Genomic DNA, 144179 nt, shown 5'->3' on the forward strand with positions numbered 1-144179 from the left:
TTTCTCTTGTAGAAATTTCCTGAGCCTTCAATTTCTGGCATTTATCCTGCAACTATTTGTTTTCATCCATGAGCCTTTGAATCTCTGCTTCTAGTGCCATGATCTTATATTGATCATCACTTTTGCAACTTATGCTTGATCTATCAATGTAATCACTATTTCCATCATCTATTTGTGACGATGATTGATTAGTTTCTGCAATAAAAGTACAATCATTTGAATGTTTCTCCATTGATAAAAAATGCAATTTTCCTCCAAGATACAAATTCTACAACGTATCCAACATCTCTTTGATAGTCTCACAATTCTTCACATGCATGCTATCAGATTTGAAATAATATTCAAAATAATCTTTCTGTCCAAATCATTAGATTTATCTTTAACTCCATATTGAATTAATAACAAAATATATTCATCAAGAGACATAAAACATGAATCCAAATTCACTCTCCAAGTTGCAAACTTACCTTCACGAAGTATTGGAATACCTTACTGATCCTTTCCGTAAAATTTGCAAAACGTTCGCAAAAATATCCAAGGTCCACTCTCAAGAGATCAAGCTGCAACTGAGAGCCCCACTCCAATACCAATTGTTAGAAGCTAGATGAATACTGAGAGTGTCAATGAATCAACAGTGTGATCTACATACGATTTTTCCTTTTATTACTTATCAATTACTTAATCACACAAAATTTAGCAGCTACTCATTAAACATGTGTAACACATAACATAATTGAAACCATAAGCAACAATATAAATAATAAACATGCACAGAATCACAACAATCACACATGAGACATAATATTCATGTTGGAAACCCTTCCTGGAGAAAAACCACACTTGGTCGTGCTGCTCTGCTATGAATTTCTATTAGTAAAATAATTGGCTTTTTACATAGTTGGCTAACTCCCATCAGAATGGAAACTCGACCTCATATACAAGATGCCAACTTTGATTGGCTAGGAGACTCAATACTAATGATCAGCTGAAAGACTATGTTCTCTACGTATCTACAAAATACCATTCGTTGAACCACTATGATCAATGATCCTTGCCTAATTACTCCTGGACTAACAATCGACTATAGAAAAAACTAATATGTTGGTCATTGCCATGACCAATGAGTCTCACCCAGGCTTTTCTGAACTATCCAACCACCATTGGATGAGAAAATTGTTCCTTTGTTGAAGCTTCGTTGTCCCTACTCCTCTCTCATGAAGTCACTACTCACTTCCCACTATGCGACTTCATTTCATATATTTTCAAACTGGATCCAAAGACACTATGCTCATAAGAAATCAACTATGCATACATGCACACAGCAAAAATATCTCATCATCAAATTGAAATAAACAAATGCACAAAAATGTTCTCTCTAATATAAATTGTTGCCACACAAAAATTTATATCAAACCCTCACATCATAATGTAACTACCGCATACTACAATTAGAAATATACAACACAAAGGATATGCACCAAGTGTAATAACATCTCTAGAGAAAACAAATGTGAGAGTCTCCACAAAAACTCTATCCAGCAACATATAATAGTCTCCACAAAATCTCTATCCAATAACATACACCACTCTCCACAAATAAGGATGGACCAAATTTGAGTTATACCCATGATAAACTCAAGTCTCTGAAATGAAACCAATGCATTCCACAACTAGAAAGCTCCACCACTTAATCAATATGGAAAGTAATAGTTTTGTGTCCTACAAAAATTACTTGAGTAGTGTGGTGTGAGCCCTAGTATTGAGTTTGTAACTATTTTAATTATCATTGCAGTTTGTCTACAAAATTCATCAATTTCCTTCATATCTAATTTTGTGAGGAACAACATCACGTCATACCAAAATAATTTTAATTATTTCTTAAATGAGTCAACTTGTTTGTGTATCTCAGTGATAGTTTGATCTACAAGTAATTACTTGGCTATTTTGGATCCTAATTTTTTAACAACTCTGTGTTGTTGTTTCCAGATATCCTTGATGGCAATGATGCATAGTATTGCAGGGCCTCAGAAAAATGGTGACGGTGGAAAGTTTATGCCACTGTGTAATGTATATTAGTCCACTTCATCTTTGGTTGGGGCGAAGGATTATTTAAAGATGAAGCAGTGAAACCTTCCAGTCAAAGGAGAAGTTCTCATGCTATTGAGAGTTGTTAATTAATGTGCCTAGAGTAATCTTGAACACCATTTATGGTTCATGCAATTTCTATTCTGCAGTTTTTCAAGGTAATATTCTGATCAATACGCTAATGTGATGAATTGCAAAGTGATCACAATGTTTATTTTTTCCTTGTCTCTATATTCTATATAAATCTTGCATTAATGTTTGATGAATGGGTAAAAAACACTTGAATTAGATCTCCCGTGCATTATTTGTCCATGTTCCTTTAACAATTCGCCATGGAAAATCTCCTGTTGCCACAAGATTTTCTAGTTTTTGGGACAAATGGTTTCAAATTTATTTGAATTACTTATCAATGAATTGGTTTTATAATTTGGAGATATTCTTGTTGGGCCTTGAATAAAGCAGATAATATTCTTGTAAAAATAAAAGTGTCATTTGGACTATGTCGAAGGCGACCACCACTGCATTGATAGCCAACAATTTACAAAGGCACAATCATGCACATATTAAAGTTTTGAGATAATCCTATTTGGTGCTTGCTTCATTTAATTATTTAACGTTATGAAACCAACATTGTATGCCATTGTGATAAAGATCCATAATTTTTCTCTGGTTTGAATCACAATTTGACTGTATCAACAACGTCTTTTCATTGTTGGTTTTGTTATTTATACTAAGTTGAATGTGTCCACCCTTCCACCCTAGACATGTTGAATCTGACAAAGTAAATGGGCCCCATCTCCAGGGTTTGATTTTCATGACAGGGACGACTTTATGAAGCTACACATATTCACTTATTTCTAGGAAAATAATTGCTCTTGTTATTATCCTCGATAAGCACTTCTTTCAAAAGTTTTTTTTGAAACATGACCATATTTTTATGGATTAAAGGGTTTAATGTATTTATTTGGTAGATATATTGTAATTTTACTTGTCTGAAATTGAACAAGGGGTATTTGAGTCAATAATTAAATTTTAATTGATTCAAGTAACTCATCAAATTCAAGATCAAACTTTAGGGTGCATTCTCGGTGGTCGCTAGCACTCTTTTCAAAATTGATTGTTTTCTAATAGTGATTTGGAGGAAATGATCAAACCCAATGATTTTCTATATTTATTAAGAAATATAGTGTCATCTACTATCCATAACAGTGTCCAAATCAACAAGAAAACACTATCTGACATCCAAACATGTTTGCAAAATGCTCAAAGAAAAATTGAATTCTTGGAGCTAGAGTCGCAGTTATAACAAGACAAACTTCATAAGAAAAATTGTGATTATGAACTAGTGTTTAATCAAAACGACACTTTTTTTATCCTCATTCGAATGTACATTCAAGGATGGATCAAACTATTTTAGGAAAAAAAATGATGCATTCGAAAGTCCTGATGAGAATCTCATCGTTCCCAAAACCTTTATACTACCCTCAGAAGATATTATGCATAACAAACATAGAACTGGTTTCAAATATAATAAATATGTCTTTGATGTATCTTTTCATATTCCTAATTTTCTAAACCTATATAATTTCAAAGTGTTGGACTTCTGGATGGTGTTGTTTGAGAACGAATTGGTCAATGTGAACAGTGTATAGAGTTGGACATGTGAAAGATCAGTGTTTTGATCTTCACCCATGTGAGCATTGTGGAAAGCGGAATCACTATTCAAACAGGTGTTTCAAAAAGAATACTATTGCAAGAGAGAAATTAAATTTTAGATGGATTGCTTCTTGCGATTGGTCGAAAACAGCTAAGAAGATTTACAGGCCATACCACAGGATATGTTTGACAGTGTTGACTAGCCTTGTAGTAATGAAGAATGCTTTATCTTCTCACTTTGTATCCGACAAGGGGGATTATTTATGGTCTACTATAGGTTAAAAGATTTGTTAAGAAAGCTTGAGTCATTGATCCACAACTGAGCCTAAGCCACAACTTGTACCAATTAGAGCCAAAGTTGTAGCCAGAGAGACTGCCTTTTTTTTGAATGAGTTGTTTGTGAATGAGCACTCCCAGATTCAGAATTGTTCGAGGAACTACATTGATTTTTCAAGAATTGACATTTTTTATTATTCTGAGAACTGCTATGAAGGTTCCATATGTGAGTATTGTTTTGCATTTTTCTCTTAAAAACAACCATCTTCAGTTTCTGGTTATCCTTGAAAACCATTTCTGAGAGACATTCAACTCTTGGCTGAGATGCATTTTTGTATTTTGAGCTTTCATTCTTGGACTGTGATACATCCATTTGGATTAAGGGGGGAATGTTAAATAACTAATCATCAGGATTAAAGTTGGATTAGTTTGTGTTATGGTGAGTGGTTATTAGAGTCCAAGAAGAACCAAAAACTGAACCAATGATTTCTTTATGTATTTGTGTGTACACATTGTACATCATTCACTGAGATCAATATTCAATATATAATTGAGTTTGGTTTCCAGTTGTGTGTCTTAAAATTACCAAAAATTTACCAAAGTTGCATATCCTTTATCCCATCAACCTAGCAACCTAACTAAGCTCACATGTGGCCATTAAATCATTGTAACTTATATTGTAGAAATGCACAAAAGAGAAGAGAGGTGGGATCAAGATTTGAATGATATTATTTCACTTTAAAATTCTACATAATCAGTGAATGGACGTTCGAGATGTATTTCTATGTAATATACTATCGTTATGTTTATTTTTGTTATAGCTATTTTAAATATTATTATAAATTATGTTATGCCAAATGAGTGGTTGTTAGATGAGATCAAATGTGAACAGAATTGAAAATGAAGGAGATGTAGCTCACAGGTGAGGCCTGCACCTGGAGACTACACTCAGAACAGAGAGATCACTCTCATGCACTCTATTATTCATGAATGAAAGATTACATCATTTAAGTATAACACTAGGAATTAGGAAGTTGCAACCAAACCCCTAAACTCTAAGAACTAATCCTAAACTAGGGAGATATGTTACAACTATGTAACCATTTTCTCCATTAATACAAAATAATATAATTATTTTCAACTCCCCCACTTAATGGAGAAAGGGTTGTCCTAGACTCCTAGCATCCTTCTAAACAATTCAAACTTCACACGTGCAAGAGGCTTTGTAAAAATATCAACCATATTGTCACAAGTTTTACAATATTCAACAGTAATTTCTTTTGACTGTATCTTCTCTCTAACAAAATGGAACTAAGTGTCTATATGTTTGGTATTTTTGTGAAACACTAGATTGTATGACAATTTAATGGTACTCTGGTTGTCGCTTTTCATGGAAGTGGAATTCTTTTGTTCTTTTCCTGCATCATTGAGAAGCCTTCTCAACCAGATCGCTTCACACGTTGCTGCACACAATGCTTGATACTCATCTTCACACGAAAACAAAGCTACAATACTCTGCTTCTTGCTGCTCCATGCTATGACCCTGGATCCTATGCTGAATGCGTAACTTGTGATAGACCTTCGATCATCCAAGTTACCTGCCGAGTCTGAATATGAAAAACCTGCTAGAATAACATTAGATGCGTTAGTGTATAAAATGCCATAGTTAACAATACCACAAAGAGACCTCAGCACACTTTTTGCTGCTACGCAGTGACTTTCAAGCGGTTTTGACATGAATTGGCTCAACACACTAACAGAGTATGCTAAGTCAGGTCTGGTTGTTGTAAGATATATCAAGATGCCAACCAGTTGTTTATACATTGTGGCATCAACCTCTTTAGTGCCATCATCACTGCTCAACTTCAGATTCTGCTGCAAATGTGTCGTTGCTGATCTACACTGATCCATACCAAAATTTTCTAACAGATTTCTGGCATACTTCCCTTGGGCAAGAAAAGTTTGCCCAGTATCTCTGCATACTTCTAATCCCAGACAGTAATGAAGTCTTCCAAGATCTTTCATCTCAAAAACTTGTGCCATAAGCCTTTTGATTCCTCTGATTAAATCATCTGCATCTCCTGTTATAATCATGTCATCTACATACAAAGAAATCAAAATAATCTGCCCCTGCTTATTGTACTTGGTATACAATTTTGGGTCATTCAAACTTCTATGAAAGCCATACTCTAAAAAGAAAGAATCAACCTTTTCATACCAAGACTTGGGTGCTTGTTTAAACCATATAAAGCCTTTTTCAATCTGCAAACAAGATGTTCCTGCCCCTGCTTTACAAACCCTTCTGGTTGTACTAAGTAAATTTCCTCTTTTAATTCACCATTTAAAAATGCAGATTTGACATCAAGCTGGTGTAGCTCCCAATTATATTTAGTAGCTAAAGCAATAAGCATTCTAATTGTATTTAACTTTGCTACAGGTGAAAAAGTATCATCAAAATCTATACCTTCCTGCTGTGAATATCCTTTTACAACCAGCCTAGCTTTTAATTTCTCTATACTTCCATCTGCATTCATTTTTGGTTTAAACAACCATTTACATCCTATGGGTGTTTTATTCTTAGGCAGTTCAACTAAATCCCAAGTGTCATTTCTAAGAAATGATTCCATCTCTTCATTCATTGCAGCTCTCCACTCCTTAAATTGACTAGATTCTTTGTAATTAGTGGGCTCTACAATGTTCAAAACATTTGACATCAAAGCATAGTCTCTCAATTTTAATGGTTTTTGAGTCTTCCTACCAGATCTCCTTGGTAGGGGACTTACCTCAAATTTGTTTTCTTTAGCTCTGAATGGGTTTGCTTTATCAACTTCTTCCTGTTCTTGTTTTTTCTCTTCTTTCTGTTCCTGCTCTCTTTCATCCTCGCTATTTTCATCCATCAACAATGGAATGTGCCAATCATCACCAATGTCATCTTTCCCTTCCTGTACCTGTTCATGAAACACTACATCCTTGCTTGCAAATATCTTATGAGTCTTAGGATTGAACAATTTATATGCTTTAAATTCTATGCCATAACCAACAAAGATGCATTTCACAGCTTTAGGATCTAGTTTCTTCCTATTAACTTTAGGTATATGGGCAAATGCTTTTGACCCAAATACTCTTAGATGATTTACTACTCGCTTGAATCCATATAGAGCTTCAAAAGGAGTTTTGAAGCTAAGATACCTGGTAGGACTTTTGTTCTTCAAATATACAGCAGTATTAATAGCTTCTGCCCAAAAACTATTAGATAGATCCTTACCTTGTAACATGCTCCTTGCGCACTCCACTAAGGTTTTGTTTTTGCGTTCTGCAACTCCATTCTGTTGTGGTGTGTGTGGCACTGTAAACTGCTGAACAATCCCGTGAGATTTGCAGAATTTCATGAATTCCCCTAGCTTGTATTCTCCCCCTTGATCGGATCGGAGAATTTTTATACTCTTACCAAATTGTTTTTCCACCAAGGTTTTAAATTCTCTAAAGCACTGGAAAGTCTGACTTTTCTTACTCAGAAAATAAACCCATGAGTATCTAGTCCAGTCATCAGTAAATAGCAAAAAATAATACGCTCCACCTAGCGACCTTGTCTGCATAGGTCCTCATATATCAGTGTGCACTAGTTCTAAAATATTTGTTTCCTTCCTCCTATCATGCACATGAAACTGTTCTCTATGCATTTTACCTAAGGCACATCCATCAAAATTTAACTAAATATTATGAAAGATAGGGAGCCCCTCAACCATACCTTTTCTCTGCAATAGCATGAGGTCCTGAAAATTCAAGTGACCGAATCTCTGATGCCAGAGTTGTTCGGCTGTCGATCCTCCTGCAACCATGGATCACTTTGATATACTCTTCACATCTAGTATATATAGGCTTCCAACACGCACGCATGTTGCAACTATTTCTTCCCTACAATCCTTTATCACACAATGAGTCTTGAAGAACTCGACTTGCATATCTTGATTAGTTATCATGGATACAGATATCAGATTTTTCTTAATTCCAGGTACATATAAAACATTTTGAAGATGACTAATTTTTCCATTTGGTAACTTGACTGGAATAACCCCATAACCTTTAATCTCATATCCACTATCATCTCCTAAATAGATTTTTGATCCGTATGTACTTTCTTCAAGACTATCAAAAAATTCCTTTTTACCTGTCATGTGAGAGGATGCTCCGGAATCAACATACCATATATCGTCCTCATCAGATGCTGAAATGGCATGGTCGACTATGAACAGTCAAAATTCATGACTGAAATCTTTATCTTCTTCAACATCTTCTTCAATAAAGTATCCTGTGTGCTTTGCCCACTTCCTCTTTGCATCATCATCCTGCTTCTTAAAGCATGCATTCTGCACATGGCCCTTCTTTCCACAATAATAACATTTCTTTACAGAATTATTTACAATCATACCTTTATGTGGACTCTTCTGTGATGTTCCTTCTTTTTGTTGTGATTGTTGTTGTGGCTGCTTCCCTCTGAATGATTGTCATTTCGCCATCAGTGCAAGATCATCACTCTGGGGGTTCAAGTTCTGCCGCCACTCCTCCTCTTGCAGCAAGATCCCTGTCAGATCATCAAATGTGGGTGCTTTCTCCCTTGCTGCCAATCCAGTGATGAACATTTGAAATTCATCTCGAATCTCGTTCAGTGTGATTGAGACAAGATCAGAGTCAGACACCGCCTCTTCAATGTTCCCCAATGCATCTTTCACATCTTTGATTCGCGCAACAAATGCAGTAGCAGTCTCATTTTCATTCATCCTCATCGAAAATAGCTTGCTTTTAAGTGCCATAACTCGGCTTCTGTTCTGGGTTGATACAGATTTTTAATGGTCGTCCAGATGTTCACCGACGTTTTACAATCTTTGATGTGCGGAATAATGTTGTCCTTCACAGACATTTACAGCAAAACTTTCGTCTTGTTCTCTCGCTTATCCCAGACTTGCTCTTGCGTCCCCGCATTCACCCTTTGCTCATCACCTGTAACTATGGACCAAGCATTCGCACCTTCAAGCAAGGTCTGGATCTTAAACTTCCAGTTCGTGAAGTTAGATCCGTTGAGTTTTCCAGACTCGTGGAGGTAAGATTCCATCATATTACTCATTCTGATCAGATTTAAAAAATGAATATACCCAATAGTAACAAAAAGTCGATACCTTTTAAATCGATCTGTCACTGATTTTCTGATCTCGTGATCTACTCACTGATTCAGATCCGGCAATATCTGACAACTCAGCAAAATCAATCCCGCTCAGATGAGCAAACCCACCATTTTTCAATACAACCAAAAAATTGATTTGATCAAAACTGATCTGATCTGCCTCTCTCGGATAGATCTGCAACTTCTCTGATCTGCACCCTTCGAAAATCATGACAAAGATGAGTCTTCCCATAGATCCCCTTGAAGGTGGATTGGCGCATTCCCAAGCGGATTGGTGTGTTCCCGAGCGAGAAAAATCCTTCCTGGAGCAATTTTTCCGTGGTTTTCCACGCCAATCGGGTAATTTTGTGCTCTGGCGCGATTAATAGACGAACAGACGTGCCAAAAGCCCTTCCTGGCGCTGTTGTCAACGCGAAAAGCATGCCAATCTCCTTCTATTCAGAAACAATAAAAAAAATCCGAGTCTGAGCCAGGTGTTCTGCAGTCCACCTGCTCAATTGAGCACAAAGCTCTTGTGTACACACAGCCACAGAGGCACCTCAAACCACACAAGCAATTCTGCCACAAGGCAAGCTGGCCATAAAGGCACTTCAGCCACAAGAGGTGATACAAGATCAGGCTCACCCAATTTGAGCTCTGATACCAAGATAAAATGTGAACAGAATTGAAAATGAAGGAGATGTAGCTCACAGGTGAGGCTTGCACCTGGAGACTACACTCAGAACAGAGAGATCACTCTCGTACACTCTATTATTCATGAATGAAAGATTACATCATTTAAGTACAACACTAGGAGTTAGGAAGTTGTAACCAAACCCCTAAACTCTAGGAACTAATCCTAAACTAGGGAGATACGTTACAACTATGTAACCATTTTCTCCATTAATACAAAATAATATAATTATTTTCAACTAGATGAGATGAATAGAAATGTTGGGAATTATTTTCATTCTATATTATTATTTGAAAATTTTAGTTAAATGTGAAGATATTTTTGAGCTTAAGAGTTGTGCATATGTGAATATGATACATTCTAATTATAATTTTGTGCCTAGGTGTAATTTGGATGGTTTAATACTTTGGATGATTGAATACTTTATGTAATGTTTTGAGTATTGAAGTTTATTTATGTCTAAATGATGCAAAATCACTTCACCTATGTGTGAGGAGTGATTTGATGGAATCATAGTGTGGACACATAGCCAAAAATTGCAAAGGAAATAATTAGTAGTTGATGTTTAGTCATTTGGTTGAGTTATGCCAAGTCTCTATTACAAAAATAATCCATGTGAAGGGTCATTTGCATTAAAGGAAGACAATGGTTGCATAGAAAGGATTGGTTCATGTAAGCTTGTATTGTTTCGCAGCCAATTATTCCTTTTGAGGAAGCATAGATAAAGTGAAAGTGATGGTGGTTATGCTCCTATATCCAATGATATCAAAACTTTACAATAACAAAAATATGTAAATAAAAGTGATATAAATGTCAAGATATATTCTCTATTTCACAATGCATTGGTTCTCTCACTAACATATTTTGCTCTAAGATTCTAATTAACAAAGTGTCTTAACTCCCTTCCCTTTGATTGCATGATCACTACATAAATCTTAATTAACCAACTAGTAGCATAGTCTGTTGAGATATTAATGTCCTTGTCAGTTAGTTGTTGGTTAGGTGTCATCACATTTATAACTCTATTGTCTCCTAGGTGTCATAAGCAATTTAGTTTTACTTGAGTTCTACTCCATAGGTTTCGACTTTTACTTCAATCATTTATTATTGATGTTTACAATGTAGCCTATTTAGTCATTCAGAATATTGAGAAGAGCTATGTGGTTGAGAATATTATTGAAAGATATTTCAAATATTCAGAAGGAGCAAATTCCAATCTACTGTGATAATAGTTCAGCTATTTCTTTATCAAAAAAATCTTGTTTTCCACAAAAAGAGCAAGCACATTGACACTCGTTTTTATTTCATCCGTGAGCTAGTCAATGATGGGGACATAGTACTTTCTTTTTGTGGTTCGAAAGATCAACTAGCAGATATTTTCACAAAGCCATTGCGCAAGAATGTATTTGAATTTCAAAGAGAACAGCTAGGCATTATAAGTGTCACTACATGTAACAGTTGATATTAGGAGGGGATGTTGAGATATTAATCTCACTGTCAGTTAGTTGTTGGTTGTCTAATTTTACATCAGTCATTTATTATTGATGTTTACAATGTCACCTATTTAGTCATTCAGAATATTGAGAAGAGAAATCTTTGCTTTACTTTTCATTTTCATTCTTTATCATAGTCTACGACCTTGCACCATTCCAAGCGTAAACGGTTTTATTTTTCTAACTTCTTTTCTTTAATTTGAGCTTTCTTTTCCTCACATTTTCTTTCCAATTCTATGAAAAATGCAGTCAGAATTTTTAACTGCAATAATTTCAGCAATTACAAATTAGCAATTAGCAATTATAATTTTAAATCAATTTAGGAGTTCTAAATCTATGGAACGGCTTAAACTTATTTTGAATATAATAAACTGTGTTGGTATTTTAAAACAAAACTATAACCAAATAAATTTGGAGGGACTAAATCTACCCAACTATGTTGGTATTTTAAAACCTAAATTACGATTGCAGGAAAATAAAATACAAAATAGAGAAACAATTTTACAAAATAAACATTAACAAAAACAAAAATTTAAGAATAAAATAAATGTGCACAAGATAAGTACCCAAAAAAAAATTAACTCATAACCTAAATACAAAATTTATGTTGAAAAGTCCATTTGAAAATAACCAAGACGAAGGAGATTAGGTCTTCTATTACCATAATAATAAATCTTTTACATTTCATTAGCTTCTCGTTCACACTATGTAAAAATAAACTGAAGTGTCTAACCATAATAAACTAAATTGTATTACAATACCATAGAACCATTATATAGATTTGCAAAACAACTAACTGCATTTCCAATAGCATAGCATAAGGGGGAAGAGTTGTCGGGAAAGTTATAGAAATTCCGGTCATATTTAAAGAAAATTTGGCAAGAATTTTTGTAAATCCAAATTATAGTTGTTAGACTGCAAAATTTTAGGTGTCTGAAAGGTTTTTGATGGTGCTGAATCCATTTCCATTATCAAAAACACTATTAAAACACTCCCTCTACATGATTTTTTGAAATTCTTCTACCCAAATTCCGACCACTTTTTACCATCCGAACAATTTCTCCGCTTCGTTAGAAGACTCCATTCCCAATTCCAATTTCTCCGCTTCGTTAGAAGACTCCATTCCCAATTCCAAACTGTGCCATTTAAATAATTATGCAATCATCAAATTCTAACAAATACCCAAACGATCTTACTAGTGATGGATAATATAGAATGGCGGAGCAGCATACGCCCAAAAATATCGGATCAGCATAAAAAACGACACGAACTAATTTATGATTCCGAGGTAACGGATCATGTGAATCTCGTGTTTTGAACATTTCAACAACGCGATTGATTAGAGAATTGACAACGAAATGGCCATACATAATATTCCACGATTTCAAAGTAACAGATCATGTGAATCTCGTGTTTTGAACATTTCAACAATGCGATTGATTGCAGAATTAACAACGAAATGGCCATACATAATATTCCACGCTTTCAAAGTAATGGATCATGTGAGTCTCGTGTTTTGAACATTTCAACCATGGGATTATTACAGAATTGACAACGAAATGGCCATACATAATATTCCACAATTTCAAATTCAGTGTCATCCACAGTTTAATTCAACCTATTATTTTATTGTTATCCAGAGAATCAATATGGAAAAGCTGGTTTCACGGTAATCATTCCCGTGACATTCATGAGTTCCTTGCTCTTCGTTTAATTATATTGCACAAGTTGCATTAATTTTAAGAAATTCAATCGAAGTTGATGGTGACTTCACACTTTGGTATTATTAATTTTTTTTAATGGTCAGAAAATGGTTTTCTTTAATATACTATCGCTGAAAAATGTAGCCATCTGCTAAATACTCTTATGTTCATTGATTATATGTATTTGTTATTTTTTATTATATAATTAATAAAAATTCGGAGTAGTTATTACTTCTGGTTTAGTTTAAATATAATTTAATTAAACTGAAAAACAATCAACCCAGAAATAGAATATTATTTTGTTTAATGTTATCACCAAAATTTAAGAAATGTGATTAACTAATATTAATATATACACTTTAATATATGTATTTATCTTATGTGTATTTTATTTTTTAGTAATATATATAATTTTTTTTATAATTAAATTTATTAGAATATGTTTTTAATATAATAATAAGGTGCAAAAAATTATACGTCATGAAAATGGAAATAATAGAGAAAAGAAAAAAATAATAAAAATAAAAAAGTTAAATAAAAAAACAAAAAAGAAAAATGAAAAATTAATAACTAATATAAATGGAAGATTCTAAAAAAAACCTATAATTAAACCTCAATAATTCACCTTGCAAATAAATAAATTTAAATAACCATAAAAAATAACAAAAATTAAATTCCCAAAATTAAATTATAGACCATCATCCTAATTTTTTAATAAAAACAAACTAATATAAAATCAAAATAAAAACTAAACACATAACAAAAAAAACCAAATGGAAATTCCACTAAATGACACTTAATTTAGGAGTTTCCCATGTATTATACCCTAGCATGCTATAAGCACCCATATATGAAATGATATTTTAAATTCCATCAGAGTATAAATAGTCTAAAAAACCAATAAAAAACAAATTGGTTCATGCACACTCACTTTATGAAACCAATAAAAAAACAAGTTCGTTCATGAACACTGGACTTTACCGCTAGCCTTTAGCACAAATCATTCACCATTACCACTTCACTACATCCGAGATCTTCATTTCTCTACATGGTGGCTGTTTATGCTGACGTGGGATCTCAAGTTATTTGTGCTGCAACGATGTACACGTCAGCATGCAGCTGGATGCTTATTTTTGGCTGGCATCCATAGGCACGAGTCATTTCAATCTTCACGGGAAATACTATATCATGATATTATCGGTCACTTTTCTAGATTGCAGATCCGCCAGAAATATTCTATCGATGCGATGTTGATATAACTCATATTATTCCTTTGTGAAATAATTGAGCTCCACTTTTCTTGATTCCGTGTCAGTGTCAATCTAGGGTTACGCTTAGTTTTATTGTCTGTTTGGATTCTTTGAACACACCAGGCATTGTGATCTTCATAAGAACTCGCTGGGAGTCCCGGGTTGAAGTGTCTCATAATTTGTGTAAAGGCTATTTCGCAAGGAGCGCGTTGCAGGAGTTTCGCACATTGAAGTAGTGGGTTAGGGCTGTTAAACATTCCATTCTAAGCGTGGGATATTTGTATTTCTTTCCACATATCTGCTAATTGTACATGACTTCTATTCTCTTTTTTTTTTGGTTGATGATCGCTGATCCCTATTTTGAATCGGTGACTTGAATGTCGGTCATCTTCTTAAATGACCTAACGAGGGATCAGTGCTCCGGCGCAGAAAGAAGAAGAAAAATGATCACGACCATGTATATTTAACACATAAGTGGTCTGTACTTCTCTGCGGGGAGAAAATAAAAATGACGATGATCATGTACAATAGCAGATATGTGGAAATAGATACAAGGACCCAACGATTGGAGTGGGATGCTGAATCCCCCTGACCCACCGCTTTTGATAAATAATTAGTAATCCGGTATTGGTGCAAGTTTGTTCTGAAGTCGTTGATATTCAACCCGTGGCCGGGTTTTATGGGAGTTACAAATATGATCGTAAGGGCATTCTGGGTGAGCTCGGGAAGGAGAACTGCGGTTATCAGGTTAAAAATACGTCTGTGCCAGGCCGGAAATTAACTTTCCTGACCCTATAAAGAAAATGTTGGGAGGAGATGGATCTAAACAATTGGTTACATTGCAGTTACAGAGCCTGAGAAAAGATCAAACCAGTGGTACGCAGGAGCATTTTGTTGGCAATGAAAGGCACTGGTATGTAATAGTGTTTAACTGGTATGCATGTGATAATTTTGTATTTACTGTTATTTTTTATTATTATTTAAATTTATTTATTTTCAGGGTGATTAGTTTAGGTTTTATTATGCTTTAGTTTAGTAATTTCTATTTTTATTAGTTAATAATTTTTTGTTTTTAGGTTTATTTTATTTTTATTAATTTTTTTTTTCTTCTTTTATTTCCGTTTACAAGAATTATAATTTTTTTCATATTTTTAATTTCACATGATTTTTAATTATGTTAGAAATATATTTTGATAAATTTAATTATAAAAGTTATATATATTAATAAAAAATAGAAAAACTGACACACACATATATATTAATATAAACAATATTAGTTAGTCATATTTTTAAATTTTTGATAATGACATTCAACAATACAATAATTTATTCTTTGTTTTCTTGTGATGAAATTTGTATTTATTATTCTTTTGCTTAATTGAGCTATATTTAAGTTAAGCAACAGGTATTAGTTAGTATATAACTCTTGTTATACTAAAAACATATTTCAATTAATTTAATTATAAGTACTTATAAAAATAAAAATTATATATATATAAGGAGGTCATCAACTCCACCCTAGAAGATCAAAAGTATCTCTCTATTTTAACTAGCTCAAAGAAGAAAATTAATATAGCCAAGATTAGAACGAACTCTCATCAGCTCCATAGTGAAATAGGTCGTTGGGCAGTTCCTAAAACACCATGGATGGAAAGGCTCTGCCATGTCTAAGAGAATAATCAAGGATGAAAATCACTTCCTCTTAGAGTGCCCTCAGTACAACCACATTAGATTTCAGTTTGAAAATCTTTGTTGCAACACTGACCTTCCTAGCCTTTTACGTTGTCAAAATTACAGTGAGCTCAGGAGGCTTCTCTCCAAGATTTTTGAGGATAGGAATAAAATCTTAGATCAAACTAAATAATTCGTTTCTTTAGGTCCGATATACCAAAGTTTGGTCTCAATAGACGTTAACCACCAACATTATCATCATATATATATGTTAATAACCTGGATGCGGGTGTTAATAAACAACATTTATGAGGGTTCGCTTAAGGTAGGCAGTTGGCCCTGCACCTGGCTAGCGGACGATCTCCATGGCATGCGCATTTAATCGGCTGCTGGATGGAATGTTGGTCGCACAGATTGGCATTAATGTGCACCTGGTTCGAGAGTTCATGCTCAAGGTTTTATGTATGGCTCGATATCTGGTTCACGCCATTGCTCCTGGTTCTTTTCACCGCCGCCCGTTGTTCTTCCCGCACCCCTGCCTGGCTCAGATTGTCTGGAAGCTCGCCTGGTTATTTGGTATTTCTGGGTTCCTCTGTGCTCAATCCCTCTCCCGTCAGCTCCGCCATCTTCCCTTTCTCAGCTGGTCTGTCATTCTGAGAATGCCTCGCCGTCGAGGAGTCTCTCGCCGAGGAGGTAATACCGGTAACAGAGGCAGAACCTCTCGGTCTACTCCTCAGAATGTCATCCCCGTTACTTTGGCCTCGCCGTCCTCACCGCCCTCTGGCCATGCTGGGCCTCTCCCGCACAATTCCTTTCAAACTACCTGGTTCACCTTCCATAGCAGGCTCAACAGGCCAGTTTTGTCTGCTAGTATCACAGTTATTCTTGCTGAGGAAGAGGACAATCCCAATAGCTTAGCCCACACCACCACCTCTCAATCTCAGGAAGACAACGTCCTTCAGCAGGAGATGGCTGGGGTGGTGTTTAATGCAGACAACATGCAGGATGACACCCTTGTTTCTGAAGCGCCTCTGCATCCGGCCGATTTAACACAGCACGAGATCCTTGCATGTGGACCGACTCATTGTGCAGGCAACATTCTCAACCTGGTAACTCCTCGAGAAGGTGGCATCGAAGGAATTGAAGGCAATGGTTTCGTCACCTGGGTTGCTTCGTCGAGCCAGGTGGATAAGGACATGCCCGACTCTTCGCAACATGCAGATTAAGGCTGGTTCATCACCGACGGGTGGCATTCTTGCCTTCACTCTGTTTTATTTTTGCTATGTGTCTTTGTTTCTAGGTCTCTGCTCATGTGTCTGGTTTCAGTTCTTGTTTAAGTTCTTGGCGCTAGCCAACCTATTCTTAGTTTGTAGCAACAACTCTGGGTTTGATGAGTTCTTTTTTGCCTCTTTTGTTCATGACTGGCATGACGGCGTGCGTCTCAGTAAAGCCTTTGCCGGCGATAGCTATGTCATGTTAGACTCAGAACAGAATTATTTTTTAGTGGGTCACTGTCTAACAAATCAAGTTTTTGAAGTCTGTAATCCAGAAATGGCAGATAGTAGGATATGTATGTCTCAGAATCTCTGACTGAGAGCTGGCCTCTGCCCCCTCTGAGGTCTCGACCCCCTTGTACATACTTTTCTCTTTTTTAATAGAATTAATATTTACACAGGAAAAAATATATATATGTTAATAACATTTTTTAATTTTTAGTGATAATATTAACAATATAATATTTTATAAATTGTTTTGTTTTTAAAAAAATCTTTATCTTAATTATTTTTTATTTAATTAAATTATATTTAAATATAAAAATACTAACTACTATATACCCTTTGTTTACATTTATTTGTTATTATCCTATATTATTATTTCCAACCAATTTAAAAACTACATTCACTTATTTTAATTAGCTTCTTTGTTATTTATATTATTATTAACAAATGTAAAAATTATAACTATCTGTGTGGGCCTTTCTATTTTAAATTTAACCACCCAGGAAATTTACAATAACCTTCTGTGTGGGCCTTTTAATTTTAAATTTAACCACCCAACGCATTTACAAAAGTATAAAAAAAATCCTCTTATATATACACGACACTTATAAAAATAAAAATAATATTGTAGTGATGAAAAACACACCAACAATATATTTGAAAAACGTGGCTGCTTTTATAAGGATCAGCTTTGCCATAATTAGAGATAGGCCGCTTCTCTTCGAAAAAGTACTTACTATTTTTGAATTCAAGTTTGATATTTCATATGAGTGATTGATTAATTAAAATTTATAATTTATATAGTGAATTGTTTTTGCTTGGCCAGCAACTATGTTTTTCTACATTTCTCATATTTCTAGCTAGAAAGTAGAGGTATCCATAATTTACAATTTAATAATTTGGTGGGTCCAGTGGAGAGTTTGCTTGATTACCGTATATTTATTCTTCCAGATCAATAATAAACTATCCTTTGTCTTCTACATTTCTCATATTTCTAGTTAGAAAGTAGAGGTATCCATAATTTACTTATTTGGTGGGTCCAGTGGAGAGTTTGCTTGATTACTCTATATTTACTCTTCCAGATCAATAATAAACTATCATGTGTTGAGCGCATTGACGGTCTATCTCATCTTTATAATTTTTTTTTTTTTTTTTCTCTTTCAATCTAATTATTTGTTGGGTTTGTCCACATGGGGTAACTCAAGTGGCAATGGCCATGGAAATGAAGTCTCACTGAACCGGAAGTCTTGGGTTCAAATCTTGGGCTACCCTTCCCCCGTAGTGGGGTATGTAATGGACATGAAAATAGGAGAGTCCTACCAAAGCTTACAAAAAAAAAAAAGTTGTTGGGTTTAATTCATCGTTACCACGTTCAAGTTTGAATTTGAGTTGGTAAGGAAAAAAATTGGTTAATATGTTGGTTTAATCCATCGTTACCAATTTCAATTTTGAATTTCAGTGGGCAGGGTAAAAAAAATATGGTTACTTAAAATTTAATGGGAAAAAAATTAGGAAGTATATTTTATATAAATACTTAAATATAATATTTTAAATAATTAAAATGTATAATTATCCTATTGAAAAGGTAAAAATTTATTTAGATTGTTTTAATTATAAATATAGTAAATAAATTTATATATAAGACCAAATAGTTTAGTTAATTTAATTTTTTATTTAGAATAATAATTATGATGGTAAATTTTAGGAATTTTTGTATTTATCTATACACTCAACTACACCATAAATTATGATATTCAATATAGAGTGAATTTCTTAAATTCTAGATAAATTATGATATTCAATATAAATTATGATATTCAATATAAAGTGAATTTCTTAAATTCTATATTATCAAGTATATATTAAATATTTATATTCATAATGGGTATATATTAAATGTGTACAAACATTTTTTCAAAATATACACTTGTATTCTCCATGGCTGTTTACTCATTAATCAAAACAAAACAAACTTTAATTTATTTACTTATTAATCAAACCAAACCAAACTATAATTTATAACCTATTTTAACAACATATATTATTTTGTATAATACAAATCGTTAAAATGTACAATTTAATACCCAGTGAAAAATTTAAATGAAGATTTTCCATTCACTAATGCATACATTTTTCTTTTAAATTTTATAAATTTATAAATGGCATGTATCACATATAATTTTAAAATTTTAAATCATAAATTTTAACATATTCCATTAAAACCTGCTCGAAAATTTCGTGTAAAAGAATCATCCAACATTACGATTTATTAACTGTACAATATTTCCTGCATCCAGAAGCTGTTTCTAAAGAGTAAATGGGATGCTAGAATTTATAATTAGGATTATAAATCTGCGCTGGTCTTCCTGTATTAATCAGTGAACCTAATATGCAGTGCATCATATTCAACTTCAAATTGACGTATTAATTCGAAAACTGAATCAAACCATCGATTTTTTGACGTATTAATTCGAAAACTGAATCAAACCATCGATTTTTTGAATTTTTTCGACAGTACGTCCTGATTTGGTAACTATGGCTTAATCCCCACCCAGCACATAGTGTACAACACAGATTCTCTTCACGTGTCAGAAGGATGGCAAGTGGAAGAACAGGTGTACGTTTTTGCATGTAATCATTTGTTATGTTTAATCCCTACCCAACACATAGGGAATTGGTTATCTCCATCAGTCGTGTGAGAATATGTGTGAAGAGCATTACGTGGTTCACCTCGTTTTTGTGTATGTTCCAATATAATAGGAGCAAATAGATCTAGGAGTGATTGAATGATGACAACCTGGGTAGTAAGCTTGAATGTGTTTTTGGTGCTTTCACAGGTTAGTAGCACCTGCAATCTTCTGAGTTTGTAGAGAGTAATTTTGTATTCAACAGGGGCACAATTCAATTCATAGTAGCACTAGTCATTATGCAAAAATATATGGACTGGTTTGACCTTCGTTATTGGTCTGGCTCAACTTGCAACGACACCTAAAATTTGACCAGAATTTAGGGACTTGTTTGGAAAAAAGTTGAAGGTGGTAACTACACAACATGAACCTTTGAACTTATCTAGATTGTGGATCCTTCTGATATTTTGGAATCAAACGTGGATTCTGAATATATTTTGAAAACATATGAACATGAGGTGGATTAAATTACGTCGTTCATGTGTATTAGGTTCTAAAATATTCATGGGATCTGAAATCGAGAGAATAGTAGCTCCCTTGAACCGTATTCCTTCTGCGCACAACCACTAAGCCTCACACCTTATAGCAGGTTTGAAGATTATAGGGTTTCATTATCAGAGACTTAACCATGAAATTATAACCATGGAGAATAAATATAGGGTAAATTGTTAATTTACAAGGATGGTCGCTTTAAACACTCCAAGATGTATTGGTTTCTGCTTTAAAATATCTAATGGTGCTAAGGGTTCCCTTTCTAAAAGGCTCATTACTGCATTTGTTTCCTTCATAAAATGCTCCAGACTCATTGTGTATCTGAGTTGATTACTTGTATATCTAAGATGTGTTGGTTTCGGCTCTAAAATATCCAATGATACTAAGGGTTCCTTTTCTGAAAGGCTCATTACTACATTTGTTTCCTTCATAAAATGCTCCAGACTCATTGTGTATCTGAGTTGATTACTTATATATGTACCCTTAGTTTTGATATCTAGCATTCATAGTCTAAGCAGTATGGATAGCAGGAAAGGTAGTTACTAGCAACTTGTAGCCTAATGTAAGTAGTAGCTAATCAACATCATGAAACCACTTATATAAATTTTATCAACTTTGTTTATGGAGTCAACTCAAATTCATGCAAGTTACCCCAAATTTATACGCAACACCCCTATGAGCTTATAAAATGCTACCAAGAATAGGAAAATTGTAAATGATATATTTTTAATCAAGTAGATACATACTTTGGCAAGCTAATAGCTATTGAAAGGTAAAGGGTGTAGAACAAGATGTATACTGACTTCTTCAACCTAATATATTGCCTCTCCCTATTTGTGCTTCTCCGAATGGTTTTGAGTCGATGAGAAAAATTGTTGGCCTAGAAACTTCAAAATCAACCTCAGGACTCCCTTCTCATTCTGGGGCTGAGGATAAACAATAGGTTGAATCACAACCTCAACCACATGTGAAGCTAGGATTTCCATAATCATAGTTGGAATCCACATTTCCAATAGAAAGAGATCAAAAATTAATATTTATAATATAATTTATTGAACCACCCAATAGTAAAGAAGAGGCACAACACCCAAATCACATGGATATCGAAGAAACCTAGTTATTTTATCCTCCTTTTTCATTTTTCCTTCTCACCAAATTTCCTTCTCACCAAAAACTACTTAGAACAACCATAAATAAGCAACAACCATTTCAGCAATCAATGTTGAGTATTTAAAGTTTGTACCCTGTCGTTAAAGAGGTAGAAAAGGTAGTATCTCTCGAGGCGGAGGCTTAAACTTCTCTTTGGTTAGATCCTCATATAAATATGGTGCTTCTCTTTGGTTACATCCTCATATAAATATGGTGCTAGTGGGAAATCCCCTAACATCAGGCACGAAGGCTCATGCACTAGAAGAAGCATTTAGGATTTAGAGGCACGAAGGCTTATGCACTAGAAGAAGAAATTAGGATTTAGAGGCGTTCCAATCATTCAAAGTTCTTCCTTTTCTAGAGAGCTTCCATTTAGTTTCGCATAACCTAATAAAGCAAGTTGTTATTTCTCTAGCAATATCCGGAGTAAGGAAATCAGCCATGGTAAAAGCTACAAGGTTCTTTATTATCAAAAGACAAGAACATTAACAGCAACATAGCCAAAAAAGACATCATATGGATTCTAGTTAAATGTCAACTTTTGTTCCGACATTTTCAAAGGGAAATGGAATTTATTTTTTATAAAAAAAAAATCATATTATATATCCTATTGAAAAATGCAAAAGACATTTTCTTTGAACTTGATCTATCCTGTAAACATTGTTTTGTTTATAATGGGAGATGAAATAAATTTATCTATTGCTTTATTTGGCATACCATGCTGGAAATATTTTCATCTAGACTAGAGATGTCCAAGATAAAATTACAAGATTAAGATTGTTGGAAATATGGTTTGGATACCCAATTTTGTATGCTTAGTTTAGATCCGTATCTTTTAAGGTTTTCTTATTCCAAAGATCTAAATCAAATGCAAGCAAGACATAATATATATGGTTGGAAACCTTATTCTAATATCTTTTCAAAAGTATATGGCATTCCCTCTATCTCCATTTGAATGAGGAGAAATGAAAGGTTCTTTTAAGTTGTTGAAGCAAGTTTTACAATTTTCTCTCAGTGGTGAACATAGAAACAATATAAATAAAGGATATGTGAGTGTGTTTGAGGTTCATACAAGCAAGAAGATATATGAGGTGTGCAAAAAGCTGGGAGAATATTCATGGGATTTTAAAGGTGGAGAAAAAATGTTATTTTTGGACTGTATGAATCATCTTGGCATTTTCACAATAACTTTTCATCTCGGATTTTGAGTCCATAAAAATTTAAGGAGATAGGATGAAATATTTTTGTACATGTGGTAAATAATTTAGGTATTGATTCACTAAGATTTTGGAGATATGTTCTAAGGAAGTTAGGGTTCCAATATTCATGGGGTTTTAAAGGTGGATAAAAAATGTTATTTTGGGAGTGTACGGCATTTTCACAATAACTTTTCTTCTCGGATTTTGAGTCCATAAAAATTTGAGATAGGATGAGATATTTTTGTGTATGTGGTAAATAATTTAGGTATTGATTCACTAAAATTTTGGAGATATGTTCTAAGGAAGTTAGGGTTCCTCAATGCTCTTGAATGTCAGCTTGCATTTTCAATATAATGTTTTTTGTGGGATGTTTTAGACTGCAAAATTTTGAGGAGATGGAGGATAATCTTCATGTACATGTGTTACAAATTCTATGGCTTGGTTGACTATAATTTCTAAGATATTCCCTATGGAAATTAGGGGTTCTTGAATAGTCCTTAAATCAATTTCAAGTGGGTTAGGTTAGATTTTTTGCTATAACTTATTTTGGGATGTTCTAAAATGTGAAGTTTTGAGATATATATAGAAGCTTATAGTATTTCCTTAGGTTAAAAAATTTAGACTTTGGTTTTCTTTAATTTAAAAAATATGCCTTGTTTAATTTAGGATTTTTGAATATTCCTCAAATCAATTTTAAATTGGTCAATTTGGCATTTTTAGTATAAATTATTTTCTATGGTTTTAGAAAATGAAATATTGATAGAACTATGGAGATATATAGTAGTAACTTAAGGAAAAGTATTAGATTTTCGTTTTCTATATTTTTGGAAATATGAATTGTGGAAGTTAGGGTTTCTCGATGATCCTAAAATTAGTCTCAAACTTGATTTCTTTTGTTCTATCCTCTTTTCTGGGACTTTCTTTCTATGAAAGTTTTAGAGATCCAAGGAGACATATAGAACTATGTTACATAAAAATATCATAATCAGATTTCAAAGATTGAATGTGTTGCACGTTTTACAAATTCATTCTTGGGAATAAACCAAAAACAACAAGTTTTTGGAGAAGAAAACCTAGTGAAAGTAGAAGTAGAAGGAATACCTAGTGAAGGAAAAAGAAATAAACAGATTCAATGAAGTAGGTTGGTGCCTATAAATGTTTGTACCAATGGCTATTGGTTTCTCTAATAGGTTAGTGCCTATGATTATTTACAGTGGTGGGGATTAGTACTTCTTGTAGACTGATTCCTACAAATATTTGTAGATTTTCGTCTCTAGTAGGTTGGCACCTATAGAGAATTATAAAAATAATTTTTTTTGTTTTCTCCCAAGAGGGTTTGCATGCAAATATTGTGTTATGATGTTTTCTCTCATATATAGTTTTTTCTTATGGTTTATTTTACTAAATAAGTAAAAATTGTCTTATAGTGATTCACCCCCCTCTTAATTTAAGCATGTGCTCAACAATTGGTAAAAAAGCAAGTTTCTTTGAAGATAGTCTAACTACGAGAAGGTAGATTTTACTAACATAGATGACCAAACAAAAGGATCCTCCACAAATAGAGCACCATTTTTTATGTAGGAATTAGTATGTAGATTCGAAACTGCTCATGAAATTTACTAAATCACAAGACTAGAAGCTACTCTACTTCTCTGCAGATATTAATTCACAATCTAGAACACAAATAATATACATGCAGAAGGAAACATCACACATGAAGAAATATATATCTAGGGAAATAAATTGCTCAACGTGGCTGCTTTTATAAGGATCAGCTTGCCATAATTAAAGATAGGCCGCTTGTCTTCGAAAACTGGTTACTATTTTTGAATTCAAGTTTCATATTTCATATGAGTGATTGATTAATTAAAATATATAATTTATATTAGTGAATTGTTTTTGCATGGCCAGCAACTATGTTTTTCTACATTTCTCATATATGTAGCTAGAAAGTAGAGATATCCATAATGTACTTATTTGGTGGGTCCAGTGGAGAGTTTGCTTGATTACCCTATATTTATTCTTCTAGATCAATAATAAACTATCCTTTGTCGGGGCATTGACTGCCTATCTCATCTTTACGCGTCGAAGTACTGGAACGGGTGTAGTTTTCTTTTTTTCTTTCAATCTAATTATTTGTTGGGTTTAATCTATCGTTACCAAGTTCAAGTTTGAATTTGAGTCGGTAATGGAAAAAATTGGTTAATAGGTTGCTTTAATCCATCGTTACCAACTTCAAGTTTGAATTTCAGTGGGCAGGGTGAAAAAAATGGTTAGAAAAATTAGGAAGTGTATTTTATATAAATATTTAAATATAATATTTTAAATAATTAAAGTATATAATTATCATATTGAAAAAGGTAAAAATTTATTTAAATTGTTTTAATTATAAATATAGTAAATAAAATTATATATGGGACCAAATAGTTTAGTTAATTTAGTTTTGTATTTAGAATAGTAAGTAAGATAGTAAATTTTAAGAATTTTTGTATTTATCTATACACTCAACTACATCATAAATTATGATATACACTCAACTACACTATAAATTATGATTTTCAACATAGAGTGATTTTTTTAAAATTCTACATTATCAAATATTTTATATTCAAAATGGGTATATGTTAAATGCGTGCAAACATTTTTTCAAAATATACACTTGTATTAAATTATGATATTTAATATAGAATGATTTTTTCAAATTCTACATTATCAAATATTTTATATTTGATAATGGGTGTATATATTAAATGTGTGTAAACATTTTTTCAAAATATACACTTATATTCTCAACGGCTGTTTACTCATTAATCAAAACAAAACAAACTTTAATTTATTTACTTATTAATCACACCAAACCAAACTATAATTTATAACATATTTTAACAACATATATTATTTTGTTTAATATAAATTGTTAAAATGTACAGTTTAATACCTAATCAAAAATTTAAATGAAGATTTTCCATTCAATAATGCATGCATTTTTCTTTTAAATTTTATAAATTTATAAATGGCATATATCACATATAATTTTAAAATTTTAAATCATAAATTTTAACATATTCCATTAAAACCTGCTCGAAAATTTCGTCTAAAAAAATCATCCAACATTACGATTTATTAACTGTACAATATTTCCTTCATCCAGAAGGTGTTTCTAAAGAGTAAATGGGATGCTAGAATTTATAATTAGGATTAGAAATCCGCGCTGGTCTTCCTGTATTAATCAGTGAATCTAATATCCAGTGCATCATATTCAACTTCAAATTGACGTATTAATTCGAAAACTGAATCAAACCATCGATTTTTCGACGTATTAATTCGAGAACTGAATCAAACCATCGATTTTTTGAATTTTTTCGACAGTACGTCCTAATTTGGTAACTATGGCTTAATCCCCACCCAGCACATTGTGTACAATACAGATTCTCTTCACGTGTCAGGAGCATGGCAAGTGGAAGAACGGGTGTATGTTTTTGCATGTAATCATTTGTTATGTTTAATCCCTACCCAACACATAGGGAGTTGATTATCTCCATCAGTCGTGTGAGAATATGTGTGAAGAGCATTACGTGGTTCACCTCGTTTTTGTGTATGTTCTAATATAATACGAGCAAATAGATCTAGTAGTGATTGAGTGATGACAACCTGGGTAGTAAGCTTGAATGAAGCTAAAGCACTTAAAGTCATCCAATTGTTTTTGGTGTTTTCACAGGTTAGTAGCACCTGCCATCTTCTGAGTTTGTAGTGAGTAATTTTGTATTCACCAGGGGCACAATTCAATTCATAGTAGCACTAGTCATTTTGCAAAAATATATGCACTGGTTTGACATTCGTTATTGGTCTGGGTCAACTTGCAAGGACACCTAACATTTGACCAGAATTTAGGGACTTGTTTGGAAAAATGTTGAAGGTGGTAACTACATAACCTGAACCTTTGAACCTATCTAGATTGTGGATCCTTCTGATATTTTGGAATCAAACGTGGATTCTGAATATATTTTGAAAACATATGAACATGAGGTGGATTAAATTACATTGTTCATGTGTGTTAGGTTCTAAAATATTCCTGGGATCTGAAATCGAGAGAATAGTAGCTCCCTTGAACGGTATTCCTTCTGCGCACAACCACTAAGCCTCACACCTTATAGCAGGTTTGAAGATTATAGGGTTTCATTATCGGAGACTTAACCATGAAATTATTCTGCTCTAAAATATCCAATGGTGCTAAGGGTTCCCTTTCTAAAAGTCTCATTACTGCATTCGTTTCCTTCATAAAATGCTCCAGACTCATTGTGTATCTGAGTTGATTACTTATATATGTAAGATGTGTTGGTCTCTGCTGTAAAATATCCAATGGTTGCTAAGGGTTCCTTTTGTGAAAGGCTCATTACTGCATTTGTTTCATTCATAAAATGCTCCAGACTCATTGTGTATCTGAGTTGATTACTTATATATGTACCCCTAGCTTGTGTATCTGAGTTGATTACTTATATATGTACCCCTAGCTTTGATATCTAGCATTCATAGTCTAAGTAGTATGGATAGCAGGAAAGGTAGTTACTAGCAACTTGTAGCCTAATGTAAGTAGTAGCGAGTCGCAGCATCATGAAAGCACCTATATAAATTTTATCAACTTTGTTTATGGAGTCGATTCAAATTCATGCAAATTACCATAGTTACCAAATTCGATACGGAAAAAATTCGACCCTATAAAATTCAATACAGAAAAAATTCGACATTATACATCTTACAAATACTTAATATTCTTTTTTTTAATATTGGATTTATCTTTTTTTTTTCTATTTTTTTACAAGTCTTATCCATTGTAAACTGAATTTTGCTATTTTATAATTTTTTGTAATATAGAAGTTATTGTTTTTCTATTTTTTTATAAAAGTTGTCGATTTGGAAGCTTACCATTTTATATCTTTTATAATAATGAATTTTTCCATTTTATAATTTTTTGTAATATAGAAGTTACTGTTTTTCTATTTTTTTTGTATAAAAATTGTGGATTTGGAAGCTTACCATTTTATATGTTTTATAATTTTTTATAATATTGATTTATCTTTTTTTTATAAGAGTTATTCATTTAACACGATATAGAAATTAGATTTTTTCTTTTATAAAAGAGGTACCAATTTGCAACCAATTCATTATTTCATAATTCTTGTTAAAATAGAAGTTATATTTCTTTTAGTTGCAATTATATAGAAATTACTAACTCATCTGGCAATATGGATAAGAGCTATTTATATTATTTAATGTCAATGATAATATTGATTTATTTTTAATTAAATTTAGATTTTTGTATTAGCAATTTATTTTCTATTATACCATATTATGTGATAGAATAATTTGTAAATAATGTATAATAAAATATTAAAATCAAACTAAAATTAAAATAATCAAATTTCTAACCAAATTTCTAATAATATTTAATATTTTATAGAGAAATTTAATAAAAATCATTTTTTTATAATATAAGAATTATTAATTTTTATTTTTATTTTTATGTTTATAAAAATTATTGTTTATTTTTTTCCAATTTTCTGATTAATCCTCACATTAAAAATTAGCCGAAAAGCTAAAAAAAATATCACTAAAATTTAAAAAAAAATAAAAAAATAACTGCATTATTTTTATAAAATTTCAATTCTCATCTTTTCAATTCTCATCTTTCCCTGCGTTATTTTATAAAAGGTAATTGAAAAGTTGCCTTATTTTATAAAAGGTAATTGAAAAGCTTGATTTATTCTTTTGTGATTTTATTTAGCAGTGATTTGTCAGTGTTCCTATCAATGGTTACACCGAGCCTACACAGCCACACTCTTCGTCAAGTCAGCGAGAGCAGCACAGTGGACACACTCTTCATCAAGTCAGCGGAAGCAGCACAGTGGACGCCGGAAATAAAATGATAGAAAGCTTTGACCAAAATCTTTCGCGGCTGACTTGTACCGAATTGGACACTGACGAATTATTCGTCGTACTGAACCGAATCAGCGAATTTCCGAATTCTTTTTGCCGGTACGGCCGAACTTGGTAACTATGCAAATTACCCCAAATTTATACTCAACACCCCTATGAGCTTATAAAATGCTAGCAACAATAGGAAAATTGTAAATGATATATTTTCAATCAAGTAGATCCACACTTTGGCAAGCTAATAGCTATTGAAAGGTAAAGGGTGTAGAACAAGATGCATACTGACTTCTTCAACCTAATATATTGCCTCTCCCATTGCTATTTGTGTTTTGAGTCGATGAGGAAAATTGTTGGCCTAGAAACTTCAAAATCATTCTCGGGCTGAGGATAAATAATAGGTTGAATCACAACCTCAACCACATGTAAAGCTAGGATTTCCATAATCATAGTTGGAACCCACATTTCCTATGGAAAGTGGTCAGAAATTAATATTTGTAATATAGTTTATTGAACCACCCAATAGTAAAGCAGAGGCACAACACCCAAGTCACATGGATATCGAAGAAACCTAGTTATTTTATCCACCTATTTCGTTTTTTTGTTCCTCACCAAGAACTACTTAGAACAACTGTAAATAAGCAACAACCATTTCAGCAATCTCATATTGAGTATTTAAAGTTTGTACCCTGTCGTTAAAGAGGTAGAAAAGGTAGTATCTCTCGAGGCGGAGGCTTAAACTTCACGAGGTAGAAAAGGTAGTATCTCTCGAGGCGGAGGCTTAAACTTCTCTTTGGTTAGATCCTCATATAAATATGGTGCTTCTCTTTCATTAGAACCTCATATAAATATGGTGCTAGTGGGAAATCCCCTAACACCAGGCACGAAGGCTCATGCACCAGAAGAAGCAATTAGGATTTAGAGGCACGAAGGCTCATGCACCAGAAGAAGCAATTAGGATTTAGAGGCACGAAGGCTCATGCACTAGAAGAAGAAATTAGGATTTAGAGGCGTTCCAATCATTCAAAGTTCTTCCTTTTCTAGAGAATTTCCATTTAGTTTCGCATAACCTAATAAAGCAAGTTGTTATTTCACTAGCAATATCTGAAGTAAAGAAATCACCCATGGTAAAAGCTACAAGGTTCTTTATTAGCATCAAAGACAAGAACATCAACAACAACATAGCCAAAAAAAAAAGCATCTTATGTATTCTAGTTAAATGTCAACTTTTATTTCCACATTTTCAAAGGGAAATGGAATTTATTTTCTAAAAAAAAAATCATATTATATATCCTATTGAAAAATGCAAAAGACATTTTCTTTGAACTTGATCTATCCTGTAAACATTGTTTTGTTTATAATGGGAGATGAAATAAATTTATCTATTGCTTTATTTAGCATAGTCATCTAGACTAGAGATGTCCAAGATAAAATTACAAGATTAAGATTGTTGGAAATATGGTTTGGATACCCAATTTTGTATGCTTAGTTTGGATACCGTATCTTTAAGGCTTTCTTACTCCAAAGATTTAGATCAAATGCAAGCAAGACATAAGATATATGGTTGGAAACCTTATTCTAATATCTTTTCAAAAGTATATGGCACACCTTCTATCTCTATTTGAATGAGGAAAAATGAAAGGTTCTTTTAAGTTGTCGAAGCAAGTTTTACAATTTTCTCTAAGTGGTGAACATAGAAACAATATAAATAAAGGATATGTTAGTGTGTTTGAGGTTCATACAAGCAAGAAGATATATGAGGTGTGCAAGAAGCTGGGGAATATTCATGGGGTTTTAAAGGTGGAGAAAAAATGTTATTTTTGGAGTGTACGAATCATCTTCGCATTTTCACAATAACTTTCCTTCTCGGATCTTGAGTCCATAAAAATTTGAGGAGATAGGATTAGATATTTGTGTACATGTGGTAAATAATTTAGGTATTGATTCACTAAAATTTTGGACATATGTTCTAAGGAAGTTAGGGTTCCTCAATGCTCTTCAATGTCAACTTGCATTTTTAATATAAAGTTTTTTGTAGGATGTTTTAGACTGCGAAATTTTGAGGAGATGGAGGATAATATTCATGTACATGTGTTACAAATTCTATAGGTTGGTTCACTATAATTTCTAATATTCTCCCTATGGAAATTAGGGGTTCTTGATTAGTCCTTAAATCAATTTCAAGTGGGTTAGGTTAGATTTTTTGCTATAACTTATTTTGGGATATTTTAAAATGTGAAGTTTTGAGGCCTATATAGAAGCTTATAGTATTTCCATATGTTAAAAAATTTAGACTTTGGTTTTCTATAATTTAAAAAATATTCCTTGCGTAATTTAGGATTTTCGAATATTCCTCAAATCAATTTTAAATTGGTCAATTTGGCATTTTCAGTATAAGTTATTTTCTATGGTTTTAGAAAATGAAATATTGATAGAACTGTGGAGATATATAGTAGTAATTTAAGGAAAAGTATTAGATTTTCGTTTGCTATACTTTTGGAAATATGACTTGTGGAAGTTAGGGTTTCTCGATGATCCTAAAATCAGTATCAAACTTGATTTTTTTTGTTGTAGCCTCTTTTCTGGGACTTTTCTTTCTATGAATTTTTTAGAGATCCAAGGAGACATATAGAACTATGTTACATAGAAATATCATAATTAGATTTCAAATATTGAATGTGTTGCACATTTTACAAATTCATTCTTATGAATAAACCAAAAACAAAAAGTTTCTCGAGAAGAAAATCGAGTGAAAGTAGAAGTAGCAAGAATACCTAGTGAAGGAAGAAAGGAATAAACAAATTCAGTGAAGTAGGTTGGTGGCTATAATTGTTTGTACCAATGGCTATTGGTGTCTCTAATAAGTTAGTGCCTATGATTATTTACAGTGGTGGGGATTAGTACCTCTTGTAGACTAATTCCTACAAATATTTATAGATTTTCGCCTCTAGTAGGTTGGCACCTATAGAGAGTTATAAAAATAACTTCTTTGGTTTTCTCCCAAGAGGGTTTGCATGCAAATATTGTGTTATGATGTTTTCTCTCATATATAATTTTTTCTTATGGTTTATGATTACTAAATAAGCAAAAATTGTCTTATAGTGATTCAACCCCATCTTAGTTTAAGCGTGTGCTCAACAATTGGTATCAAAGAAGGTTTCTTTGAAGATAGTCTAACTGCGAGAACGTAGATTTCACTAACATAGATGACCAGACAAAAAGGTTTATCCACAAATAGAACACCATTGTTTGTGTAGAAATTATTATGTAGATTCGAAACTGCTCATGAAATTTACTAAATCACAAGACTCGAAGCTACTCTACTTCTCTGCGGACATTAATTCACAATCTAGAACATAAATAATATACATGCAAAAGGAAGCATCACACATGCACAAATATTTATCTAGGGGAACTAAATTGCTCAAAACCCCTTACTATCTATATTGCACTAATCAAAGAATAGAGAAGAAATACATATGCTTTCTCAAGCCTGAGCACGCCTTGCAAATGTACAGTCTATCCCTCTACCTGACTAACTAAACCGGGCCAACACTTAGCAAAATTTTCAAGCTTCCAAGCTCCTATTTCCTTGTGCAATTCCCTTGAGAAAGTTCCCCTATTTTTTAGAAATTTCACACCAAGGAATTGCGCAATTTCCTTAGGCCCCTTCCTCTGATTCCATGCACCACTTGTACACATTGGAATACGCTACAACTGATACTACACTACCTTGGATTATTGATCTCAATTGGGTAACTCGGATTCCATTCATGCAACAATTATTTTGGGCTGATTGATCAATTAACTGGTTGAACACTCAGTGTGGTTGAAGTTCCACATCCACAACTTCACCTCCACTAGTTCTTCTGACAATTAGAACTAGTAAGACTTGCAATACCTCAAATTAAATGAAATATATTGCTAAAATTAGAAATCAAACATACCAAACTAGAATCACGCTTCCCCGACTCAAATTAAGTGATAAGAGCCATGTCATCTCAATTAACTACCTCCAAGTTTTCTGCTAAAATAGAAATTCAAATTTTCTCTAGCTTGAACAAGGAAAAGTAAAACAAAGATTTTCTTATTGCATTTTCAACACTCCCTCTCAACAAGAAAGGGATTATCAACCACCCTATCCTACACCCGTGGAATGCGAACTTTCCTGTTGAAAGGCCTTTGTGAAAATATCAACATCTTGTTCCTATGTTGGAATGTATTGCAACAACATAATCCACCTCTACACACAATCCCATAGATGGCGATACCTGATATCAATATGCTTGGATCGATCATGAAAAACAAGATTTTGAGAGAGTTTGATACAACTCTGATTATCACAATAAATCACAGTAAGATCCATCATCTAACCAAACAAGCCAACAAGTAACTTTCTCATCCAAATCACCTCACATGTTGCTTGACTTGCAGCCATGTATTTAGCTTCTGGTGAGCAGAGTGCCACTCATATTTCCTTCCTGTTTTACCAAGAAACTACTATGGATCCAACACTGAAAATTCCACCTGATGTACTCTTCTGGTCTGATGGACTTCCCACCCAATCTGCATTTTTGAAGGCACGCAACTTCACTCCCTCTCTCCATTGTACCGAATTCCAAACTGGATAGTGCCTCTGAGGTACCATAGAACATGCCTAGTTTCCCTTGAAAACAGTTCGGTTGGCCTAACCATAGCTTGGCTAAGCTGCTTGAGTGTATAATACATGTTTGGTCATGTGTTCGCAAGATACATGAGTGAACCCACCAACTACCGGTAAAGAGTTGCATCTACTTCCTCACCTAAAGTGGCATCCTCTTTTCTCTTGTTGGTTGCTAAAGGAGTCTCCATGGGTTTGTACCTATCCATGCAGAACCTCTAAAGTATCTCATTGTCATACTTGCCATGAGAGACAAATAGTTCCTCATCAAATTTCCATACTTACAATCCAAGGGAGTAGTTCATGAGACCCATGTCCTTAATCTCAAGCTCTCTTGCAAGGTCCTCCTTGCAAGATCCGATGAGCTCCTCATCACCAGTCAAAATAAATTCATCAACATATAAGACAATAATCAACAATTTACCTTCTACCAAAATATGATATAGGTTTGCATCTACTTCAGTTTTGGTTAATCCCAAACTAGTGAGATTGCTATTGAGCCTAGTGTACCAAGCAAAGGGTGTTTGTTTCATACCATACAATGCTCGCTTGAGTATGCACACATGATACTCACGATCAAAAGTATCAAATCCTTCTGGTTTCTTGATATCCACATCATCCTCAATATATATATTGAGGAATGATGCCTTCACATCCATCTGGCGGATCTTCCACCCCATTTGTGCAGCTAGAGAAAGGATTGATCTGATGGATTAATACCTCGCTATAGGAGAAAAGGTCTCTTCATAGTGAATCCCCTCAACCTGAGTGTACCCCTTGGCCGCAAATATGGCCTTTTACTTTTCTATGCTTCCATTTGGTTCATGTTTCACCTTGAATATCCATCTCTAACCCACAATTTATTTGTTTGCTAGTCTCGGGACCACTTCCCAAACAATTTTCTTCACAATGGATTTGTACTCCTCCACCATTGCATGAACCCATATTGGTTTCTCTACTGCTTCCTTGAAAGAGGACGGCTCAGTCTCTACTAGCTCAGCCATTAGAGCCATGTAGCTAGTGTACTGATATAGTGACCTTCTCTACCTACGCTGATTTGAAGGAGCACCAACATTCTCCCTGACATTTTGCACAAGTCTCTCAACTTCTTTGGTTCTCTTTGTGCCTTTCTTGGATGAAAATTTTTGAGTGGTCATCTCCACTCTTTGTTACTCAACTTGTGCCTACTCCACAACATCCCGAGGTTCCCCCTTTGGAGCTAAAATCTCCTCCTCTGGTAGGATCTGAATCTCCCACTCAAGAGATTACCGCATGGCTTTTTGTTCATAAAATTCGGTATCCCTTTGCACAATTGTCATTACGAGGGATGGAAGATAAACACGATAGTTGTGGGGAGTTTTTGTGTAACCCAAAATTACCCCCAACTCTGTTTTCGACTCCAACTTCTTCCTTGACTCTTTGGAGAAATGGCAGTAAACAGAAGCTCCAAAGATCTTGAAGTGTGAAACATCCAACTTCCTCCCCGAGAAACTTCTGTTCGATGTGATCATGCCAAGAATTCGATGATGACTTCTATTATACAAATAGACTGTGGTGTTGCATGCTTCAACCCACATGTGCAATGGTAATATTTGGTCACGAAACATTGCCCATGTTGCTCCAACTATGTTGCAGTTCTTCCTCTCATCCACCCCATTCTGTTGTGGGTTGTAGGGTGTTTCCAACTCTCATAGAAGGCCTTCTTTTGCACATAAGTTTTTTCAACTCATGCGACACATATATTCCTCCATTATCACTCGTGAGAGCCTTCATCTTCTTGCCCATTTATTTCTCCACTAGCCCCTTGAACTCTAGGAACTTGGTGAAAGTCTCATACTTCTTTTGCATGAAGAAGATCCAACACTTCAACGAGTAGTCATCAATAAAGATGGAAAAATAATTGTTACCCACAGTGGAGGCAATGAATAAAGTTCCACAAACATCAGATTGGATCCTTTCAAGGACTGCATGTGATTTGCTATCCCAATCATGGAGAATGGCTTTTGTGTAATTCCCAAAGGTACACCCTTTGCATGTATCCTACTGCTCTAGTTCTCCTTTGGGGAGGCCTGCGGTAACTTGTTGCATGATATTCAAAGTGCCATGATGCAAATGGCCAAGTATTCTATGTTAAAGTTCATCGACATCGTGACTCAACACATTCTCTACCTTTGTGCTCAACGCAACACAATCCTCGACATCTAGAATGTAGAGGTTGATCATGCGAACCTCAGTCTTCTTCACCTATCCCATGGCTATGTGTCTCAAGAATTCAATTCCTTTGTTGAATATCACATCATAACCATAGTCTTCTAAAACTGTAATGGATACAAGATTCTTCTTTAGACTTGGAATAAACATCACATCCTTGAGCCCGAGAGGAGAGCCTCAATCGCTCTGAAAGGTGACTATACCAATTTCAGTTGTGTTGTACCTTTCATCACCTCCCATATTGATGTGCATATGAAGATCCTTCCCCTCCAAATCATTGAAAAAATATCTATTCCTCATCATATGGAACAAGGCACCGATGTCCAGGTACCACACAATTCCCATCACTGTGTTGGCCATGCATGCAATGAGACTAAAATCAAGCTCAAACTATGAAGCCAAAGCTTCACCTGCTTCTCCTCCTAAGGTTTTCTTTCTTTCCTTCCTGTGTGGAAATTTCATGGCATAGTGCATGAATTGATGACAGTGAAAGAACTTGCTTCTAGACAAGTCTTTCCTATTTCCCCCTTGACTAGATTCTTCTTTGGATTGGGATTTATTCACTTTCCATTTCTTTTCCTTTCCATCCAAGGAACAATTATCCTCATCCTCACCCTTCGATGAAGTCTTTCATTTGGTATTCCACCTTATTTCCTACTACACCAAATCAGACTAGAATCAGTCCCAATTTGGTAGTTTCTCCCTCTTGTTCACCGAATCTTGGTAGGTGTGCCAGATCTTGGGAAGGCCTATGAGGGAAAGGCTCACTGAATCATCCTCTACTACAGTATCACCAACTTGATCAATTTCATCATGACATTGTGTGAACTTTCCCAGGTACTGTGGAATGGTATTGTTCATCTTCATCTTGATATTCTGAAGCTTGTCCTTGAGTGCCAATTTCCTACTCTCACTACTATTCTCGAACAATTTTTTTTGTACTTTCCACATTGCATATGTAGTCTCCTTCCAATGGAGAATTGAGACAGTATGGTCTCATATACTCTCCAATATTGTCCTCCTCTCCTTGGCAACACACTTATTCCATTCTTCTAGATCCTTTGCATCAAATGTTGTTGGTTTCAGAATATCATTATTAATGAATTCCTTCAACCCATTATCCTCTAGTACTACCTCCATGCAGTCCTTCCATGCAACATAATTCAAGCTTCCCTCAAGGGAATACTCGAGCCTTACTCCATTGAAATCCATCGTCTCAATCCTGAAGAAAATTCGCAGCCCTCATCTTCAACTTTGAATCTCTTGTAATTACAACTTCGAAATCTCTTCTCTATAGTGATTCCAGCTCTAATACCATGTAGAAATTATTGTGTAGATTGGAAACTACTCATGAAATTTACAAAGTCAAAAGACTCAAAGCTACTCTCTACTATGCAGAAATTAATTCACAATCTAGAACACAAATCATAAACACGCAAAAGGAAAAATCACACATGCACAAATATTTTTCTAGGGGAATGCAACTGCTTAAAACCCCTTACTATCTATATTGCATTAATGAGATAATAGAGAAGAAATACATATGCTTGCTCACACACCTTGTAAGTTTATAGTCTATCCCTCTACTTGACTGACTAAACCTAGGCAACACTTTGAAATTTTTGAAAGCCTCCAAGCTCCTATTTCCTTGCACTATTCCCTTGGGAAATTTTCCCTATTTTTTAGGAATTTCGCACCAAGGAATTGTGCAATTACCTTGCGGCCCTTCCTCTGATTGCATGCACCACCTATACACATTGGAATATGATATAATTGATATTACACTACCTTACAATCTCCATCTCAACTAGGTAGCTCGAATTCCCTGAATACAATAATTATTTTGGGATGATTGCTTAGTTAACTAGTTGATCACTCAATGTGGTTGAAATTCCACATCCACAACTTGACCTTAGCTATTTCTTCTGACAATCAGAACTAGTTATACAGACAATAAAAAATTAACTGAAATATATTGCTACAAATTAGCAATCATGTTGGGTTGTGTTATTCTTTCCACGACTAGCCCACGTAGTGAACCGAGGGTTTAGAGGGGGGACGGAGCACCCCCTTCGTTGCACCGATTGCGTAGCAGGGGGGTTTGAGGGGGGTGGGTAGACTCCTTCTATGGGGTCTGGGGCAGTACCCGGGAAATCTTTTTTTGGACCCTATATTAGGTTGGGCAGACCTAACTATGGTTTTGTGCATGATTTTCTCACATGGTTTTGGACGCGATGCTTTTCGGTCCATGGTTTTGGACACGATGCTTTTCGGTCCACGGTATTGCATGCTTCGACATGTATAAATATGTATTGTAACATTAATTGGAAAATAATTAAAAATCAAGCTGGTAGTCTTGGTTTTGGGATCCATGGGAAAATCTCTGTGTATATGTGTTTCATGTGTTATGCTCTTGCATTGTTTATTTTTTGTGTTTTAGAATTCGTATGAAGGTAATTTTGTACAGGGTTAAAACCTACATTTGGTATCAGAGTTGTTTTGGCTTCAAGGGTACGCCTTTGCTGCTGAGGGGTTTCGCTCGGGCCTGTGGTAGACCATGTTTAGTGGAAGATCTGCGGGATCGATTCTGGTGGTGAAAGAAGATGACGAGTAGTGGAAAGATAGAGATCAAGAAATTTAATGGTCAGAGCTTTGAGTTATGGAAACTCAAGATGGAGGATCTGTTGGTGGGTAAATATCAATGGATCGCGGTAGATCCAGGTACTAAACCAACGGGAGTGTCCAATGAAGAATGGAAGAAGTTGGATCGGAAGGCAAAGAGCACAATACGATTGTGTGTCTTAGATTTAGTATTGTTGAATGTATCAGGGAAAGCTATGGTGAAGGCTTTGTGGGACAAGTTAGGGACTTTCTACCAATCGAAGTCTCCAGTGAATAAAATGTTCCTACAGAAAAAGTTGTATAACCTGAGGATGAAAGATGGAGACTCGATGAGAGGGCATCTGAATGCATTTAATACTGTGGTAATTCAGTTATCATCTATTGATATTAAAATTTCATATGAAGATAAGTGCATCACTTTGTTGTGTTCTCTACCAGATTCGTGGGATAGTTTGGTTATTGCAATAGGTAGCAATGCATCTACCTTGTAGTTTGATGAAATAGTCTCATCCTTGCTGACGGAGGAAATGAGATGGAAAAATATGGAGAGCCAGAATGGTGATCCCTTGCTTGTACGAGGACGGTCCTAGAATAGAAACAAAAATAAGTCATCAAGTGGGAGGCCTAAATCTCCAGGAAAACCTGTAAAGGTGGTGTGCTGGAAATTCGAAAAGGAAGGGTACTACAAAAGGGACTGTAAATCTAAATCTCCTGATAAAGGAAAGGGATCTGATGATGTTCCTTCTGCAGAGGCGAAAACCACCTCAGATGAAGGTGGGGATGTATACTTCACTTCTTCAAGTACTCATGTAGATCATGAGGCATGGTTGATTGACTTAGGTGCATCCTTTCACTTCACTCCCAATAAAGAGTGGTTCTGTGAGTATGAGAAATATGATGGTGGTGATGTCTTCTTAGGGGATGATAGGAAGGCTAGACTTATTGGTCGCGGAAAAGTAAAGTTGAAGTTGCAAGGTGGAAGGCTTAGAACACTTCTGGGTGTTATGCATATTCCTACATTGGCCAGAAATCTGATTTCTGTAAGCAAGCTGGAAGATGCAGGTGTAAAAACAATGTTCGATAATGATGCCTACAATATGGTTCGAGAGGCACTGGTATTCATGCGGGGAGTTCGAATTGGAACTCTGTACAAGTTTCAAGGTAGCACTGTTGTTGATGGGTGCAACAATTCAGTGGTTCCTGAAAGTGGAGCAGAAAACCTAGTGGTCTCTGGAGAGAAGACCATGCTGTGGCATCAAAGGCTTGGACATATTGGAGAGAATGGCCTTCGAATACTTCATGGTAAAGGTATGGTAGAAGGTATGAGTAATAGATCTCTGGATTTTGATTTCTGTGAAAATTGTGTATATGGGAAGTAGAATCGGGTGAGTTTCCCCTCTGGTGGTAAGAGGGCGAAACAAATATTAGAGCTTCTGCACACTGATGTGTTTGGACTTGTGAAGGTTCCATCACTGGGTAAGTATGTGTACTATGTATCCTTTATATATGACTTCTCAAGGAATACATGGATATCTTTCCTTAAGAATAAATATGAAGTCTTTGACAGGTTTAAAGAATTTAAGGCTCTGGTGGAAAACCAGATAGAGAAGAAGATAAAGGTGGTGAGGTCAGATAATGGTGGCAAGTTTTGTAGTAAGGAATTTGAAGAATTATGTAAGAAGTGTAGTATAGCATGGCAAAAGGCTACTCCATACACACCTGAGAAAAATGGAGTTGTAGAAAGAATGAAGAAGACGTTGATGAAAAGGGCAAGAAGAATGCTCAGTGGTGCTAGGTTAGGACTGGAATTTTGGGCAGAGGCGGTGGAGACAGCATGTTACATGGTCAACAGATCACCTTCATTAGCGTTGGAGGATAAGACTCCACAAGAGGTATGGACTGGTAAGAAACCATCTCATTTACATCTGAGGGTATTTGGATGTGATGCATATGTACATGTTCCAAAGGAGAAACAAACCAAGTTGGATAGTAAATCTGAAAAGTGCATCTTTATTGGGTATAAGGATGGTTTAAAGGGTTATAAGCTTTGGAACCCAGTAACAAGGAAGGTTGTGTACAGCCAATATGTGTTGTTCATAGAGGTAAAAGATGTTATTAAACATGAAGTCCAACCAAAGGAACCTGAGAAGATAGAGTTTGAGCTACAGGAGGAAGAATCAAACTCTACAGCAAAGGAGGAATCAGAAGATGAAGAGCCACAAACTCTGGGTGCGAGAAGATTAGTTCGAGAAAGAAGGCACCCATAAAGGTATAGTCCATCTTCTTTCTGTTCAAATTTTGCTTTATCTATTACTGATGATGATCCCAGAACTGTGAAGGAAGAAATAGATTCAGAGGATGGAAAACACTGGAAAGAGGCCATGGTTGATGAAATGGCATCTTTGCATAAAAATGAGGCTTGGGATCTAGTGGAGTTGTTCACTGGAAGGAAACCCATTGGAAGCATATGGGTGTTCAAGAAGAAGACAAATGCAAAAGGAAAGGTGGATAAATACAAAGCTTGGTTGGTAGAAAAAGGTTATTCCCAGATGTCGAGAATTGATTTTGGTGATATTTTTTTGCTGTTGCCAAGGTAACTTCTATTAGATTACTTTTATCTGTTGTTGTTTCTTTTGATTTTGAGGTAGAACAGATGGATGTGAAGACAACATTTCTTCATGGGGATCTAAGAGAGGAGATCTACATGAAGCAACCTGAAGTCTTTGCAGTGAAGGGTAAGAAAGAATTGGTGTGCAAGTTAAATAAGTCTCTATATGGGTTAAAACAGTGACCAAGGATGTGGTATCAGAAATTTGATACATTTATATGGGGACTTGGCTTCACCAGAAGCAAGGCATATCACTATGTGTATTTTAATTTAATTGGTGACCATGTTATTTATCTGATCTTGTATGTGGATGATATGTTGCTGGTTGGAAATGACAAAGAAATTATCAAGGATTTGACGACCCATTTGTCCTCCAAATTCGACATGAAAGATCTTGGTGCTGCAAACTATATTTTGGGCATGGAAATTAAAAGAGATCAGACAAAGAGGAAGCTCTGGTTAAACCAGAGGAAGTATGTCGAGACAATATTCAACAAAGTTTTGAACAACTGAACTACAACTTTATGTACTAGGAACATCATGAATAGAAGAACCAGAGGTTTAATATGCAAGATAGTAAATTGGTGAAGGTTCCTGTTCCTGTAGGTGTAAAGTTATCTGATGAAAAATGTCCCAAGACACAAGAAGAGGAAGAGGACATGTCCCGTGTTCCATCTGCAAGTGTAGTCGATAGCCTGATGTATGCGATGGTCTATACTAGACCAGACATTGCACATGCAATGGGAGTATTAAGCAGGTTTATACCAAAACCAGGGAAGGAGCACTGGATAGCAGTGAAGCAGGTTTTTGGGTATTTGCGTGGCACTAGCGATTATGATTTGTGCTACCAAGGAAGACCAGGATTCGACAGAGTATTGGATATTCATGGCTTTGTTGATGTAGACTAGGTTGGAGATCTGGATCAGAGAAGATCTACAAGTGGGTATGTGTTTAACCTATTTGAAGGTGTAGTCAGTTCGATGGGTAAGAAACAAACTGTAGTGGCACTATCAACTACAGAGGCAGAATACATGGCAACCACTCATGCAAGCAAGGAAGTAGTTTGGTTGTAGAGATTGTGTTCAAGTATGGGGTTAGTACAGGGAGCTATAAGGATAAACTGTGATAGCCAAAGTGCAATTTTCTTGGCAAAGAACCCTGCTTACCATTCAAAGACAAAGCACATTGATGTTCAGTTTCACTTTGTGAGCGATATGATAGAATACAAAAAGGTGTTGTTGGTAAAGGTGGACACTTTGAAGTATACTGCAGATGCATTGACAAAATCTGTGACCTCTGAGAAATTCTCTTGTGGTAGAGAAACAATGGGCATTGCAGGGCTAGATAAATGACTAGGCTCTTTTGTGGCCCCTTGTGGAAAGAAAACAACAAGTGGGAGAACGTTGGGTTGTGTTATTCTTTCCACGACTAGCCCACGTAGTGAACTAAGGGATTAGAGGGGGGGCAGAGCCCCCCCTTCATTGCACCGATTGCGCAACAGGGGGGTCATAGGCGGGTGGTGGGCCCCCCTGTATGTGAGGTTTGAAGGGGGCGGGTAGACCCCCTCTATGGAGTTCAGGGCAGTGCCTCGGGAAAATATTTTTTGGACCCTATATTAGGTTGGGTGGACCTACCTAGGGTTTTGTGCATGATTTTCGCACATGGTTTTCGACACGATGGTTTTCAGTCCATGGTTTTGGACACGATGGTTTTCGGTCCATGGTATTGGATGCTTCGGCATGTATAGATATGTATTGTAACATTGAAAGGAAAATAATGAAAAATCAAGCTAGTAGTCCCGGTTTCGGGATCCAGGGGAAATCTCTGTGTATATGTGTTTTATGTGTTATGCTCTTGCATTGTTTATTTTCTGTGTTTTAGAATTCGTTTGCAGGTAATTTCTGTACGGGGTTAAAACCTACATTACCTCAACTATTTCTTTTGACAATTAGAACTAGTTATACTGACAATAACAAACTAACTGAAATATATTGCTACAAATTAGTAATCAAACATACTGAACTGAACTCACGCTTACCCAACTCAAATTAACTGAGTTAACTGAGTGACAAGAGGCATGTCACCTCAGTTAACTACCTCCAATATTTTTCTAAAATGGAGATTCAAATTTTCTCTATTTTGACAAAGGAAAATTAAAACTAAGATTTTCTTGCTGCATTTTCAATGGTTTGAAAGAACAAACTATGCATTTTGCAATATAACTATGAAAACTTATCTAATGGCTCTTGATTTGATATTTCAAAATAAAACATGACTATTTATATAGCCCCAAAAACACCTCCAAAAAATATGGTTGGGAAGTGTTAGCTCTGCTACATATCTTTGATTTCTAAAGGCCGGAAGTGAGCTTGGTCCATGGTCACACCCAAAGAAGCTCATAATGGTCATCTTCGCCTTCCCTTGCACCACTCATTCTCCCTTCATCAGTCCCAAAAACGATTAATTCCTTTATCAAGCTCGGTTTAATCACTATCTCAAATCGCATCTGTGTGTGTATAAAAGCCGCACCCTTCGTCTTCATTCGATGTGATATTGCTATGTGATCTGATCGTAAATTGCATCCTTGTGTGTATAAAAGCAGCACCCCTCTGCTTCTACCGATGCGATATTGTGATGTGATCTGATCGCAATCACACGTCGCCATACGTAAAGGCCCAAGATCCAAAACCCGATTCGGTGACTCGCGTCACGCCCAATAAAGCGACTCGCTCGATCATCCCTCCGTCGTTTGATCAGCTCCACCAAGATCCAATGGCCCACACTCATTCCGCTCCCGCTTCTTCCGATATCCCTCGCCAAGCCATCTCCACCGTCTATCCTCCTGATCCAACTACCGACCCTTGTCCTTCTTCCTACTCGTTCACCTACTGTGCAGTTCACTTCTATTAACTGTTCCGTACTCCCAAAGGATGAAGGTGATCAGTTTTCAGTATCAGTTGCATTTCCTCCTCAACAACCGCATTCAACAGACATTATGGCTGAGAAGGAAAAGGACAGAGCACGAACAGGAAAATGCATTTAACAGTTATGAGACTTAATACCATACAACACTCTAGCCACCTGAGAGGACAGCAGAGCACCCGAGAAGATCAAATTCATCCACTACAGCAAGCAATCACTCTCAGACTCCATCAGGCAGTTAAAGTGGTTGGTGGTTAATTATGACTCCTCCATAATTAGAATGGCCAAGTGCCTTTGTAATGAAACTCTATATATACCCAGAAACAATATGTAATCAGGGGTTGATGGTTGTTGTTTTGATGTAAGGTTCAACTTCTGGAGACTGTAACTACTTTGATACTTGCAGCGTCTCGTCTTCATTTTCAGCTAATACAAGCTTCTTTTGTTGTTAATTACTCACTTTCCATTTCTATTCTGTTCTAGGCTATGCCTGATATGCAGCTTTCCTGAACTCTTGATGTTTAGCATTAGAGGAGTTTTCATCCTACCTCTATGTTAAAATCTTGCATGTATATGTGAATGTGTTATTCAGGTTTCTTTTCACCTAGTTACAGAGAGCTGTCATCCTGTCTGTACATTAGGGAACTAGATTTTCAGACCTCTTTATTGGTTGCAGCTGGCCATCACAAGGTCTTGTGCATCTGCTGGTGTGGTTAGTATTCTCCATATTCACCGAATCTCTAAACTGTGAGTAATTGGTGGTCTAAAGCCTTGTAGTCTGGGGGTGTTCATGCATGTCTGGAGTTAAGCATAGTAGAAGTGGTTATCTGGCTTGAACAAACATCATTCCATCCATTCATCCATTTCCAACAATAAGTTGAATTTGTAATGTTCCCGAGCATCTCTGAGCTACAACCTAGGAGAGTTTCTTGGGGTGATAACGTTAATAGGCACCATTGCCTGGGAGAGGAGATTGAAGCTCAGCTTCCCTGGGAGAACGACACAGTTCCACACTTTGATGATAGACAAGGTCTGGACACATTTCAGGTTGTAATCATCTATCTCGTGACTCTACTAGAGGACCAACCTTTGGCGACTCCAAATTACAGTTCTGGCTCAGTTTGTGAGGCATACCCGGAGAAATCCTCAGAAATCACCAGCTGACCCAGTGCCTGACCCTGAGAAGATTGCTAAGCAAAGGAAAACATCACAGAAAGGAGCGTCAGGATCAGGTAAGCCTAAAAATTCTTATGTATCTCTGCAAAAGGGTCCTATAGCTGAGAATATATCGTTTGAAGATATAGAGCCTAGCCTTGTTAGTGAAGAAATACCTTCAGAGATTCATAAAGCTCCTTGTTCATTTAGTTCCCCTTTGGATCTTGGTCCAAAGGAAGTCTCCCATCAAGTCCATCATATTCCTTTGTCCCTATCATCTACTTCATTACTTTCTACCATTCAATCTGCCAGTATCCTTCCACCTACCCAGTCATGGCAAGCCCACAAGCTCTGACTAAGATGGAAAGAATCATAGCTGCTAGGTATGGACCCCTAGTCTTGCATGTTCCTTTGAACGCCATGCCTGCAGGAGAATATCATAAATACATGCCTAAATTCATTGGTACAGAAGGAGTAACAGCTGAAGAACACCTTGAATCTTTTTATAGTTATGCTGATAACCTTGATATCAGTGAGGATGATGTGTGGATGAGGGTTTTTTTCCAAAGCCTAGATGGAGAGGCTAGAAAATGGTTCAGAGAATTGACCCCTAGGTCTATAGCAGACATTGAGGCCTTCGATGATGTGTTCCTAAAGCATTGGGGGGATATGAAAGACCTGCTCTATTATCATACTGAATTTGGGAACTTGCAGACGGAAAATGGTGAGCTGCTGTCTGATTTCAACAAGAGATTTAACTGCATGTACAACAAAATACCAGCTGAAGTGAAACCCACCCCTACTTCTGCTAAGCTTACTTACGCCAATGCCTTCAATTCTCGTTTACTAAGGGAAAGAAGATGTGCTTCTTTGGCTGATATGCAAGATGCAGCCCTGGAGGTAGAATCAAATATCACGGCTGCAGAAAAGCTCGAAGGTAATGCTGATAGGAGAAGACAGAGGGGTGAGCTCTCATCATCCTCAGATCCCAAGATCAACAAAATGGCCAGGATGATTGAGTCATTGGCCTTTGAAGTTTCCAAATTAAGAGTTGAGCAGCATTCAGGAAAGGAGCAATTGCAGATTTTGCAAAGAAACAGAGATACAAACGAAGACCAAAGGGTGAAGACCCTTTTTCAAGATATAGTCATGGAAGAAGAGCACTTTGAAGAAGAGGATGAGGTCCATGGTATGGAAGACAAGGGCAGTGCCCCCTTCTTAACCAAAGCTGCCTATGAGAAGTCATTATTCAAAGGCCCTGCTCATAATTTTGTTGTACCTGCAGAACAACAAGCTTATAAGCAGAAGCAACCAGCAGCAGATCCCATCATCCTCAAAGTCCCAGCCATAGAGGTGAGAGGTCTTGAAGGTTCCCCTTCTTCTTTAAGTTTTCAATCAGAAATTCAGAAGCCAAGAATACCCATGCCTCTGATTGAACCAGTGAAGAATGAGTCCTTCAAGAAATCCATCCTCGAAGACCCTGAGCTTAAAGCCGGCCCAGCTTCCCATGACTATGCAAATCTGCAAATTGACCAACCTGCTGTTATCCCCAGCCCAGTGATCAAAAAGGGTGAAATCAGTTCCCCATCATCTGATGTTCCTCTGTCTGTTCAAGAGACAATCCCTCATAGTTGCCCCCTAGGCACTAAGGCCAGCCACAACTCAATGCCCTAGGCTGATATTGATAATCTTAGTCTTGATATTCTGAAGCCTGCCCAAGTGGCCTCCACACAGCTTGAAAGGGAAGTTTGCCAGATCACAGAGGAAGAAGGTGCACAGATTTGGGACACCTCCTTGGATGGGGTTTGTTCTAAGAAAGCTACAGGAGCAGGTGAGGTCTTTGTGTCCCCCACACAAGAATACATTGGTTCACCATTTATATTAATTGTGCAGGCCACAAATGACACAGTCAAGTACACAGCAGCCATTGTTATTCAACAGGTGTACAAAAGCTTCCACGAAGAACATCCAAGGATGAGAGCATACAGAGAGGGGGTGAAATATAAACCATCTCTACCTGATAAGGTCAAATGCCGTAAAAGTTTTGAGGTAGACAATCAAATCAACCCAATTTTGCAAGTCTTTGATGAATCGGCTAACATGCATATTGACTAAGAGAAGGGGAAACAATTTTGGTGGCTCAATAAATGGGTAGTTTTTGAAAATTTAGGTTGTTTAAGGTTTTCAGGCCTTAATGTTGTAAATGTGTTCTTTTACAAGTTTTAATGTGGACTTAATTAGACTCCATGCCCAACGGAATACTAGGCAATGTTTTAAATATTGTTCTGATGTAGAAGGCAATGATCTGCAGTTCTTGAGACCTCATAGGGAGGATCTCATCCCCAGAAGGAGCTAGTGTTAGCTCTGCTACATATCTTTGATTTCTAAAGTCCAGAAGTGAGCTTGGTCCATGGTCACACCCAAAGAAGCTCATAATGGTCATCTTCTCCTTCCCTTGCACCACTCATTCTCCCTTCATCAGTCCCAAAAACGATTAATTCCTTTATCAAGCTCGGTTTAATCACTATCGCAACTCGAATCCATGTGTGTATAAAAGTTGCGCCCCTCGGGTTCTGCCGATGCGATACTGCGATGCGATCTGATCACAAATCGCATCCGTGTGTGTATAAAAGTCGTGCCCCTCTACTTCTGTCGATGCAATATTGCAATGCGATCTGATCGCAATCACGCGTCGCCATACTTAAAGGCCCAAGATCCAAAAACCCGATTCGGCGACTCCCGTCGCACTGGATAAAGCGGCTCGCTCGATCATCCCTCCATCGTCCAATCAGCTCCACCAAGATCCAATGGCCCACACTCATTCCGCTCTCGCTTCTTCCGATATCCCTCGCCAAGCCATCTCCACCGTCTATCCTCCTGATCCAATGACTGACACTTCTCCTTCCTCCTACTCATTCACTTGCTATGCAGTTCACTTCTCTTAACTGTTCTGTACTCCCGAAGGATGAAGGTGACCAGTTTTTAGTATCAGTTGCATTTCCTCCTCAACAACCGCATTCAACAGATAGTATGGCCGAGAAGGAAAAGGACAGAGCATGAAAAGGGAAATGCATTTAACAGTTATGGGACTTCATCCCATATGACACTCCAGCCACCTAAGAAGATAGCAGAGCACCCGAGAAGATCAAATTCATCCACTACAGCAAGCAATCGCACTCAGACTCCATCAGGCAGTTAAAGTGGTTGGTGGTTAATTATGACCCCTCCATACTTAGAATGGCCGAGTGCCTTTGTAATGAAACTCTATATATACCCAAAAACAAGATGTAATCAGGGTTGATGGTTGTTGTTTTGATGTAAGGTTCAACTTCTAGAGACTGTAACTACTTTGATACTTGCAGCATCTCGTCTTCATTTTCAGCTAATACAAGCTTATTTTGTTGTTAATTACTCACTTTCCATTTCTATTCTGTTCTAGGTTGTGCCTGATATGCAATTTTCCCGAACTCTTGATGTTTAGCATTACAGGAGCTGTCATCCTACCTCTGTGTTAAAATCTTGCATGTATCTGTGAATGTGTTATTCAGGTTTCTGTTCACCTAGTGACAGAGAGTTGTCATCCTGTCTGTACATTAGGGAGCTAGATTTGCAAACCTCTTTACTGGTTGCAACCGGCCATCACAAGGTCTTGTGCATCTGCTGGTGTGGTTTGTATTCTCCATATTGACCCAATCTCTGAACTGTGAGTAGTTGGTGGTCTAAAGCCTTGTAGTCTGAGGGTGTTCACGCATGTCTGGAGTTAAGCATAGTAGAAGTGGTTATCTGGCTTGAACAAGCATCATTCCTTCCATTCATCCATTTGCAACAATAAGTTGAATTTGTAATGTTCTCGAGCATCTCCAAGCTACAACCTAGGAGAGTTTGTTGGGGTGATGATAGGAAGAAGGCTAGTTAACATAATGAAATGCCATGAATGCTACCATGTATGGTCTATTAAATAAGAATTAGGCCAGGTGATATATTATGAATCGATAAAATAAATTTGAGAAAAACTTGAAAAATTATGTGAAGGCAATGTGAAGGTTAAGAAGGAAAATCTCCAAGCTCACAAAATATAGTTCCCTCCATGTGGATGAAATTCTCAACATCATTAATGGAATTGCTTATAAAGTTTGAGAACTAATGATTGTGAAAAATGTGATAAGGTCACTTTCCTTAATATTTCATGCCAAGATCTCTACTAGTTGAAGATATAAAGGATATGGAGAAACTAACAATGGATGAGTTGCATGGGATTCTCACCATATATGAAATGAGGACATAAAAATAAAAGATAATAAATAAAGAAGAAAATTTAAAAGAATCAAAGAAAACAAAAGGACACAGATAATGTGATTGTTCTAACCATGAATCAGATACAAGAAAAGAACTTTTTGTCAGAAAGATAAAAATAGTATTTAGCAAATACAAAGGCAAGCTACCCTTAAAATGTTTTAATTGTGTTAAAGTAGGAATTTTTCTACTAAATATCCATATGAAAAAAGAGGAGATAGTGACAATGAAGAAAAACATAAAAATAAAATAAAACCTTATAGACACAAAATAGGAAAATATACTAAGAAGAATGTTTTTTACAATATAGACACAAGTAGCTCATCCAAAGAAAGTGATGGATATGTTTTTTATATTAACAAATCATAACTCCACTTCATGGCCATGGATATAAGGTATACTAATCAAGAAAATAAAGGAAGTTAGAAAGAAAATGAGATTCACAAGAAGAATACATTGATGGGGAAGTCAATCTTGGAGCAAAACTCATTAGTTCCCAACAAGAAAGAGACAGACTAAATGAAAAGAAAAAAAGGTAGAAGGATCAATTACAAAAATATGAAAAAAAAGATTATGATCTTGATGAAAAGAAAAACATAGTTATCATCTTGAATATTCAACTTGAGAAGACAAAAAGGATAGAATAACTAGTGAGAAATTAGATAATAGAAAAGGAAGAAAATTGTGAGAAGCTAGAAGATTAAATTGTTTCCTTAAGAAAGGAACTAGTGAAAAAAACTTATATGTTCAATAGAAGTTTGGAGTTTGGAAAGCGTTTGAAAATATTAGATAATTTTCTTAGTTACCAAAGGTCACCATTCATAAAGATAGGTCTTGGCTATGAAATATATATATATATATATATATATATATATATCTATATATATATATATATATATATATATATATATATATATATATATATATATATATATATATATATATACCACAAAGGGAGATGCAGGCATTAATGTCACAATCCATTAGGAAAGGAAAAATAAGAAAAACATAAAATCTATGCTAATATTCTCAAAGACACCATTAAAAACTAAAGTAGTAGCTATAAAGGAAATGAGGACCAACCCAAACATGATTGTTCTCACAATAACACTAGGAATAAATTGTCAAGAGTTGTTCCACCAAGAATGCCTTTCATAACCCACTATCAAAATCTCTTTCTCAACTATTATTTTTCTTGTAATAATTTTGGTCAAAAGAAATGGAATGTAGAAGTGATCATGTGACAGATATAAATAGAGGATCTTATATGATATCAAATAATGATTATGTTTCAAAGAAAACCAAAATTTGTCATAGAGTTTGTTGATAGAAACTGTAATTCATTTGCTCTCCTACTTTACTACAATATTGAATTTTATAAGTACAATAAATATGGGCATGTAACATTTGATTATAGAAGCAACATAATAAAGTCTCCTAAACGAAACAAGGAAGAATATGTTCTTACTAGGGATACATAAGAACACACAAAGGAGTTGAAGAGAAAGAAAGAATGTAACATCCCCTAGTTTTTGCAAAACATATCATGTTTATTACTATGGAGTTATATAGTGCAATTTTAATAATTATAATTATAATAATTATAATTCACATAACATTTCAGTTATATTCTGTAGGATTTTATAACATTTGGTTGGATCAATTCACTACGGGACAATACACTTAACTGTTGAACCTGTTGGAAAGCTGAAGTATATATATATATCTATATAGATATATATATATATATATATATATATATATATATATATATATATATATATATATATATATATATATATATATATATATATATATATATATACGCCTCGTGGAGATCTAGAATGTAGACAGAATATCATTGTTACGATCTGTAACAAGGCGTAAGAAATCTTGGGAGCTGATCTGTCACAGGTGAAATAAAGAAGTGGAAGCCCGATGAGCCATGAACAAGGAATCATATCGTGAATTCTGCCACTGTGGAAAACAAACAGTGAGGGGCTAATCGCAGGGCTAAGAGGCCAACCGTTGCCAAAAGATTTTAATTGGCAGATCTGGCAAGCACAGAACCAAGCTAATCATTTATCCAATGAGTTAATCAGCTGTCGTTGAGACCTAGCGCTAGAGAAAGTCAAATCCATTGTAAATGTGATGATCTGATCCGCACTCGCTGCTTACGTGAGATCTGGTTAGTCACCGGCATCTAAACATTTTGAGTGAATAAGTTTGTTTGCACATTTCGGATTCCAGATCTAATGTTCTGCGGCTAGATCTAGATCTAGGCGGCTAGGTTCTAGATCTAATCTTCTGCGGCTAGATCTAGATCTAATCTTATCTTCTACTTTATTTCTCTGTAGGCAAGTAAAATATGGCTCCCAGTTTCGTGAAAATAGCTACTGGTTCATCCGCTTCTGGAGGGCAAGCTCCTGCCCATATCATCAGTGAAGCCCCAGCTCCCACTATCCAGGTGGTCCAGGCCTCACTCGATGAAGCTTTGAAGTTTTCTGAAAGTGCCCTAATTTGCCGGTTCAATGGTTTTTGGCCGTGGTTGACAGCTCTCCACAGCTGGATCTCGGAGGTATGGAAACCTGTCATTTCCGATGAAATCAATATCTACCCCTGTGCCAGGGGTTTCTTTATAGTAGATTTTGAAAATCCTGAAAGCAGACAATGTATTCTAGATTCTGGCGCTTGGTTTTGGGAAAAATCAGGCCTATTCATGAAGCCCTGGAACCCATCATTCGATCCCTCTATAACAGTCATAACCTCAGCGCCAGTTTGGGTGAGATTGCCAAGCCTACCTTTGCATCTCTGGAATCTCTCCTCACTAAAAGCCATTGGAAATGCAATTGGGAAATTTTACTGTAGGTGCTTAGAAATAGAGGAATATGCCAGAACCACCTATGCATGCATCTGTGTGGAAATGGATTTCAGCGCCGGATTCCCAGCTGAAATAAACGTAACAAGTAAAGACTATGTGTGGAACCATAAACTCGATTACGAAAGTGTCCTCTTCAGATGTCGATCCTGCTTTGAGACAGGGCATCTAGCCAAAAATTGCCCAAAAGCCTCCCAGAAAAATTTTGCTAGAAACAACCACCACAGATCTACATGGTGGGAAGGAGCACAAAAAGAACACTACACTGTCATCAAAGAAGAATACTCTAGAGAAAACTCTGAATCACAAGAAATCGGGCAGGAAAGAAACAACTCTCAAGACAGGCAGGGAGAAAGCCCCGCCCAACAAATCAACAGTTATGAGGATTTGACCGCACAAAATAAATCTTCATTTAACAGCAAAGCAGATCTCCTAGACCAAACTTCTTCTCCGACTATCTTCAAAAGGACGAACACAATAGATCGCGAAGCTAAGACACCAATGTCCCAAGAACCAGAAGAGATGAAGGGGATGCAAGATAAAGGAAGTTGGAAGACCGTAGAGAAAAAAAAGAAAGCTACAGCACCAATCTCGCCAAGAAAGACGAGGAGCCAAATAATTAAAAACTAAGAAAATTATAGGTCTGATAGACCAATTTGGTCTCAGTGGACGTTAACCACCGCCGCCCGCCGCCGCCGCCGCCGCCGCCGCCGCCGCCGCCGCCGCCGCCGTCGTCGTCGTCGTCGTCGTCGTCGTCGTCGTCGTCGTCGTCGTCGTCGTCGTCGTCGTCGTCGTCGTCGTCAATAATTGTACTAATTTATGTCTGCAGAGTATTTCTTGGGACCTCTTCCTTTTAGAACAACATTAGCATGTGCGATTCCTTTCATTTCTTATTGTTGCACCAAAGATCATGTACTCTCTTGTATTAAACTTCTCAAATTTTGGTTCCAATGTCACAAAAATAATGGTTTAACTGTACTTGATTTTATTTATCTCTTTTTGTTCAATTGCATGGCCATAATATATTAAAATAGGGGTTTATACCATTTTCCACGCCACCAAATATGTAATTAAATTGGATACACTTATAAGCTCATAGCAATTATGTTCATCCTCCAACCCTCAATTATCAAAATGGGTGTAATTTTTTTAACGTGTCACTTTTGTATTAATGTTCCACTACTTATATTCGTTCCCCAAACCTGAAAGACATACGACTTTCTTATATTCATGTTTTCCTTGATCGGCAGACTAGTATTTCATTTAGATTTTCCCCATCATGGTCTTTTGAAGCTACACTACATTTGTATTAACGGGCCCTCGTGGTAGCTTGATAAGTCATTTGTTCACATGGGTTGATTTAACGTGTTTGGAGGGCCCACAATCTGATTGAAAATCTATCCAGTTGTCATATTCTATGATGAAGATTGACATTGGGAATGATTAATGGCGGTAAACATCTTGTAGTTAGTTAGGGTGATGACCTACTCTACCTCTACCTGGTAGTCTTATTTTCCATTCTGCAGAGATGCAAGTTAATCTCTGCAAGTCGTGTCATTTTCTTAGCAAGAACTAAGGTTCTTTTCTTATTTTCTGGTGACTCTTCGATGCTAAGATTTTATTATTTGGCCTACCCTTACGTTCAGGGATATTATGTGATTGATAAATACTTTATATATTTGTTAAACGATTCCACCTGGTAATGTTTTATTGTGCTCTCGCTTCTACTACCTCTACGGTATGTATTCCAAATTTGTTAATAACGTCCTTCCGATTTATACTTACTAAGAGATGTTTTCCTCTGAATGACAAGTTAACCCATCCCAGGATTTTGGTTGCAGTGACTTGCATTTACAATTTTTTTCACTCGTCCATCCTCTGTAGTAATGTGTAATAATGTGTTAGTGTTTTCCTCAAGGCAAGGAGGAGTTACTCCAAAATTTAACCTCCATAATTATTAAACGAAATATCAGGCTTCTCGTTTATAATTTAGATACTGATTTTTTTCCCCTATGTGGCAAGGTATCATGTCGAAGCCTCGTTCCGTTCCTCGGGGTAATTTTTTAAATTTCTAGTGCTAAAATTTCCTTATCTTCTTAATGGGATGTCCTTTCAGAATTCCCTTTAGGAATTTGAGTTGCATTTCGTTTCCATTACTCGCATGTTAGTTATCATTGTGGTGGGTTTCATTAAAGCAGCTAAATACTCGAGATTGTCTTTCTCTTGTAACGGCCAAACTAGGTGATTAATGAATCTATTACAAGCTTCGACTTATCAGTTTCCAGAATAATTCTTGAGTTTTATCATTTTGGGAGAGAAACCCTATGTGGCCATAGTCACCCTTTCAGGATCATGTATTCATTGGAAATTTTAAAAATGTTTTTAAGCATATGTTTGGGGGTTATAACTAGTTACATGTAATTCTTATACTTTTTAAAGAGACGAGGGTTATTCCTCCATTTTCCTTCAACAATTTATCTCAGCTTAAGATATATGTCCTCTACTTGCATGGTTGAGAATGTACTCTATTCATTTTATTTTCTAAAGTAAAATTAGTTCCCTGTTCTTGGGAATTTTATTCTTATCATTAAAATCGACATATTCATACATATTATATTAGACCTGGTCCTATAAACATTGTATTGTCCTTGAGTATATATATATATATAAAATTTTCATTTCTTGATTTAGTTGCATGTTACTGAAGTATTCCTTTAGGGTTTGTATGCTACTCACTGTCAACTTCTTCCATATTTGTTGTAGAAAATAACTCTTATAATTACTTGGTAATTTCAAGTAAATTTCATGTTTTTTTAAATGTGTGGCTGTCCAATTTTGTTTTAATATAGACAATAATTTCCATAACTATGAAAACTGTTATATTAATTATTTTTCTTCTTTTTCCTACAATTTCAGAACTAGGACAGGGGCTTGAAGGACCCCTGTTATGGGGGACCACCAAGACCTACTTAGGCCTTATTATTAATATTGTCTAGGACTGCCTAACTTTTATGAAATAAGAGGGGTCTAGGCTTGACAAAGTTTTCTTGGCGAACCTGGGCATAATTTATTTATTTAATTTTATTAACTTGGTCCATATATTAAGTAATTCATTTATAAACATATTAGCTCTGAATCGAAACAAGTACGCATACCCATTTCCACTATACTTTTCCTGAAATTTATTCAGTAAAGACTAATGTTTGAAGATATTATATGCTTACCTAACCTATCTGTTCTTATTCCATGTATATTGATCTCTATGTGGCTCTTAGTATGAAGTACACCTTTCATTACCACAATAAGTCTTTGGCTCCAACACCTCTTGCTTTGCTTCCATATGTTAGTCCATACACACATACTTATACAACCATCCTTTTTTTCAAAAAGATTCATAAGGCTTACTCATTTACTTATTCTAATGCCCGTAGGAAACATAACAATTATACCCAAATTTCCTATCTAGTTATTACTATTCAGAACCAAAACATGAAAGCCTACTCAACATAGATTTATTTTTAGGAATAAAACAGTCAACATAAAAAAAATATCATCTATTTATCTAGGGGTTCCATTTTCCTCCCAACCATGACCTAACTTTTACAGTCGGTTAACCTCGAGGTCCACTCCACTCTGGTAGGAAAGAAACTCAAAAATATTTAACGAAATTTACTCCTAAACCCTTTAGCAGCATCCTACAATTCTTTGGGCCCAAACCAATTTTTCTTTCCCACTAGTATTATCCTCAGAAGAAACTATCTTTATCTCCCACAATTATCTTATACAAGTTTTACCTAATCTCATCTATCTCCACTCATGAAATTCTCTAGTGGTTTGTTTTTGCAAATTTTGTTGAATAATGGAAAAATAATGATTTTCTCCTTTGTTCCTACCCCTTTCATGGGCATAACTAATTTCAAACCATTTTCCTCACAGTTAGGAGTTATATATAACCTGACATCCTTTAACATATTTTCAAGAGTGTTAACACATCAAGACAATTTCTTCTTTCATTATTTAAAAATAAATAGTTGCATCGGAATATCATTTCATTTGTTTCATTAACTTTCCATCCAACATTTAAATGTAAAACTCATACAATAATTTGTCTAGGGGTATTACATCTCTCCTCTCCTTAAAAATGACATTTTCCTTAGTGTCTTAGACTCCATTCTTCTTTGCAACAACATAGTAAAAGAATCTATCATTTCATCTTTGACTTCCCAGGTGGCCTCCTCTAGCCCAAAGTGCTTCCATTTTACTTTAACCTGGGTAATGGCTTGATTATGTAATGTAGTTTCCCTTTGGTCCAAAATTTGTAAAGGTTCGACTTGGAAATCTCCTTCTGTTTTCACTTGTACAACATTCTAATTAGTTATATGAATAGGATCATATATACATGTATTCAACATATACACATTAAATATATTATGAATTGTAATATGGGTTGGTAGTTCTAACTAGTAGGCTGCTAGGATTACCATGGCTAATATCCCAAATGGCCCACAAGACTCGGGTGCAAATTTAGAGCAATTCCCTGATTTCAAGGTGCTCTTTTTTGGTCTTACTTTAATATAAAAAAATTCACCGACTTCAAACTATTTATTTGTCCTTTACAAGTCATCATAACTTTTCTATCTAACATGTGCCACTTTTAAGTTCTATATGATATTTCTCACCATTTGTTCCATTTGATCTAAAAAATCTAGCTCTAGCACAATCCTATCCTCAAGTCAACTCCAACTTAGAGGAACATGAAAATTCATTCAATGTATATCCTTAAAGGGACTCATCTTGAGTGATGCTTGGTAACTATTGTTACATGTAAACTCTACCAAATGTAGATAGTCCTCCCATTTTTTGGGTTGCTTCATTACATACATATGCAACTTGTCATAGAGAACCTAGTTAAGCCTTTCTTTTTAGTCATCAATTTGTGTATGGTACGTAGTGTTAAAGTTTATCCACATACCTATCCTAGTAAACAATGATTTCCAAAAGTTTGAGGTAAATTTTGGATCTCTGTTTGATATAACCATCTTGGGCACACCATGAAGTCTGAAAATTTATTTCATGGAGATTGTTTCCACCTGTGCATATATATAAGTGGATTGGATAGGTATAAAATGAGAATCCTTAGATAATTTGTCCACTACAGCCATAATCAAGTCATGTTGCTTCTGTGTCTAGGGAAATCTAGTAGTACAGTCTAAGAAAATTACATCCCATTTTCATTGTTGTATAGACTATGGGTTTAGAAACCTAGTTGGGGATTGGTGTTCTACTTTCACCTCTTGGAATTATTGGCATCTTTCCAAGTATTCAACAACTTCAATTTTCATCCCAGACCAAAAAAAATCCTTTTTAAGGGTTTTGATCATTTTCTGATATCACGTGTGAGCTACAAAAGGTCTCTTATGGTCTTGATATGATATTGATATCTTAATTTTATCTTCATTCAAAAGATAAAGTCTTACCTTAAATGTTAACAATTTTCTTTTAATGATTGCATAATCAACCAATTTTCTTTGATCAATTCTAATTTTTAACTCTTCACAAAACTTATTAGAATTCTAATTTACTAATGTTGCCTCTTTAGTATGCTTAGTAAAATTTGTCTCAATTTGACGAAATTTTAATTCATATGATTTCTTCAAACTTCGACTTAATGCATCTTCAAACATATTTTATTTCCCCTTTATGTGTTCGATGTCAAAATCATACTCACTAAGGAAGGACATTCATCTGGCATGCCTAACATTCATCTCTGGTTGGCTAAAGAAATATTTCAGGCTTATATGGTCAGTAATCAAAGTTAACATTTTACCAATTAGATAGTGTCTGCACATTTTAGGTGTGTGGATTACAGTTTTCAATCCAATATTGTAAATTGAATATTTTTTCTCATGTTATTTTATTTTACGGGATTCATAACCCACTACATGTCCTTCCTACATAAGTACATGTACAAGACCTTCTAAGAATGCATTATTGCATACCTCAAAATCACTCTCAAGATCTGTTATTTTCAACACTACACTAACAATAAGTAAATATTTCAATATATCAAAGATTTCCTGACACTATTACATCGACGCAAATTTCACCCCTCTTTTTGTAAGGAACTTATATGGTATGATAACTTAGAGATTTCTTCTATAAATTCATTGTAATAATGAGTAATTCCCATGAATGACATGATATCATTGACATATTTTGGATCTATCCAATCAAGAATGGCCTTTACCTTTTCAGGATCCATTTCTATCCCTTCTTTCAAGATTACATGCCCAAGATATTGTATCTTGTCCTAGTAAAATTCACAGTTGCTAAATTTTGCATATAATTATATTCACATAATGTATGTAGTAATATCTCCAAATGTTTCTTATGCTCCTCCAGAGTCTTTAACATATTATAAAAAATTTATGAAAATTAATATGAAATTATTCAAGAATTTGTTGAACACGCTGTTCATCAAACGCATAAAGGTAGCAGGTGCATTTGTAAGCCCGAAATGTAACATTGTGAATTTGTAGTGTCCATACCTCGTTTTAATTTTTTTTTTTTGATATGTCTTCATCCTTAACTCCAAGCTAGTGATAACTAGATATGAGGTCTATTTTAGAGAAAAAAAATTCTTCCTTGACTTGGTCAAACAAATTGTCTATTGAAGGTAAGGGATACTTATTTTTAATTGTCAAATTATTCAGCTAGCGATAATCATTACACAACTTAAATGTCCCATCCTTTTTCTTTAACAAATAGGATCAGTGCACCCCATGCTGACACATTGGGTCTGATGTAACATTTATTTCATAATTATTGCAATTGCATCTTAAAATTCATTAGTTATAGTACACTCATCCAATAATGAGATTTTGATACTAGTGGTGCTGATAGTATCAACTCTATGGAGAAATTTGTTTTTCTCTTAGGAGGTAAACCAGGAATCTCGTCATGAAATAGATCTTGATAATATTGTATAATTTCTATTTCATCCAAGGATTTGGCTATATTATCCTATGAGTGGTCTTCCACCCTCATCACAAAAAGTTGGAATCCTTTCCTTGTAGCTTTTTTTTATTCTAAAGCACATATCTAGCGCATAGAAATGGGCCTAGTTATGCCCCTTACAATCTATGTGTCTCCACTTTCTATTGTGCATGTGACTATTTTATCATGAAAATTAATAATTTCCCTATGTTCCTCCGACCAATTCATTCATATTAAAATGTCATTTTGAGCCTAAGGGCGATGTATTTAAATTTATTGTAGTCTAATTCCCATTCAATATAATTGAGCATGACTTTGCCCTACTGTAAAATTTTCTTTTTGTGCCAGTAGCTAACAAAACCATCCATGAACTTTTATACTTTTCATCCTTTAATTTACAACATTCTACATGTTATGGGAATATTACACTGTAGGGTCTAGGTTGAGAACCCCAATAGATCAAAGGACATACATCAACAAGAAGCAAGTAAACAATAAGTATTAATGCTTAAACTACTAAAATAGGATGAGCAGATAGTACCCTAAGGTCCTATGTTTGAGGATGTTCTCGTAGGGTCCAAACCCTTTGCTTCCTCCAATGCTTCAAAACCTACAACTCATTCAAGAAAAGCATGTATACTAGTTGTAGTTCAAAGCATGTTCAAGGTATAAATGTTAGATATTATAATAATATAAGTACAAATCATGAAATCATACATAAGTAGATCGTAACAAGAGTTAAAAAATTAAGATCAAAACATCATGAACAAGAAAGAGCTTATTTATCGATGACAGAAAAAGAATGTTGAAGAATACAACTTTATTTGACCATGACTCCAAGCGAAACCTTCCTTTGAATCCATCCAAACCAAGCCTCAACAATCCTCCTTCAAAAGCATACACATAGATTCCATATAAAGGAGATGGACATCTCTATGAGGAGACAAGGGTTTCCTATAGTTGGGAGTGCAAGAGGCACATGGATAAATCAAGCTTGATTAGGGACTAATTGGATATAATATCAATATCTTCTCTTTCTCCTCCCTTTAGCCCTTCCCATGAGGTGTATTTATATCCCCCCAAAATGGTTTTTTCAGTTGAGATGTAGTTAGGCCATGGGCTCTTGTAGGTAGGTTTCTAATGTAACCTGTAAACCACACACACAATATATAGAGATTTTATCTTTTTTTCATATTTTAAATCATATATGTGGGTTGGGTATAGCTGGACCCGTGTGTGCACGCACTTTTTGAAGGGCAGATTCATGTATGGAATTGAAAATAATGTTTTTTTAATAAGTGGACAAATTTGGGAGGGAAAGGGCTGCCCAAGTCCATGACTCAAAGACTTAAGTATATAAGGGTAATAAATGATGCTATAATATATTCCCCCTAATATATGAGGTTAGAAGGGGTACATGATGGCCGAAATGTATTAAGTGTATAGAAATAATCATTAGAGGACTTGGGAGGATAACACTAGATTCTAACCTGCCAAATCCATGGAAGAGATAAAAAAGAAGTCTCATGTCTAAGGTGGGCATACCCATCCTCAAAGATAGTAAAGCATGCCCGCATATCAAATGTAGAGCGGATCCAATATGTATACGAGTACAAAGGAAAATGAGAAATACATAGTGGACCATATGATCACTCATGTCATAATATCACATATAAAATAACTCATCAATGATGTTGAAGTAGATATCTGATCACTGATGTCACATAATTGATCCTCAAAAGTACTAAGCCAAAAAGTGGAATAATGGGTCCAGAATGTAGATATCTCCCCCCATTCTAGGATTTATAAAAACGACCCTCACAACCAATATAATTGGATAGAGATCAGTGACATTAATAATAAAAGGTCCTACATAGCAATATGTTATTTCCCCCCATCAATTCTAAGTTCTATAAGAAGAAGAATCTAGATAAAACTAACTCTTACAATGGTTTAGAGAATGATATTTCTAGCCTAAGGAATGACGGTAATATCCTTTTAATAGGTGACTTTAATGCTCGAACTTCAAAAAACCAAGCTATTATTCTAAGCAATCATTCCAACCCTAATCCGCTTTGGTTAGATGAAGACCCTACTCTCGCTAGTAGGTACAAAAGGAGCTCTGAAGACCTCGGGGAAAATTTGTTTGGGTCAAAGCTAGTCAAGCTCTATAGTGCTCAGGATTTCATAATTTGCAACGTTCTAAAGAAGTGGCCCAATTCCAGCAAGATGACCTACATCTATGGACTTGGTAGCAGCGTGGTAGACTACATTATTTCTGATCTCCCATTATACAATGAAATAATAAATTTTGACATCTTAAATGACCACCGACCTAACTCTGATCATATGCCTTTACTTATAACTCTCAATTTTGTCATGCATAGAGTTCCCACAGAAAATAATACTTACAGCCAAAAGAACTTAATATTTGATACAAATAAAAAAGATCTCTTTCTAAATGAATTAAAACTTAATTTTCTTCCTTTATCTAGTATAGACAACATAGAAGACCTCTATCATAATTTTACTACAACCCTCTCATATTCTATTAACAAGTTCTCAATTTAAGTTTAAAAAAATAAAAGAAATAGCAAAACCAATCCATGGTATGACAAAGATTGTAAAAGTGCAAGGAGAGAATTAAGAAAGTTGTTCATGAATCTCTTAAAATGGATAAGATAAAAATATACAAAGCCCTAACTAAAAGGAAAAAGAGGCAGTACATTCGTCAAAGAGAGGAGAATCTCTTACACCTCTCTAAGATAGCTCCTAAGAAATTTTGGAGGAAGATTCTAACTAGGAAGAATAAAGATAATAATAAAATTGCTCTTCATGATTGGAATTCCTATCTTAAAAAGTTTTATGAATCTGCAAATGTCATGGATAATTTGGAAACCCTACTCACAATGAAAGAAGTTTTCTCTTTAGAAGACATTAAGTTTGGGGTTAATCACCTTGCTAATGGGAAAGCTAAGGACATTGAAGGTTACCAGGCGGAAATCTTAAAAATTGGAGGTCCTGTCCTCATCCCCCACATCCACAAGATTTTCAATCAAGCAATCAATCAAGGGTTCCCTAAACCTTGGACTGAGAGCCTCATTATCCCTATTTTTAAAAGTGGGGATACAAATAACCCCTCTAATTATCGGACAATTATGATCATCCCTCTCTTAGCCAAGTTATATGGTAGTATTTTGGGAAAGAAGTTAAGCATATGGCTTGAAAGTGAAGGTAAGTGGGCTAAAGGCCAAGCAGGTTTCAGAAGGCATCACTCAACAACAAACCACCTCGTTATGCTTAGGATCATTGTGGAGGAATGTCATAATGATAAATCCAATTTATTTTGTTGCTTTGTGGACTTTAGAAAGGCTTTCTATACGGTTCCTAGATATAACCTTTAGAATAGATTAGAAGAGCTAAAGGTTCCTCTCGAGTTGAGAGCTACCGCTATAAGACTATACGAGAATGTAATTGCCAAGCTAAAGAGAAAAGAGGGGTGGTTGAAAGATATTAAGTGTAACATCAGAGTTAAACAAGGTTGCCCCCTCTCCCCTACCCTATTTGGCATTTACATCGATAAGCTCGAAGGCTATTTAGAGGAAGCAGGATGTGATGGCACGATCTTAGATGGGATAGCCTTCATCCTTCTTCTCTATGCTGATGATATTGTTCTTTTTGCAAGGTGCCCATCTGATCTTGATAAGCAACTCAGGCTTCTTAAGGATTTCTGCTCTACCATGGGTATGACTGTTAACACTGACAAAACAAAAGTTATGATTATCAAATCCAAGAAGCACACTTACGCTAATTTTATGTATGACAATAATAGCTTGGAGGAAGTGTATTCTTATAAGTACCTAGGAATTGATATTCATCACAAGCTCAACTGGAACCATAGCATTGAGAAAAGGATTAATGGGTGGTGGAAAGCTTGTTTTGGTCTTGAAAATAATTGTAAAACACCAAACCTCATAATGTGGGATAAAAAGAAGTTCTCTTTGAAACTTCAGTCACTCCTGTTATCTTATATGGTTGTGAGGTTTGGGGTTGCAGCATCTCCAGAGAATCATGGAGAAAGAATGAGCAAATACAGAAGCGTTTTATAACTTATAACCTGAAAATTAAAAGTAATACACCCTATCCTATTCTCCTTATAGAAGCAGGTCTTTCCCCTATTCAGAGCTTAGCTATGATTAGATTTCTGTTGTACAAGCACAAACTCAATAACATAGATGATCATAAACTTCCTAAGCTAGCCTTAAATTCCAGCCAAAACCACCTAAGGCTCAATTGGGGGTGGAATAAAGACATAAGGGCCTGGTTAAACTATTGGGAGATTAAGGAGAATGATGCATTGCAAAACATTAATAACATTAAAGATATTGTTACTTCTAAGTTCAAAGAAAAAATGTGGTGTGAGAAAGATTTAGCGGCTAAAAGAAAATTAAGTTATTATAAGAAGGTCATCAACCCCACCCTAGAAGATCAAAAGTATCTCTCTATTTAACTCTAAGAAGAAAATTAATATAGCAAAGATTAGAACGAATTGTCATGAGCTCCATAGTGAAATAGGTTGTTGGCCAGTTCCTAAAACACCATAGATGGAAAGGATCTGCCACCTATGTCAGAATAGGAACATTGAGGATGAGAACCACTTCCTCTTAGAGTGCCCTACGTACAACCACATTAGATCTTAGTTTCACAATATTTGTTACAATACTGTTAGGGTCCCACCCTAACCCCCTTATTTATGTAGTACGATCGAGTCATAGTTATAGTTAAGTAAAGAGTCAATAAAGCCCATATTAATAATTGTAAGTAGTTAACCTGCATTTAATGATGGGACCACAGTTAGTTGCAAATGGGCCATGGTATTAGATAGATGGTATTAATAAGAACCATGGTATTCCTTCATGGTATTGCATGTATGAGTCATATATGAAGGATAGAGACTCCTTGCGAGGAGCATCGTGTCTTATTTTGTAATCGAGCTTTGCTCTATTGGAGGTTACCCCTTCGAAGAGGCAAGTGAACATTGCCGCCGCCGTCGTCGTCGTCGTCGTCGTCGTCGTCGTCGTCGCCGTCACCGCCGCCGCCGCCGTTGTCGTCGTCGTCGTCGTCATCAATTGTACTAATTTATGTCTGCAGAGTATTTCTTGGGACCTCTTCCTTTTAGAACAATATTAGCATGTGCGATTCCTTTCATTTCTTATTGTTGCACCAAAGATCATGTACTCTCTTGTATTAAACTTCTCAAATTTTGGTTCCAATATCACAAAAATAATGGTTTAACTGTACTTGATTTTATTTATCTCTTTTTGTTCAATTGCATGGCCATAATATATTAAAATAGGGGTTTATACCATTTTCCACGCCACCAAATATGTAATTAAATTGGATACACTTATAAGCTCATAGCAATTATGTTCATCCTCCAACCCTCAATTATCAAAATGGGTGTAATTTTTTTAACGTGTCACTTTTGTATTAATGTTCCACTAATATTCGTCCCCCAAAACCTCAAAGACATACGACTTTCTTATATTCATGTTTTCCTTGATCGGCAGACTAGTATTTCATTTAGATTTTCCCCATCATGGTCTTTTGAAGCTACACTACATTTGTATTAACGGGGCCTCGTGGTAGGTTGATAAGTCATTTGTTCACATGGGTTGATTTAACGTGTTTGGAGGGCCCACAATCTGATTGAAAATCTATCCAGTTGTCATATTCTATGATGAAGATTGACATTGGGAATGATTAATGGCGGTAAACATCTTGTAGTTAGTTAGGGTGATGACCTACTCTACCTCTACCTGGTAGTCTTATTTTCCATTCCAAAGAGATGCAAGTTAATCTCTGCAAGTCGTGTCATTTTCTTAGCAAGAACTAAGGTTCTTTTCTTATTTTCTGGTGACTCTTCGATGCTAAGATTTTATAATTTGGCCTACCCTTACGTTCAGGGATATTATGTGATTGATAAATACTTTATATATTTGTTAAACGATTCCACCTGCTAATGTTTTATTGTGCTCTCGCTTCTACTACCTCTACGGTATGTATTCCAAATTTGTTAATAACGTCCTTTCGATTTATGCTTACTAAGAGATGTTTTCCTCTGAATGACAAGTTAACCCATCCCAGGATTTTGGTTGTGACTTGCATTTACAATTGTTTTCACTCGTCCATCCTCTGCAATAATGCGTTTGTTTTTTCCTCAAGGTAAGGAGGAGTTACTCCAAAATTTAACCTCCCTAATTATTAAACGAAATATCAGGTTTCTAGTTTATAATTTAGATACTGATTTTTTCCCCCTCTGTCACAAGGTATCAAGTCGAAGCCTCGTTTCTTTCCTCGGAGTAATTTTTTAAATTTCTAGTGCTAAAATTATTTCCTTATGTTCTTTATGGGATTTCCTTTCAAAATTCCCTTTAGGAATTTGAGTTGCATTTCATTTCCATTACTCGCATGTTAGTTATCATTGTGGTGGGTTTCATTAAAGTAGCTAAATACTCGAGATTGTCTTTCTCTTCTAATGGCCAAACTAGATGATTAATGAATCTATTACAAGCTTCGACTTATCAGTTTCCAGAATAATTCTTGAGTTTTATTATTTTTGGAGAGAAACCCTATGTGGCCATAGTCACTAGTCACCTTTTCAGGATTATGTATTCGTTGGAAATTTTAAAAATGTTTTTAAGCATATGTTTGGGGTTATAACTAGTTACATGTCATTCTTATACTTTTTAAAGATACCAGGGTTATTCCTCCATTTTCCTTCAACAATTTATCTCAGCTTAAGATATATGTCCTCTACTTGCATGGTTAAGAATGTACTTTATTCATTTTATTTTCTAAAGTAAAATCAGTTCCCTGTTTTTGGGAATTTATTCTTATCATTAAAATCGACATATTCATACATATTATATTAGATGTGGTCCTATAAACATTGTATTGTCATTGAGTATATATATATATTCATTTCTTTATTTAGTTGCATGTTACTGAAGTATTCTTTTAGGGTTTGTATGCTACTCACTGTCAACTTCTTCCATATTTGTTGTAGAAAATAACTCTTATAACTACATTACCTGGTAGATTCAAGTAAATTTCATTTTTTTTTAAATGTGTGGCTCTCCAATTTTGTTTTTCTATAGACAATCATTTCCATAACTATGAAAACTATTATATTAATTATTTCTTCTTTTTCCTACAATTTCAGAAGTAGGACAGGGGCTTGAAGGACTCCTGTTATGGGGGACGACCAAGACCTACTTAGGCCTTATTATTAATATTGTCCAAGACTGCCTAATTTTTATGAGATAAGAGGGGTCTAGCTTTGGCAAAGTTTTCTTGGTGAACCTGGGCATAATTTATTTAATTAATTTTATTAACCTGGTCCATATATTAAGTAATTCATCTATAAACATATTAGTTCTGAATCAAAACAAGTACGCATACCCATTTACACTATACTTTTCCTGAAATTTATTTAGTAAAGGCTAATGTTTGAAGATATTATATGTTTACCTAACCTATATGTTCTTATTCCATGTATATTGATCTCTATGTGGCTCTTAGTATGAAGTACACCTTTCATTACCACAATAAGTCTTTGGCTCTAATACCTCTTGCTTTGCTTCCATATGCTAGTCCATACACATATACACACATACTTGTACAACCATCCTTTTTCTCAAAAAGATACATAAGGCTTACTAATTTACTTATTCTAATGCCCATAGGAAACATAACAATTATACACAAATTTTCTATCTAGTTATTACTATTCAGAACCAAAACATGAAAGCCTACTCAACATAGATTTATTTTTAGAAATAAACTAATCAACATAAAAAAAAAAATCATCTATTTATCTAGGGGTTCCTGAAAATATGCTAAAGGTTTCCATTTTCCTCCCAACCATGACCTAACTTTTACAGTTGGTTTCCCTTGAGGTCCACTCCACTCCGTCAAGAAAGAAACTCAAAAATATTTAACAAAATTTACTCCTAAACCCTTTAGCAGCATCCTATAGTTCTTTTGGCCCAAACCAATTTTTCTCTCCCACTAGTATTATCCTCATAAGAAATTATCTTTATCTCCCACAATTATCTTATACAAGTTTTACATGATCTCATCTATCTCCACTCATGAAATTCTCTAGTGGTTTGTTTTTGCAAAATTTTGTTGAATAATGGAAAAATAAGGATTTTCTCTTTTTTTCCTACCCCTTTCATGGGCATAATTGATTTCAAACTATTTTCCTCACAGTTAGGAGTTATATCTAACCTGACATCCTTTAACATATTTTCAAGAGTGTTAACACATCAAGACAATTTCTTCTTTCATTATTTAAAAATAAATAGTTGCATCGGAATATCATTTCATTTGTTTTATTAACTTTCCATCCAACATTTAAATGTAAAACTCATACAATAATTTGTCTAGGCGTATTACATCTCTCCTCTCCTTAAAAAGGACATTGTCCTTAGTGTCTTAGACTCCATTCTTCTTTGCAACAACATAGTAAAAGAATCTTTCATTTCATCTTGGACTTCCCAGGTGGCCTCTTGTAGCCCAAAGTGCTTCCATTTTACTTTAACCTGGGTAATGGCTTGATTATGTAGTGTAGTTTCCCTTCGGTCCAAAATTTGTAAAGGCTCGACTTGGAACTCTCCTTCTGTTTTTACTTGTACAACATTCTAATCAATTATATGAGTAAGATCATATATACATGTATTCAACATATACACATTAAATATATTATGAATTCTAATATGGGTTGGTAGTGCTAACTGGTAGGCCACTAGGATTACCATGGCCAATATCCCAAATGGCCCACAAGACTCGAGTGCTAATTTAGAGCAACTCCCTGATTTCAAGGAGCTCTTTTTTGGTCTTACTTTAATATAAAAACATTCACCTACTTCAAACTATTTATGTGTCTTTTACAAGTCATCATAACTTTTCTATCTAACATGTGGCATTTTTAAGTTCTATATGATATTTCTCACCATTTGTTCCATTTCATCTAAAAAATCTAGCTCTATCACAATCCTATACTCAAGTCAACTCCAATTTAGAGGAACATGAAAATTCATTCAATGTATATCCTCAAAGGGACTCATCTTGAGTGATGCTCGGTAACTATTGTTATAGGTAAACTCTACCAAATGTAGATAGTCCTCCCATTTTTCGGGTTTCTTCATTACATACATATGCAACTTGTCATCGAGAACCTAGTTAAACCTTTCTTTTTAGGCATCAATTTGTGTATGGTACGTGGTGTTAAAGTTTATCTGCTTACCCATCCTAGTAAATAATGATTTCCAGAAGTTTGAGGTAAATTTTGGATCTCCATTTGATATAACCATCTTGGGCACACCATGAAGTCTGAAAATTTATTTCATGGAGATTGTTTCCACTTGTGGATATATATAAGTGGATTGGATAGGTATAAAATCAGAATCCTTAGATAATTTGTCCACTACAACCATAATCAAGTCATGTTGCTTCTGTGTCTAGGGAAATCTAGTAATATAGTCTAATAAAATTACCTCCCATTTTCACTTTTGTATAGACTATGGATTTAGAAACCTAGTTGGGTATTGGTGTTCTACTTTCACCTGTTGGAATTCTTGGCATCTTTCCAAGTATTCAACAACTTCAACTTTCGTCCCCGACCAAAAAAAATCCTTTTTAAGGGTTGTGATCATTTTCTGATATCACAGGTGAGCTACAAAAGGTCTCTTATGGTGTTGATATGATATTGATATCTTAATTTTATCTTCATTCAAAAGATAAAGTCTTACCTTAAATTTTAACAATTTTCTTTTAATGATTGCATAATCAACCAATTTTCTTTGATCAATTCTAATTTTTATCTCTTTACAAAACTTATTAGAATTCTAATCTACTAATGTTGCCTCTTTAGTATGCTTAGTAAAATTTGTCTCAATTTGACGAACTGTTAATTCATATGATTTCTTCAAACTTCGACATAATGCATCTTCAACCTTATTTTATTTCCACTTTATGCATTCGATGTCAAAATCATACTCACTAAGGAAGGACATTCATCTGGCCTTCCTAACATTCATATCTAGTTGGCTAAAGAAATATTTCAGGCTTATATGGTCAGTAATCAAAGTTAACTTTTTACCAATTAGATAGTGTTTGCACATTTTAGGTGTGTGGATTACGATTTTCAATCCAATATTGTAAATTCAATATTTTTTCTCATGTTATTTTATTTTACAGGATTCATAACCCACTACATGTCCTTCCTACATAAGTACATGTACAAGACCTTATAAGAATGCATTAATGCATACCTCAAAGTCATTATCAAGATTTGTTATTTTCAACACTGCAGTAACAATAAGTAAATATTTCAATATCTCAAAGATTTCTCGACACTATTACATCCACGCAAATTTCACCCCTTTTTCGTAAGGAACTTATATGGTATGATAACTTAGAGATTTCTTTTATAAATTCATTGTAATAATGAGTAATTCCCATGAATGACATGATATCACTGACATATTTTGGATCTATCTAATCAAGAATGGCCTTTACCTTTTCAGGATCCATTTCTATCCCTTCTTTCAAGATTACATGATCAAGATATTGTATCTTGTCCTAGTAAAATTCACATTTGCTAAATTTTGCATGTAATTATGTACACATAATGTATGTAGTACTATCTCCAAATGTTTCTTATGCTCCTCCGGGGTCTTTAATGTATTATAAATAATTTATGAAAATTAATATGAACTTACTCAAGAATTTGTTGAACACATTGTTCATCAAACACATAAAGGTAGTAGGTGCATTCGTAAGCCCGAAATGTAACATTGTGAATTCGTAGTGTCCATACCTTGTTTGAATTTTTTTTTTTTTGGAATGTCTTCATCCTTAACTCCAAGCTAGTGATAACTAGATATGAGGTCTATTTTAGAGAAAAAAAATCTTCCTTGACTTGGTCAAACAAATTGTCTATTGAAGGTAAGGGATACTTATTTTTAATTATCAAATTATTCACCTAATGATAATCAGTACACAACCTAAATGTCCCATCCTTTTTCTTTAAAATAGGATCGGTGCACCCCATGGTGACATATTGGGTCTAATGTAACCTTTATTTCATAATTATTGAAATTGCATCTTAAAATTCATTAGTTCTAGTACACTCATGCAGTAATGATATTTTGATACTAGTGGTGCTAATGTTATCAACTCTATGGAGAAATTTGCTTTTCTCTTAGGAGGTAAAACAAGAATCTCATCATGAAATAGATCTTGATAATTTTGTATAATGTCTAATTCATCCAAGGATTTGGCTATATTATCCTATGAGTGGTCTTCCACCCTCATCACAAAAAGTTGGAATCCTTTCCTTCTAGCTTTTTTTATTGTAAAGCATACATCTAGCGCATAGAAATGGGCCTAGCTATGCCCCTTACAATTTATGTGTCTCCACTTTCTATTGTGCATGTGACTATTTTATCATGACAATTAATAATTTCCCTATGTTCCTCCAATCGATTCATTCATATTAAAATGTCATATGAGCCTAAGGGCGGTTTATTTAAATTTATTGTAGTCTAATTTCCATTCAATATAATTGGGCATGCCTTTACCCTACTGTAAAATTTTCTTTTTGTGCCATTAGCTAACAAAACCATCCATGAACTTTTATACTTTTCATCCTTTAGTCTGTAACATTCTATGTGTTATGGGAATATTACACCATAGGGTCTAGGTTGAGAACCCCAATAAATCAAAGCACATACATCAACAAGAAGCAAGTAAACAATAAGTCTTAATGCTTAAACTACTAAAATAGGATAAGGAGATAGTAGCCTAAGGTCCTATGTTTGAGGATGTTCTCATAGGGTCCAAACCCTCTGCTTCCTCCAATTCTTCAAAACCTACAACTCATTCAAGAAAAGCATGTGTACTAGCTATAGTTCAAAGCATGTTCAAGGTATAAATGTTAAATATTATAAGAATATAAGTATAAATCATGAAATCATACATAACTAGATTGTAACATGAATTAAAAAATTAAGATCATAACATCATGAACGAGAAAGAGCTTCTTTATCGATGATAGAAAAACAATGTTGAAGAATATAACTTTATTCGACCATGACTCCAAGCAAAACCTTCCTTTGAATCCATCCAAACCAAGCCTCAACAATCCTCCTTCAAAAGCATACACATAGATTCCATATAGAGGAGATGGACATCTCTATGAGGGTGCAAGGGTTTCCTATAGCTAGGAGTGCAAGAGGAACATGCATAAATCAAGCTTGATCAGGGACTAATTGGATATAATACCAATATCCTCTCTTTCTCCTCCCTTTAGGCCTTCGCATGAGGTGTATTTATATCCCCCCAAAATAGGTTTTTCAGTTGCGATGTAGTTAGGCCATGGGCTCCTGTAGGTAGGCTTCTAATGTAACTTATAAACCACACACATAAAATAGGGATTTTATATTTTTTTCATATTTTAAATCATATATGTGGGTTGGGTATAGCTGGACCCGTGTGTGCACACACTTTTTGAAGGGCAGATTCATGTATGGAATTGAAAATAATGTTTTTTTTTTTAATAACTGGACCAAGTCAAGAGGGAAAGGGCTGCCCAAGTCCATGACTCAGAGAATTAAGTATATAAGGGTAATAAATGATTCTATAATAGATTCCCCCTAATATATGAGGTCAGAAGGGGTACATGATGGCCGAAATGTATTAAGTGTATAGAAATAATCATGCGAGGACTTGGGAGGAGAACACCAGATTCCAACCTGCCAAACCCATGGAAGAGATAAAAAAGAAATCTCATGTCTGAGGCAGGCATACCCATGCTCAGAGATAGTAAAGCACGTCCGCATATCAAATGTAGAGCGGATCCAATATGTATACAAGTACAAAGGAAAATGAGAAATACATAGTGGACCATCTGATCATAGCTGCAAAAGTACATATCAAACTCATGTCATAATATCACATATAAAATAACTCATCAGTGATGTTGAAGTAGATATCTAATCACTAATGCCACATAATTGTTCCTCAAAAGTACCAAGCCAAAAAGTGGAATAATGGGACCAAAAAGTAGATATCTCCCCCCATTCTAGGATTTATAAAAACGACCCTCAAAACCAATATAGTTGGACAAAGATCAATGAAATTAATAATAAAAAGTCCTACATAGAAATATGTTATTTCCCCCCCATCAATTATAACTTCTATAAGAAGAAGAATCTAGATAAAACTAACCGTTACAATGGTTTAGAGAATGATATTTCTATCCTAAGGAATGACAGTAATATCCTTTTAATAGGTGACTTTAATGCTCGAACTTCAAACAACCAAGCTATTATTCTAAGCAATCATTCCAACCCTAATCCTCTTTGGTTAGATGAAGACTCTACTCTGGCTAGTAGGTACAAAAGGAGCTCTGAAGACCTCGGGGAAAATTTGTTTGGGTCGGAGCTAGTCAAAGCTCTGTAGTGCTCAGGATCTCATAATTTGCAATGGTCTAAAGAAGTGGCCCAATTCCAGCAAGATGACCTGCATCTATGAACTTGGTAGTAGCGTGGTAGACTACGTTATTTCCGATCTCCCATTCTACAACGAAATAATAAATTTTGACATCTTAAACGACCACAAACTTGACTCTAATCATAGGCCTTTACTTATAACTCTCAATTTTTTCATGCATAGAGTTCCCATAGAAAATAATACTTACAACCAAAAGAACTTAATATTTGATAGAAATAAAAACAATCTCTTTCTAAATGAATTAAAAACTAATTTGATTCATTTATCTAGTATAGACAACATAGAAGACCTCTATCATAATTTTACTACAACCCTCTCATATTCTATTAACAAGTTCTCAATTGAAGTTTCAAATAATAAAATAAGTAGCAAAACAAATCCATGCTATGACAAAGATTGTAAAAGTGCGAGGAGAGAAATTAAGGAAGTTGTTGATGAATCTCTTAAAATGGACAAGATAAAAATATACAACGCCCTAACTAAAAGGAAAAGGAGGCAGTACATTCGTCAAAGACAGAAGAATCTCTTACACCTCTCTAAGGTAGCTCCTAAGAAATTTTGGAGGCAGATTCTGACTAGGAAGACTAAAGATAATAATAAAATTGCTCTTCATGATTGGAACTCCTATCTTAAAAAGCTTTATGAATCTCCAAATGTCATGGACAATTTGGAAACCGTGCTCACAACAAAAGAAGTTTTCTCTTTAAAAGACATTAAGTTTGGGGTTAATCGCCTTGCTAATTGGAAAGCTAAGGACATTGAAGGTTACCAAGCGGAAATATTAAAAATTGGAGGTCCTGTCCTCATCTCCCACATCCACAAGCTTTTCAATCAAGCAGTCAAGCAAGGGTTCCCTAAACCTTGGACTGACAGCCTCATTATCCCTATCTTTAAAAGTGGGGATAAAAATAACCCCTCTAATTATTGGACAATTATGATCAGCCCTCTCTTAGCCAGGTTATATGGTAGTATTTTCGAAAACAAGTTAAGCATATGGCTTGAAAGTGAAGGTAAGAGAGCTAAAGGCCAAGCAGGATTCAGAAGGCATCACTCAACAATAGACCACCTCGTTATGCTTAAGATCGTTGTGGAGGAATGTCGTAATGATAAATCCAATTTATTTTTTTTCTTTGTGGACTTTAGAAAGGCTTTTGATATGGTTCCTAGATACAAACTTTGGAATAGATTAGAAGAGCTAAAGGTTACTCTCAAGTTGAGAGCTACCGCTATCAAGTTATATGAGAATGTAGTTGCCAAGCTAAAGAGAAATGAGGGGTGGTCAAAAGATATTAAGTGTAACATCGGAGTTAAACAAGGTTGCCCCCTCTCCCCTACCATATTTGGAATTTACATCGATAAGCTTGAAGGATATTTAGAGGAGGCACGATGTGATGGCATGATCTTAGATGGGATAGTATTCATCCTTCTTCTCTATGCTAACGATATTGCTCTTTTCCCAAGGTGCCCATCTGATCTTGATAAGCAACTTAGGCTTCTTAAGGATTTCTGCTCTACCATGGGTATCACTGTTAACACTGACAAAACAAAAGTTATGATTATCAAATCTAAGAAGGACACTTACGCTAATTTTATGTATGACAATAATAACTTGGAGGAAGTGTATTCTTACAAGTACTTAGGAGTTGATATTCATCACAAGCTCAACTGGAACCATAACATTGAGAAACAGATTAATTGGGGGTGGAAAGCTTATTTTAGTCTTGAAAAATAATTCTAAAATAGAAACCCTCATAATGTGGGATAAAAAGAAGTTCCCCTTTGAAACTTTATTCACTCCTATTATCTTATATGGCTGTGAGGTTTGGGGTTGCAGCATCTCTAGAGAATCATGGAGAAAGATTGAGCAAATACAGAAGCGTTTTATAACTTATAACCTGAAAATTGAAAGTAATACACCCTATCCTATTCTCCTTATAGAAGCAGGTCTTTCCCCTATTGAGAGCCTAGCTATTATTAGGTTTCTGTTGTACAAGCACAAACGCAATAACATAGATGATCATAGACTTCCTAAGCTAGCTTTAAATTCCAGCCAAAACAACCTAAGGCTTAATCAGAGGTGGCATAAAGACACAAGGGCCTGGTTAAACTATTGGGATATCAACGAGAATGATGCAGTGAAAAACATTAATAACATTAAAGATATTGTTACTTCTAAGTTCAAAGAAAAAATTTGGTGTGAGAAATATTTAGTGGCTAAAAGAAAATTAAGTTATTATAAGAAGGTCATCAACCCCACCCTATAAGATCAAAAGTATCTCTCTATTTTAACTAGCTCAAAGAAGAAAATTAATATAGCAAAGATTAGAACGAATTCTCATGAGCTCCATAGTGAAACAGGTCGTTGGGCAGTTCCTAAAACACCATGGATGGAAAGGATCTGCCACCTATGTCAGAATAGGAACATTGAGGATGAAAACCACTTCCTCTTAGAGTGCCCCGCATACAACCACATTAGATCTCAGTTTCACAATCTTTGTTACAATACTGACCTTCCTAGCCTTTTACAATGTCAAAATTATGGTGAGCTCGGGAGGCTTCTCTCCAAGCTTTTTGAGAATAGGAATAAAATCTTAAATCAAAATAAATAATTTGTTTTTTTAGGTCCGATAGACCAATGTTTGGTCTTAGTGGATGTTAACTATCATCATCATCACAAAATGATGTTGTGATGAACTGCACCATATAAGGTGGATAGTGTCACTGGAAGCAAACTGGAGGTACTGACAAGTGAACCAAAAAAATGTTGGTGCAACCCGAGGTCTTCTTCGACTGCCATGGTACATTTCTACACTATGGAAATAAATTAGTTGAAGTCGACCATTTGAGAAATAGTTTGATTACTAGTCATTTATGTATACTCTTAATAAACACAAGACAACTCAGTGATAATGATGATGAGAGTCAAGGTTCCCTAGTGCAGTCCAACAAGTATGAATAAATGAGTTGAAGTCAAACGCTTTAGAGAATATATCAATCAGGAGAAATTGATGTATTCTCATTGTCAATAGTGAAGGAGTGTGCCACTGATGATTTCAAACCCTAAGGTACTAAAAAAGGACTCTAGACCTTGTTCCTAGAGTAAAGAGTTGGAGTCGATGGGAAAATATCTATTGGAAGGAAGGCATTAAGGCATCCCACAACAATCCAGCATGAGTGTAACCCACAGGCCAATAATTTGGAAGCAATTGGATGAAGAAAGGTGAAGTAACATGCTGAAAGATGTTTCTTATATACACAAGCTGTGGGTAGCACATGACATAAATCCTCTGAACCAACCAATAATAAAAGCTGACACAGAGGTTCCTAATGTGTGGTAATGTAAGTTGACGTCAAACATAAGGGAAACCACGTAGCCAAAGACCGATGATATTGATCAATGTTGAGCACAATGTCAACTATCAAATAGTTCCAGGGCCCAGCTTTAGGCCTACTCTCATAGCAATTTTTCGAAGTCGATAAGAGTAGATCTGCGAGCAAGAAGTCAATGGAGACCTTCTTAAACAGCATGATCAAAGGGCCAAGTAGTTGATGTGATACAGAACATGAACTGTGAAAGATCTGGTATGGCCGACTGAAAATGAGTCAAGAGACACTGCAGAAAGGCCAACTCAGGTTTACTTCCTTTGAACAAAAGCATGATTCAAATATGACTGTATGGAAGCATATGATAACTTTGTATAAGTTTGTCATGCAGGAGGCGTAAAAAATCTCTCCATATGATTGGAAGAGATAACCAACCAGAGGATTATTGACTCAATGAAAAGGTTATGGCTCTCCTAAGCCAAACTAAATCCCAGCCTGACGGAGGAAAGAAAATCTTTGAGTGCTTTATTCAAGGGCAACACAACTAACCCTCACTGCCAAAAATTATGGAAGTAAAGTTCCGTTCCCGCTCTTCTTGGAATATATAATTTTTTTCTCTTGTTCATATTTGGAAATCTTGAAAAAAGAATAAAAGAATGCCTATGGTACAATGGAAAGAATGAGTGTCCAAATATAGATGTGCTAGTTCCTAGGAGGGAACATTCTTATGCTCAATGCAAGATGACGAAATTGTTCATTGACACTTAAAGGAATGTTCTTTCCATGGGTATAAGGTGTCAAGTTGCAGAGGCTAAGTGATTGCAAGGTTGATTTTGTAGAAAGACATGGTCAAAAAGTGGCTTATACATGAGTCCAACTGAAGCTAGCTTAAGCCCAAAAGGTACAAATAGTCAACATGCAATGCAGAAGTAAAACTCAGCATGTCAGAGCCTCTAGGGTATAAAGTGAGAAAGATAGTAAAGAAGAAGGAGAAAGTCATGGTGGGACTGAAGAGGAATCCCAAGCCTAATCAATATTTTTACCATGGGAAACCTATGTTAGCAAGGATCTAAATAAGAAATACATGTAAAGGTAGGCTCTACCATCATATCATGATTTTATAATTCAGTGAGTGAAAATGGTTTAAGAATCATAACACAATGTGGTCGACCCTATGGCAACATATCACAGTATGGAGGCTAGAATGCATAATGCAATGGAAAAGGTGATCTTCCCTAACTTATATTCCAATGAGAAAAATGATACCTTCCATTATGGGTCAGCAATCATGGAATCAAAGTGGTAGAAAAAATCTCAAAGTCTTCAATTTCACTAGAAAGATAACATATCTCAGCACTCAAAGCCAAAACGTCACAAAGTTTATAAAATTAGAAATAAAACATAAACTTTGCAAAAGTGGGTTTGTTTTTTTCTTTTAATTATAAGTTGTAAATAGGCCTTTTGGCTCACCAAACTTCATTTGTGTTTTATACAATTGAGTGCAAGAGCTATGGAGAAAAAACAGACAACCATAATCCACCCCATTTCTTGGCCTGATCAGCTACCAAACTTCCAAGTAATCCTCAAATTCTATTTCTCAGTGAATTTTTATGCATTTCAAGTATTTTCTCAACAATTTCACCGAAAAAAAATTGTTTTTAGATTTTTACTTTGCAACTACACTGGTTTGGCATATTGAAACCCCGTATTAGTAAGCCCTATACATGAACAAGCATAAAGTGAACCCACATGTGCACAATGAAAATTTTAATCATGAATTTTAATGGATAAAAGTTCTTGAATTGCAAGATGACAATTGCATGGAAGGAAAGAGAGCACAATGCAGTAGATAATGAAGTAATGAATGACCCATTGCCACTGGATACACTGAGAGGATGTGGATTATTGAAATTTTTCAAAATGCCAAATATGAAAACAAGCACAAGGTTTCTGGAAATGCTTGTCCAATACTGGGATCTAGAAGAAGGGGCTTTTATGATTGATCATATGCCCCTGCGCATTGAAGTAGAATATATCTACCTCATTATTGGACTTTCCTAGAGAGGAAATCCAGTCAATTTGCAAGGAAAGGCCTGAGGAAGCCTCAACATCGATGATTACATTCAAATTTATTGCCCTGGTAACAATGAGAAGGTAGAGAAACAAATCCCAATCAAGAATGTGGAGATTTTTCCCCTCAAAATTCTCCTTTTTACCATTGTGAGGGTAGCAGGATCAGCTTCATTGCACCAATATTCACATGTGACAATGAACTTGGTAGTGGATTGCCTCACCATAGACTTTGATAGGTGTGTAACCCTCCTAATCAATCTGCAAAAACAACTTACTTTTATTAAGAAGAGTAATACCAAACGCTTTGGGTATGGTGTTGTCCTTTGTACTTTCTTTTTTGAGAGGCTACGAGGACTTCGACCCAAAGTCATTTCAACCATTAATAGCCTGAGAGATCCATAGATATGTAGATGGGTTGGCTTGATGAAGAGACTAGGGGTTGGTGAGGTTCCTAGAACGACATTTGATGACAATTTTTTCCTTTGGTGGGAACAACAAGAAATTTCCATCGAGGAATAACCCTATACAGGCATGGACTTTAGAGCAGATCCGGATGTAGTGATTACACTCAGTGTTGCATCAGGTGCCATTGGTAAAATAAAAATTAAGTTTCTTAATGTTATTTGAATTTTTTGGATTTCAAAATTATGAATTGAAATTATTTTTTATGAGATAAAAATTCTTACAAAATTGTTTGATCATAATAAAAATGTGGGACCGGTAAGACCTGAGGGTCTACCTAGGCATAGGCATTATGGAAGAGATGTGGAGAGTGTTGCAGCTGAAACTGAAAGAGTCCTTCATACTATACAAAGGAAATTGGAGAGATTGACTCACTAAGTACCTATGGCAGTGATAGAGGATCTGCGAGAGGCTATGCAGAGACGTGTGGTAGGAGTACCATGAGACTGGATGTGGCTCTTCCGATGGGTGGTTATTGCCATCGTCTTCTTCTAAGATGCACATTTGGGATTGGACCCATAGATATATATATGAGATGTCCAGATCTTTTAATAGACATGATTGGGCTTAAGCCCTAATTTTGTAGGATAATTTGTCCCGATTTTGTATAATATTTTGAACATAAAACTTCTATCTATATACAGATGGTTTCATAATATGATGATCATATATACAAATGATTTTTTATTACTTTTGATTTTAATGTAATGAATGATTAATATGACAATCTAATGCTTGATTAGCTATGGAATCTGAAAATTAATTTTATGATAGTCGAATATGAATAAATGTGATCAAATTAAATGATCTTTGTAATAAATTCACTCTTAATAATTCGCAATATAAATAAGGATCTCCCACATGATAGATGTTATTTAACTAAGACACCACCAATTGTGAATCCAAGTACACAACTAATGAATCAATACTAAGGATATTTCTTCAGATAGTAAATTAACAATAACATTATGTTTAGAAACATTGTTTGATGTAAGGCCGATACATATGCCTCTTGAAACCAACAACAAACCGGATGGATAGTAAATCACTCAAGTCACAGAAGCCAAATTCTAAGTATGTTGACTAGCACCATTGACGAACCCTAGATATACCAAATCATCCATCAATACCTACCAAAGCAGATCAAAAATATTTATATCACTATGAAACCTATAGATATATATGCACAAATATATACAATATATACAACCAAGCAAATACTAGGAAAAATCTTTGGCATAATACTTTTTAATATAGAGCCCATTTGTTGGGCTCTACCGGCTCGTTTCCATCAAAATCAACCAATTTGTAAGATCCTTTTTGAAAGACCTTTTTAATGATAAAATGACTATATAACATGGGTTTAAACTTACCTTCCACCAAGGAGTCTTTGTCTTGGTCATAGACCATGACAAGATCACCTTCAAATTAAACCCTAGGATGCACAACCTTATCATATTGGACCTTCACTTTCTTTTTATGAGCTTTGTTAATTGTGGTTGCATCTTGACGTTGCTCATCAAGATGTTCCAAATAAATGAGGCACTCCTCAATACTCGAGGTGTATGGAAGAAGTTATACAACTAATTTAAGAGAAGGAATTTCACATTCCACATGGAAGATCGATTCGAAACCATAAATTAGTTGAAAAGGAGGGAAACCCATAGCGGTCTTAACTGACATCTGGTATGCCCAAAGTGCAGAATATAACACGATATGTTAATTGGATCGAGATTTATTAATTGTCCTTTGTAGGATAAATTTCAAGGATTTATTCACGCCTTCCACCTAACCATTGGCCTGAGGACAACAAGGAGACGAATTATCCTGTGAGAAACCCAACTTAAGGAACAATTCAGCCATCATCTTATAATGGAAATGACTACCATGTTCAGTGACAATCTCTTTTGGAATACCGAAGTGAGTAATGACTTGGTTGAATAGAATTAGGATATTGTTTCACCATCATTCACAACAATGGGCATAGCTTCGGCCCACTTAGTAAAGCAGTCCATCACTACAATAATGTACTTATGACCCTTTGCCGAAGGCAGGTTACAAGTTGTAAAATCAATGCCCCACTTTGTGAACGGGCCAACAGTAATAACAAGAAAGAGAAAAGCTGGATGAGTGCACATTTCTGATTATAAACCTGACAAGTATGGCATTTTTTGACCTCTTCAACATAATCTTTCAAAATCGAAGGCCAAAAATACCCTGCGCGGAAGACTTTTTGGGTTGTAGCAAGCCTAAATAGATGACCACTACAAAATCCACTGTGGCAATCATTCAACACTCACTCATCTTTTGCTAAGGTTAAGAAATGTCTAAGGATTGAATCAACCTTGCGAAGAGATGCAATTCTCTTTGCTCATCCTTTGAAAAAAGTGACAAGAAACTTCAAAGTCTAAAGATATATTATGATATCTCCATACTATTGTGCTATTCAACAAGCCCCACCCCCCCGCCCCCCCCCCCCCCCCCCCCCACATTTTTTAATAGTGATAGTCAATATTATATTAATGAATGGGGACCCTTTAAAAAATTGTTCCAAAAATAAGTTTACCATTTAGGCATTTTTCTTGTTAATTTGTGGAATGAAGCAAGATATCAAAATAAAACCTTTTGAAAAAACTAGCAAATCTCTACCTTTTCGCATATCACACAACCAAGCGTGTCAAAAGCCTTGCTATCCACCAAAACTAGCGAAAAGCAATAAAAAAAGAACATCATGCTAAAACCTCGAAACTATCGGGTTTCACATATGAACTAAGTTCTAAAGCATTCCTTATTAAAATAAGGCCTGCATCACAAATCACCACTCACAAGGAGCACGCCTTAACAAAGTATCTTAAACCATGCAATATGTGAGATTTTGATGACAAAATGTCCCTTATTGTATCGTATTAAGAACACTTAAGACGAGCCAAAAACCTTATCATCATGTGAAATTGCGAAATGCGATTGAAGACCCGGATCCAATTCCAAAATATGTTATAAACAAGAACTCAAGTCTGCTACTTAAGGAGAAAGGGATTTAAATAGATAATCCTAACAAATAAGATATCCTTGAAACCGATAATCAGTGGCCCACATCTCGTATCCCGCAAAAAAAAGAGAAACTTTAAAGAAAGCAAAATAATCACAATGCGATGATGCAATTTGTGATATTGCATTGCAATTGCAAAATCAGTATTTTCGTAGTTTAAAGGCTGCCACCCTAAAAATATCTTCCTCAACTTATGATGCAGAGCACTAATTAGCAATAAAGTTGGGGATTAGGAACCATTAGTGGGAATTTAGTAAGGGTTAATAGCATTTAAGTTTGAAAGACAATTTAACATGATACGATATCTTCTAACTTGCGTTCAAATAAAAACAAATTTCTTGTCACCTTTTCAAAGTTATCTACATTATTCACTCTTAGGTTCATTCTTATCTCTGTATATCTGATATCTTAAGTTTTTCTCCATTTTCAGGAAAGATCCACAGAAAGAATCGTCAGGAGAAATGGCAAAGAAGGGCAAGGTAGCCGTGTCTGAGAAATCAGAAATGGCTCCTTTATTCTCTGATACTACATGCAACAGAGACGGAGGAACCTCTGTGTGGGAAACCATATATGATTTATTAAAAGAAGAGAAACTAAGACCTCTAGTAAGAAAGGCCACAATCGATGGTCATGCTTCCTCAGACCCCTCCATCTTTAAGACGGCGTGCTCATTTCTACACCGTATAGCCATGAGACCAAAGATAATTCCATACATAAATATGGTCAAGTAGATAATTGATCATGTCGATGTATCAGAAAGAGATTTTAATAATAGCATGCAGGAGGTTATGGGATATTTTTCACTAGATAGCCTGCAACCTATGTACAATCTGCCAGAGCCACAAGTTTTCTACAATAATCAGTTCTTCGAGAAATTTTCTAAGGAGAATGAAGACCTAGCAGATGTTACACGAACCTGGACACAAAATGAAGGCAAGATCAAAAAGGATAAATCGAGTATGTATTCTATAGAATCTATAGCTCCCCCTTGTAGTTTTGCAGCAACCATACTATGTAGAATTCTCAGCAAGAGCAATAGTACCAAATTTTCCTCAGAATGGTTATCGTTAATAGATGTAGCCATAAACGCAACAATAATAAATTGGGCAAAATTTTTTTTTGATAATTTCACAAAAGCCATAATAAAGTATAGGAGAAAGAGGAGTATCTCTTATAGGGTTTACCCTCCATTTTTCATGAGTGCCTATATAATGGACGTTATCTGTTTTGGTTCCAAATTTCCTGCCATGGGATGAAAGTGGACTGTGAAAGACCAACTTCCCATTCATATATATCATAAGAATATGTGGGAGTCTCAGTTTCACCCCCACTTTTACAGAATTTGTCAAGGGGTTATGCTACCTATTCATAAACAAGTCTACAATAGGAATGGCCCTAGATTTTCTAGAGAAGCCGAAGTAGATATCCAACCTATAGCCAGATGGTTTGGGGAGGAGACATTTCCATATATCAGAGTATTCGAGAGCATTGCTTCACCACACGTCCTCCAATACTATGTCCCTCATAAGTTAATGGCTAGAGAGATAGCCTACCAAACAACATGAAAGGTGGGCTGACAAAGGATTGAAGGAACAAAGAAAGGCCATTTGTCATACATTTCCATTGCAATGTGGTGCGTTTGCACTGCATGATTTTGGACATGCATCGAAGGAAGTAGAGATTATGAAATCTCTGAAATTGGATACATTTCTAGGAAGAAAGTATGACCCAAATGGCATCACCAAATACTTCCCTACTATGGTGAAAGTGAAAATATTCTCCCATGAAGAAGATTTATTCAATGACCTCTTCCTACAAAAAGAGACATTTTCAGAAGTAAAGCATATGGCTTCACTACTTTGTGCCCTAGGTGATCTTAAGGCCTTCCACTAATACAAATAGAGGATATTATTACGGGTCCCATTGGCTCTACTACATATTGAACCAATAAGGGAGCCAACTCCCAGCATAAGCTTAGAGGAAAGCTCTAGAGAAAATTCTAAAGATAATTCTAGAGCAAAGTCGGAGGAGAATTCTACCCATGAGTCATAGCACTCAGAGCAATAGTCCCAAACTGGGGGTAGTAAAAACAAAGAGCTTGAGAGAGACACGACTGGAACTATAGAAAAGGCAGTCGAGCAAACCTTGCCAAAGGAACAAGCTAAAATTCACTCCACCTCCACCTAGTCGGCAAAACCTCCAGTTGTTGATTTAGAAAAAGAATGGGAGAATTTTAATAAAAATCTCCATACATAAGAACAAACATCTGAAGTATGGACTCCACATCACAGATCAACTCAAGAGGTTACAGTGGAGAAAATTGTAAGTACCCAAGATATAGAGCTCATTACTGCCACCCCCACTTCTGAAATTGTTTTAAGAGTTGATGAAATTCCTCCTTCCTAACCATAAAGTTGTCATCAAAAGGTAGAGGAAGAAAAGAAAGTTGGATGTTGCAGCTCTCACTACTCCCAACAATGAACCAATGGATATTTTTTGGAGAAATTTTCCCATGGGCCCATCTGAGAACCTTACGAGACTGTCAAAATTTGTAGGAGCCTATGCTACAAAAACTATTGTTAACACAACCGAGGTTCAAATGATGCTAAAAGAAAAATAACAAAATATCCTCTTGTTGGAACAATAATTAGAGCAAGAAAAATCTAACCAACAAGCAGAGTTACAAATTTCCAAACTATAGCGGGAGTTTGAACATATGCAAATACAACATCAAGCAAACCTAGTAGAAAAGGATGCATGAATTCAAGCTATGATAGAGAAGTATAAAGACAATCCACAAATTAATCAGTGCGTAAAAGAAGCACTCAGCCTTAACGCCCAACTAATGCAACGAAAGGAACTTCTATGCAAAGAAATATTGCAAGTAAATCCTAACTGCGAGATTAGTGATAAGCTAGCAAGACAAGTCGTCGACATGAGGCTTGAGTATGATGAAATCCATAAAAGGATTTCTAATTTTATCACTTGGCAAGAATGAAAATATGGGAGAAAGGTTGATTTGCCAAAACTGGAGGAGCCACATAAAGAAATTCTATTTGCAAATTGGGATTCTCGGATTAAGCAAGCAGAAAGGAAAAAGCAGTCATGGAAGCAGCAACAAACAACATCATAAGCCATTAACGAAAATATACATGGCGCCAACCTGGTTCTTGAACCTATACCAGGATTTCTTCCAAACACTAATCAATTGAGTAGAAATGGAGATAAGCAACGAAGGAAAGGGAGGAGGCGATCAGACAAACGAGCAAGCTCAATTGGGAAGCATACTGGCAATTCTTAGTCAAGCCCTATATCCAGTGGATGACCCTACTTTACCTAACCACTTCCACATAGAAAATGGTGCCAACACTGACAGATGTCGTATTTACTAGGCAATTGAAATCTGAGATCGGCCAATTGACACAACTCAAACCAATGATGGATATTTGCGATCTTAACGATCACATGCAAAGGAGTTAGTTACATTATTTTATTTCTATTTTATTTTCATTTTGAATAATCTGAGGAAGTTCATTTAAACCTCCTCAGCTATTTTTTTAATAATCTATATCAGGACCTATAGTTTTAGTATTTAAGCCCCTCTCATGCATTTCAAAAGGGGTGTAGAAATTTTATTAGAAACATTCTTCAAAACATGCACTTCTGTACCTTTGAGGAGGTTCTGGTATAATGAATGGAACAAGATCTATTTTCTTTTATACTAGCATGTTCTACTGAAATTGCACTTTTGCACTCTTAGATGATGTTGGATTGGTTGGAATTAGATTGATATTGCTGAAACACATGAGTAGAACTTATTACAAATGGTACTTTTATCTTGTGTTTTTGTTTTGTTTATGTATCAAGCAATAACTTTTCTTCAATTTCTTCATGTATGAAAGTTTGAATTTCAGTTAGAATTATTGCACTTGTGTATGGTGTTGGCTTTAATTTCCTACTGAACACATGAACGATTCTATATGTGATATATCTCTCACAATCTTTTTGGCTAACCATTTATCCAAAATGATTATTGTTACACAATTTCATTTCTTACTGCAGTTGAATGATCTTTATTACCAATTTCTCTAGGACATTATTGTACATCACATACCTTATTTTTATTCCCGAGTACAGTTGTAGTTAGATAGTGTTTAAAACTAGGATATATGCATGTGATTAATAGTTTAGATTAGATTACACTTAGTTAAATCATTCCCCTGTTACATCGTATATCACCCTGTCAACACTACCAAAATCTGTTTTTGGGAAACTAGTCCCATTATCCCCAGTCAGAGCCACTACACAAAACAAAAAAGGTTGCCAACCAAGGTCTGGACGAGGTGGTTTTTCCCCATGTTGTAGCAATGATTTTCAAGGCTTCAACATTTATGGCGCTAGAAGGAGGGCATGAACTATGAATGGAAAGTAAATTCAAACCAACAAGCCATTCTAAGAATAAAACTCCCTCACCCTCATCTCAAACTTCCCGATCACATTCTTAATCTCTGAATCCTAAGTGAGAAGTTGTAAAAACACCCTGAAAACCCACTGCTGAAATTCCATAGAAACCAGATCAATCCTCTTCTATAGAAACCCCTGAAGTCAAATATTTGATTTATAAGTTACAAGGGATTTCGATATCTTAAGAAGAATCTGAGTTATCCCAAGATAGCTTTACTTCTCAGTTTCCCTCATCTCAATGGTTAACTAGAGAACAAAGTGAAAATTTTGGGATTCCCCCATACAAATTCCCTTTACCAAGCCATAAGAGAGATAAGAAGACATCATCTGAATCTCATAGTGAGGTTCTTTCATCATCCCCTCAATCATCTTCATTCATTCCATCCATTTCATCACAAGGTCAATCACCCACCTCAAAACTCCAGATCGTGATTTATATAGGTACTAGAACTCAACCCTCCTCTACCCAATCACCTTCAACCACTGAAACATATTCTTCTATGTAGACACCAACAATGGCTCAAAATCCTCCAAGGCCATGGACGAATCCAGGAGTTGTAAGAATGGAAGGACCTTTACATCCATTACCAACTCATCCCAAGAAATGGCTACCAAAGTTCAATCTCGATAATGGCCTACTAGCTGAGGAACATATCAAAAATTTTATGTTGTCTATTTATTTAAATGCAGTAGTAGAAGAAGATGCAGTTGTAAGATTATTTCCATATACTTTACGAGGATCAGCAGGATCATGGTACTTCTCATTACCATCAGGTTCTATAAATAGTTGGGATGCCTTCTAAGACCATTTCCTAACCAAATTTGGAGATGATAGGTCCACGACTACCCTAATCAATGATCTCTCCAATTTGAAAGTCGAACCTAAGGAACCAGTTAAACACTTCAACTCTCGCTTTAATAAATTATTGAATAAAATACCAATGGCATCCAAGCCCAACAATGAAGTCCAAAATGAGTGGTACATTTTTGCTTTCCCTTCAAAAACAATTATTTTCATTGATAAGGCTGCCAAACCAACTTTGGTAGAAAACATGAAATAAGAAATAGCTGTGTAAAAACGAATTTTAGCCTTAGATAAGAAGAATGCTTTAGAAGAACGAAAATCCAACAAAGTGACTTTTAGGGATGAATCCAAGAAAGAATCACCTAAAGATCCTTTTGATCTTGAAGGTTTACAAAAAGTCCTCAAAACCATGTCTAATGAAATGGTTGTATCAAGAAACAAGTAGCATAGACTTCCTCAAATAAATCTTCCAGACCATATAAAAGGAATTCCCCAGTTGACCCTAAGCCTTGAAATGTTGTATCAAATGTTGAATCAGATGGAGAGAAAGATGAAGTCTCAACAACTGAATAATAAACATATGATGAGGAAGTGGTTGAGTTACAAGGGATGTGGGATTTTATCCTTCCCAATGAAGAAACACAAGAATCCTTGCCTGTTGCAACCTGAAGTAGAGGCTTTGTTGATTCACCTCAAACAAATCCAAAGCAGAAGCTATCAACACTGGCTCCCAAGGATAAAACAACAAGTAATAAGTCTCCATGCAAATCTACCCAAACTGCTCCTCTTCAATCAAATTCTTCACCTCTAGTGAAGACTATGATAGTATTCGATGAAATGGAATATAACATTGTGCATGATATGAAAAGGACTAGGGAAAACATTACCTTTCATGAGCTTATCAAGTTGAAACATCAACAGAAGCTGCTACTCAAGGAAATCAAAGCAGTCCCTACTTTGCCTCTTCCTACTGTTGCACTCTCACAAGCTGCCCAAGAGATGGGAAGGCCCCCTAGTACTTCAGTAAATAGTATCGATCCTACCGATATCACTCTAATCGGAGGAAGATATTAATCCCATACCCCTCCATTTTTGTTGACTTTTGAAATTTTCAACAAAAATCTACACAACTGTTTAGTTGACTCTGGATCTTCATCTAATATCTTACCAAGAACAATTTGCGTGAAATTGAATGTTCAGCCTCAAAAAGCAGTTGTGCGCATTGCGCAGTTAGATTAATCCCAACTCGAAGTAATAGTGGAACTTAATCAAGTTACCATTAGACTTGTTGAACCCTAAAGTATGTCAAGTCATTGACATTCTTGTAGCTGATATTCCCGAGTTCTATAGCTTAATCCTTAGTAGAGATTGGTCAGAGAAGCTTCGTGTTGTGATTGATTGGTCTCACATGTGGCTTTCCTATAATGGAAAGCCAAATCAAATAAGGATTGATCGTGAAAATAATCAAAAGCATATTGTTATAGAATTAGGAGGAGAGAACGAACCAATTGCATATAGTAGAAATATCATCATAAACTACTCAGTCGAATCATTTCTTTGAATTTTCAATGCAAATACTTCACCTTTCTTGGAAAATTTTGTTGTATTGCAAGTTGAAAACTTTTCTCAAATAGATACTTCTAAGTGTATAAATTTTGTAGATAAACCTTTAGTTAGCTCTTTATTTTGGAAATTATTTTTTTACGGATCTAAATCCAATGATGGAGCAGGAGCAGGATGCATATTAGTTATCCCAGAAGGGGAAAATACTATGTTAGCATGCGGACTTGAATTTGATTCCACAAAAAACACTGTTGAATATGAAGCGTTAGTTCAAGGCCTATATAAAGCCATCAGCCTTAATATCAAATACCTATATGTGTTTGGGGATTCATAGATTCTGATAAAACAAGTGAGAAATACTATACATTGTTGTATAGATAGTTGAGACATTATCAATCATTAGTCAAAGACCTCACTTCTCACTTTAAAGCGTTTAATATTTCCCTTATCCCTAGACTCCAAAACACAAGCATCGACCTTTGGACTAATGTGGCCTCTAATCTCATTCCACCAGGAGATTATAGTCCCGATCGATTTTCTATTGAATTGATTTTTAGGCCTTCTATTCCAGACAATGTCACCAATTGGTGAGTGTTTAATAATGATCCGGATATCATAAGATTTTTGACATCAGAAGGTTCTTATGATGACCAGATAATTGATGAAGATCAACATGATGGCCAGCTTAAGGAAGACGCAACAATGAACAGTATACCTAAGTCTGTTGTTAAGCTCGAAGACTTATATGACCTTAAGGACAGATTCAAAAGACTGACCAACTCAAAACTTTCGAGTTCAACTCTGAGGTTTGAATTGATTAACCTTGGAACTGACCTTAAACCTTAAAATATCAATCTAGGTTTTGGGCTTACATCAGATGAAAAATCAGTCTTCATACAATTGTTGAAGAAATATAAGAATCTCTTTGCTTGGAACTATGAACATCTTAAAACATACAACACTTCTATAATTCAACATACCATCCCCATGACATCTAATGAAAGATGTGTGCAACAGAAATTGAAAAAGATTCATCCCAATTTAGAAAATCAGATTAAGTCTAAATTGAATAAACTACTCAAAGCCATGATTATTTTCTTGGTTAAACATTCCAGGTGGGTCTCCAACCTTGTCCCAGTCAGGAAAAAGAATGGTGATATTTGAATATGTATAGACTTCCTCAATCTCAATAAAGCTTGTCAAGAGGAAAAATTTCCATTGCCTCCTATAGAGCAGATATTGCAATCAGTTGTAGGCTCGGAGCTAATGTCTTTTTAGGATGGGTTTTCAGGTTATAACTAGATTCTAGTACATCAAGACGAATGGCTAAAAACTACATTTAGAACCAAATGGGGCACCTACGCCTATCAAAATATGCCATTTGGATTAAATAATGCTGGTGAAACGTTCCAAGAGACATGGATATAGCTTTCAAAGGTTTGGTAAACAAATCAGTGGTAATCTATTTAGATGACATAACTGTATACTCCAAAAAATGCAGCAATCATTTGAGAGATTTAAAACATATCTTCAAATGTTGTCAAAAGTACGGAATTTCTCTTATTCCCAAGAAATCTTTCTTTGTGTTAAGTGAAGGAAAACTCCTTGGATTCATTGTATCCAAAGAAGGGATTCACATTTACCCAGAGAAAATAATAGAAATTTATGAAATTCCTTTACCCCATAACAAAAATTCTATGCAATCTTTCCTAGGGAAGATAATTTTTGTTAAAATATTTGTCGCTGACTTTTCACAAATTGTTTTACCTCTTCAACCCATGATTAAGAAAAAATCTCTTTTCAAATGGGGAAACACATAGCAACAAGCCTTTAATTTGATTAAACAAGTGATCATAAATGCTCCCTCTTTGGAAACTCTAAATTTTTCTAATCATTTAATTTTATATACTTTCACTTCCGAGAAATCATATGCAACTATATTAACTTAGGTCAATGATGATAAGGCTGAAGCACCAATTTCTTTCTTTAGTTCTAATTTACAAGGGGCTGAATTGAACTATTAAGATGTTGAAAAAAAAGCCTTTGATGATTTCAAATCCATAAAGAATTTCAAACCCTTGCTCCTGAAAACCCACACAAAGGTAGTAGTACCATTCTCAGCAGTAAGGAATCTGTTAATACAAAGGGATGTAGGTGAAAAGAGAGAAAATTGGGTAATGGCACTGCAAGAATATGACATTGAAATCAGACCAACTAAAATTGTAAAAGGTCAATGCTTTTGCAGAATGTTAGCAGGAGCATCCAAATTACAAGCACTACAAGATTTAAGTAACGATATACACGTATACAAGGTAAGCCTTAATGACACTGAATCCAGATATGATGATATAATTTTTTATTTATGAAAAGGTTATGCTCCTCCACAACTAAATTACTAAAGAAAATGGGCTTTGAGGCTAAAAGCCAGACAATACCAAATCATCAATAATGTGTTACTTAGAATAAATTATGACTTTGTTTTTCCTATATATCTTGAAAAATCTGAGGCAGAAAATATTTTGCAAGAACTCCATGATGGGCCAGCTAGTTGACATTCTAGAGGGGATATGACTGCCCATAAATTCCTTCATGCTAGCTATTATTGGCTAACCTTATTCAAGGATGCACATAGTTATGTAAGGAAATGTAAAAGTTGTCAAATAGTTGTTGGCAAACAGAGGAAACCCACATTACCATTGCAACCAGTAAACATTGAACACCCATTTGAACAATGGGGATTGTAAATAATAGGTGAGATCGTTCCTCACTCCTCTAAGCAGCATAGGTACATTCTTACAACAAATTATTATTTCACAAAATGGGTGGAAGAAATTCCACTTAAGGTAGCCAATTCTGAGAACATCATTGAATTCATAAATCAGTTTATTATTACCAGATTTGGTCTACCCTCTGCCCTTATGTTTGATAATGCACCTTATTTTTTAGGAAATGTTATGACAGAATTTGCGCTTAAAATAGGTTTTAAACTTAAATACTTTGCTAACTATTATCCTCAAGGAAATGGCTTAGCCGAATCTACAAACAGAAATCTCATAAGAATTATTAAACGAATTGTTGAACAAAGTCATAAAAATTGGCATAAGTCTGTAATATTTGCTCTATGGGCAGATTGAATAACACAGAAGGCCTCCATAGGCACTTCTCCTTTTAATTTGTTCTATGGGAAAGAAGTTTTCCTTCCAACAAATGTAGTTACTCTCTCACTAGCCCTAGTTCAATTTATTGAAGAAACTCTTTTCTCTTCTATGAAAGTGAGACAATTACAAATCCTTAAGCTAGAAGAAGAAAGGGAAAAGGCCAAAATTACACATGCACATCATCAACAATTAGTCAAAGCTTCCTTTGATACTAATTCTGTAAGTACAAAATCCTTTCAACTCAGAGAACTGGTATTAAAATGGGACAAAGCACACAAGGAAAAAGGTAAGCATACCAAGTTCCAAAGAATGTGGCTTGTCCCGTTTTAGATTGTGGAACAAATAAGCCCATCAACCTTTTTATTACAAGATTTATCATGAAAGAGAGAATATCTACTTGTTAATGGGAAGATCCTTAAGAAATATTTTTCATAGAAGATCACCTCTTCTATTCCTTGTATATTATTGTCTTTACTTTTTAGGAAAATAAAAGGTTGAAGTAGCATTTACTTTTGGCTTTACAAATAATAGTCTCTTTTATATTTTGACTTTTTGCTTGTATAAGTAAAGATAGTTAAGAAGATGATTTTCGCATTTGAAACATGAGTTAAATTTTATTGCTCTAAGATTGATTTTTCTCTTCCGAAATTATTTGTCTTTTGCTAAATCTCGACTTCATAAAGAAACCTTTGCTCTACCATCAATCAAGAAAAGTATCTTAAACAAAGAAAAGTCTCGCTACATAAAATCATCTTCAACTCTACAATTGTCATCCAGAAACTCTTAACAAGTCAATGATTCTCCCCATCTAGGAAGCTTTCACCCTCAGAGTGTAATTCTAAAATATGCTTAAACTTAAAGGATAAGGGGTCTCATCAAGAGCCAACTTACCATGATCATAGGGAAATAACTAGCTCACATTACCATTATTGCATATCAAAACAGAGTAATGACTTGAGATTCCATCAATCAAAAGACAAGGGGTCTCATCAAGAGCCAGCTTGTTTAGCCAAGTTACAACCAGTGAATAGCGTTGTCAATTTTGGTCACCAAACCAAGATAATGGCCTTTGAGGAGTAAAATAAAAACTTTAAAGAAAAGAAAATTATTTAGATAAACAAGTATATAAATATAAACTTATCTTTAAGGATTGTATTCTTATCTAGATGGAATACTGAATCATTGTTGGTTAAAAGGTAACCCTGTCGAGGCTATGGACACCTTCTAGTCACAGAGGCTCTACCTATGGGAACTAAGTATACCGAAAAGAAAATCTGTGAGCGCCCCCCCTGTTTTTATCTTTAAAACCAATTAATGATTGATGTAGACAAAGAAACTTTCATATTGAAGAAGATGATCAAATGAATGATATTTAGGTATATGTTGTTTTCTTATTCAGAGCAATATTTCTTACCTTATATTTCATGTAATTTTTATTTTCTAAAATTACCTTATTTTGGAAGTTTTTAGAAATTTCAAAAAACTGTCAAACATAATTGGTTCTCCCAAGTAAATCACCGATTTTTGTGCTATTCAACAACCCCCCCATTTATTAATAGTGATAGTCAATATTATATTAACAAATGGGGACCCTTTAAAAAATTCTTCCAAAAATAAGTTTACCAGTTCGGCATTTTTCTTGTTAATTTGTGGAATGAAGCAAGATATCAAAATAAATTTTTTTGAAATAGCTATAAAATCTCCGCCTTTTCGCATATCACACAACCAAGCATGTCAAAAGCCTTGCTATCCAACAAAACTAGTGAAAAGCAATCAAAAAATAACACCGGATTAAAACCTCGAAACTATTGGGTTTCCTATATGAACTAAGTTCTAAAGCATTTCATATTAAAATAAGGCCCACATTGCAAATCAACGCTCATAAGGAGCGCACCTTAACAAAGTATCTTAAACCATGCGATATGCGAGATTGAGATGAAATAATCTCCCTTATCGCATATAATTAAGAACACTTAAGAGGAGCCTAAAACCTTATCATCATGCAAAATTGCAAGATGAGATTGAAAACCCCTAGACCTAATTCCAAAATATGTTATAAGAAATCACTCAAGTCTGCTACTTAAGGAAAAAGGGATTTACATAGAAATTCCTAAAAAATAAGCTATCCTTTGAAGATAATCAGATGTCTACATCTCGTTTCCCGCAAAAACTAAAGAAACGTTAGAGAAAGTGAAATAATCACAATGCAATGATGCGATTTGCGATATTTCATCACAATCACAAAATCAATATTTTTGTAGTTTAAAGGCTCGCCATCATAAAAAGCTCTTCCCCGACTTACAATCCTGAGCATTAATTAGCAATAGAGTTAAGGATAAGGAAGCATTAGTGGGCATTTAGTAAGGGTTAATAGCATTTACGTTTGAAAAATAGTTTAAGGTGATACAATATCTTCTCACCTGCGCTCAAATAAAATCTCCTTTCTTGTCACCTTTTCAAATTCATCTGCATTATTCATTCTTAGGTCCATTCTTATCTCTGTATATCTGATAGTTTCTGTTTTGCTCCATTTTCAGGAAATATCCACAGAAAGAGTCGTCGGGAGCAATGGCAAAGAAGAGCATGGTAGTCATGTCTGAGAAATCAGAAATGACTCCTATATTCTCTAATACTACATGCAACATAGACGGAGAAACCTATATGTGGGAAAACATGTATGATTTATTAGAAGAATAGAAACCTAGAGCTCTAGTAACAAAGGCCACAACTGACAGTCCTGCTTCCTTAGAGGCCTCCATCTTCGAGGCGGTGTGCTCATTTCTTCACTACATAGTTGCGAGACTAAAGATAATTCCATATACAAATATGGTCAAGTGGATAATTGATCAGGTGGATGTCTTAGACAGAGAATTTAAGAATAGCAGACAAGAGGATATGGGATCTTTTTCAGAAGAAAACCTGTGACTTATGTACGATCTTCCAGAGCCATAGGCATTCTACAATAAATAGTTCCTCGAGAAATTTGCTAAGGAGAATGAAGGCCCAGTATACATTACGTCAACCTGGACACAAAATGAAGGCAAGATCAAAAAAAAAAAATCAGGTACGTATTATACAACATCTATAGCTCCCCCTCATAGTTTTGCAGTAGCCATGTTATGTAGAATGTTTTGCAAGCCCAATAATACCAAATTTTCCCTAGAATGGTTGTCATTAATAGATACGGTTGTAAACACAACAATAATGAATTGGGCTAAAATTTTGTTCCATAATTTGGTGAAATCCATAATAGAGTATAGGAAAGAGGAGTATCTCTTTTAGGGTTTACCCTTCATTTTTCATGAATGCCTATATAATGGATGCTATCTATTTTGGTTCCAAATTTCCTATCATGGGATTGAAGTGGACTGTGAAAGACCCACTTCCCATTCATATATATCATATGAAAATGTGGGAGTCTTAGTTTCACCCCCCACTTTTACATAATTTGTCAAGGGGTTATGCTACCTATTCATAAACAAGTCTACAATAGGAATGCCCCTAGATTTTCTATAGACGCTGAAGTAGATATCCTACCTGTAGGCAAATGGTTTGGGGAGGATACATTTACATATATTTGAGTATTCGAGAGCATTTATTCACCACATGTCCTCCCATACTATGTCCCTAATAAGTTAATGGCTAGAGAGATAACCTACCAAACAACAAGAGAAGGTGGGCTGAGCAAAGGATTGAAGGAATAGAAAAAAGCCATTTGGCCTACATTTCTGTTGCAATGTGGTGTGCTTGCATTGCATGATCTTGGACATGCATGAAAGGAAGTAGAGATTATGAAATCTCTTAAATTGGCTACATTTCTAGGAAGACAGAATGACCCAAATGGCACTGCAAAAGACTTCACTAATATGTTGAAAGTGAAAATATTCACCCATGAAGAAGACTTATTTGATAACCTCTTCCTACAAAAAGAGACATTTTCATAAGTAAAGCATATGACTTCACTACTTTTTTCCCCAAATGATCTTAAGGCCTTCCACGAATATAGAGAGATGATATTATTACAAGTCCCATTGGACCTGCTACATATTGAGTCAATAAGGGAACCGACTCCGAGTGTGAGCTTAAAGGAAAGCTCCAGAAAAAATTCTAAAGATAATTCGAGAGCAAAATAGCAGGAGAAGTCTACCCATTAGTCATAGCACTCAAAGAAATAGTCTCAGAATGGGGGTAGTAAAATCAAAGAGTCTAAGAGAGACATAGCCAGAGCTACAGAAAAGCAGTCGAGAAAACCTTGACGAAGGAACAGGTTAAAATTCACTCTGCCTACACCTAGTCGGCAAAACCTCTAGTTTTTTATTTAGAAAAAGAATGGGAGAATTTTAATAAAAAGCTCCATATAGAAGAACAAACATCTGAAGTACAGACTCCATATCACAGATCAACTCAAGGGGTTACAGTGGAGAAAATTGTAAGTACTCAAGATATACAGATCATTCTTGCCACCCCCACTTCTGAAATCTTTTTAAGAGTTGAGGAAATTCGTCCCTTAGATGTGTTTTATAGCCCTACCCATAAAGTTGTCATCAAAAGACATATGAATAAAATAAAGTTGGATGTTTTATCTCTCACCACTCCTGACAATGAACCAATGGATATTGTATGGAGAGATTCGCCCAACCTTACGAGACTATCAGAATTTGTGAGAGCCTATGCTACGAAAACTATCGATAAGGCAACAAAAGTTCAAATGCTGCTAAAAGAAAAAGAAAAAAGGTCCTACTATTGGAACAACAATTAGAGCAAGAAAAATCTAATCAACAAGCAGAGTTACAAATTTCCAAACTACACCAGGAGTTTGAACAGATGCAAATACAACATCAAGCCAGCCTAGCAGAAAAGGACGTGTGAATTCAAGCTATGATAGGGAAGTATAAAGAAAGTCCACAAATCAATCAGTTCATAAAATAAGAACTCAACCTTAACACCCAACTAATGCAACAAAAGGAACTTCTGTGCCAAGAAATCTTGCAAGTAAATCCTTACAAGCCATGTCATCCACATGAGGCTTGAGTATGAGGAAATCCATAAAAGAATTTTTGATTTTATCACCTGGAAAGAATCAAAAGATGGGAGAAGTTTGATTTTCCAAGACTGGAGGAGTCACATAAAGAAATTCTATTTGCAGACTTGGATTCTCGGATCAAGAAAGTAGAAAAGGAAACATCAGGCATGATAGCAGTAGCAAACAACATCATTGAAGCCATTAATGAAAATCTACATGGTGCCAACCTCATTGTTAAATCTATACCAGGATTTCTTCCAAACGCCAATCAACTGGAGCATCAATGGAGACAAGCAGCGAAGGAAAGGGAGGAGGTGATCAGAAAAACAAGAAAGCTCAACTGGGAAGCATACTGGAAATTCTTAGTTAAGCCCTATAGCGAGTGGATGACCCTGCATTGCCTAACCACTTCCACACAGAAAATGATGCCAGCATTGACAGATGTCGTATTTATTGGGAAATTGAAATCTGTGATGAGTCAACCGACACACCTCAAACTAATGATAGATATCTGTGATCTTAAGGTTCACATTATTTTATTTCTATTTTAGTTTCATTTGCATAATTTTAGGAAGGTCATTTAAACCTCCTCAGCTATTTTTGTAACAATATATTTTAGGATCTATAGTTTTAGTATTTAAACCCCTCTCATGCATTTAGAAACTGGTTCAGAAATTTTATCAGAAACATTCTTCAAAACATTCACTTTTATACCTTTGAGGAGGTTCTAGTAGAATGAATGGAACATGATTTATTTTCTTTTATATATGACATGTCCTACTGAAATTGTACTTTTTCACTCTTCAATGATGTTGGATTAGTTAGAATTAGATTGATATTTCTAAAACACATGAGCAGAACTTATTACAAATGGTACTTTTATCTTGTGATTTTGTTTTATTTATGTATCAGATAATAACTTTTCTTCAATTGCTTCATGTATGAAAGTTTGAATTTCAGTTAGCATTATTGTACTTTTGTATGGTGTTGGCTTTAATTTCCTGTTGAATATGTGAACGATTCTATATGTGATATATCTCTCACAATCATTTTGGTGAACTATTTATCCAAAATGATTATTGTTAAACGATTTCATTTCTTATTGCAGTTGAATGATCTTTATTACCAATTTCTATAGGACATTATTGTAGATCGCATACCTTGTTTTTATTCCCGGGTATAGTTATAGTTAGATAGTGTTTAAAACTAGGATATATGCATGTGATTAATAGTTTAGATTAGATTACACTTAGTATAATCAGGTCGACTTAGTAAAGGAGCAGAGGTCAATTAGTTTTTCAAAGTATCGAATGAGTGCTAAGAGAAATCATCCCATAGAAATGGAACCCCTTTCTTTAGCAATCTAATAAATCCCTTTGTAATCTCAGCATAACTGACGATAAATCTCCTTATGAAATTGAATTTTCCTTGGAAACTTTGAAGTTGACGAGGAAATTGAAGTATTGCCTCAACCTTGAAAGGATCAATTTGAATCCCTTCCGTAGATACTATGAATCTCAGTAACTGACTGGATGTGATAGCGAAATCGCATTTATTCTGATTCAACCATATTTTATAATAACAAAATCACTCAAAAACTAATCAAGTATTATGATGATGATCAATTCTCTTTCGAGAACGAGTAGCTAAGTCATCTAAATAAGCTTCTATCATATGTTTGATATCGTGGAAAGCGTAGGACACGACCTGTTGAAGAGTCGCTCTGGCATTTTTAAGGCCAAAGGGCATATTTTTGTATGAAAAGGCACCCCAAGGGAAGATAAAAGTTGCCTTGTGCTAATCTTCAGGATGGATAGTAATTTTATTATAACCTGAGAAACCATCCATGAAGGAGAAAATCTCATTTCCCACACATAAATTAATAATCTAATCAATAAAAGGTGTGGGTAAATTATCTTTAGGACAAGCCTTATTTAAATCCCTAAAGTCTATGCATACACAGATCGTTCCTTATTTTTTATCAACTAGGACCAAATTCAAAACCCACTCACTCAACATAACGGGGTATATGAAACCTACCTTAAGCATCTACTCAACCTTGGCTTTGATAGCTGTCACTTTCCTAGGGTTTAGCAGTCGCAGATTTTTCCATATAGGCTTCACATTCACATAGTCTTCATATCATGATGGACTATTGATGGATCAATTCCACACATTTCCTCATAATACCAAGAAAAAACATCATAAAAATATTTAAAAAGATCGTTATAAATTTTAATCTCTTCAGGGGAGCATTTGGCTCCGATGAAAAATATCTTAATTATATTGGGATTCTTGGAGATGTTCATTGGAATAGTTTATGAAATGATAGACATCTTACCTTCGGAAAAATTTTGTGCTGGAGCCAAAGGGTTTAAAATTGTGTGAACATCACCAGTTGATGAAGAACTATACTAACTTGATTCTACTTCACACAAGTCTCAGAGAAAATTTGACTAGTGATGAAAATCATTCCACAGTCTGTGTATATCAGTCATTGCTTCTAGGATTTCCTCCTCAGATGGTAAAACAATATCAAGGTAGTCCACAAAATAAGTAGAGTCAAGAGTCCAAGCAGAGCCACATGCCTGTCCAAATCCTTCATTGAAAGAGGAGTAGGACTAGAATCTACAGTTTTAACTATAAATTGATAAGAAATTTCAACTCCAGACATGGGATATGCCATTCGACCCACTTTCCCATCTTCATATGTGGCTATAGAAGAGGGTAAGGGCCAAGGATCTAAAATATAATGAGTTCTAAAGAACTCTCTTTGAGAGGGGGCCTTGGTTGATGAAATTGCATTTATTCAAGAAATAGGAGAAGGAAGATCAAAAGCACCCATCAACAAGGAATACATACCAACTCTTAAATTCTCAATAGGATGCTTGGAGTTTTTCAACAAAGGAATAGAAGAATCAGAGGATGCATTGGATTGTTTCAAAGAATACTCCATCTGATCAATAGTAATAATTCTCCCTTTGTGGGGAAAACATAGAGTTCAAAATAATGATGATATAATGACATCCATTTCATAAATCCAATTTTCTCCCAATAGAAGATAATAATCCAAATTCGCATCGACTATTTCCACCTCGATATTAACCACCTTTCTCCCAACACGAGTGATAAAGGCTGGAATAATTCCATGCGTCCTATGAGAATGAACATCAAATGAAATCAAGAGAGTAGGTGAAGGAACATCTTGAGGAGATCTGATAGCTTTCTAACATGCAATCGACATGACACACGTGGAAACACCCTCATCAACTACAGTTCTAAAGATATTAATATTTGAATATGTAGATTTAATCTGGAAATCCATATGATGAGGTATTCTCTTCTTAATATTTGACATGTCAAATTTAACAATTAGAGAGCTTCTTGGATCTATTGCCCCGATTGCAGTGAGCAACACACTCCTTTGTGATGGAAATGATTGGAGTACCTCTAATGCATACATCGCATAAGGATTTTGAGCCAGATCATGAACAATGGAATAGTTCTGGGTAGCCTTGGAACTAGGGTTAATCATTGAATGTTTTGCAGAGCCTTTGGGCTTCCAAGGTATAGGATCAATTGTGGGCCTCTCAATATGGAGGGGCTTTGGAACATCGGAAGCACCCTTAGCCTTAGAGGATTCTGATTTTCCATAATCATGTGCTCTTGTAGCAACATCAACATGAGAACTCATCATGTATATATTTGATGGATTTTCCCCTTCGTGGTTTCCCCCAGTGGGGTTTCCAGTATTAGCATTTATGCTAGCAAACATATGTTTCCCTTGGGGAAAGGGTTAGTGAGAACAACCTGGGAGCCAGAAAAATCCTGCTACACTAACAAGCACTAAGCATCCTGAATCTTAGTGAAAAGATGTGTTAAATGGTTTGCATTGCACAATTTACAAGGAAACTTAACTTTCTTTTTGGACTCCTTTTTACCCTCCCTAGTATTATTACTGGGTTTGTTTACATTACCCTTCTCATCATTGTCTTTCTTCTTACCACATCCCTTTTTCTTCTCATCAGGTTATTGATTTCCTTTAGGGTTAGAAGATTGGACAATGTTAATAGCTAAAGGTTGAGAAGGCATAGGCACTGACGAAGATGATTAAATCAAAGAAGCAGTTTGTAAAGGAAACTGGTGCAATTGACTTAATAGGTTAGTCATGCTATTATCGATCAATCTTACTATTCTATCAAAATAAGGACCTGGCTTTGGTTTAGCTAAATTGATTTTGGATCGAGGAGAATTAGGAAAAATCTTTTCAAGGGTACTAGACTAAGAATATATAAGTTCTAACTGTTGGGATCTATAGATAGCATGTTCTTTGGTGAATACCCTGGAGAATGATACATCCTTAGAAATTGCTGGCTGTAGAGATTTTAAAAACCATTCAAGAAGGAATTCATTAGGAATGTAGGCTTTGATGAGCCTCTTCCTTCTTTGCCATTCCGGAATATGGTCAGAAATGTGAGTTGCCTTGTTGGAAACTAATAAATAGCTCAGTTCCAGCATCATATCGAATGGGAAACTGAAAATGGTTCAAAAACATAGTAGCCAATTCACCAAGTGAAGCAAAGGTACCCCCACTAAGCTCTATATACCATTTGGTAGGATTTATAGTTAAGGTGCGTTGGAACAATCTCAACCTAATTGAATCGTCAATTAGGGAGTTGGATGAACACCATAAATGGAATGTTGTTATACGAGCAGCCGGATCCTCCCTAGACTTTCCCTCAAATTTTGGAATATCTGATGGAATTTTGGTGGGAGCCGAAGTCCAAGGCAGATTATATCAAATCAGATCGTTCATCAATTTTGAGAGATATGGAAAATTTAGGGTTGCGATGAATGGCAAGCGTGGACGAGCTTAAGAATTCCACCCACCATAAGTAGGATTCCCAAGATTTGTAAAGGCACCAGGTTGCCAAGGAGTGTTTGTAAAAGACATGGAAAAGCTTGTGGTCCATAAAAATTCAAAGTTTGACCACTTCCTACTGAAAGGTTACCATAACCAAGAATATTTCCCCCAAGCAAAGTATTAAAAGGAGAGGAGAGCCCTTGGTACGGGTTCCACGCATTAGCGAAGGGAGAATAAGACTAAAAGGAACTTACGAAGGAGTAAGGCACCTTCCCCTATTGACCAAAATAAAATGGATTCCTGATTCCCAAAACAATAAAAGTAGGGTTACTCCGTCCTTGAAATGTATTATAAATTTTACCTTGAGCAAAGAAAGGAAGATATCCTAAAGAAGGATTAGAACGAGGTATATTGTTGGGTCAAGAAAAATGTATGTTTTCTCTTTAAAATAGCTTTATTTAGCATTCATACTTACATGATTATCTCTGTTTATGGATTAAAATAAAGGAAATAAAAGCTAAAGTTGGGTAAAAGTTCTTGATAACAAATTAGATAAATCTAGCATGAGAAACTGACTTTTTGCTATCTTTATATGTAGAATACATGGACGGGACAAAAATTGTTCAATCGACAGAGTAGAATCAACCTATAAAAGGAAAAAGACAGTGTCTGAGGTAGGCAAGGTAGCGAGAGACCAGGCAGACTGATTCTATTTCATGACAGAATCAGATCATGTATTGCAAAATCCTCAGGATCCCCTGATCCTGAGGATTCGCTTTTATCTAGTTTACTCTTTTAATATTATATATAAGGCCGCAAAGGCAAATGAAAAAGGAGTTCAGAATTTCATAACTTGTAATTATTCTTACAAGACATATAATATTGTTACCTCAGTAATGTTGTCACCGTGTTTCTTGTTTTAATGAATAAAGACTATGTTTGATCCATACCTATATTTTGAGTATTTCCTAGCGGAGACTTCTCACAACTTTGCGGCGAGTCAAGAGAAGTTCTGCTACTTTCTTGTGTTATAATATTTTCTATTTAGTCATTACTGATTGTTAATGTTAAGTTAATATCATTTCTCTTTTTTGTGAAGATTGAAGATTATGATTCATATTGTTGTTCATTTATATTCAGATATAGTTGTGTGATATATCTGAGTAACACTTTGATTGGATTGGTTATATTGGTTATAGTAGTAGATTGTTGTTCATTCTGAGTGATGTTATCATAGATATTAGAGATAGCATTAATCAATTTCCATAATTTGTTGTTTAGAGATCATTTATCATTATACACTTGCTTGTTGTTCAATTATCAGTTGCCTTTCAGTTGAGATTGCTGTTCAACTAGGATTTGTTATTCAAATCGGGTTTACTATAGGTTATCATTATTGTTCAGTTATTGTAGTTTTATTTCTTGATTGAGTGAGTTAGTATTAATCTATTTGAATATTTTTGAGTGTGATTCTTTGCATTTGCATTCAGATTCATTTGATTTCCGAATAAGTTAAACAAAATTGTAGAGTGCGTCAAGAGTTATTTCATATTTATTTCTTCCATAGCTATTTGTTTTAGAATTGTGTGGATTGAGTTGAAGAGATAGTTATTAGTGATTGCAACGATTTACCATTAGATAACCTCTGAATTCACTGCATATATTGTGCTAACACTCTTGATATAAAAATACTTACCTTGGGTTGACAATTAATGTAGGAATTAAGATTGCCTGTAAAAAGACATCTTACTGCACCAACATTTTGGCATCATTTCTAGGGAGAGTGTTTCAAGTGATTTCCTTTTTATCTTGCTATGAAAGAATTGGGTCGAAAAAATGGAAGATAAGAACCTGTGTACCTAGCAAGTAAAGTGTTTCCTTACCAGCCCAATTTTCAAAAAAAAGCTTAGAGGTTAAATAGGAATTGTTTTTTATGAATGACTAGGAATAAAAAGGTATAAAAAGAGGATAACACCCCACCTAAATCCACAAAACCCAAAGGATCGGTGAACCTTGGGAAAATGACCTTTATATATGAAATAGTAAGAAAGGCAAAGTCTCAAGTGTCAGTAGGATTTCAGGCAGTATCTGGAAAAATTCTTACTGTAATCCCTCAAGTAGCAGGCTCACCATCTGCAACTTACGCTGAGGTTCAAATCCAAGTTGGAGGATCTGAACAGAGTCGTCAAGCTATAGAAAATTTAGATTATGATCCTCTATGAGAGGGAAAATATTGTAACTTAAGAGAAGGAGAAGGAGAAACCAATGGGACTGCGAAGGTAGAACCACAACTTTCTGAACATGCCTCTCTTGTGATCTTAGATCTAGGGAGTGCTTCAAAGCCAGCCCGGGTTCCTAATCCTCCACTTACTTAAAAAGCACCCCCTGAAATCCCTAAAGTTTATTGGCACATATTTGACCAAATGGAAAACCATCCACCTCAAGGTCAAACCTCGACATTGGAGTATCCCATAGTCGACCAAGTGTCCAATGCCCCAATGAAGGCTATTCCTTTGCAGAGCATCCCAACATTTCATCGGATGATCATAGAGGACCTCGATGCTTTCCTGTTTGAGTTTGATGTCTTTTGTAGAGGGTATGACTACACCATTGACCTCCAAAAGCTAAAGTTGTTCCTAGTCAACAGGTCACCTTCATCAGTGTTGGAGGATAAGACTCCACAAGAGGTATGGACTAGTAAGAAGCCCTCTCTTTCACATCTAAGGGTATTTGGATGTGATGCATATGTACATGTTCTAAAGGATAAAAGAACCAAGTTGGATAGTAAATCTGGAAAGTGCAAATTTATTGGGTACAAGGATGGTTTAAAGGGTTATAAGCTTTGGAACTCAGTAACAAGGAAGGTTGCATACAGCCGATATGTGGTGTTTAGAGAGGTGAAAGATTTTATTAAACATGAAGTCCAACCAAAGGAACCTGAGAAGATAGAGTTTGAGCTAAAGGAGGAAGAATCAGACTCTACAGTAGAGGAGGAATCAGAAGATGAAGAGCCACAAATGTCAGCTGTGAGAAGATCAGTTCAAGAAAGAAGGCAGCTAGAAAGGTATAGTCCATCTGCTTTCTGTTCAAATTTTGCTTTGTCTGAGATTGATGATGATCCCAAAACTGTGAAGGAAGCAGTGGATTCAGAGGATGGAAAACTCTAGAAATAGGCCATGGTTGATGAAATGGCATCTTTGCACAAAAATGAGGCTTGGGATCTGGTGGAGTTGCCAGCTGGAAGGAAACACATTGGTAGAAAATGGGTCTTCAAAAAGAAGACAAATGCAGAAGGAAAAGTGGAGAAATACAAAGCTCGGTTGGTAGCAAAATCTTATTCCCAAGTGCCGAGAATTGATTTTGGTGATATTTTTTCCCCTGTTTCCAAGGTAACTTCTATTAGATTAATTTTATCTGTTGTTGCTGCTTTTGATTTTGAGGTAGAACATATGGATGTAAAGACAACATTTCTTCATGGGGATCTAGAAGAGGAAATCTACATGAAGCAACCTGAAGGCTTTCCGATGAAGGGTAAGAAAGAACTGGTATGCAATTTAAAGAAGTCTCTGTATGGGTTAAAACAGTCACCAAGGATGTGGTATCAGAAATTTGATACATTTATATGGGGACTTGGCTTCACCAGAAGCAAAGCAGATCACCGTGTGTACTTTAAATTAATTGGTGATCATGTTATTTATCTGGTCTTGTATGTGGATGATATGTTGCTGGTTGGAAATGACAAAGAAATTATCCAGGATTTGAAGACCCAATTTTCCTCCAACTTCAACATGAAAGATCTTGGTGCTGCAAACTATATTTTGGGCATGGAAATTAAAAGAGATCGGGCAAAGAGGAAGCTCTGGTTAAACCAGAGGAAGTATGTCAAGACAATACTGTAGAGGTTTAATATGCAGGATAGTAAATCAGTGAAGGTTACTATTCCTGTAGGTGTGAGGTTATCTGCTAAACAGTGTCCCAAGACATAAGAAGAGGAAGAGGACGTGTCCCGTGTTCCATATGCAAGTGCAGTCAATAGCCTAATGTATGCAATGGTCTATACTAGACCAAACATTGCACATGCAGTGGGAGTATTGAGCAAGTTTATGTCAAAACCAAGAAAGGAGCATTGAACAACAGTGAAGCGGGTTTTCAGGTATTTGTGTGGCACTAGTGATTATGGTTTGTGCTACCAAGGAAGACTAGGATTGGACAGAGTGTTGGATATTTGTGGATATGTTGATGCAGACTGGGCTGGAGATCTGGATCAGAGAAGATCTACAAGTGGGTATGTGTTTAACCTATTTGGAGGTGCAGTCTGTTGGATAAGTAAAAAACAATCTGTAGTAGCACTATCAACTACAGAGGCAGAATACATGGTAGCTACTCATGCAAGCAAGGAAGCAGTTTGGTTGCAGATGTTGTGTTCAAGTATGGGATTAGTATAGGGAGCTATAAGGATAGGTTGTGACAGCCAAAGTGCAATTTTCTTGGAAGAGAACGACACATATAATTCAAAGACAAAGCACATTGATGTTCAGTATCACTTTGTGAGGGATATGATAGAAGACAAAAAGGTGTTGCTGGTAAAGGTGGACACTTTGAAGAATACTACAGATGCATTGACAAAATCTGTGAGCTCTGAGAAGTTCTCTTGGTGTAGAGAGACAATGGGCATTTCAGGGCTGAAAAAATGACTAAGCTCTCTTATGGCCCCTTGTGGAAAGACAAAAACGAGTGGGAGAATGTTGGGTTGTGCTATACTCTTTCCATGACTAGCCCATGTAGTTAACCGAGGGGTTAGAGGGGGGGTGGAGCCCCCTTCGTTGCACAAATTGTGTACCGAGGGGTCACAAGGGGTTTGAGGCATACCCATAACCCCACTTTATGCGGTCCGGGGTAGCGCCTCGAAAATTTTTGGTTTTAGACCCTATGTTAGGTTGGGCGGACCCACTTATGGTTTTGTGCATGATTTTTGCACATTTTTTTTGTATGCGATGGTTTTCGGTCCATGGTATTGGATGCTTCGTCATGTATAAATATGTATTATAACATTGAAAGGAACATAATGAAAAATCAAGCTGGTAGTCCTGGTTTTGGGATCCAGGGGAAATCTCTGTGTATATGCGTTTTATGTGTTATGCTCTCGCATTGTTTATTTTCTGTGTTTTAGAATTCGTATGCAGGTAATTTCTATATGGGGTTAAAACCTACATAAAAGATGAAATTTTTAAGATGACTAAAAAACATAATGAAACACGAAGAATATGTAGAATGGTTTAATTATAATTTGTAGAGGTCTCGACACACAACCTTACCTAAAGAAGTCCTAAGAGTTACATTAATTAAAGGAATCAAAGAGGAATTGTTAGAAACTCTAAATTTAACACAAAAAGGAGAAGGAAGATTATGATGAAATCATTCACTTGTGTATCAGGTGATCGCGAGGAAGCAAACATATGGGAGCAAGAAGTCAAGATCCCATGAGTAGGGAAAGAAAGCCACACAGTGGAGGCGTAACATAGATGGAAATTGGTAACCTCCTAGAAGATTTCAAGGCAAACATCCTGGGCACCCTAACAATGTAGCTGGACATCCTACAGGCTAAACAAAAATAAGTCGTAGCAAAACAAAAATTGGCCATCTCCTGTCCACGTTGTCAAAAGAAGCACAACCAACGAGAATGCCCATTATACATGGTGCATACATGTGCTATATGTACTAAATATTATGCCACAGAACAATGTCCATCATTGTTGAGGCTGTAAGCACTATTCAAGGAAGCAGAAGAAGAAACAGAGTCTATACATCTAATGAACCAATGTCGATAGTGGCAGGCTAAACCTGCAGGTATGTCACAAGATGCATCCTAGTTCTTTCCTTCTTCATAGTTTAATCAACAATAGAACCTTGGGGTAACATGGCAAGGCCAATCACCTTACCCAAATTGGAAAACCTAGCCATTCCTTATGACATCTTGGCCAACACAATCCTTCTTGGGTAATGGCTAGCCAAATTCTCCTTTTACTCTTGTTTGGCAAGGCAATCCCTATCAATCCTAGTGGCCTGCCTCCACCTCTCAAAATCTAAATTGATGTACAAATTGGCAGCAACCTCTAGGAATATCTAATGTTCCTATGGGTATAGGTCCTCAGCCTCAACCTACATTATCATCTCCATATACATTACAGCAAAATCCTCAACCTCTTCTGTGCCCTCAATTGCCAACTCAGCCGAATCTGAATCCTAATAATAGGTTAGTACATTTGGTGCAGATTATTGAAAGATCAAATTATGAGATTGAGTAGAAAGAATGTAATTAATTCAGATTGAGGTTAGGGCGTATCATCACCCATGAGGAAAATAGGGACTAGCCTTCAATCGAAATTGAAACCCCACATGTACATATACCACCACCTGTAACTAATATCGAACTAAAGCAAGGGGAAGAGACAAATCACCATGAAGACCATGAAAAAATTACATTCACTTCTCCCCGATTCCCCGAAAGGTTAACAGTACCCAAACCTACTATTTACCCAAATTTCGATCTTGTAGGGGAACTAAAAAATATTTGTATTAAAATTCCTCTCCTTCAGGCCATTTAAGACATTCCCATCTATGCTAAAACAATCAAAGAGCTATGTGTAAAGAATCATGCAAGGAAAGCAAAAACCTCACCCACCATTCACATTGTAGGAAACTTATCTAATTTACTCTTGGGAGGGGAAACTCCAATAAAGTATGAAGATCTGGAATTCCCATAGTGATAGTTTAGATATATCGTTGCTCTTTTCCCAATACCCTAGTTGATCTGGGTGCAGCTATTAATACTTTTAACAGCAGAAACTTGTCAAGCACTTGGTATTATAGCCCTAGAATGAACCACCACTTTATTAGAACTTTTTGATTGTTCTATGGTAAGGCCACAAGGAACCTTACAGGATATTATAGTTTTTATTGATTCGTGGTAATATCTAGTAGATTTTCTTGTTATAAACCCAAATATTTGATTGGATGGGCACTGGTCCAGGTGTATGTTGGTGGCCACCCACCTATCCAACTTGGATCCCCACAATTGTCTCTTTCAGTTTTTCAGTTTCCTTAATTGTAGCACAATTTACTATTTTTACCAGTTTTTCAGGTCCTGAACTTCTGGAGCCATTTTGAGGCCCTAAATGACGTTTGTTTTTGGGAAATCTAGGAGCAACATAGGTCCATGGACCGATGTTTCTCTTCCCAAAGTTGTAGTTCTCGGATAGATCTTTCTAACAAGCTATTGTACGTGTCAAACGAAGATTGGGTGCCAAAGTTACGACCTCAGGAAGTTGATTTACCAACTTCCCCAAAACGGGGCCCACAATTTGGTGTTTCATCTTCTAGGGTTAGGTTTTGGGATGTTAAGGGTTTTCCATTGTTTCTAAACAATAAATAGGCCTTCAACACAGATTAGAGGCATGCAGCCGGCACATATCTTCTCAGAGATAAGCTACCATCGCCATAGCTGGTTTATTTTTGTTTCTGTTTGTAAGCATATTTCAGTGTTTTACATTAATGAAATGAAGTATTATTTCCACTGCGTCTTTGTGTTTATGCTTATCTCTGTAATTTATTGCATTCCTATTTAAATCTGGATCAGTGGTATCAGAACGGTCTGCTTTTTTTCTTTGTTTCTCTTTGCATGTCCCCAACGAGGTTGGGATATAAGGAGATAGGGCTTGAACTGGTCAAACCTTTCTAAGACCAGCCTCACAAATCCTGATGGCCTCCCATGGCGGATGAAAAGAAAGATGACAGGGTAGGAAATCCTATCAAAATCTTGCTCGAAGAAGCCCTCGAGTGACAAAGGAATGCGATGATGGAAAACTATGCCCAGATCCTTCAGCAACATCCCAGGTGCGACGCATAAGCTTCCAACAACTACTCTAGAAATGCCACGTTGTTTAAAGTACAAGTTAATTTTGAAATCCCCATATTCGAGGGTCAGATAGATGCAGATGCCACCAATAAATGGTTAAATCTACTAGAGAGTTATTTTTCTGTTCGTGATTTTTCCAGTCGGGAAGAGATTATTTTCACTCTTCTTAAACCAGCGCCCCACATCAAGGACTGGTGGGAAACCTACTGTGAGCAGAAGGATGAAAGTACAGGCTCACTATTTTTAGCCGCACCAACTTGGAATTCATTATGGGATGCCATCAAGGATAAGAATTACCTTGTCAAAAGCTATGAGGACAAATACATAAAGTGGACCACGGTGCACCAGGGAAGGGACCAAGATGTGCCAGAGTTCACCAACATCTTTCATACCCTTCACACACAGTTGGGTATTAAAGATTCTGAGCTGCATTTGCTACTCAAATACTATAGTTGCCTACACAGGTACATCCCGGAAGAGATGGAGTTCCTGAACATCTCCTCGCTCAGCACGATGTGTCGATATGTTATCAAAATCGAGAAAAGTTCAAATAGAAGAAGCGAGACTTTGGATCTATGAATCCGAAGACCAAAGGAAAAAGCCAAGGCAGGGTGACCCAAGACAACCCGTCAAAGCTGTGAGAAAAGAACAACACCATGAAGTCAAAGAAGGACAATGGAAAGTGGTGTAACTTCCAAAAGAGCCCCACTCACAACACAAGTGAGTGTCGGACCAAGTAGTCGCTGGTGGCCAAGTTGAAGGCTTCCGAATCAGATGCATGTTTCGACCTTGAGTCAGAACCTGACAAGGGGAATGGAAAAGGGAAGAAAATCATTGATGCAGAGCCCAATTTCATTATTGCCGCTGCCAAGATCTAGAAGAATGAACCCGAAGATACAAAGGAGGGGGAGCATCTTTTCCACTCACAAATGTGGGTGAAGGGTTCACTGCTGCAATTCATTGTTGACAATTGGAGCCAAAAGAACTTCATTTCAGCAGAGGTCATGAAGTAGTTGGGCTTACCGACTACACCACACCCACAACCATATAGTATCCGGTGGCTTCACGAAGGATAGGATCTCCAAGTCTGCCAGCAATGTCACCTTCCCTACATCATCAAACCCTTCATAGATGAGGTATTGTGTGATGTTACACCTATGGATATTTGTGATGTATTATTAGGCCAGCCATACTTGTGGAGGCGACATGTTGTGTATGAGTCAAGGCCTCGCGCTGTCATTATTTCTTTGGGTAATTCATTTACAGGATACCGGAGGTAGACCCACCTCCTACCACCTTTTTGATTGCTACTAAGAAAGGCAACAATCTCATCTCACAGACTAGGAAATTTATTTTCTATCTGGTTCACTCCCAAAGTAAGGGGAAGATCATCACCACATCCATGACCCCGCAAAGGGTTCCTCCATGCAGCGGCAGAAGCAAAGAGATACAGTCATGAAAGAACACAAGAACATATTCTCCTCACCCATAGGGGCACCAGACAATTTTTAGGTGGGTGACAAAGTTTGGTTACATATGCAGAAAGAACGCCTTACAAGATCCCATTAGAAGCTCAAACCATTTTGACATGGTCCTTATAGCATTACCAAGGTTGTGAGAAATAATTCTTTGGAGCACAACATTCTACTATTCCTTCGCTTGCACCGAGTGTTCAATGTGGACCATCATTGAGCATGCTTCCTACCATTACTGGACACATCACAGTTTGCAGAATAGTTCACTAGGGACCAAGTTCAGCAGATGGGGGAACTCAATGCAATGGGGACGATTGCTTCCTGGGGGAGAGGAATGATCTAGGTGGATGTTGGTGGCCACCCACCTATCCCACTTAGATCCCCATAACTGTCTCTTTTAGTATTTCAGTTTCCTTAATTGTACCACAATTTACTACTTTTAGCAGTTTTTTTGAGACCTGAACTTCTGGAGCCGTTTTGAGGCCCTAAACGATGTTTTTTTGGGAAAGCTGGAACAATGTTTCTCTTCCCAAAGTTGTAGTGCTCCGATAGATATTTCTAACGAGCTATTGTATGAGTCAAATGAATATCGGGTGCCAAAGTTACGACCCTGGGAAGTTGATGTACCAACTTACCCAAAACGGGGCCCACAATTTGGCGTTTCATCTTCTAGGGTTAGGTTTTGGGATGTTAAGGGTTTTCCATTGTTTCTCAACAATAAATAGGCCTTTGAGCCTCATTGTAACACAGTTGAGAGGCATGTAGCCACCACATCTCTTCTCAAATATAAGCTACCATCGCCCTAGCTGGTTTATTTCCATTTCTGTTTGTAAGCATATTTCAGTATTTTACATTAATGAAATGAAGTATTATTTCCATTTCATATTTTTTTTTATGTTTATCTCTGTAATTTTTTGCATTCCTGTTTAAATCCGGATCAGGAACCCTCTAATTCTAGGCCAACCTTGGCTGGCGACACTTGATGCTTATATTGGCTGTTGAGAAGGCAACATTACTATTGCAAAGGGGGGATGTTGTAAAAAATATTGTGTTATATCCTCTTGCCAAGCTAAGTCCACCCATTGTAAAAATATGTAAACAACCACCGGCATACCTGGAGGAAAGAATCCTTTCAACACTCACAGTAGTATAGGCACGGGAATTTAAACATCATATGAAGATGACATTATCAATAATTTTATAAATCATCCATCTAATGTGAGCAATGTAAAGTGTCAAATGTTGAAAGAAATTCTTGATAATGAATCCATGGAGGATCCATGAAAGGATACCAACAACCAGCATGTTTAGACAACTTTGTTCATAACAACAAACCTGTTGAGATTGAACCAGACAAAATTCTAAATATTAATGATAGTCTAGATAGCGATCAACAGTAAAAGCTCATACATGTCTTGCAGAAATATAAAGGGGATTTTTTCTGGGATTATCCTGATATGAAAGGAATAGACCCACAATTATGTACACATTACATCTATATAGAGAAGGATGCTTGACCCATCTGGCAACCTCAACGGAGATTGAATCCACATCTCAAGGACATTGTGAAAGAAGAATTACAAAAATTGTCGGATGTAAACTTCACTTATCCTATCTTGGACAATAAATGGGTCTCTCCATTGGTGGTCGTCCCTAAGAAAAATGGGAAGTGGCATATCTGTGTAGACTACGATGAGTTGAACAAGGCGACACAAAAATATCATTTCCCCCTCCCATTCATTGATCAGGTCCTTGACACTTTGGTAGGGAAGCAGTTCTTTTCCTTCTTAGTCAGTTTCAACGGCTATAATCAGATTCAGATTGCCCCTAAAGACCAAGAAAAAACAACCTTCACCTATCCCTGGGGTACATTCGCTTACATAGTATTGCCATTTGGCTTGTGTAATACCCTAGCTACATTCTAGAGAGCTATAATCAACATTTTTGCTGATTTAATAAATGAAGGACTTAAGGTGTATATGGATGAATTTACTCCATATGGGGATGACTTTGACCAAGCATTGCAAACATTAGAAAAGGTCTTAGAATGATGCATTGCTACCAGGTTATGTTTAAGCAATGTCAAGTGTCACACAATGATGACCGAGGGCATAATCTTGGGACATTATATCTCTATAGTAGGAATACGAGTAGATCCAACAAAAATACAGGTAATTATTTTACTGCCTACCCCCCTGCACTCAGACAGAGGTACATAGCTTCCTGGGATATGTAGGCTATTATCGTAGGTTTATTAAAAACTTTTCACAAATTGTTGCGCCTTTATATGCTTTAATTGGAAATATTGATTTCAGTTGGTCTGACAAATGTGACACAACAATAGTATTACGTGGACCAAACTGGGAGCTACCTTTCCACATATCCACGAATGCATCAGATGTAGCTATAGGCGTTGTCCTTGGCCAGGAGGAGGATAGGAAACCTTATGCTATATATTATATTGGAAAAATTCTTACTTCTGCAAAATTTAACTATACAGTGACAAAAAAATAATTCTTAGCTATTATTTATGAAATAAACAAATTTAGACACTATATAATTGGCTACCAAGTCTTTTTATGCTCTGATCACTCTGCCATTTGGTATCTCACTAATAAACCTATCACAAATGGTCAAGTACATGGTGGCTATTACTTTTGCAGGAGTTTTGACATTACTATTAAGGATCGTCTAAGGAAGGAAAACCCAGTTGTTGATTGTCTATCTCAAATTGCAAAGGTGAATGATCCACTGGTGGTAGATGACCAATTTCCAGAGGAACATCTATTTTCCATGGCAGTCAAGACGCCATGGAATGAATATGTGGGAAATTATCTGGCAGTGAGGAATCTACCTAGGCATTTGATGACAAGAGAGAGGAAATTGATTATTCAGCGCAGCCCCTAATTCTCTTCGATAGGTGGATATATTTTTCACACAGGGGCTGACATGTGTATACACAAATGCATCTACAAGGATGAGATTTTTGATATCCTGAGGGCTTGTCATGATGAGCCCTGCAGGGGACATTTTGCATATCGAAGGACAGGGCATAAGGTATTACAGATGGGCTATTATTGGCCCACTATTTTTAAGGATGCTAAGAAGTATGCCTAGGCTTGTGATAGATGCCAAAAGATGGGTTGGCCTGGCCAATCTGATGAAATTCCTCTGTAGCCCCAACTAGTCATAGAACCATTCGAGTGTTGGGCATTGGAATTTGTGGGCCTATTCCATTTGTAATATAATCAAAAGGCCTACATAATGGTTTCCATGCATTATGTGATGAAATGGGTAGAAACAGTAGATTTACCAAGAGCAATAGAGGAAGTTGTGATTTACTTCCTTTTTGGGCTATTTGTGAGGTATGGTTTACCACGAGAAGTGATCACAGATGGGGGAGGGAAATTTGTAGGACAAAAGATTACTACCACTCTCAGAAATCATCATATTATGCACAGGATCACTTCCACGTATTACCCACAAGTGAACGGGTAGGTTGAAAGCACCGATAAGGTCATTAAAGTGATTCTGACCAAGACAGTCTCAACACACTAGTGAGACTGGGTTGCAAGACTATCAAAGGCCTTGGGGGCCTATCGCATGACTTGGAGGAATACTACTGAATACTCTCCATACCATCTCATGTTAAGCAAAGAACATATTTTTCCGATCAAATTCGAAATAAAGACTCTAAGAACGGCCCAGGAACTAAGGCAGATCTAACAGAAGCCCAAACCAAGTGACTCCAGCATATCAATGAATTAGACAAGGCTCGATTGCTTACTTTGCAATAGACTGCAATTATTTAGAAACAAAGGGAAAAATGGCATGACAGCCTTATCAAGAAGAAAAGGTTTCAAAAAGGGGATTGGGCACTCCTTTACAACTCCAGATTCGAAGATTTCTCGGGCAAGTTGCAAACAAGATGGCTCGGCCCTTATGAGATTCAAGAAGTGCATAGAAATGGTACTCTTACCCAGACTACCATTAACAGATCTAGCCATTCTTTTAAGGTGAATGGGCACTAAGTGTGCCTCTATCAAAAATTGCTCACCAAGGAGTCTTTCTGCGAGTAGGTCTGCGAGGACCCCTCCATGTAAATATTAGTTGTAGGGAGTGATGACCCAGCAGCTTCTCTATCAAAAAATTGAGATTTCTTTAAAATTGTAAATAATGTATATACTCTCTTTTATTGATTGCAATTAGGAATAGACATTACCATGTAAATATGAGAATTTTTATTGCTTTGTGTGCTTTATAAGTGTTATTAAATCAATTGAATAATTCTTGTTCAATCGATTGAACAACACTTTCGTGTCTTTTGTTTTTATTGTTCAAATGATTGAGTGATTATTGTTCAATCGACTGAAAACACTTTCATGTTTTTGATTTTTATTGTTCAATGATTGAATGATTGTTGTTCAATTGATTGAACAACACTTTTACATTTTATTTCTTTTGTTGTTCAAATGATTGAATGATTGTTGTTAAATCGATTGAATAACACTTCTATGTTTTTTATTTTTGTTGTTCAAATGATTGATCAACTCTTTTATGTTATTTTTTTTTTTGTTCAAATGATTAAACGATTGTTGTTCAATTGATTGAACAAAACTTTTGTGTCTCTTGATTTTGTTGTTCAAATGATTGAACAATTGATGTTTGATCGATTGAACAACACATTTTCATTTTATTGATTTTTTTGTTCAAACGATTGAATGATTGTTGTTCAATAGATTGAACAACACTTTTTCATTTTGGTTTTCATTGTTCAAATGATTGAATGATTGTTGTTCAATCAATTGAACAACATTTTTGCGTTTTTTTGTTTCTTTAGCTGTTCAAATGATTGAACGATTTTTGTTCAATCGATTGAACAACACTTTGCAGTTTTTGTTTTTATGTTCAAACGATTGAATGATTGTTGTTCAATGGACTGAACATCACTTTTAAATTTCTGTGATTTTTGGTTGTTAAAAAGATTGAATGATTGTTGTTCAATCGATTTAACATCACTTTTATGTTTGCATTTTTTTTGTTCAAATGATTGAACAACACCTTTATGATTGCGATTTTTGTTGTTCAAACGATTAAACGATAATTGTTCAATCAATTGAAAAACACCTTTTATTTGTGGTTTTTATTGTTCAAACGATTGAACGATTGTTGTTCAATTGATTGAACAACACTTTGTGTTTGCGATTTTTGTCGTTCAAACGATTGAACGAATGTTGTTCAATCGATTAAACATCACTTTTTGTTTACAATTTTTGTTGTTAAAACTATTGAATGATTACAGTTTAATCGTTTGAATAGCACTTTGTGTTTGAAATTTTTGTTGTTCAAACGATTGAACGATTGTTGTTCATTTGATTGAACAACACTTTTACGTTTGTGATTTTTGTTGTTCAAATAAATGAACGACTGTTGTTCAATCGATTGAACAACACTTGTGCGTGTTTTTTTCTTTTTTTCTTCTTTTGTTTTAATTTATGTTATTCAATTGATTGAACAATTGTTGTTCAATCCATTGAACAACACTTTTTCTTTTTTTAAATAGGATAAATTGTGAATTCTTTAATTGACGGTCATTATATCATCTATTTTTTTTCTTCATTTGTATTATGAATAAACACCATTTGAATGGATTCGTGCCTGATATAAGGATAAACAATAATGAGAATACCATTATGACCTATGAAGCCTTTTAATGGTTATATTTGTTGAAAAGTTGATACAATGTGGCTTTAAAATGATTGGTTGAACATCTCTTCTTTGGACACACCATAAAATGATTCATTGTTTTCAAACCATGTTGGCTTATGTTTACACTTTCAAATGGATAAATATCATTGACATGATGATATGGGGATAAGAGTATAAACTTTCATTGGAATCTTTTTACTTCTTACACCATCCCTGACTCTTAAGGAGCAAATGAGCCTCTCTCTTTTTACAAAAAAAATAAACTTAAAAAAAAATGGAAATAATGAGATATGAAAATGCATCAAACATTGTCTTAAAAGAGGATAGGGGGTGTCATCTCAAGTGAGGCTAACATGATCATAAGGATGTAATGGGTTACATTCTAATTTGGCCACCAAACCAAGGTAATGACCTTCTTGATGCTTAAAACTATCAGAAGGACAGGAGGTCTCTTCATGAGCCAGCCTGATCACTTTGTTATATCCTGCTGAATGGCAATATGATCATCTAGTCACCATGCGAGCATAGTGGCCTATTTATGACAAGAAAAGAAGAACCATCTACATACTAAAAGGAGAAGTTTGGCTTATTTGTCGGGTAAAAAGGCAACCCTGTCGAGGCTATGAATGCCTACTCGCAGCAGCAGCTTTGCTTGTGGTATTGGAGTATCATCTTACACTGCCAAATGTTCTCTAGCTCTTACCACCTATGGATTTGTTTCTAAAGGGAATTTTCCATTTGAGCAACACTCTTACAATCTAACCTGCATGGTAACTTATGTTATATATTCATTATATTTTAATTGTCCAATCATTTTACCACAATCATTAATACATACCACCGATTATGCCTTTGTTATTAATACTGATTACGGTGAAAATATTTTGACATAATGAATTAAAATATTTTTTTTTTTTTTTTTTGTCCATTTCATATCCAATGACATGTATTGCTTTAATTTCCTTACCAATTAGCACATTGTTTTTAGGATTGGTTGCCAGCATATATGTATTGTCAATGATTTCACTTTCTTTTCACATGCTTAAAGGATGTGGATGCCCTTGTATCGTCAGAGGAGGAATGGCCTACGTATGCATGACATGTGTGATAGTTATGGATAATTGTGTGATAATCATTTGAATTAACTTCCGAGTAAGGACTGCATGATGATTATGAATGCGTAATAATTAGCAAGTATTTTTTATTGGGGAAAGGACGAAAACCATTATGGCTAGCATCCAAACTCATGATCCTACATTAAGTGTGGTTGACAGGACAAATGACTTAAATAAATATGATATTAATTCTCAAAACATCGTCATTTCTCTATTAATTGTTGTAACATTCTCTGTTGATGTTCTGAATTGTAGAAGTGTAAAACAATAGCATACAAGTGAACCAGTCACAGGTAAAACAACCATGGGAGGAAGAGATATCCGGAATGAACCTCCAATTCTTATGGTATCGGATCAATCCCATGCAATTCTCAAGCGTGCAAGATGGCTGCAATATCTCAATAGATTGTAGGGATTTGATGAGGAGCTGATGTTGGAATTTCTATAGAATTTGTATAACGATAGAACAGTGGTAAGAGGTAGAAGTATAACAGTCTCTGAAGTGGTCATAGCCAAAGTCATTGGACTTCTAGCAGAGGGGAAGAAATGGATAGAAAAACACATCCTTCTACACAATGCGGTTGAAGTATTCCAGGGAAGCAACTGGTGCGAACAGGAAAATGGATTCATCCTTTGATGTTAAGGCAGTCGTGGCAAGAATTGGCCATGTTGGAATCCCCTCTGTGGATAGAGGCGATCCCCACTAGCCCAAAAATGGGTCTAGTGGGGATCGCCTCTGTCCGCAGAGGGAATTTACCTCTCCAACAATTTGGCGACTCCACTGGGGAGTTATTTGTTGTTTGATTCGTAAACTTTGGACGAAACCTGAAGTACGGCCAGGTAGCCTTCGAAATGCTATTGCTCTGCATTAGTGAAGTAGATCAACACCACTTCAGTCAATCTTCGGTTTGGTTTATGAACCGAACAACTTGGAGTTTGTCTTGCTCTTTGATTTTCTCTTGTTTTGCTTGCTTAGATAAGCTTTCTGGGTTGAATTTTTAGGTTATCTCTTGCTGCCTGGTCTGTCTGGATACTGTTGATCAAGCTGTGGACTGCTTGTTTTTATTTTTAAGCTAGCAAACTTGATTAGCGTGATTTTTTCCCTGACAGTCGTGCCAGTGGGTGCATGTTGCACAAAAGCAACTTGCGCTAATCCCTTAAAAGCGCGAGTTACAGCCTGACAGTCGCGCTAGGCCTGTGAACTCTTCTAGTTTGCTTGTTTGGAAGCCTTCTGAGCTTGGATTTCTGTCTTGTCGCATCTTTTTCAACTACTGGAGTGTGCCAGAGCTTTGTTTGACTAGTTTTTGACCTTCATCATTTGGGTGTTTGCCTCTTTCCATTGATTTCATATTCCAGCCCTAGGGCATCTAGTGGCTTTGTGCATCGAGCCTTCCATAGGAGTTTTTGGTTCTTTGATTGTCCAGACGACTTCTTGGCTACTTTTTTCACTTGTCTCGTAGTTGTCAAAATTTTTTATTGTTTTATTCAAGCAATTTTACCTCTTTTTCGTTTGGATTTTGCATGGCTTCGTTTGGGCTTAGATTACATAGCTCATTGAAGTCTTTGTGATTTTTCTTGGTTTGAAAGATTGTCTTGGTGTTTCAGGGACTTGATTGTGTTTTCATTGAGTGAAATTTGTTTATTTTACTCTTTCTTATTATCTCTCAAAATTTGTTTAGTGCATTTTTCCATCGAAAAGAAAATGAAGAATCTCTTTTGCATTGCATTAGTTAATGGAAATTAGAGCTTTTCATTGTTATTAGCAATTAGTGACTTTAAAAAAAAAAAAGTTTCATTTATTGCCATTAGCTGCATTAGAGTCATTGTTGATTGTTTTATGATCATTTTGTTTGATTGAAAGATCTCAACTCTCTCGTAGCTAGCATTCATCGAATGAAATGATATATTTTGGCATATAGCTTGCATTTAGGAAATTGTGAGACATTACATACAGTAGGACCTGGAAACTGAAACCTAATCAAAGATCAACTATAAAATGAACTGAATGAATCTAAAAACGCATTGGAACTTAACGCATACATCTAGAGGTCTAGGCTAGAGACGTGTTCTGGCGTTGTTAAACCTAGTCACTATTGTTTCACATTATGGTTGGGTGATTCCTCCTTTTGTGACATGATAGTGTTCTAGCACAGATTTGTGCTCCCACGTACTGTCGAGTATATGGGGAGACCCCACTAGGTTATCATCCTTTATCCACAGGAAGCCGTGTCTACCACCTTACAAGTCGTAACACACTGAACACAGCATTCGGGAAGATTGACTGCCGTACGGGAAGTGCTTGGTTTTCATATGATTGTTGAGGTGTATATGCAGTTTTACGGATTGTCTGGTAAACCCTTTGCCTAGTTCTCCAGAGTAGTCACTTTTGATCCTTTTCGGACTCCCTAAAAGAAAAGGCTCACCTGAGCATTTGTCACTTCGGGCTCACTAAACATTCGAAGGAGACTAGAGTCATCTTTTTGTCCTTTTCTCGACTCTTAAAACATGAAAAGGTCAAGTTCAGTTCCTTTGTCTTAAAATTTATTCGGCCGTGATTCACATTTAACCAGTTAGATCTTGTTTGCGTTAGTTTGAGTAGGGTCCTTTCTCGTTAGCTTCCCTAGGATTTTGTGAAGTTTTCATCCTGGCGGAATTACCAATTTCGTCCCCTATTCCAAGTGACCAAGGGTCTTCATCCTTTGTTGCTCTCGAGAGTCCTGCTTCGGTCCCTTTAGAGCAGGGGGGCAATCATACGATTCCCCCACCAAGTAGTTTAGTCGTTTCCTTTGACTGGAGTCGTTTGACCACCTCCCGCCTTCCATCCCATGTGCCTTTCTGGGTCACGGTACACGCCTATAATAGGGCAATACCTGGCACTATTTTGGATGAGGGTGCATCTGTTAGTCTTATGCCTGCCACTACTTAGCAAGCTTTGGGTTCCCCACAGCTTGTGCCAGTCGTGCCGAATTTGACGGCTTTTGATGGAGGAACTAGTCAACCATTAGGGATCCTTCCAAAGTTCCCTATTACTTTGGGAGGCAAAACCATCTATGTAGACATATCGGTTACCCAAGGTGCTTTAGATTTCAGTCTTCTCCTTGGTCGTGACTATGTTTATGCCATGGGGGCCCTGGTCTCTTCACTTTTCCGTGTGGTTTGCTTTCCACACGATTGAAGGATAGTGACTATAGATCAATTATCGTTCGTTCGTCCCCGGGTGCCTCTTGCGCAGTCGTCATCCCCTCCTGGTTTTCACCCACCAGTTGCATCTGCCCCACCACAGATCAACTACGTGGCCACTTATCCCGTGCCTGGATCTAGTGATGCCGCCATTGTGCATAGTGTCCTGGGGGCATTGGGTCCTGACTTCCGAGATATTACCCTTCGACCCAGAGTGGCACTCTTGGAAGCCCCGACTTCCTGTTCATTCTAATGAAGGTCTGGTGGAGCATAGTTCGTTTTCCTATGTCAAGCTCCTTAAAAAATGAAACTAGGCTTGGTCGGAGCATAGTGCGTTTTCTTTTGGCAAGCTCCTTAAAAAATGAAACTAGGTGTCCGAGGATAGTTTTGATCTTGTGGCGACCTCGTTAAAAAATGAAACAAGGGTTTTGAGGATAGTTCTTTTACTGCGTCAACCTCATTAAAAAATGAAACGACTCCCTTTCCAAATCGAGTCTTTTGATTAAGATCTCGTAAAATACAAGTCGAGTCTTTCCTAGATCTCGAGAGTGAACCTTCATTCCATCCACTTTGTTGAATGCAATGAAGCTTGGGGGGCATGTACCTCGATTTACATTATTATGCTGGGGGCATGCGAACTGATAACAAGCATAGTTTTTCATTTCAAGCTTGTGCAAACATGAAACGGAATCTAAGCAGAGTTCTCCATGGTTCAAGCTTGTGTAAAAATGAACCCATACCTGATTTACATCTCGTGATTGCCTTTTATCTGCTAAATTCTGTTAGATGGGCCTTGGTTGTTTCATTCCATCACCACCATCTCTTTGGCTGATCATATGCTTTCACTTGGTTGTTTATCCTTTCCTGAGGAACCGCAGCGATGAGTGGTTTTATTAGCCAGCCTCTTGACCATTACATGTTTTGAGTAGTTCCACCATTGTTGTTGGGAAAAGTATCCATTCGGAATGCCCCTATCCCACTCTAAGGTGTGACAGTGCCTTAGCAACAAACAAGGAAAACTATTCTCGTATTCTTCTTTATGAAATGTAAACGAAGAGGAAGGATGTAACTAACCTGTGTCTTTCGCTAGTTTGTTGATCCAATTGCTCTCTCCTTTGTTCACTTCCTGCTGCCTGCTCCCTTACTAGTCCAGCTTCACCAAGTTCCTGCAAGATCACAAGAGAGGAAAACTACAAAAAAGATATAGATTTACATTCATAACTAGTTTAGGATCAGATTTAAACTAAACATGCAAATATAACAAAGCATCATTAATATACAAGCATATAGGAGAAACTCAAATAGTTTTATTGATATGATAAGAAAGTCCAAGAGGAGATACAACCAAGTGAGTCCCGATCCAGCATCTACCTCCCAGCAAAGGAATCCCTTCCTCACCTCCAACAAAGCATAAATCATCCAATGCACTAATCTCAATCTCAAACCAACAACAATTCTCTGCAAAGTACAAAATTCCAGCCTCCTGGATCTCTGGGATGAGGGATCCATATATAGATGTAAGCAGAGAGGATGAGTCAGCTTATGTTTTGACTTGTGGCTTCTCTCCGTCAGTTCTTGCTTCCACTTGGAGGCTGAGAGCCTCTTACTCATCACTGGTCGAATTCATTGAGGCAAGTGTCATTGAGGAAGATTCTGGAAGCTCCAGTGTCTGTACACCTCGCGGAATGGCACTGCCATTTGGAATTTCTCGCTCAGCGCACCTTGGTAGTGCATTTAGGTGCGTTGCAACGCACCTAACTAGTGTACTGGGGTGCATTGCAATGCAGGCAGCTAGTAGAGCATTTGAATTGACTAGTTCTGAGTGGTTTTTGGTGGAGAACTTCTGGGAGAAGCTGTCATTGGTTGACCTTGTTCCTTTAGGGGCAGGAACAACTCTTTTAGGGACTTTGGATCCCTTGGATTATGGACATTTCATGCTCAAAGTTGTAAGGCACAAAAATGTCTATAACAGTTGCCCCCTAAAGTATGAGGTCGTTTATCGGGTGAAATGCTTTATTAGGAGGATCCGAAGTTCTTTCAATGCTGGGAGGAGACCTGTAATAAGATACAATACAATACATTATTTTTCATAGTGTTTTCATGATCTAGCTGAGGCGGGCATTCCCATGCTCAGCTTTATAAATTCATTTTGATGTACATAGGACAAACAATCATCTGATGGTAGACTGATGATTCTGAATAAATCATCATCCTTTTGGTAGGATGATTATCTGTGCTGCAATGTTGTACATGTCAATGTCTTTATCTTTCCTGAATATATATCGCAGCCCGGATGGATGAAACTAGATCCGGGGTCTTCAATCTCGTCCGATCTTCACTCTAAGTACAAGTAGATCCATGTGAGAAATGTTTTGAAGTCGAACATGGAAAGACATCACTTGATTACCAGTCAATGATGTAAACTGTTAACAAGCGCGAGAGGAATCATCGATAATGATAATGACCCTCAAGGTACTGTAGTACAATTCACGTGGTGTGAATAAAGGACTTGGCGTCGAACACCACGCAAAATCTTTCGGTCGAAGGTCATTCATGTATACCTGTCGCCGGAAGTGAGAAACTTGCCATTGAGGCATGCAAGCTTCAAAGTACTGAAGGGGGTGTTCCTAGATCAACTTCTTGGATATTGAGCTGATGTCGACAAGAAGCGATCCATCAAAGGAGGGCCTTAATGTATCCCACATCAGTGACACAGAACGGAGCAAATGATTTTGATTGAGGTGAAAACGATCTGATGATATATGGTTCAGGGTGGCGGTCATGAAAGAATGAAGTATAATGTATGGTAGTGGATGGGACACGGTTGACTTCTCTGGATGACTTCTCTTGAACATATCGGCGACACTTATATGATGGATTGGTAGAATTTACCCCAAAGGTGGATGGTATGGAGAGATCATGGTGATGTGACCGGTGAATGAAACAACCCAACCCGACTTAGGCACGGAGTGGAAGTGTCATGTTCAAGAGCGACTTGCTACCAATAAAAGTTCTTTGAGTTTCTTCCCAATTTTTCCCCAGTCATTGCTGACCAGTACCTCTTTATTTTTGTCAAGCTTGAGGAGGATAACATATGCTTGTTCTATAATTTTCCCTTCGGGCAAACCCATCGCTATGTTTTAACGAGCCTAGCGATAGTGAAACGCGTTCTCGCCTAAAGACAAGTTTGTCGCTATTAATCTTTTTAACGAGTCTAACGACAAAGATAACTCGGTCCTTTTCATTTTTAGAGAGTCTGAAAAGGTACATAAAGATAACTCCGGAAGTCCTTTTTCGTCATCTAATCCCTTAAGTCCGAAAAAGTATAAAATAATATAGAAGGGATGAGTTTTCGATAGTTTTAACAAGTCGAACAAAACAAGCGCTCGATCTTTTTGTGCAATAATCCCTCAAGTCCAAAAAGATTAAAATCTAGAGGAGGGAGAACACTTTCGGTCAGTTTAACGAGCTGGAAGGCCAAAACTCGGCAATCTTTTCATATTTTACGAGTCAAATGAAAAGAGCTTAAAGAAGACTCGTCTTTTGAGGAACGAGTGATAAGATGGGTAGCAGCTGATTCCAGGTAAGGGTTGGAATTTTCCAATCACGGCAGTGTCACAAGGATGGCTAGTGAAATCACTCTTCGCAGCTGTTCCTCAAAATGGGTAAACAATCAAATGGAGGTGAATGATCGGCCAATGGAAAAGTGGAGGTGAAGGTGCAAACACGACCAAGGCTTTAATGGCTGATAATGTTACATTCACGGTGGTTATTTACCGGAGGGTAGTTCATTTTTTAACGAGCTTAAATGCGGATTGAAACACTTGCTCGGTCTTATGTTTATTTTTTAACGAGCATGAACTATGTGTTAAAACTGCTCGATCTTATGTTTATTTTTTAACGAGCATGAACTATGTGCTAAAACTGCTCGATTAATCCAGTCATATGATAAGAATGTCTCATTTAAGATGACATTTTTTATGGAGCTTGCTCCTTACAAAGCTTTGCTCCGGAATCCTTTCTTTATGCAAGTTCGGAAACGACTAATCCTACGAGTTTAAAGGGTTAGACGTACGGGTTTAAAGGGAGGACCTAAAAATTTAAAAAATAAATAGTCGCCCCTTGCTTGCACTCCAAAAGGTTTGCATGCCCCCAGGTATAAAATAGAGTTTCAAGGCTACCCCTCAATTTGCAGGAAAAACATTTGTTTAACCGGGAGAGGCCTACCTCTTTCAGGTTACCAAAGATTGTCTCATTTGCGCAGCAAACAAAACACTTCTTTGGCAATGTCTACCGAGATAGACAAAGGTGAGTGACGATGAGCGCCAAACACATAACTTTGACAAAAGAATCTTATTCTAGAACAACCCCTCCTCCAATCACGGACGGGGTACGGACTAGTCATATTCTCCCGCGGAAACCTACTCTATACCCGAAGTTTTCCTGCCGAAGCAGACCAGGACGCATGCCCCCTAGGTTCCAGTCATATCCTTCTGAATCACTCGCGCTCATCGGGAGGACGGACTATGGGTTGAGACATTTCTTGCGTGAAGAGACCATTTAGGGATGGTATATGACTATTTGCGATGTGTGATCCGGGAAATGAAAGTTGGTCCACGAGCTTGACCACTCTTCCTTCATGCGGAAAACACATTACTCTAAAGAGTGAGGAGACGATGGCTCCCATGCAATAAATATAGTCTTGTCCAAGGAGTAGGTTATAATCCAAGGGTCCTTGAACGACCATCACGTTCATTTGAACGATCTTCCCTTTCAATGTGATAGGCACATTGGGGAGGATCCCTAAAGGTCGACTGGTTCCTTTATCGAAGCCTGTCAGATTTCTCATCTCAGGCAAAAGCGATGGCGAACCAAGAGCTTTCCAAGCAATAGAGGAAAGGATACTCACAGATGCCCCCTCATCAATGATGGTGCCAGCCATGACCATTCTGTATATTTGAACGATAATTCGGAATGGTATGCTTGCTGGTAAACGGGGTCTGCCTAGTTGGTTCCAGTCGAAGGATACAACTAGGTTTCTTGGTGGTGGGACCGAGTAGACGACTGGGTATTGCTTTGACGAACTTCCTTCCTATGATAAAGGAATGGGTGGATTGCCCTCGTGTTCGTCAGAGTCTGTGTTGATGAAGAGAATTTGGATGGTGTCATCCTTAACCTCTGAAGGCAAGACCGGGTCAACTGCCGCCTTGACCTTTTGACTTTCGTCTGGTATGGATTCAGTTGGTTTATCTTCAATGATAGATGCTTCAGCTGACCACTTGAGCGGGCCAGCTAGATTCTCAACTAATGAAGGACTCAGCAAGATTTTTTTATATCCAGGAGGAAGTCGTAACAGTGAAACCGGACGATCTTCCAAGACTCTTTTAGCCTCGTCTAAGAAGGGACAACGGTGGAGGGCATGGTTGCCTTCACACAGTCTACAGGGAGGTCTAGCCCTCCCTTTTTGTCCTGGAACTTCACTTTCGCTAGTTGACGGTGTACTTTCAACATGGCTATCAGAGGTTGATGACACCGGATTGTGCAAACGGGGAGACCATTCCCTTAGTATCCGAGGGATGCAAGGACAATCTCTGTGAAAGTGGTCTCCCTTGCAAATGACACATGGCGATTTAGGCCTGGTCAGTGCTGTGTGTGGATTTTCATTAGAAGACACTTGTTTTCCCTTATTTACCTTTGGCTCCTTCTTCTTTTTCTCTTTCTTCTTCTTTTCCTTTTTCTCCTTAGGAACTTGGTTTTTAGCTTTACCAGTCCCGTCACGCGAAGAGGAAGGAAGAGAAGAAGAATTAGAGGAAGTAGAAGGTTGGTGGGAAATTCTGGACTCGTCTAATTGCTGATTCGACTGTTCAGGAATAGTGGTGTTCTGAACGACATTGGTTGAGAAGAGCCAGACCGGCAAGCCAATTGTCAGTCCTGGAAGCGACAATGTGGCCATATGGGGCGCACCAACATCTCCCCAAGAGGAGAAGGGACTAGGATTTCCACCAAGGGGAATTCCTTGGTTAGTAGGCTCCATTTTCTCAACCTAAAGATCAACGCAGGAAAAAGGGTATGAATATTCCGTTTAAAATAAATTTTAACGACGCTTGGACACAACTTGCTTTTTCAATTTTAAAGAGTCGAGAAAAAGCAAAAGATGACTCTAGTCTCCTTCGATTTTTAATGAGCCTGAAGTGACAAGTGCTCAGATGGACCTTTTCCATTAAGGAGTCTGAAAAGGAATGAAAGGGACTTATCTAGAGTTCTAGGTAGAGGGTGTGCCAAACCAATCGCGAAACCGCAGAATACTTTTTAGGGTACGGGCAGTCAATCTTCTCGAATGCTGTGTTTAGTGCATTGCGATCAGTAGGGCGGCCGACACGGCTTCCTATGGATAAAGGTTTTATGCCTATAGGGGTCTCCCAATATATACTCAACGGTACGTGGGAGAACAATCCGTACTGGCACTTGTCGTCTCTCAGGAGGAATCACCCAACCATTAGTGAGGCGACCAGTGACCAGGTTTTACGACGCCGGAACACGTCTCTAGCTTAGACCTCTATGTTGTGCATTAAGTTACAAAGCGTTGTTAAGTTCATTCAATTTATTTTAGGTTGATATTTCTTAGAAGTTTGCCTTTTTGGATCACCACGAGATGTAGATACAATTCCTAAATGCAGTCTAAAGATGATAAGCAAGCTTTTATATCTTTTCAACAATGAAAATCCTAGCTACAAGGGGAAAAGAAAGACATAATCTTTTCTCAAAGAGCATAGAGCACACTGTAAATGCACTTTTCCTAAATCAATCCATACAAACTGTCAAAATGCAAATGCACTTGTGCATGTATTTGTTTTCACTTTGTTAATATTGATGCCTAAAAAGAAAGCTGTTGTACAAATTTGAATTCGATTTCAAGTGAAAAACACAAACAAGCTTCTTTCGAAATAAAAAAGACGATTACGACACTTTATGATTTTGAAGTAAACACTTGCTTCGACACTAGAAATTCATAAATTCAAACCAAAAGACAAAAGTAAAAGCGTAATCAACTGTCAACAGCAAACAAACTTACTCCTAAGATCAAAACGACACTTACGACAGGTCTAGATCTAAGGGCGACAGTATGACTAGTTTACTTTTGTAATGGGAAACTGCAAATGATGTAACAAATACAGTTTCTTTTATACAACTGAGGCAGAATTAAGGCAAAGAAAAGGGGTTTTCAGATAGGTGTACACACTGATAACAGGCTGCAAAAACAGAGATAAAACTGAGCAAAAAGAAGCGGAGAACCACAGCTGCACAAGGCAAAGGCTGATCAGCACACCCCTTGCACAGAGAAACTGAATTGCAGCGCAGGTAGCCCTCTCGGGACCTGCGTTGAAATGCAGAACCTCTTCACAGAGCCTGCGCTGAAGCAGAAACAAGAATTGTCTCTGGGTTCTGGGTCACGGTTTGCAGTTTGTTCTATGGTTTTTGGCCGGATAAAAGCTATCAATTAGGTACAATTAGAGGGATGATTTAAAGGAGGACTAAGAGCTATCACAAAGGGTTGTTAGAGCATTTGTGGATCAGATGTTTAGGTCATAAATAGGCCCAGTAAATGGACTAGAGTAGCAGATCTCTACTTTGCATTTGTAAATGGAAAATGCAGTTCGATTCGGCACTCCCGAGTTTATGAGATGAACAACAATAGAAACACAAATAAACTAACTAGATACGTTCCCCAGCGGAGTCGCCAATTTGTTGTTGGGAAAAGTATCCATTCACAATGCCCCTATCCCACTCTAAGGTGTGACAGTGCCTTAGCAACAAACAAGGAAAACTATTCTCGTATTCTTCTTTATGAAATGTAAACGAAGAGGAAGGATGTAACTAACCTGTGCCTTTCGCTAGTTTGTTGATCCAATCGCTCTCTCTTTTGTTCACTTCCCGCTGCCTGCTCCCTTACTGGTCCAGCTTCACCAAGTTCCTGCAAGATCACAAGAGAGGAAAACTACACAAAAGATATAGATTTACATTCATAACTAGTTTAGGATCAGATTTAAACTAAACATGCAAATATAACAAAGCATCATTGATATACAAGCATATAGGAGAAACTCAAATAGTTTTATTGATATGATAAGAATGTCCAAGAGGAGATACAACCAAGTGAGTCCCGATCCAGCATCTACCTCCCAACAAAGGAATCCCTTCCTCACCTCCAACAAAGCATAAATCACCCAATGCACTAATCTCAATCTCAAACCAACAGCAATTCTCTGCAAAGTACAAAATTCCAGCCTCCTGGATCTCTGGGATGAGGGATCCATATATAGATGTAAGCAGAGAGGATGAGTCAGCTTATGTTTTGACTTGTGGCTTCTCTCTGTTAGTTCTTGCTTCCACTTGGAGGCTGAGAGCCTCTTACTCATCACTGGTTGAATTCATTGAGGCAAGTGTCATTGAGGAAGATTCTGGAAGCTTCCAGTGTCTGTACACCTCGCGGAATGGCACTGCCATTTGGCATTTCTCGCTCAGCGCACCCTGGCATTGCATTTAGGTGCGTTGCAACGCACCTAGCTAGTGTACTGGGGTGCATTGCAATGCAGGCAGCTAGTAGAGCATCTGAATTGATCTTGAATTGACTAGTTCTGAGTGGTTTTTGGTGGAGAACTTCTGGGAGAAGTTGTCATTGGTTGACCTTGTTCCTTTAGGGGCAGGAACAACTCTTTTAGGGACTTTGGATCCCTTGGATTATGGACATTTCATGCTCAATGCTGTAAGGCACAAAAATGTCTATAACAACCATTGCCGAAACCAGTTGCTACCCTTTATACCACTCGTTACTCCAGGACGAGTCTTCTTTTAAGCTCTTTTATGACTCGTAAAAGATGAAAAGATAGCCGAGTATTTTTCCTTTTTTGACTCGTTAAAGAGAATAAAATGGAGGTCTACTTTCAGCTCTTTTCCGACCGTTTAAATGTGAAAATATCACCGAGTTACCCCTCTTGACTCGTTAAATGTGAATAAGAGGCGGTCGTCTTTAAACTCTTTTCTGACTGTGTAAAAAACGAAAATGTTGTCGGGCCCTTGTCATTTCAGGCTCGTTAGCGGTTACAAAACGACGTGATTTCGATCGCTTTTTTACTTTTTCAGGTCGAAGTCACTAACTATGAAAAATACTCCTCGATCGTAATGGTCGGGCGGTTCTTTCGAGCATTGTTTTATACCTTTTCGGGCTCGCGAGACACAACTTTACGAAAAAGGACACCCCTAGAGTTTTCTTTTCTATTGTATTTTCAAACTCTCTAAACATGAAAAGACGCCGAGTTCTTCCTCTGTCAGACTCGTTAAAACCTGATGACATTGGATTCCGTCAAAATGATGCCTCACAAGCATATGCTATCCCCGTCAAGCTTGTTAATAAAAATAACTGGGGTACTCGCCAGAAATGGTGGGGGAAAATGGAACCATAATTATTGTCGTGTCGGCAGTATGTCAGTCTTGAACATGGCACTTGTCTGCTTTCGTGTCTGGGTGGGGACATCTCTTCTCGTTTTTCACTTGCCTCCGTGGATTTGGGTGATCCTGTTTGACCTCTCATTTACTCATTGCCGCGTCACCATGACCTTTGATCCATTGATGTCAAATACCGCCAAGTCCACTGTCGTGCCGCCAATAGGTTCAAGAGAAGTTGACCTCTACAGAATAACAACCTCCCTCTGATAGCTCACATAATTCTAATTCACCACAACATTCTTCCTCTGTCTTGTGTCTATGATGTGGGAAACACTATGGCTCACGTTCAATCAAGGTCACTTCCTGTCGACTTCAACTCATTATCCAGGAAGCTGATCTAGAGACTCCCTTCCGGTGCCTTGGAGCCTGCATGCCTCAATGGCAGGTTCTTCGTGTTCGACGTGAGGTTTTCATCATTGGCCTCCGATCAAATGATTCTATGGGTATTCGATGCCAGCTCACTAATTCACACACCATAGATTGTACCTATAGTACCTTGAGGGCCATTGTCATTATTGGTGGTACCTCTCGCGTCTGTTAACACTTTTCATTCTTGAGTTGTAATCAGACGATGTTCATGCATGTTCGACTTCAACTCATGTATTCACATGCTTGAACTTGTACTTTTGTTCGGGTCGAGATGGAGCACAAGACCCTGGATTTTGTCTATTGGAATCTAGGTTGTGATTTTGTGGATTATTGTTACATGACTCATTCACTGGATGGCTGCGACCATGCCTGAGTCTATTCATCGATCCTCACTGGATGGCTGCGCCCATACCTTGGATCTAGATTATTATGTACTCTGTTATGGATGGCTGTGCCCATACCACACATATCATGTACTTGAGATATCAGTTGTACCTCTCTATGCAGATTCTCTGGCGGCAGCTGCATGTGTTCTTGTAAAGCATTTCAGTGCTCTCTCTCTCTCGGGCCTCATGCTTTAGGGGGCATCTGTTGCACAGTAATTTGTCACCGTCCCTGTTACCCCTCTCCCGCACTTTGGAGGACTCATTTCGGGACCTGTGAGAAGTGACATAACTTGAAAACACTTGCATTATGTTCCCCTAAGTATGGACTTCATATGCTCTGAAGACATCTCCTGCAGAATATCCTTAAAAAGTCCCCTCTTTCCATTAGCGCGGATCCACAATGTATTACCCATGCCAATGGGGGAAATCCTCCAAAGAGGGCACGCCAGTTGGCGGTCTGTCTCAGAACTATACCCGCGCCAACCGAGTTTGGAAAAGCTTTTTAATAAACGCACGCCCAAAGGTTTTTTCCTTTCAACTCATGAAGATTTTTAAGGATAATGCCAATCTCATGGATGTCGAGATCCATCGTATCTCCCTTTCCTCTATCCATAATAGATTTTGAGGATAAACCCAATCCCATGGATGTATTGATTCATTATATCTCCTTCTCCTCCATCTATAAAAGCCTGTTTTGTTGCATTTGACAAGCTAGTTCGAGCATAGGGAGAATTATACTGTTAGAAGTCTAAGAGATTGTTGTAAGAGTCTTCTTTGCATTCATAATCAAAGAGAGAGAGGCTTGCTCCCAATCCCAACAAGCTTGGCAAGACATATGTAGCTGATCACCCAGCCAAAGGAGGATTTGACGTCAGAACTATGGTTGTATTCTTCTTTGCTGATTATCAATAATAGATGATTATCATTATGGTTCCACTCTTGTTGTTCATTGTAATGATGTTTGAGTTATATCTTTTCTGACCGATATATAATTACATCTATTGGATTTTATGCTTGTATTTGTGTCATTCTTTGCATGTGCAGGTGTCCATTCACGGAGATCGTGAGGATCGTGACCGGCAGGAGCAAAGGAACGAGAGTATCGACTCTTCTACAACACTAGCATTGGAATCCAAGTAGGCTCTCATCATTTACCTTTAATTTGTAATTAGGAACCTACGTGGTAGCATTGTTTGATTGTTGCTAGACCCATTTTGGGCTAATGTGGCGAATGTCATGAAAGGCGTAAGACATTGCACGTTGGAAGGTAGCACCGACATTTTTGAGACAGAAAGGGAGCTTCTTATAAGCAAAAGTGCCCCATGGACAGATAAAAGCGGTTTTGTGTTGATCAACGGGGGCAATATTTATTTGGTTATACCCAGAAAAAATGTCCATAAAGGAGTACATTTCGCATCCGGCACACTCGTCAATAAGTTGATCAATGAATGGTGTGGGGAAATTATCTTTAGGACAAACCCGATTAAGATCATGATAATCAACACAAACATGGATGGTACCTTGTTTTTTATTCACAGGCACGATGTTGGAGACACAATCTGTGAGTCGGATAGGGTAAATAAAACCAGCTTTAAGAAGCTTTTCCACTTCTGCCTTAATAGCTGCAGCTTTATGGGGGTGTACGGGGCATAAACGTTGACGAACAGGCTTAACACCTGGATACGTGAGTATCTCATGCACCACTATGTTAGGATCAATGCCGGGCATTTCTTCGTAGGACAATGCAAAGACGTCACGAAATTCGCGAAAAATATTGGTATAGAGTCGATTCTCCTCCGGAGTACAAGTGACTCCAATGTGAAGATGTTCGACAATCCCTGGTTTTGCAGAGATGTCGATAGGCTGGGTTTGCGTGATGTTCCCCATATTTCCTTCAGAGGAAACTTGATAAACTTAGATAGGTGTTTGAAGGGTTTGAAATGGGAGACAAGGAGCAAACTGTTCGAGACAAGTAAGCATATCCTGATGGGCAGGGAGAAACGAGGAACGATGGTGAGAATCATGCGAAGGAGGTTCCTCGGGAGACAGTCTCAATAATGGCTTCGCCAGAAGGGAATATTTCTTTTAAAGGGTTTGAAGAAGTCTCATCTCCAAGCCATGAGGAGGGAGTGAATGAGTCGAGAACCTTGCTCGAAGGAGCAGGTTCAGGAGAGGGAGCCGCTGCAGTAATGATTTCGATGTAGTTGAGCTCGGCAGGACTCAACGACATCTCATCGCCCCAAGATTCTACTTGATCAGTGGGAGGGAGGATCCACGGATCAGGACGAATAATAATCATATTGACGGAAGCGACGTTAGGAGGTGGGAAGTGAAAAACACCCACAAGGGCGGGATCTTTAAAAAGCCCGGCTCCTAGACTCTCATATGATTTGGAGGTATGCTCCACAAAAGGGATGTTGCCTTCGGAAGAGGAAGCGAAGAATGAAAGCTAGTCTACGGTAACAATCTTCCCTTGATGAGGGAAGCAGATGATACGAAACAAAGACGAAGCTATAGCTTGCATTGCGTATGTCCAGCTACGTCCGAGAAGGAGGTTGTAGGTAAGACTAGCATCAACAACTTCAACTTCCATCTTGACCATCTTCCCTTCCAAAGAGATGGGAAAACGTTGGAGTATACCATAGGGACGAGAAGCTCTTCCATCAAAAGCTTCCAAGGTTGTGGGAGACTGGCTCAGCGTCGAAGAACCAATAGCTTTCCAACAGGCAATAGACATGATGCAAGTTGAAGCACCTTCATCAATGACTGTACGATGAATCGTTTTGGAATTAATAATAACCTGTATGAGGAATGCAATTTTGTGAGGTAGTCTCAGTGTATGGCTTTCCAAATCAAAAGTAATCAGGTCCGAGTCGGCCAGGTCTATGCCACCGATAGCCGATAGCAAGGACTTCCTCTGAGAAGGGCAGCTCTGGAGGACTTCTAAAGCAGACATAGCCGATGGAGTCTGAGCTAAGTCCTTAACAATACTGTAGTGCTATGCAGCACGAGAATTTGGGTTGTAAGAAGATTTCCGAAGTACTCCTTTTGGAGGGGGTCAAATAGGTGTCTCAGTGGTAGGTCTCTCGATGTGGAGCGAGCCTGAACTAGACGGAGGAGCACTAGAGGGGACCTCAGGCTCTTTCCTGGCAGATGATGGATATTCTTTTGTCTGAGTACTGATGTGGATAGGGATCATTCCAACCATAAATACTTGAAAACCGAAGGAATATGGAGGTTGAGAGGGGTCAACCACCATTTGAGTTTGTTGCGAGGGAAAGGGTTCTTTGAGCACCGCAGGAGTCCCTGGTGTGCCTTTCAACAAACGACTAACTTCAGACCGTCTGGGGCAGTCTTTGGTATAGTGATCATCATCAAAAATAAGACAAGGATACTTGGGTTTGCGCTTGGCACCTTCCTCAGGTGGAGGTTTAGGGAAGTCCTGTTTAGGTTGATCCGGCTTATTCTTCCCTTTTCCTTTCTTCTTTCCTTTCGAGGCTTTGTCTGCCATGGTGGACTGGATGGCATTGACCTCGGAAGTAATATTCGAAGTGGGTGTAGCCTGAATGAAGTCCATACTTAGGGGAACATAATGCAAGTTTTTTCAAGTTATGTCACTTCTCACAGGTCCCAGAATGAGTCCTCCAAAGTGTGGGAGAGGGGTAACACGGACGATGACAAATGGTGACAAATTACTATGTAACAGGCCATCATCATGCAAAGGTACATTTTCACTTAATTTCTCATTTTATTTGAATTACCTATTACATGATGTCGCCCGTCGAGTTAGGATAGCTAAGGACCCACACAAAGTAATAAGTCCTCATGGATTGATTAAATTGATTATCATGAATGGACTGGCTCAGCAGCAGTTAACCTGGGACAATGTTGTAAATACTACGTTGGCTCCACCTCTAGAAAACACAATAACAGAGCAACAAGGGCCAAGAATCCCAGGTTCGATAAGGACACTGAAAAGAAATAATTCCTTTGTGCCCCTGAAGCCAACAAAACATAGGTACACTGTGCGAGTGAGAGCCCAAAAACGTATCCCAATTCAAACATATGAGGTTGGACCATTCCACACACCACCTCCAAGTTCAAAAAATTCCCCTTTGCAAGACTATGAGGAGGAAGTGGCCAGGGTATTGGAAAACATGGGAATATTTGGCAAGGGTAGAGAAAAATCCACGAATGTTGAAGAATATAATTGTACCCCCAACCAGTTTGCCCCTGCTGATAGCCATAATCGTGAGCAATCCCTACCATTCACAATTTTTGTGGAGGAATAGAGGGAACGAATCCCTTCTGTTGAAAAACCCCTTAAAGTAGAGCTACATGAAGAGGAAGTCTGTAGAGAAGAAAATCAAAAAGCAGACACTGGTCCCTTGGAACCCCCAACTGAATAAAATCTTGTAGATTAAAAACTGGTGAATGTAAATCAACCAGGCAATACTATTTTTTCTAACTCCCTTGAGGATGAGGCCTACCCAGAAGAAAACCAAGAGAATGAAAATTGTTTCAGGAGACACCATTGTATTTGGATCTCCTAAAAAAGAAATCCATGACAAAGAGGAGCTAGAAGGTGAAGCTCCATCAGGAGATACAATTCCATTTGGAACCCTCCCTGATGCTGACACAATACCACTTGTACAGGAACCAGAGGACAATGCAATAAACCCACCGTTGATTGGAAGTCCTGTAATAAAGAATTCCTACAAGGATAGGCTTAGAAAAATGATTAAGAGGCATAGAAAACAAAAGTGAATAATTGGGCAGCTAAAGCAGCGGTTAAAAGAAGCCATTAGAGCCAGGAATTTGAAAGTAGAAAAAGAGACCAGAGGCACACAAACAGAACATTTTTCTACAAAGGATACTGAAACCCAAATTGAGGATCTTTTGGCATGTCCAAAGGAAACTCAGACAAAGCCATGTCTTGTAAAAGACACTAAACTACGGCCTAAATACCCCTGTGTTTTCTCAAAGGAGACCCAAGCGGACTACCCTACCCTGGATATTGTTGCTCAAACAGATGCTAAAGAGGACATTCAAATTGATCATTGCATGATTCAAAAGGCAGCTAAAGATGTTGTTCAAACTAATCCCATGGAGACCTAGGATGGAGAAACCCAAACAGAAGAGACACGTACTTATATTGCCCTAGTCAGGGAGGCATTTATTAGCAGACTGTAGAATGAACTACTGAAGGTTCAACAAGAATTAGCCCAACACAAGGAGGAGGTAGTGCCCCAGCGGATACATCAAGAGTTAAAGAGAAAGTTTGAGGTACTTACAGTGATTGAGGATGATACCTTTACTCAGTATAAGGCTGAAAAAAATAAGGTTGAGAAAGCATGGGACAAATTACAAAAAGCTAAATATCAGTTGGAAATTGTCTGCTCTCTTTATTCAGATACCCTGTCATGCAGAGCCCCTACAACAAATTATGCCTTATTCCTCCTAGAAGGATACTTCCTGCTAAGAGTCAAAGCTGTTAAGGCTAGGAAGTCTATGGAAATCAAGACTACCCCAAATTTTGTCAAGTGCTTTGGAGAACAGAATGAGTAGGTACAACGCCTCCTCTGTGAACTTTATATGCACAATTTCATTCTGGAAGATGACAGAGATAGCAACCCTAGCCCCTTTATAGGGGATGTACAACTCCAGAAATTCCTCTCTTTTTCCATTAATCAACTCAAGTGGGCCAAGGCTCACAATACATTTAAGAAGTGTGAAGAAGGAATCGACCTATGGTTGAGAGGGGAACCAACCAAACCCCTGCATCTCTTGCTCAGACACGAGAAATTCATGAAGTGGGAAGTATTTGTGAGCCAACTGGGGCCATTTCACACAAATATTTTACAAGCTTGAAAGGCGTACTTCCAAGAGATTAAGGAGGAAGCCTTGTCTGCATTTAGACAAAGGTGGGAGGTTTGCAACATTACTGTTAGAAATCGAGAATCATTTGGATAACGGAACTTTAAAGTTGCCTCCCCTCATTTCTACAAGTATAGTAAATAGTCTTAACCATGGGGCCTGAATGGATAGGATGTCGGTATAGGACTCCAATCATATGGTATCCTCTAGAGAAGTATCATTGTGACTACACCTTGAAGGATTAAGATATTACCCAGGATTTTTCTATACTAAAGAAGAAAAATGGCTTTAGAAATTATAAGGAGGAGGTATATCCTGCCTACTCCCTAACTCAGCTACACATCAACTATTTAATTGCATGAGGACATGAAACAAGGTAAGCTGGGGAGTATGTTGGGTTAGGAAAAGTGTATGTTTTCTCTTTGTAAATAGCTTTACTCAGGATTCATCCTTACATAATTATCATTGTTTATGGATTAAAATAAAGGAAATAACAGCTAAAGTTGGGTAAAAATACTTGGTAACAAATTAGATAAATCAAGCATGAGAAACTAACTTTTTGTTATCTTTAGATGCAAAAGACGTGGACAGGAAAATATTTGTTCAATCGATAGAGCATCGTTAGCTCGTAAAAGGAAAATGACAGCATCTAAGGCAGGCAAGGCAATGAGACACTAGGCAGACCAATGCTATTTCATGACAGAATTAGAGCATGTATTGTGAAATCCTCAGAGCATGTATTGTGAAATCCTCAGGATCCCCTAATCCTGAGGATTTTCTTTTATCTAGTTTACTCTTTTAATGTTATATATAAGGCCGAAAGACAAACAAAAAAGGAGTTCATAATTTCATAACTTGTAATTATTTTTTTGAGACATATAATATTGTTACCTCGGTAATGTTGTAATTGTGTTCATTATTTTAATGAAGAAAGGCTTTGTTTTATCCATACCTATATTCTAAGTATTTCCTAGTGGAGACTTCTCATGACTCTGGGCCTGGTCAAGAGAGGTTCTACTACTTTCTTGTGTCATAATATTTTCAATTTAGTTGTTACTGATTTTTAATGTTAAGTTAATATCATTTATCTTATTTGCGAAGATTGACGATTCTGATTCATATTGTTGTTCATTTAGATTCAGACTTCGATGTGTGATATATCTGAGTAATGCTTCAATTGAATTAGTTATATTGGTTACAGTAGTAGATTTTTTTTTCATTCTGAGTGATGTTATCATAGATATTAGAGTTAGCATTAATCGATTTCCATAATTTGTTGTTTAGAGATCTTTTATCGTTATACACTCGCTTATTGTTCAATTGTTAGTTTCCTTTCATTTCAGATTATTGTTCAATTAGGATTTTCCATCCAATTGAGATTTGTTGTTCAATTTGGGTTTACTATAGGTTATCATTGTTGTTCAGTTATTGTACTTCTCTTTCTTGATTCAGTGAGTTGGTATTAATTCTATTTGAAGATTGTTGAGCATGATTCCTTTTATTTTCATTCACATTCATTTGATTTCGGAATAAGTTAAATAGAATTGATTTTGGAATAAGTTAATTATAAATTTCTTCCATAGTTATTTCTTTCAAAATTGTGTGGATTGAGTTGAAGAGATAGCTATTAGTGATTGCAACGATTTACCACTAGATAAACTCTGAATTCACTGCATATATTGTGCTGACACTCTTGAGATAAAAAGGCTTACCTCAGGTTGACAATTAATGTAGGAATTAAGATTGTCTGTAAAAAGACATCTTAGTGCACCAACATATATGACCACATCCAAAAGGAAAACCCTGAAAAGAGGCGCAACCACTAGCCATAGAATTCATGGTTGTGGAAAGAGTGGATGGGATGGTTAGAGGAACTAAGGGAATTGCACTAGAAGGCATCCCAAAGGGGAAGGAACCAGTGTGGGAAGCAAAATCTTGGGTGCCCCCACTCGAAGATGGAATGGAGGTTAAGCCAAATATTGTAGTACTAGGAGTGATAGTTGATAGAGAAATAGTGCATCCTCCTTGGACTGAAAGAGGAGTATGCTCACTAGTAGCACTCACAGTGATATTTGTGCTCCCAGTGGTGATGTTATGAAACCAGCTCAAGAAAAAGATAGAAAAGATAGATCAACGCCTTAGATTTCGGCCTCTTCAAGGGGGCAACCTCCTTTACATTACATAAATGAATAATTCTTTGATGATACAAATGAAAAGACCTCCTTTATATATGTAGGAGTCTAAGGGGTCATAACATAATCAGAGCCGACATAACAATAATAATGTAAGGGCACAATAATAACAATAGTGGGCTTCTATGTGGCACAATAGTAATGATATGGGCACTACATGGGTACATCAATATAATAAGTGGGTTGTACTAATAAGAACAAGGGGTTACACTAGTAGTATAGGGGCCTAACATGCCCCTCTCCTTCAAAAAGCGTTGTCCTCAATGCTTGAGCAGTTCTTGATACTTCTGTATAAAATTCTTGTCCTCCCATGTGGAATCTTCTGTGGGTAGGTTCTTCCACTTGATGAGATACTTTGAAATTGATCGATTTTGTAGCTGTCGGGTTCTTGCTTCTGTGACTGCTCTAGGTTCCAATACTACTAGTGTAACCCCTTATTGTTATTAGTACAACCAACTTATTATATTGATGTACCCATGTAGTGCCCATATTGTTACTATTGTGCCACATAGAAGCCCACTATTGTTATTATTGTGCCCTTAAATTATTATTGTTATGTCGGCTCTGATTATGTTATGACCCCTTAGACTCCTATATATAGAAAGGAGGTCTTTTCATTTGTATCATCGAAGAATTGTTCATTTATGTAATGTAAAGGAGGTTGTCCCCTCGAAGAGGCTGAATTATAAGGTGTTGACCTATCTTTTCTATCTTTTCTTGAGCTGGTTCCGTAACATTTGGTATCAGAGCTTTGGATTCTAGGGTTTCGCTGCTCCAAACAGGTCATCGTGGCATCTTTGCTATAACTTGTTTTCTGTGACATTTCATAAGTTACAAAAAAAACCCATTTGAGAAGAAATCGCGCTGAACCGTGGGTCTGAATTTCAGAGCTTTTTAGGCTATATTTGGAGAGATATGATCTAAGAAAGTTGGTCTTTTTGCAGACTCCTGAATTACATTACAAATAGGTGACCTGGGGAAAATCGTCATAGCTTTCTCTCTGGGAATCAGATTGAAATTTCATATGAAGGTACATAAATATAACAGACTGTTGTTTCTTGTATGAATTTTTTAGATCCAAGGGTTGAAACAGTGACTCGTGGCACGTCGTACAAGTTTGCTCTACTGAACTAGTCTATAATCAAGTCATCATGGGAGATTGTGCATAACTCTTCCTTGAAAAATCCAACTTGGATCAGACTGGTGGCACTAGAAATAGGACACAGAGGGCTAATATAGATCATAATTTCAAAACTTAAAGATCTGAAAGTACAAAGTTATAGTCATTTCAATATCGAGCTCCTAAAATCAAGAAAAAGCAAGATGAGGAATTTTGATGGCAAGGATACGGTAAATTGGATACTTCAGATGGAGAAATATTTTGATCTACATGGTGTACCACTGTTACAAAATGTATGTATTGCATCTTCATATTTAGAACCAGATCAATTTTTATGGTATGAAGGGCTTTGTTCTCGTAAACAACTTGTTACATGGTCAATTTTCACGGAGGAAATGATAGCACATTATGAGGATACAAAGAGCAAAACCTTCTTTAGAGCAACACCACAACAATTGGAAAGAGTAGAAGGGCTTTGTGACATATTAGAAAGAAAAATTCTGGAAACCAGGAAGCATACACCTCACAACTATAAAGATGGAAGTGTTGTTTCTCCCAGCCTTCCACAACTTACAAGGGTTACACCACAATAATTGGAAGAAAAAAGAGAAAAAGGGCTTTGTTACAATTGTGATAGCAAATGCAGTAAAGGTCATAAGTGTGCTGAGAAGAAATTATTTTACATAGAATACGAAGAGGAGTATGAAAATGATCAAGAAACATCAAAAGAAGAGGATATACACCAGGACCCCACCCCAGACAAAGAAGAAATGAATCAGACCATATCTTCTAAAGCATTGGCAAGAATTACGACTCCTCAAACTCTCAAGATAGAAGGACACATCAAGAAGAAAAAGGCGCAAGAAGTGAAAGATCACATCGAGAAAGAAGAAATGAATCCAACCATATCTTGTAATTCATTGGTCGAAATTACCACTCCTCAAACTATCAAGATAAAAGGACATATCAAGAAGAAAAACGTTCAAGAAGTGAAAGATCACATTGAGCATCAAGAAATGAATCCGACCATATCTTGTAGAGGATTGGAAGAAATTACCACTCCCCAAGCTCTAGAGATAGAAGGACATATCAAGAAGAAAAAGGTTCAAGCAGAGAAAGATCACATCGAGCATCAACAACAAGTTCTCCAACTTTTAAAGGATAACGCCACTTTAGTGCAAAATCAAATGAAACAACAGGTAGATCAACATCGTAGTTGAAAATGTTTTGATGTAGGTGATGGGTATTTTTACTGCTACATCTCAAGCAAGCTATTTAAGAGAAGGAAATGTTGGCAATACTACATGCACTTAAGAAATGGCGACTTTACCGACTGGGAAGACTCTTCAAGGATGAGGATGTGGAAGCATTATTTTCTGCTATGTCTATTATCCAACTAGATTGGATAAATGAAGCAAGGGATGAACGGAAGAAGGATAAAGAAATATGGCCTAACATGGGGTTACACTAGTAGTATAGGGGCCTAACAGGTGACCATCAAAGGAAAAGGATGATAAAAACTAGGGCTTAATGACCTGTGAGTCAGGCTCCCAATGTATAATAGAACATCTTGATAATTACGAGGAAGAGGTGAAGAAGGAGCCATAGGGGACTTAAGAATCTCTTCAATCTCAACTTCATCTTCTGATGGGAAGATAACCCTAGAAAGGATTGTATTGTCCCTATCCAGCTCATGAATTGTACTAGGTTCGCCCTATGAAACTATAGCCTGAAGCAGAGGATCAATATTCGATGTGTTCACTACTACTGATTGAAAATCACTAGCAGGATTTCTCCTACGCCTTCTAGAAGAAATCTCTACACTCGTAGGTGAGAGCCCACGAAGCCTCCTGGATCGATGAACTAATCAATCAACCACTTTTAATTATTATGAGAACTTGTAAAGACTCAGAAAATTATAAACTTATGGCAATCTAATAGAAAAGAACACTAATTGAAATGTCCCTAAAGATACAATCAATCAAGCTACTTTCCTGTATTTCCGCTCCATGTGATTAGGACCAGACACCAAAATAAAATAAAGGGAAGTAAAGGACCTTCCAAAGATAGTTTGGGATAATGATAGCCCAAGCCTACTGGTGAAGGTAACAAAAATAGTTACCCTGGCCTCCAATCAAAATCCTTTGTCATTGCAAGTACTCAAGCTTCGCAAGGGCACCCTCCAGAAGTACTAATTAGAGTGATACAACGTCTGCCTCACGTACCAAGGCTATCCCCCCCCCTAGTCTCCAATGTGGTCCCTAGGAATGCCAACTAAGGTCACCAGTTCGCATCAGAATCCGGGTGGAATATTCTTTGATTGGGATCCAACAAGTAGGAGAGGGTGTATCTCTCTTCCCTCCCTTCACTCACCCTCATGCTTAACTCCCAAAAGAGAAGAGCTTTCCCGAACAACTTTAGAGACATTGAATTTCACTTTTTAATCAACTTCTATGTTTAAATTTAGAGTGGCCTTGGGGAGTCAACTCTCCACACACCTATTACAAGGCCCTAATATGACCTAGACTAGTTGGTGTAACTATGGCAAATAAAAAATTCTAGTTCATTTTAATTTTAGCACTTGATTTAATAGTTGTTCTTTAATTCAAGGGTAAAATGTTGGTGCAACTTATGATGTTATCGATGCAAAAAGAAGTCAATAGAAAACCTGGCTACATGTATATGCAACGTTTTTCTTTGATGAAAGACATTTTTACAAGGTTCTACGGAAAAACTATTGTAACATGCTTTATCTTTTATAAGTTAGTTGTTATTTTACGAAAGAGGGTATGAAAATATAAAGGAAAGATGAAAATAGATGAAAAAAATAGAAAAATAAAAAGAGATGAAATAGAACCCATCAAAAGGAAGTCAAAAAGATTTGAATAAGTGTGCTTTTTAAGTGCCACTTCATGAATAAATTCCATTTGTAATAATAAAGGTCTTTGTGTAGCTTGTTTTTATTCCACAACCTTTTCTTCTCATGTGAATCAAACTATTTAATGTTGATTAGATCATTTAATTTTTTGTCCAAACTAGAGAATAAATTCAACCAAACAATTTAATCTTGGTTGAAAATTAGAAATTAGGTTGGATTACGATAAATAAAAGGCCTTATATGTTTAGAAATTGGCCTAAAGTCATATAAAGTAGGTTTAAATTAGTTAAATAGTTTAAAGGGGTATCTAGTCTAAATGTGTCCTTAGTTAGATTAATTTTCATTATTATTTAAATATCTTGTAAAAAGGGTGATTAATTATTATAAATAAATATGTTTCTTATGCTTTTAAACCAAAGTCATAAAATGACAAAATTCTTTGTTGGCATGTATTAAGCTTCGAGCGAAGATCAACAATCATTAGCCTCCCTACCCAAATCGACAATGGGGAAGCTCTTCACACCCCCTCACCACGAAACGAGATAATGGAGAGGGCGGGTGTGAAAAATGGTTTCGCCCATCTGGGCCCCTCATCTACGTGTCTCTCCCTAAACTCTTCACACCCCACTTGCTCCAAACCACTTACCACTACCCTCCCCCCCATGAAATCCTCCATCCATACTCCCGCGCTTCCCGATACCATGCCAATGCTCACTCCTGCCATGCCATTCTCCTCCTATCACTCCATGCCACATCTCCTCACCTGATATCTCTTAATCATTCACATGTATCTATTGTCGCCATT

The 144179-nt window shown here is 36.6% G+C and overlaps 1 long non-coding RNA gene across 2 annotated transcripts; it reads left to right on the forward strand.

Moving 5' to 3' along the window:
* The first annotated feature begins 14470 nt into the window (after positions 1 to 14470).
* On the forward strand, positions 14471 to 102540 carry LOC149212019 (uncharacterized). 2 transcript variants are annotated; one of them, XR_016250199.1, is made up of 2 exons: positions 14471 to 15228; positions 102253 to 102540. It is a non-coding gene; the product is annotated as an uncharacterized LOC149212019 (long non-coding RNA). The 2 variants fall into 2 exon arrangements; XR_016250198.1 differs by lacking the exon at positions 102253 to 102540 and adding an exon at positions 28798 to 29355.
* Positions 102541 to 144179: the final 41639 nt, after the last annotated feature.

Source organism: Pinus tabuliformis, chromosome 1_1, assembly GCF_031772625.1.
Source record: "Pinus tabuliformis cultivar Carrire ecotype Pingquan chromosome 1_1, CPIR1, whole genome shotgun sequence".
In the NCBI taxonomy this organism is placed as follows: domain Eukaryota; kingdom Viridiplantae; phylum Streptophyta; class Pinopsida; order Pinales; family Pinaceae; genus Pinus; species Pinus tabuliformis.